Below are 144,179 nucleotides of genomic sequence, written 5' to 3' on the forward strand. Positions count from 1 at the left end.
CATCTGCTCTTTGTTTACAAGAAACTTTCCTTAAAAACCACCGATAAATTTGATTTAGGACGATACAACTCATACCACCGCTTTTCTTCCTGAGGTGATAAAGCCGCTGGAGGTTGTTCTGTTTTGGTGAGGCAGGGCATCCTTCATAGTCCTGTTCCTCTCAATTGTCCTCTCCAGGCTGTTGCAGTTCGAATAACATTAAATGTTGTTTTCACATTATGTTCTTTGTACATTCCACCATCGACTTGCCTTCAACAGTCCGATCTTCAGGCACTATATGACCAGCTCCCTAAACCCTGTGTCATAATGGGAGCTTTAAGTGGTCATAACCCACTTTGGGGTAGTAATGACATCAATGCAAAAGGTAAAGTACTGGAGGATTTATTCTTAAACAACGATTTATGCATATTTAATGATGGTTCTCATACATATCTACATCCAGGAACTGGAACTTACTCTTGTCTGGATTTATCCATTGTTGACTCTAATTTACTGAGTGAATTTGAATCGTCAGTTCACGATGACCTCTGTGGAAGTGACCATTTTCCCACCATATTGAAATCTGTGACACCTTCTGATGTTCCTCCGTCATCACGATGGAACTTTGATAAAGCTAACTGGGATTTGTATGAAATCCTTGTTCTACTAAACTAACACCTGGTGCTTTTCTTGATGGTCCCGACCCTGTTACACTCTTCTCTAACGAACTTCTTAAAATAGCTGATGAATGCGTTCCGAAGTCCTCTTCCAATCCACACATACGTAAACCATGGTTTACCGCTGACTGCAAACAAGCTAGGAAGGCCTGGAAGAAAGCTGAACAGTTCTTCTATCGCCATCCTATGGTCCATAATGTAAATTAGTTCAAAATTCTAAATGCTAAAGCAAGGCGTACTTTTAAACAAAACAAACGCCAGTCTTGGCAAAATTATGTTTCAAAAATAAATTCACGTACGCCAATGTCAAAGGTATGGTACATGATCCAGAAAATCAAAGGTAAGGGTTCTTAATTTAGCATTCACCATCTGAATGTTGGGAATCAATTATTGACTAATAAATCATATATTGCTAACAAACTTGGTGAGACTATGGCCAAACATTCTTCCTCATCCAATTATGTACCTGAATTCCAAAAATATCAACAACAGCAAGAAAATAAATAAACGAAGTGGGACACCCAGGTAGGTATCAGTAAATTACATGCAATAAAACCTTATATTTGTTACACCTACTTGGGTTGTCAGTCCAGATTTGAAGACGTCATTATGCGACGATGTCGCATTGGCCATACTAGATATACTCACGAATATTTACTGAAAGGCGAAGATGCTTCGTTTTGTATCCCTTGTGATGAAAGGATCCCAGTCAAGCATGTCTTGCTTGACTGCATTGAATATTCCATCATAAGGGATAACTAGTTCAAAGTAAAAACTATGAAGGATCTATTTAATATAGTCAGTTCTCATTTAATTATTTCATTTTTAAAAGAATTAGATTTGTTAAATGATTTGTAAAGAGGTCAATGGTATTTTAAACGTGGTAGTATAAATTAGTAGCTGTGATTGTTAGTGGCTGTATCCTCAAGGGGGTTAAAGTATCGTAAAATTATTGTCCTCCTGAGAGGGTACGCAAGACCCAAAACTTTCAAAGTAACATTTAAACGTTCCAAATTTTTTAAACGCAGCATTTTTGTTATATAAATTTTCGGCTAAGTTTTCCAACAATCACCAGTGGCTGAAGGGATGGTATAAATCCAACTTAGGTCCATGGTCCCCATGGTCCCTAGTATGGTGATCTACCTTCAGTTGTTGGCGATCTATAGCCCATTTTTACATTGTATTGTCCAAACATGCTTTTCTACTTTTATAGATATATGCTAGCTAGTTTTAACTCAATCTGTGATACTCTAGTAATTTTATTGTCCTTCGTTGACAGGGTTTTATATAATATATGTATGTATAATGAATTTAGAACTAGTTGTAGTCACGATATGGCTGAAATATTGCCAATGTGACTTCAAATTTTAACTCACTCACTCACAAATGCATCCAGACACCTATATGCATGGCATTTGTTGAAGACGTCACCTTCTGTGAAAATATGACGCCATGAATGGAATTCGTCATTCGAATGCAAATGCAGGTCGTCAAAAATAGGCTCAGCACATATTTCAACGCGTCTAAATGCATCGGTTGCAGCACTCGCTTTACCTGTCTAGATAGACGTAATGCACCTGAAGTAATTAGGCTTAAACTTCCACCGAAATGGCTAACCATGCCACAGCCGTGTAGAGGGTCATGAAAAGGTAATAATTAGATAAAAACAATGTCTGGTTCTTTTGCATTTATTCTTTTCAGAGAGGGTCATGAAAAACATGACAAGGGCATGGGGAGGGACGTCCAGAATTATGACCAGCATGACGGGAGAATAGTCCAGATATTGACTTATAAAACTGGGTCACATCTTCCGGGGTTACTGTTGGTCAATGGTAGGCTATGATAGTCATATTGTTTTCTTGAGTGAGTGAGTGAGTATGGTTTTACGCCGCTTTTTAGCAATATTCCAGCAATGTCACTGCGGGGGACACCAGAAATGGACTTCACACATTGTACCCATATGGGGAATCGAACCCGGGTCTTCGGCGTGACGAGCCAACGCTTTAACCACTAGGCTACCCCACCGCCACTTGTTTTCTTGAGGGAAACCCTACACGGTGCATGTTACATCAGATAACGGTATGAAGATAAGGTGTTTGTTGGACATTTTTTGTGCAAATTGGGAAGGGGGTCATGAAATCATGAAACGCCCCTTTTAACGAACCAGTTTAACTTAGTTTCCTATTAATATTCCTGTTGTCCAGTTGTTACGTGTTTGGACACTTGGACACTGTTTAGCTGCGTCCCCTACCAAAGGAACCGGTCACATGATAGAAGACGAGGCTTGATCAAGTTGGCACTCCAAGCAAAATTTAATTTTGATTCAGGCCATTGTTTATTCAATGTTTTTTGTTTGTAAACTCAAATTCATTATATTATGATCGCCACTCCTGTAACTGATAGGTTAGCACAAATTAAAGTACCTACACTGATTAGATTTAATGACATGAGAAGGATAAACATCCTCTCCAAAACCCAGAGAATGCTTCATTCAGTAGTTCTGTTATTTTAAGTCTCTCCGTGTAAGTGAACTCCTATGTCAGACAATAAGATGAAGATACACCATATGGCTGCATAAACACCTTCCTGTCGTTCCCTCTGACGCAACACATCGTCAAGAAAACTAATGAAAAAAACACTCTTTCGGGGCCAAAGATAAGAACTTGATGCCCGAACTGCGCAAAAATAACGTTATCCGCAAGCCATTTTGATGAAAAACGGTGTCTGCTGATGCAGTGCCCTGTGATGAAATATCCGTTATATACTCAATTAAGTTTTTATTTTTTTTTGTGTGTGTGAAGGAACACCTTTCTTTTGAATTTCTGTACCAAAGAGAGAAAAAGGCAAAGAAAAATAAAAGGTTTCTAATATCAACGAACTCATAACATTGAACATGGCCAATTCTGACACCTCAGTAAACCATGTTTGTTTATAACATGTTTGTTTATAACAACTCTCTCTCTCTCTCTCTCTCTCTCTCTCTCTCTCTCTCTCTCTCTCTCTCTCTCTCTCTCTCTCTCTCTATATCTCTGTCTGTTGATATCTCTCTCTCTCTCTCTCTCTCTCTCTAATTGTTGATATCTTGTTGATATCTGAAGCCCTTAATATGATTGTCGAACATTGTCTGGAACCATATGTATCAGGTTTGCTCATTGGTTATATTTAGCCATCATGTTGAAATGTCAGCTTGTCAGCCTGTCATTATATATTTAAGTCAAGTTATAATTAATAGACATTTAAGTCTCCGCTTTGCTAATTCCCAATAAAGCCTTTGCACTGTTTCAATATGCATTTGCTAAAAGATCGATAGAAAGATAGCAAGGAGTGAGTGAGTGTGGTTTTATGCCGCTTTTAGCAACATGCCAGCAATATCATGCGGGGGACACCAGAAATGGCTTCACACATTGTGCCCATGTGGGGAATCGAACCCGGGTAGTGCAAACTGCAGCGACGACCACATGTCCTTTTCAAAATCAACGACCTAACACTTACTACTTAAAAGATCACTAAAACAAATGAATTACAGACAAGAATTTAACTAACTAAACTTAAATATAGTACATACAAATCCTTATTTACAGATGGATCCATGGATGGTGGCCCAGTGGCTTGTGGCACTGTCACTGGATCCAGGACAATATCTTAAAGAATACCAGATAACAGCTCTACTTTTTACAGCACAAGCAAACGCCATATTAACAGCTCTTAAATATATCAATAAACACCCTAAACATAAACAATATATCATCTTCTCAGACACTCTTTCAACATACACTGTTAATTGAAATAATTGAATTACATAATGTTCTTGATATTTGCCAATACGATTTTATACATTGGTAATCAAGCCATGTTGGAATTTCTGGTAACAAATTGGCCCTCAAATCTGCGACAACATTTCTAACCCATACACTGACTATAAAGCCGTGATTGGAGCATATAGCCATGATCTAATACAGAAGAAGTGGTAGTGGAATTGGGTTTAACGTCGTGCTTGAGAGTATTTCACTCATATGACGACGTGCATGCGTGTGTATGTGTATGTGCGGCTGCTTGTACTAGCCCAGACTGAAGCTGGTCCAGACTGAAGCTGGTTTTATAGTGCTAGCCCACTGAGATACCATGCCGCAGTGAAGCATGAATACCTCACTCAGACACATTATACTGACTCCGAGCCGACAGGTCCTTGTTGTGTCCATTAATGCCGAGCGCAAGGCAGGGACCAACAAGTACCATATTTTAACGTCTTTTGGTATGACGTGGTCGGGGATCGAACCCGCGACCTTCCGCTCTCCGGGCGGACGCTCTAACCACTACACCACGGAGGCGGTCGCAGAAGAAGTGGGGCACTCAGGTAGATATCAATAAGTTACATCAAATATAACCAAGAATTGGTTACACCTACTTGGGTATTTATAATATTTTAAAAAATTCTGAATTGAAATATGAGACCTATCTGAATTTATTACATATAATAATCGAATAGGGCGTTACTTAATTTCAGAACTTCAAACCATGGCCAATTGAAACAGGACGATGGATCAAAACTCACCCAAATGAAAGAATATGTACTCTCTGTAATGCAAACGATGTTGGAGACGGCCCAAGAAAGGAAACATATATTAACAGCTGTTTTTTGTAGAAATCCGAATATGCACAAAATGAATCAATTGAACAATTAGGAAATTTGCAATATTTTGCAAAATAATAATGTCTCACTTCAAGCAACGCCCCCACAAAAATAATCAATAACGAACGGGTGTAACAATGTTTATTTAACTGGTTAAATGTATGTACAGACAGTTTATTATTGCAACCAAGCAATATGTTAATATGACCACTTTATGTTACATGCCTGTATTTATAATGTACATTATGATGTAAACTTGTACCTCTAATGCCGCAGAACGCGGACAGAGTGTAAATAAAGTTCAGTTCATTCAGGTTGTCAGTCCAGATTTGAAGAGGTCATTATGCGACGATGTCACATTGGCCACTCGAGATATACCCAATGAATATTTGTTCAGATGTGAGGATCCTCCATTTTGTGATGAAAGAATCACAGTGAAGCAGTGAAATCCTTCTTGACAGAATTGATTTCCCATCACAAAGAATAATTATTTCAATGTTTGATCTACAAAGGATCTTTTAATCATATTGCTCCCCATTTTTAAAATGCTTAGATTTTAAAAGAAATTAAATTAATTAATAGATTTTGACATTGTGTAGATAGTTGATTATTTTAATACTGGTAGAGTCAAAGTTGCAATGTAGATGGTTAGAGGCTGTATGCTTGGGTTAAACTGGGGGTTTCACTGTCGTACAGTTATTGTCCTACTGAGAGGATACGTAATTCCCAAAACTTTCAAAGTCAAACTTTTAATCGTAGAATATTTGTTGGTTGAAATAATAGATAAATCTCACTACAAACACCAGCGGCTGATGGGATGGTGCTATCCCGGCACTGTAAGTATGGTGATCAACCTTCAGTTGCTGGTGATCTATAGCCTGTTTTTACATTTTAAGGTCCTAGATAGTAGATACTTTAAGACAGATGCTAGTCTTAAATCTTGAACTGTGACATTCTAGTTGTTTTACAGTCCTTCACAGACAGATTTTAAAATGTAACATTAACTCGTATTTAAGCATGACCTTTTTAGTCACGATATGGCTGAAATATTGCTGACTATGCATTTTAACTCACTTTTATCACTGTCATTTTAGTAATTATATTGCAAAATCTTCTTCTCTTGCAGTGAGGTCTCTCGTTCCAAGAGACTACAACCCACTTTAGGCTACCATTAACACAAATATATGGGGAAAGATAGTGAGGTGAGGTGAAAGTGGGATTAACGTCGTGCTTGAGAATATATCGCTCATATGACGACGTGCATGCGTGTGTATGTGTATGTGCGGCTGCTTGTACTAGCCCAGACTTAAGCTGGTTTTATATTGACTGAGATACCATACCGCAGTGAAGCATGAATACCCCACTCAGACACATTATACTGACTCCGAGCCGACCAGTCCTTGTTTTACCCATTAATGCCGAGCGCAAGGCAGGGACCAACAAGTACCATATTTTAACGTCTTTTGGTATGACGTGGTCGGGGATCGAACCCGCGACCTTCCGCTCTCCGGGCGGACGCTCTAACCACTACACCACGGAGGCGGTCGGAAAAGATAGTGGAGAATGCCTTTTTGAAAAATACTTATAAGGTATTAATTGTGATTCTGTGTTAACACACATTATATTCAGCAGGTGACTCCTTTCCTTTCAGGGTACTCTGATTGGTTACCTGGTAGTCGAGAAGATATTGTTGTGGATCCAATGACAGGGCCAAAGCAAATTCGCCTCCACCCTTGGAATCAAAGAATCGTATGCATTATCAACTAAAAGAAAGTTGCGTAATTTTTAATCTTTACCCCTTTACTCTTACTTAATTAATTGCGGCAAATGCAAGACCAGTATTACAATGATGTTTCTGTCAATTTATTGGAAAATGATTTCCGTTTGTAAAAGAATTATCATATATCTTACATACGTGTTCGTTTCTATTTTTGGTCAAGTGAACTTAGTCGGTGATTGCTTCCTTTTGTCCTATAGTTTGTAATGCATGCAATTCTTTTCATTCACATTATACATGATTCTCCATAACAATCATCATCATCCCCTTACCTTTCCTACAAACGCCAGAGGTAAATCCAGCTAGGGTCCATGCAGGTAGCATTTACTTCAGTTTTACGCCCCTTTTAGCATTATTCCAGCAATAGATCGGCGGAGGACACCAGAAATGGGCTTCACGCATTGTACCCATGTGGTAAATCCATTGCAACAGAAGTACGTGTCAAAGTGGGCTAAATACTTGACTGTTCCGGTTTGATACCTGTTGATACCCTCGTCAGCGATATACAAGTTAAAATTTCTGGACAATGTTGGAAGTACTGCATAGGCTTCTACTCTACATATGTTTAACCCATAGAAAGGTATACAGCATTGATGTCAACCGTCAACAGTCGCAACAGCTTTCAGTAGACATATTTTACGTAAGCTTCAGTCAGGTAATCTAAGTCTTGAAGATGACTGACTGACTGAGTGAGTTTGGTTTTACGCCGCTTTTAGCAATATTCCAGCAACATCACATCGGGGGACACCAGAAATGGGCTTCACACATTGTACCCATGTGGGGATTCGAACCCGGGTCTTCGGCGTGACAAGCCAACGCTTTAACCATTAGGCTACCCCACCGCCCCTCTTGAAGATGACGTGGCCCAATTCTATCAGTGAGTGAGTGGGTTTAGTTTTACGCCGCACCTAGCAATATTCCAGCTGTATTGCGGCGGTCTGTAAATAATCGAGCCTGGACAAGACAATCCAGTGATCAACGGCATGAGCATCGATCTGCACAATTTGGAACCGATGACATGTGTCAACCAAGTCAGCGAGCCGTTAGCCGCCTCTTCTAACCCGGATCTGGTACGTAAATCCCAAAACCTTCAAAGTAAATTTAAACGAACCAGATTTTTAAAACGTGATATTTTTGTAGTTTTTAATTATGGCTAGAGTTCACTACAATCACTAGTGGCTGAGGGGATTATGTAAATCCAGCTAGGGGCCCCGTGGTCCCTATAAATTATAATAGCTCTAAATTTGATTTAAAACCGAACGCGTATTAAAAAATTAGAGTTATTATAATTTCGTTATATACCTCTGATTTTCCAACACAGTATGTTTATTTCCATTCTACCATAACCGCGTTATTAAGATTTTAAAAAGATACAAACTGTGTTGGAAAGTTAGAGGTATATAACGTCATGGTAGAATTTGCAATGTCCCAAGTAGTATATATTTTTAAGTTACACGATACAAGTTTTAAATCTCTGACTGATATACTAGTTGTTTTCTCTCTTTTGGTGACAGATTTTATAAAATAAAATTATAAAGTATGTACTGTTTTAGTCACGATGTGCCAAAGTGACTTGAAATATTAACTCACTCACTTACTCACTCACTCACTCACTAAACCGATACAAGTTTTAAATCTCTGACTGATAGACTAGTTGTTTTCTCTCTTTTGGTGACAGATTTTATAAAATAAAATTATAAAGTATGTACTGTTTTAGTCACGATGTGCCAAAGTGACTTGAAATATTAACTCACTCACTTACTCACTCACTCACTCACTAACCCGGATTTTCATGGGTCTGTGTTTGTGTGTGTGGCTATCGGTGCCAAGCCGAGATTTAACATGGTCACAACTCTAGCAGGATATTCTGACCGGATCAGACCTTGTTTTATATCCTTTATGCCGCTACCCGCGACGATCCGGGTTACAAATTATCTTCAGCAACACATGCCTGTCGTAAGAGGCGACTAACGGGATCGGTGACTCGCTGACATGGTTGTCACATGTAGATCGATGCCCATGCTGTTGATCACTGGATTGTCTGGTCCCGATTATTTACAGCCCGCCGCCATATAGCAGGAATATTGCTGAGTGCGGCGTTAAACAACAAAATTCAAATAACAAGTACCATTCTCCTTTGGAAAGACGAGGTCGGGGATCAAACCAGAAACTTGCTGCTCACAGGTCAAACCCTCTGTCCACTTGACCACAGAATGGTTGTAGCCAATGGTGCAACAGTTTAATGTTTTATCAATTTCTATTTTCTCTCGTTAATTCAAAACCTTTATTAACTCATCAAAAATGAATACAAAATCAATAAATACCGTATTGGATACATATACCAGCTATCACTGTCGAGAGATGGAATTACGAAATTAACCATTCCTCCCGCTGATTGGTTGTTTTGCCCTCGGAGTTCGCGCATGCCTGTTTCAAGTACAAGCAGGGTATCAGCTGCCGAGTCGCCTCCCCTGGCGCTCCATCCCCACGTGCCGCTGTAACCATGGTGATAGCCCCAGCTGAACTGCTGGGCAGCGGTCAGTCCGGCTCCCTCCTTTTGACTGAACTCACCGATAATGACGGGTTTGTCCAAGGTGTAGTTTGTCGCCGATACCTGTGGATTGTTCATATTGATTGTTCATATGGATTGTTCATATGGATTGTTCATATTGATTGTTCACACGTGCAGTTAATCACCCCTTAATTCCACGTGTTCTGGCATTTAGGAAATAAGAACAAATTTGGTTTGTTACTGCAGCTATAGACTGTTTGCAGTGAAAACGTACCGGTAAATTTCACTTTAAACAAAAAGGTAAATGGAATAAAGTGAAATTAAGATAGCAAATCCTCAAAATTTTACCTTGCCAACTGAACATATAAATCTCAGAATTTTATTCAACTTAGGATCATAGTTTCAAATCGCTGTTATTGGTTTGTATGACAAGGGGGTATGAGCATTAAATGAAACACCGAGAACAAGTAGGGTTGGTCGTGCATACACTGGTACTTTTAGAAAGTGGACAAATGGAATTTATATCATATTCTTATTAAAAATCAGATATATTTACACAGACACCTAACGGCATGAAGATCTCACCACGACACGGTAAATGGTCAGGAAGGAAGTTGAGTCAGACCATCTTTCGAAAGGGCCAATTAGCGACTTCTGATTGAGTGAATCATTTAGACAGGTATAAATCGCTTCCATATCACCAAAACCCGAGAAGGTCCGTGATAGAATGAACCTTCAGTAACCCATGCTTGTCATAAGAAGCGATTAACGGGATCAGGTGGTCAGGCTCGCTGACTTGGTTGACACATGTCATCGCATCCCAATTGCGTAGATTGATGTTCATGCTGTTGATCACTGGATTGTCTGGTCCAGATCCGATTATTTACAGACCTCCGCCATATAGCTGGAATATTGCTGAGTGCGGCGTAAAACTAAACTCACTCACTCCATATCTCCACGGTCTGCCATTACATTATTGTGGGTACTCTAAGAATAATGTCGTTTCTGAGCGCGTTGAATTCTACTTCAAAAAGGGAGTACAGTGAAAGATATATCTGTGTTCTGTGTTGGTTTTCTTTCAGAGTAAAGAGATGGTAAAGAATGAAGCCGAAATGTTTAGTGAGCTGAATATCATTAGCTCAAGAACCAGAGATTGCTGAGATTGTGTGTTTGTTGTTTATTCCAGCAATATGGCGGCGGTCTGAAAACAAATCGAGCCTGGACCAGACAATCCAGTGATCAACATCATGAGCGTGTTTACGATGGGATACAATAAGATGTGTCAACCAGGTCAGCGAGCCTGACCACCTAATCCCCTTAGTCGCCTCTTACGACAAGCATGAGTTGCTGAAGATCAATTCTAACCCGGATGTTCATGGGTATTTCGCGGAGGGTTCAACAAAGCAGACCTGCATGCGCAGAGATGTCGTCGTAGGTCACGTACATTGATATAAGTTACGTTTGTCATAGTGAGTGAGTGAGTGAGTTTAGTTTTACGCCGCACTCAGCAATATTCCAGCTATATGGCGGCGGTCTGTAAATAATCGACTCTGGACCAGACAATCCAGTGATCAACATCATGAGCATCGATCTGCGCAATTGGGAACCGATGACCTGTGTCAAACAAGTCAGTGAGCCTGACCACCCGATCCCGTTAGTCGCCTTTTACGACAAGCATAGTCGCCTTTTGTGACAAGAATGGGTTGCTGAAGACCTATTCTACCCCGGATCTTCACGGGTCACGTTTGTCATAAGTCATTGCAGGCAATATACATGGTTTAATTCCACATGCGTGACGCGTGGTCCCAACTCACCTTAAAGGGATCTGCTGGCAAATAAACGCCGAACGTGGAATAGGTGTGTATCTCATAAAGGTCAAGGCCACTGTTGTTTTGACCGCTGGCTAGCCGCAAACAGTGGTCAGAGTAGAAATTGCGTCTCTGGAACTGATTAGTGACCGACTTGTATGTCCACGACCCCACTGTGACGAGAGTCTGGAGAAAAGGAAACACAGAAAGTTAATTCAGCGAGTGTCTCTAAATGGCACTTGCAGCCTTGGCGCTCTAAAAGATCTTCATTGTACCATAAAACCGATTCTAACAGTCAGTAAATTCTTCAGTAAATAAATACTGGATTGTGATTGGTGAATTAAAGTCATTCAGAGGTATATAATCAGGTTACATAGCTCAATTAAATCAAATTTAGAGCCATTAGAATTTCGTTATGTGCCTCTGATTTTCCCACACAGTATGTTTATCGCCTAAGTAATGCATTATGAGTTACCCGAGAGTCTTGCAATATAAAAAATGCATTAAAAGATCGCCCATTTCCCCAAATTTGGATAATGCATTATGAGAACCACTATTGTCTGCAATATAGCTAATGCATTAACTGATCCGACAGTTCCCCCAAATTTGGATTATGCATTATGAGATCTTCCATAGTCTACAGTACAGGCAATACGTCATGTGATCGTAGCCTGACGTATAGATAATACGGAAATTGATGTATCGATGATCAATTGTTGCCAGTGGTCGGATCACAAACAGTGATCAGTCGATTAATCTACCAACCCTGCGTCAGAATCGTTGTGTTAATCGACTCCCAGTCCTCGATTGTGACCTTTGTTTTGTCAGCAAAATACTCAGAAATGTCTACTCATGTAGAAAGTCTTGTCTTTCCACATCACTCACTCCCTCTCACCTCACCTCACCTCACCTCATCTTATCTCATCTCATCTCATCTCACCTCACCTCACCTCATCTCACCTCACCTCACCTCACCTCATTGTCTTCGGCATGAATGGCCGCCACCTGGCGTCCAATGAAAGCCAGGAGTCTCTGCAATGGAACGCTAGCGTGCGTCCAATCAGCGAAGTCCAGGATGTTGAGAGACGTGGTGTCATAGCACGTCTCACTGGAAGCGTGGCCTGCATGAACAAGAGAAGTATAATGTTAGTTAGGGTGTCTTAGTTAGGTGCCATACCAGGTTTACAATTGCATTTTGGGTGTCACAAGACTGGGTCAGTCGAGCCCAGTAATTTGACTAAGGGAAATCGTCCGTCTGCAATTTGGCCCCCGAGCCGAAATTATATAAAGCCATTTTTATGTTTCCGCCGACTCAACATCTGAACCTACCGACTGTTCATTCAATTGCTTGCATCCTGTGTCAGTGCTAGAATGTAGGTTGTAAGTAATGGACGAGTGAGTGAGTGAGTGAGTTTAGTTTTACGCCGCTTTTATACGCCAGCAATATCAAGGCGGGGGACACCAGAAATGGACTTAACACATTGTGCCCATGTGGGGAATCGAACCCGGGTTTTCGGGGTGACGAGCGAACGACAATGGACAAGTGAACATTCACAAGGAGGCTAAGGGCTCGATATTAACATTCATCTTTGTTTTATTGATACTTATTAAATTTGTGACATAGTAATATCTGATACAATCCAGTTGATGTCCTCTGATGCTTTTCTTTGTTGTTCTGTTCCTTTTTTGTAAGTCAGATCCTTTCCAGATGCAGATCCCCCAAAGTCACCCCTAAACACGCAAATTAAAGGGGCAACTAGGATGCAGATATGTTTGCCTTCTTTGATTATGTTGATATGAACATTTTTTTTATATTTCTATTTTTATTTTTATGATCGCCAGACCCAACTTTAGACCACGGTGGCCACGGGGATCACATAGAAGCTACTCTGTCCTAACCTCGTATGGTAAATATGGCTGAAGGAGTCATTGTAGGCACAGGTACTACAGATATGTACCCCAGGTACGTTTCTGTATACAGACATCTACCCTGAACAAAGACAAACTACAGAAACGTACCCGGTACCCTAAACGACGGACGAGTCCATATTCCGCAACCTAAAACCGAAACCGTATGTAGTTGTTCGCGTTCAGATGATTGTGAGTGATGTACGTTGTGCATCGTGACATATTCGTTAATGTGTATACTCTTATATAACGATATCAAATGCATCTAATACAACAGTATGACAGTTCCCATCAAGAAAACTCCACAATGCAGAATGGAATCGTTCAAGGGTACGTTTCTGTATTCTGATTTTGGCTAGGGTACATTTCTGTATACAGAAACGTACCTGGGGTACACATGTGTAGTACCCGTGCCGACAACGACCCCTTCACGTTAATATGTGTTATATTCGGCAGCTAATTTATTGACTTTATACCACCTGGCATCTTTATCGCCCATGTCACGTCCAAAGCTGACCAGTACAGCGGTTTGCCTCGATAAGGCACGGGTCAAAGGGAGATTACTCTTCAAACCGTGTAAGTTTTAACTATAATTTTCATCATTGGAGCCGGGAACTTGATTTTTGAAATATTATTTGTCCTTGAACATCACAATTAATGATAGTAAAAAACAGTGTCGAATAACGAATGTTTGTGCCATGTGAAATGGGAGATTGAAAATCCAAGATGGCTGTTACTGGCACAATCTGTAGTCGCATGGTCTCATTTTACGGCATTAATTAAGTGAGTGAGTGAGTCTAGTTTTGCGCCGCACTCAGCAATATTCCAGCTGTATGGCGGCGGTCTGTAAATAATCGAGTCTGGACCCAACAATCCAGAGATTAACAACATGAGCATTGATCTACGCAATTGGGATACAATGACATGTGTCCACCAAGCCAGCGAGCCTGACCTTCCGATCCCGTTAGTCGCCTCTTTCGACAAGCATGGGTTACTGAAGATCAATTCTAACCCGGATCTTCACGGGGAGACAAGTGTAGGTTACTGAAGATCAGTTCTAACCCGGATCTTCAAGGGCCACGTCATTAACAACCATCTTAGACTCTTACTGACGGTATACGGTTCATAAGTAACTCTGCTCTCTGATTGGTCAGTCTCCTTTTGAGGCATGGTGGTGTCAATATCTCACAAAAATAAACTCTGTCAAAAAAGAAACGCAACCCCTGTATTTTAGAGATTTTGATCTGAAGTTTTAGGACGACACGGCATTTTTATTATTTAAGACAGAAGTCTGAAATTTGGCAGAATAATAACCCAGATTGGCATGTTTAAAATTGTCATTTCAAAAGTCATCTCACAGACACCAGTTTGTCACCAGGGGGGCGTCTTTCTCAGTATCTCGTATGAGCACCACGCGCTGCAATCACTGCACGGCATCTCCTTGGACAAGAACGGATAAGACGCCGGATTCTTTCCTGGGGAATGGCTCTCCACTCCTCCTGCAGTGCAACGGCGAGCTGTTGCAGCGTCTGTGGCGGCGGCTGACGTATGACGTACGCGTCGATCCAGAGTATCCCACAGGTGTTCAATAGGGTTGAGGTCTGGTGATTTAGAGGGTCATGGCAAGACATTGACGTTGGAATTCTGCAGAAAGTTCATTGTTGCACGTGCAGTATGAGGCCGGGCGTTGTCCCGTTGAAAAATCTGTGTCTGTTGGTCAATAATCGGGAGAAGGTGAAGCTCTAACACGTGGTTGATGTAACGTTACTGTCAGGTTCCCTGGAACGATCACCAAGTCTGATTTCTGGTTGTATGAGATGGTTCCCCAAACCATGACGCTTTCTCCGCCAAATCTGTCCACCTGTCGGACGCAGATGGGCGCAAAAACGTTTATGACGTCTCCCTATACAGACGCTGTCTTCCGTCGTGACGTTGCAAAAGAAAAACGTGATTCATCAGAAAACCAGATTCGCCTCCAGTTTTGTAAAGTCCGTATCCTTACGTTGTTGCACCACCTGAGTCGTCGGCGTCGATGTAGGGGCGTAGTACAGGTCCAACAACTGGTCTACAGGCACGTAAACCCGCTTCTTTCAGACGGTTCCTAATCGTTTGAGCTGACACTCTCCTCAAACCTGGTATTTGTGTGGCAGTCACGGTTGGTAGGGCATGCCGATTACGCAGGTGATGGACCCGGATGTACCGATCTTGAAGGGGGTCGTGATTCTTGGCCTTCCACTTCGGGCGATCGTTGGTCAAATTGAAGTTGTTGTAGCGGCTCCAAAGTCGGGATATCGTTGTTTTGTGAACATTTAGGTGCCGTGCAACAGTTCCAAAACTTTCTCCGGCTTGAACACGACCAATGGCGATATTTCGGTCGGCAGCACTCAATCGTGGCATTTTTAACACAGCTTTTCGGCGACAAATGAATGAATATAATACGGAAGCACATGGGCTTTTATACACCCCTACATTAACTGCCATTTTCATGATTTGCATGTGTTTTTTTTGTGCGAAGTCACCATGAGGGTCATTTCATGCGTTGTGACGGAATAAGCAATAAAATACACTTATGCGTACAAATGCAGTTGTTTGGATGGTAATCTTCATTAATTACGTGTATCATTTCAATACATTCGAATAAAATTTAGTTTGGAAGCAATAACTTCATTCAAACGAATTTTTCATATCTGAGGACAGGGGTTGCGTTTCTTTTTTGACAGAGTTTACTTTGGTGTAACTGTTCATTGACGACTCTATATCATTCTCCAGTAATTTCGAGGCCCTAAAAGCTGGTATTTCGCTTTACCTTCATAGCAATCGCTTAAAATAAAAATTCTCTCCTATTACCCAAATCAATAACTGTTTTATAAACATGTTTCGCTTCTCCTTTCACAGATAAATGCTTGCTTTGGGGGAAAATTGTGCAGTGGATAATCATACCAAAATGTGGTACTTGATGTTTCCTTGCCTGGCGTTCAACATTTGGGCGATAAAACAATTTCTTGTTGGGTTGCAGTTACTGTGTCTCAGTTTGGTATATGTTTTAAACTGCAAGCTGCGGGACATTGGTGCAATAATTTGAACAAGACGCTTCACTTCTCATCGCAACACTGATTCCGTTATTAAGGTTCGAGTATTTACAGGTCACCGTGGTGTAGTTCTGCTGAATGGGGAAGGTGCTCTCACCGACGTCCACGCATCCTTCCGGTTCGTTCATGATCTCCCATATCCCCAGTGCCGAATTGTTCTTCAGGGCGTTCACAAGCGGCTTCAACCCGTAATCTATGTAGGACTGCAGCTTCGAGTCGTCATACAGAAGGCCGCTCAGTCTGTCCCCTGATTCAGAGTACAAAGGTAAGCCAAACATAGTAAACTGGTATTCATCAATGTTTGGCTAAAAGAAAAAACAAACATTAAAATGTTCCTTGATGGTAAAGCAGTTGAAACGAGTACTCCTTTGTGTTTATCTTGGTTGTGTTTCGAAGTCTGTTTTCAGTACTTTTGGAAAACGTTTCGTAATATTTGGGTCAAATTCATTTTCAAGTTTATACTTTCGTTTGCTTAGCAGTTTACGATCAGTGAACGAAAACTGGTTGATTGCATGTTCATTACAATCGCATATCTTGGCCTGCCAGTTACAGTTTAAATACATGGTGGACAGCAGACCAGTGAAATGTGTTTTGTTAAAGCTGATGTCAAAAACTGCATTTTCCGACTGACTATTATCTTGAGAACCTTAGACTAAATTTACTTTCTCGTTTTTTCTAGGGTGAGTATGATTTTATGACGCTTTTAGCAATATTCCAGCAATATCGCGGCGGGGGACACCAGAAATGGGCTTCGCACGTTGTACCCATGTGGGGAATCGAACCCGGGTCTTCAGCGTGACGAGCGGACACTTTTACCATTAGGCTTCCCCGCCATCACCTAATTTCTAGAAACGCAGGAGGGATAATGGATACGTTCCATCAAATAGATTCGTGGAGGTAGGCCGATATCTACACAAAATAAATTATTCGAGTGAGCAAAATGTTTCGCTGAGAAAGGTCATTAAAATATACAAGGGCTGTGACCTCTGTAAACTTGAGAAACCACAAAAATAAAATAAAAATACAAACTGCAGAAAAAGATATTTCGATATTTGGGATCAGTGCTGTTACGAATTACCAGGTTTAACGGCGCAGTTCCATAACACCAAGTTGATGAGAATGTTTCTTTCCCAAGCCTCGTTCAGGAAATCGGTGAGATCACTGATGAGGTCACGGTCAAGGCCAGTCACATAGCCAGAGCTGTTGAAATTCGGTGTAGACGAGCCATCGATGTGGAGCCACATTCCTGTACAAACATTTTTCTTTGTGGTTGAAGATATGGATTATTAAAGGCTATACGTTGTATATATTTTCCGTTTGGAACATTCTACGTAATGAAAGGATATTCTTTGAAAATGCACAATATATGTAAAACTTTTGAAAGATTGCAACAATGGAATACTAGTTGGAGACCAACTGAAATGGATTTTGGTATTTTCAACAATATTCCAGCTATATGTCGGCATCTGTAAATAATCAAGTCTGGACCAGACAATCCAGTAATCAACAGCAAGAGCATCGACCTAAGCACCTGGGATATGGGTGATACATGTGTTAACCACGTCAGTGAGCCTGACCACCTGATCCCGTTAGTCGCCTCTTACGACAAGCATGGGTTACTGAAGACCAATTCTAACCCAGATCTCAGGGTCACAGATACAAAAAAGCTCTCAAAAGCATACATTGTAACACAGCTGTTAATTCAACATGTTCTAAATAGCAAATCATTGTCAGAGAAATAGTTCTCGTTAGTGTTTCCATTCATACTTCATGAAAACTTTCCTTATGCTAAGACGCGTGAAGGTCCGGGTTTGAATATTGGCCTTCAGTAACCCATGCTTGTCGTAAGATCGGGTGGTCGGGCTCGCTGACTTGGTTCACACATCCCAATTGCGCAGATCGATGCTCATGCTGTTGATCACTGGATCGTCTGGTCCTGACTCGATTATTTACAGACCGCCGCCATATAGCTGAAATATTGCTGAGTGCGGCGTAAAACTAAACTCACTCACTCACTCCTTATGCTACGTACTTCATCGGCAAGGACAAAGGAAACTTTTCTTACACTCACGGGAGGGAGAAATAAATTAGCACAAGCGGTCGTAAAACATGTTTTAGTTCCACAAAATACGCAGTATGTCAGTGTCATTTGAGAAATGTTATGAGTGCACGGTGCACTGTTATACGTTGTAAACGATGTTTCAGTTGTGATGCATTGTGTCTGTAGATTAAGTAAAGGGGCAATCGTGTATACGTGTGCTGGGGTGGCAGGAGAAACGGGCCCCACATATTGTACTCATGTGGAGAATCGAACCCGGTCATAGGCTCCACGTGCAAACTCTTTAACCACTACTCTAACCCACCGCCGCTAAAGTGAGTGAGTTGGGTTTTACGCCGCTTTTAGCAATATTCCATCATTATCACGGCGGGGGACACCAGAAATGGGCTTCACACAATGTACCCATGTTGGGAATCGACCCCGGTTTTTTCGGCGTGACGTGCGAACGCTTTAACCACTAGGCTACCCCACCAACCCCCCACCGCTTAAGAAACATAACGATGGTGGGGTGAGTACGTGAGTGAGAGAATATGGTAGTATACCTTTGTTAAGGTGGCAAAAACCAGAAATGGCCTTGACACATGGTAACCATGTGGGGTTCGAACCCGAGACTCAGCGTGGCGAGCCAACACACTATCCACTGTGCTACTCCACTGCCTCCATTCAGACACTTAATGTGAACTGTACTATTCACACTTTGCTAAGGATTAAATCATTTATTCAATAGAAAACTATGATGTGGGGTCAAATTTGCTTTAAATATCTAAGCCTCTTGTAAGCATGGATCCAAGTTTTCTGTATGTCATTTGATCTGGTGGATCCCATACCTGCTATTGACAGGCGTTGTGTGCTTGTCAATGACCCGTGCCATGATTTGCAAAATGGTTGACTGGTGCCATGAAAACCATTTTTAAGGTTACTCCTGTATCAAGTGCATACGGTTAGCTTAAAGTGTCTGTTTTCCTGAAGATGTGTTACCATATCATTATTTATCCAGTTTTAAATGGATACAATTTCAAATTGTAAATCTACGTTTAAGAAAAGTTGCGAATTTGTGTGATCCTTAGCAAAGTGTGAGTAGTATACAGTATACGCTAGAAAGTCACTGAGTCTTGTTTTACAACGCACTCAGCAATATTCTAGCTATGGTATAAATTATCGAGTCTAGACCAGACAATCCAGTGATCAACAGCATGAGCATCGATCTACGCAACTGGGATACGATGGCATGTGTCAAGCAAGTCAGCGCGCCTGACCACCCGATCCCGTTAGTCGCCTCTTACGACAAGCATGGTTTACTGAAGATCAATTCTAACCCGGATCTTCACGGGTTACAAAAGGAAAGTATAATATAGGGGAAGTACTGAACAACCGCTGCGAGAAATACGATCATGGGTCACGTGTTCCGCTTCCTGTTAAAAATCCGTTTTGAATGCGGTTAATTGACCTTTATCAAACCAACTCGTACTTTGACAAGCTGGTTCACAGAGAACAATGCGTTTCCGAAACACGTTGCACTACAGTTGAGCTTTTACGTGTTTGACACAACAGTTATGGCTACGAGAGTATTATTTAGGCGTCTTTTATTTCTTATTTTATGAATGTGAGGGCCTGAAATCACAATTTTAAATTAAAATATAAATTAATAGAGTAGTCGTGTTTCACAGCCTATTGTCTAGCACTGCCTTTAGCAACAGCTCATATAACGACGGTCTGTAAATAATCGACTCCGTACCAGTCGCTCCTGTGGTTGACATCATGAGCATAGACGCAGTCGGGATACGATGGTACGCATCGACCACGATCAAGGTGTACGACCCGCATAGCTCCTGGGGACCTGAATCCTTACAATGAATCCCCGGGGATTGCTGTTTTTGGGGGGGTTTTATGGTTTTGTTTTCATCAAAAATGTTTTGCATAAACTTTGTACATTCCATTTTTCACTCTACCGACTCTTACATTAAATGATCACCATAAAACGTGAATGCACAATGTAATATATTCAATAAACAGTAATTATAGTAATAAGATATATTTTACATACCCTGAATAGAGCACTGGCAGTTGACTGAACATGGAAAGTGAATATATGATGTATCAATACTTCAACCAGTCTCTCTCTCTCTCTCTCTCGCTCTCTCGCTCTCTCTCGCAATACTTACGTAACGAGTTCCCTCCATTGTTGTGAACGCTGTCCAACGTTTTCATCAGGTGGGGTCGAGACTTCTTGTAGTTCCCTTGTCCGAAGTCATGTGCGAAATTGACCCATGCTTGATTGATCCCGGACAGATACACCTTCTCCCCACCCAGACCCAGAGCCCCGTCCCTCACATACAGCTTCCTCTGCCCGTGAGACAGCACAAGGAGCCATGAGACGGCGACAACACGGAGCCACCCACCATCCGAGGCCATTGTTAGGCAGTGTGATCGTTGCCAGCCGAGTGTTCGTATTTTAATCAGGTCTACGTTGTATGGTGAACTGGCCTTGTCATATCAGATCCACTGATAGAGCGAATGACACGCTTTCCGCAAAGCCGAGATACATACAGCCGCTGCCAAAACGCACAATAGAGAATAATTCAAACGTGAATGGCAGATCCTGCCAGCATTGTAGGGGCAAACATTCATTATTATAAAAAATATGAATTCGTTTGCGTGATGTTAAAACTACGATTTCCCATCTGTTCTATTGACAATAAACTAGTTCTGCACAATTTTCCAACAATTACCACAATTACGTTTGTGACCTAGACTGCCAATCATGTTTGATGGCGACTAAAACTAAATAGTTATTCGATGAGTGAGTGAGTGAGTTTAGTTTTACACCGCTTTTAGCAATATTTCAGCAATATCACGGCGGGGACACCTGAAATGGGCTTCACACATTGTACCCATGTGGAGGTTATTCGATGATGTTTTATACAATATGGGTATTATAGTAGCGTTTTCCCTTAGTTGCAGTGTTTCGGCGTCTAGTTTTTTTATTGCTTTATTTCATTAAAACAAGAAAACTTAAGCACACGGAGAATTGATATGATCCCATTTAGTCGCTGAAAATATAGAAAGTCTCTGGGCTCCTTTTCATTGTACTTTATGATTATAATTCAGGTATGCAGGTATACAAAGAGAAAACAGAATATGTCAGTTATGTAATATGAATAGTGATGAGGATGAATTACATTTCCTTCTAATCTGTCCAGTTTATACCACTCTACGAACGAAATACCTAAAGCCATACTATTATAAGCATCCAAGTGTAAGAAAATTAATTTCATTGTTAACAGATACTACCACATCAATATTACAGAATCTGGCAATGTACATCTATACTACCTATCAAAGTTTACACTCACTAGTGTAAATGTAGCCACTTACTTCAGTCAACTGTTCTAAACTAGATTTTGCAAAATATTCCATGCTGTTTAAAGGTACTGTTTATACACATGAACTGATGTATTGTAAAACAAATTCGTAATGATGAAAAGAGTATCGTCATGAGTTCAATAAATGATACAAAATCAGTGAAAATTGGCGAATTCTTTGCAAACCTTTACACCAAAATGCAGCTGTTCACATGCACGATATGTGCACATACTTTTCATGATGCATGATCCTCGTGCAATTCATCTGCATGAGGTTTGCAGTTGGTTCCCATAAGTTAGTGGAGAAATCTATCTTCTATGTAACCATATATACATACAAAACATATACTGAGTGTTTTAAGTGAGTCTAAATTTTCGATGGGAAGTATATTTCGCTGTGAGTTTCAGAAAAAGGATTGTTATGGAAAGAAATTGTAAATTACTTCTATCTACTCATGTAAACTCTAATTGTACGACAGGCATGTGGCTCCTTTTTAAGTATTAATTAAAGATTGATTGATTATAATTCAGGGATCTTTAAATCTGTCAAATATGTTCTACTTGCAGAGACTATTCTTCCCAAACCGGTACGCGTGGATAGTAATATCGTACACTCGATATGTAAATCAAGCCAATTTAAGTCAATTTCACTACACATATTTTCCTCACAAACAGTGAGGGATAAAATCACTCTTAAGTGTCAAAAGGGTTTATGTAGAGGTTAACAGTTTAACTGTTCCCGCATTTCTCGAAATCGCATACTCGCAGAACCCTCACTATCGTGAGGAGTTGTTGTCACGTGACATGCTGGCATTTCCTTCCGTGATTCGAAGGAGCCATTCATGCGCAGTTCATCGAGAGATAACCAATCACATCGTGGATAACAAAGGAGTTAGGATAGGTCGGTACCAAACTAGAACCTGGGATAACATCCCCACTACCCCACAACCCCACAACCTCCCTCCTGGCTTAATCTACTACTCCAAATTAGTCTTAATTGTAAAACCACATCCACTGAGAAAAGACTTTTAACTAGCAAACATGGTATTTTTATTCGAAGAGAGTCATTTTAAATCGCTTCTTTCGATGAGTTCTGATTTGGAGTAGCTTCCCTTAGTCGCGCTTCATGTCCTATAAGGTCGCGATCTCTCGCGAGATTGCTATGACAACACCTGTAGCTCGAGATGGAGTACACACGGGAAGCAGCTACAAGGGGAGATCACGAAAATGGACGGTAACTATTTATTATAGTTTTGATGCCTCAAAGTGAATGGAGATAATTGTGGGAAAGCCCGTACCCCCATCTTTTTACAAAGTAAATTTGCTCCAGGCGTATAATATTCCAAAACTGAAATAAGTTCATTGATCTTTTTTTTTATACCTGTTCTAGCTTTACTGAATGTATATTTAGGGTGAGGTATGCATGTCAGTTTGTAATTTTGATTTTGTTGGGGTTGAGGGTACTCGTGTTTTGTGAATGGGTGAGCAGTTCGAGCTGACGCTCAGTGGCTTGTCATTTCGTGAATCCGTTCTCATGACGCTGGCCATTGGATGCACGGAAACGATCTTGAGGTGGATGTTAACAAACCATCATCATTGATTATTGCCGGTGCTACTGTTTGACCAATTGACAACACAATATGAAGATTGTGAAAATGACCATCCGTGACATGGAGGTAGGTTTTATAGAAATTGAAATAGTTCGAGTAACTCTCTCTCTATTTATTAATCTCAGCAAATCAAATTTCAGTAGATAAACATCTAGTTTTGACTGTAGATTTCCATTTCATGCGAAAGTGAAACAGAGATATAACACTGTAGTTTACTGGACATATATCCATATTTGATGATCTTACATAACTACACAAGATAAACAACAAAATAAGCAGTAAACATATTCCCATTTGTATCTTGTTTTAATATGACTAAAACACTGAAATTGGAATATCCATGTTTCCATAAACATACAGACTTGAACATCAACATCAAAAGTCTTATCCTTGTGTTATGTGGTTTTCGGACACCAACAACATCAATTGTCTCGATTATCAATTGAATAACAATTGTAAACATGTTCAGCTTATAAAATGCTAACTTTAATGGAGGTAAGTTGTGATTTGTAGTGGACACAAATAGTATGATCCTGACATTATGGAAACATTGTTATTATTGAATCAATGTTTGAAATGGAATTATTTTCTCAGACCCACTGGGTAGTTTTTACCAATGGCCAGGCAACGTGGGACTAGTGGTGAAAGCATTCATGTTGACATTACGCTAAAGACCCAGGTTTCGATTCCTCACATGGGTACAACGTGTGAAGCCATTTCTGCTGTCCCCTGCCGGATATTGTTGGAATATTGCTAAAAGCAGTGCAAAACTAAACTCACTCACTCATTGAAATTGAATTCTCCAACTTACTGACAGTTATTAAGAAATCTTGGGGTATTTTGGATTTGACTGCCATTGCTCCACAGGTAATGCTAGAAATATGCCACAATACACATACTATATAGTCTCAAGTTGTTATTTTAGGACTTTTGAAAAAAAATTTATTCCAGTTCAATCAAATTACAATTTTGCTGACATTGTCTTATATAAAGAAGTGATAGAATAGATCTTGCTAAACAGACCAAAAAGAGGACAAGAGCTTCTTATTCAAAACAACATGAATACTTTCATAAGTTATGGCAATGGATTAAGATATGGCTTTTGTGAACACTTCCATACATGCACTCTAAGCACATCACTCATAAATATTATAACTATTAGGCACATTCTCCAAAACAATATAGACAGTGGGAGCCATGTTTTTAAAAGAACTATTATTATTTCTACATGCAATGAAATTTTCAATTCTATGATATCTTTAATATCTGTGATGACATGTGAAAGGGTTTGCAAGCTTGTCAGAGGAGACTGTGTCTTTAGATTAGTCCCAAGTTTGCTAATCAAGATAAGTGTATACCATGGCATTACTGGAATACTGCAGACTGCAGAGTTTATCGAAGTGTTCTGTATCACTCTGAACGTGTTCTATCAGTAATCATTGTTCCCCATGCAACAGGGAAAGTACACGTTCTCGGACGGCCTTGGGTACGAGGAAGACAAGTGGGAGTACTGCGATGGCTATGACAGAAGGTTCTACACTGAAATCTGCAATGGACTCAAACCAGCTGGTACGTCCCTGCCAGTGTGCGAAATAGTTTCTAAATATTTTTTTAGCAGGGCATAATCTTTCACGAATTAAAAGTCGATTATATCTTAACAAGTCAGAGAGAGTGATATACATGTATTTACAAAATTGCCCCATGAAAATTCACTAGCCAGTCGGGTCAGTTACTGGAGATTTACTGGCTCAACTGGATGTTTACTAGCTATGGGCCAGCAGGCCAGTGGCTATTTCACACACTGGTACCTGCACACCTTACAATATCAACTCTGTGTGCTTCTTTGGCTTCAAGTCGTGAAGATCCTGGTTAGATTTGGTTTTCAGCAACACATGCTTGTAGCGAGTGGCATCTAACAGTATTGGATGGTCAGGCTTGCTGAGTTGGTTGAAACATGTTATTGTATCCTATTTGTGTAGACTGATGCTCGTGCTGTTGACCACTGGATTGTCTGGTCCAGACTCGCTTATTTACAGACAACCGCTAAATATCTGGAATATTGCTGAGTGCGGTGTTAAACAACAAACCAACCAAACCTGTGTGTGCTTCCTTTCGCTTGTGTGGATACAGAGCTACAGATAACTTTTGGGGTCATTGAGTTATGTACTCGCTTCTGTTCATCTCAATTGGGTATCCTAATTTTCCTTTGAGTAACCAAATAAATTGTACTCACCTCTCTCAGGCTCAATTGGGTATTTTTCATTTTCCATTAATTTTTAAAATATAATAAAGTTTAAATGTTAGTGTTTATTATTTATATTTTATCTGTAATATGAGAAACACAAAGAAAGACTGCAAGTTGTCAAGTTCATGTCCTGGGCCCCGTTCCTCAAAGCGATCGTAGCGCGCTAAGATGATTGTAACTCCCATACTTTAACATAGGCTTACGACTGTCGTAGCGCTACGATCGCTTTGAGGAACGGGGCCCCGAAATAGAACCTCTCAATATAACTCAGTTATTTTATCTATCCACACGTACGGAAGCTAAGAATTGACATTTTTGTGTGTACACATGTAAGATTGCATTTATTGAGTATTTACAAAAATTCAAGCATACTTAAACGCAACAGACTTAATAGGAATTGAGTTTTCACATAAATATTTCCATAACTTACGCAGATATGCAGCTTATCTGTACCTCTGTGGATAGGTACTGAACTCGGGTAAAGGCAACCAGGTCTAGTTTTATTGTAACATATATTACACCATGCATATAAATGTGTATGTTGGTCAACCCATACTAATACACAGCTAGTACCGGGTATTCTAATGGAGCTAGACTCTTTCGTAGCACCACTGGAGAAAGTTTTTTATTGATGTGGGTCACCTAAGCCAGCACCAAAAGTTATTATCCATGACTTGCATCCCTTTGGCATGCCAGGAATCTGTGAACATGGATTCAAATCCCAGTCAGTGTTTTGTTTTATGAGAATAACTGTCTGTTCCCCCATATTTCTGTCTGCTGGAATAAACATGTTTCATAACATCATTTTCTATAGGTTTTAGTGTTTTCATGTGGACTTGTATCAGCTCAGCTTACTAGACCAAACAGCAAACAGCATTTAGCAACACTCAGGCTTCAGTCTAGTGGCCACCATCCAAGATTGGAATAACAAGCTATCAGTATGAAATTCAGCATATTAACATACAATCCATTTCAGGTCGATCTCAGCTGACGAACCGGGTGCCGCCGCGGGACATCCCCGAAGGCTGCTATGACTGTGGTGATGGGTTCTACAATCCCGTGTCCCGTGTAGTTGTTGATTATAATCACAAGTTCTTGAGGAATGCTGGTGAGTCGTTAGGTTTGATAATCACAGAGTTTATACTGACAGCTGAACAAACCAAGGGACAAATCATATTTTCGCGATAAGTTTATACTATTGTCATTGTAAGAAAATAACAAATATCAACTTCACTCAGGAATGTCACTGAACTCCATCAGGTTTGAAGTATTGTGCCACACTCACATTGATGGAAAACTTTACACATATTGTTTACATTTTATTCACACTTTCAAATAATGTGTGGCAGGCAGGAGTTCAACTGTTCAAGGCTTCCGTAGTCTGTTGTACAGACCCTGAAGCAAATATGTCCAAGAAAGCCCACGCAAGTCTAGAAAATGTGGCAAATCTAGATTTCCTCAGCTTCTGAAAATGACTGACTGACTGAGTTTGGTTTTACGCATTTCTACAATATTCCAGCAATATCAATGAAATTTGGACACCAGAAATGGGTTCTGAAAATGAAGAAAGTCTCAGCAATGAGAAGTTTTCATTATATTTTTTTTTTTTACTATGAACTTTTTTCAGTAAAATATGTTCATTTCAGAGACTAGTTGTTAGTCTAAAGGCTTCCATACTGCTGCCTGCCATGAAGCCATTTTGTTCCAGGGTTAAGGAGGTGAAGGATTAGGATTAGGAACAGCAATTCAGTTTCAGTAATACACGGAAAACATGGCATGTCAAGGCAGTGAATCATTCAACCATGAATTTAGCAAATCCATGAGGTGTGGCATGGCAGCTATACCAGCATAGGGTTGGGAGGTAGCAAGTGGTTAAGTGTTCACTCCATAGGTCCAGGATTGATTCCCCAAATGGGTACAATGTGTGAAGCCCATTTCTTGTGTCCCCTTCCATGATATTGCTGGAATATTGCTGAAAGCAGCTTAAAACCTCTCTAAATCATTTCAAGCCATCGATACAGAGCTTGAATGTTGCTGAATGTGAACGAAAACAACAGTCACTCAAGTGCACATATTCCAACCACCATAACCAATACAATAATCTCAGCATAAGTTGCATCAGAATAATTTTGGATTTAAGCAAACTTGTAACTGTTTTCGGTATTCAAAATACATGATGACAACACTCTTGTTTCTGTTCAGATGATGATGAGCATGACTGGATTGTGAAGACGTGCCGGAAGGGCTGGGACGAGTACGTCGGCTACACAGCTAAGGCCACAGCATGATGCTCTACTTCTTCATCAGTCTCTACCACACACTTTCAGTCAACTATTCTAACAGTTTATATTTGAAACATGCCCTATTGCAGATTTTAATACAAAGATATATTTATCTTAAATTTGGAGTCGATTTCCTGAAAGGCTAAAATTCTTCTTTACACCAAATTTTGAATATTTCTACAAAAGTTTTTATAATTCTTAAGTACTTTTCTAATCTATACTGCAATTTTCGTTACTTACTTTTCTAATGAATCCATCCTGTACAAAGAAAGCACATTATACGAGATTTGTAAATATGTATATTTATTTGTGTATATTTGAAGAGATATGAATAAATAATCGCAAATGTACAGTCATGTTTGTATTTATGTAATTTGTTTCAACATCGGATCTATTCAGGTACATGATTTAAATGAATATCATCAATAGAGGATCCAAGGTCAGAATTCGTAGTTGGTGACATCCCTCATGCCGATATTCTAAAAGCATTTTAGCACAAAGCATTTTAGCACAAAAATTCAACATATGGGACACAAAAACATCTGCACAGAACCTTGACATGCGTATGTGGAAATGTGGAACTTTTCACAAAATAATCCTGGAAGTTTCAAAGACAAGGCAGCATCATCAGTAATCCAGGGAGTTATATATTTATTACACACCCATCTCATTTTATGCTAGCAAAACAGCCGTGCAATACAGCAAGCTTAGCTATTTCTGCATGCACTCCAATATCAGTTATCAGCATTGCACAACTGCCGGATCTACTTTTTCCGATATTTGGCGGTACTGAATGGAAAGTCATTTCGGTCTCTATAGAGTGCCCCCAATGAAATCTTTGATGATCCATATATATTGTGAATCTGAATAAAAACCCTGGGCCCATATGCTGCAACACATCAAACAATGTGGTGTTTAACATGATAGAACATAACGCTCACACGTTACTATAGACTAGACCGCCATAGTGCTACAAATCACTTTATGAAACCAGCTTGACGGTATCTTTGTATTGTGCTTATTCCCCACAGCGCGCCTTTGTTTTGAACAATGTTTGAATGATGCAATGCTAAAAATAGCTGTCCACTCAAATAACTCTGAATAATGTGATGCTAAAAATAGCTGTCCAATCAAATAACTCTGAATGATGTAATGCTAAAATTAGCTGTCCAATCAAATAACTCTGAATGATGTAATGCTAAAAATAGCTGTCCAATCAAATAACTCTCACAAAAAAAAGATATCACGTCCAAGATGACGTGTTGGCAATGGATCCAGGTACATGTTGTTAGAGAAAGGAGATATATTACACTGGATGACCGAGGATGAGTTCCACAAAGCCATCTTAGTCGTTAAGATGTATCGTAACACACATACATAGACAATCATGGTGCTAAGACATACTTCCACACAGATATTTTACACTGGATGACCGATGATGAGTTCCACAAAGCCATCTTAGCGTTAAGATGTATCGTAACACACATACATAGACAATCCTAGTGCTAAGACATACTTCCACACAGATATTTTACACTGCATGACCAAGGATGAGTTCCACAAAGCCATCTTGGCGTTAAGATGTAGCCATCTTAGTGTTAAGATGTATCGTAACACACATACATAGACAATCCTAGTGCTAAGACATACTTCCACACAGATATTTTACACTGCATGACCAAGGATGAGTTCCACAAAGCCATCTTCACATTAAGACTTATCGTAACACACAGACGTAGAAATTCAAAGTGCTAAGGCATACTTTTACACAGACTATGACAACTGTAGGGCTAAGGTTAGTTTGTGGACCCCATTCCACAAAGCAATCGTAGCGCTACAACGGTCGTATGTCTATGTCAAAGTATGGGAGTTACGATCCTCTTACTCAATCACTTCATTGAACGGGCACAGGCTACTTTATCACTAAGATGATTGTAACTCACATCACTTAACACTGACGCTGACAGAGGTTGTTTTGTACAATGACAGCATAGGAGCCATTTCCATGAGCATGATGCTACGACAGTCCGTGTTGACATGACGCTCGGCAGCAGCCTTATTGTGGAACACGGCCTAGTATGAACATGTTGTGAGACAAGGAATGTGAGCATCATAACAGGTCCAGTTGGATCCCAACCTTCCTAATCGTTTCCTCCGGCATACAGAAGATGGGATTGACGGGGCGGATTGTTGTGTCCCCCATAAGAGACAATCCTGCAACGCCGAACAGTGTGTGAAACGGGTCCACCTGAAATCAGACATCAGAGTATCAACATGAAGTAAAATGATTAATGAACAAATTCAAAGTCATTGGGGGCGTGGTGGGCGAGCTATCTAAGGCTCCAGGCTAGTGATCCATCAGGCTCAAAGCGGACCGATGAATTGCAATCTAACTCAAAACTAATAAACATAAAATACTCAATGAAACACTGATCATAATCAAAACCTCAGACCAACTCTGTGAGGTTTTTGCAGAATTTATGTCCTAAAAATAAAAAGTTGTTTAACAAACTATCATTAAAATATCGACACAATTCACTATATGTGACGAGGGACGAAAGTGCAGAGAAAGAGGCAGCCAGGTGTGTGAGAAAGGATGGAGACGCACAGCACAAGTTAATGAATCAATAACGCCGGCACTTGTGCACGTGCTTCTCTAACACCTGGCTGTCCCTTTCTCTGCACTCCTCCCTCAGAATAAATGGTGAACTGTGTCAAAATTTTAATGATAGTTTGTTAAACAACTTTTTAATTTTAGAACATAAATTCTGAAAACAAATCACAGAGTAGGTCTAATGTTTTGATTATGATCAGCGTTTCATTGAGTATTATATGTTTATTAGTTTTCGAAGTTAGATTGCAATTCATCGGTCCGCTTTTTGAGCCAAACGGACTATAGTGATCCATCAGGCTTGAGGTACCGGGATCGAGCCCAAAACTTAGTTTGGAAGACTGTCCAGCTGATGCTGTTTACACTGAAAGCTGGATATACCCACCATGTCCCCTGGCCGGTCCGCAAATCCTCCTGTCTCCTCGTCCTGGCATGCCAGGATAAACTGAATCAACTTGTCCTGCAATGAAATCAGTCAAATAGTTACAGTACATCTGAACAACATCAGTGATTACATAATTACAAAGATGTAATAAAACATACCTCTATCCTTGGAGACATTCTACAGCATGTGAACAGTGTATAGAAACAAGAATGGTTTACAAAGGGAGGTAACTCTAAATAATCCCATCAAAGAATTTTTGGATATCAACTTCTTTATTTGAAACACACAATGTCATTTAGAAAGTGGTCAAATGTAACTCATGTTATTTGGGATTACTCTTTCCTAGTAAAGTACATTCTAGATTCCAGGATTCTCCCACAGAGTCAGCTAATCGCCAGCACACGAAGTCAGCCGTCTAACCCACCCAGCCCCTGCGGCTTCCACAAAAATGGAAGTCGGACAACAATGTTTTGGGGTTAATTCTTACTGAAGTAACAAAGTGTTTAACAAATATAGAAGTTGATATCCAAAAATGTTTCACTCGTGTTCATCACACATAAAGAATCTATATAACTTGCCGGCAAGTATTCCACCTCAACTGTGTTTTCTAGTAGCACTGCAAATTACAGCACCAGAGAAGACTGGGCCACTGATGCTCCATCAACAAACAAAGTCTATGAACTTCTCCAGTTAACACACAGGCAGTGTACTGACATGACCAGCTGCATCAAACTGCTGTTACCTTGTCAATCCAGTGCAGTTTGCCGATGATCTTGAGAGATGCCAGCACCCACCAGGAATAGCAGACATCAGGAAGCTTCTCTGGCCGACCTTGAAGAAAGGAGAAATAAGTTCACATCAGTGAAAGAACAATAGCAGTGATAATTTTAGAACATTACAGGTCTGTACATGTGATCACAAGAAGTCTACTGTTGGTAAAAGCCAAATTGCCGATTTACCAGTGAAAGAAACAAACTGAGTCGACTGGGTGTGGTATTACGCCCCTTTCAGCATTATTCCACAAATATCATGGCATGGAGACGCCAGACTTTACACATTGTACCCATGTCGGGAATCTAATCCGGGTCTTTGGCATGACAAGCAAAGGCTTTAACCTCTAGGCTAACAACCGCCCCTCCACAAATCTGGAGTATTGCAACTGACAGAACAGTAGCCGAATGATTTTTGGTGACGTTTCAGTGTTCTCAAGAGATCAAGATCCTCGTGATCTTGTTGGTTGTGTCACCTGGAACATTCAAAGTGAGCTGAATGTTGTGTAATCTTAGCAATAAAGTAAGTGTTACTGTGTGATGTAGTCGTCTCACCATTAAGACCCCCAGACGGCAACTGTCGCTCACACAGCCACCACCCCAGGAGGTCGGCGTTGATGTGATGGAGTCGTCCTGTGATCGCCAACATCCCTACACAACAGTAGATCTGAAACAGAGTTATCTCCCTTCCATCAGTATCGCAAACAGAGAAGCCTACTCAACTACCTGTAACCAACAAAACTACATCCAAGTGCATAAGGAGCATGGTGTCATATGATAAACCACTCAACCATGCCAGTTTAAATCCTGGGTTAATATCTCTGGTGTGGGTTCAAATCCCGAAATTTGACTTAACCCAAGAAGTACTTGAATCACAGTTTCATCAGATAAAGCATTTACTGACCTGCCCCGAGTGGGACTCGCTACCAGGCCGACAACCGAACCCTCCATCAAAGTTCATACAGGACAACACAAAGTCGACAGCCTTGTCTACATTAATGGCGTTCAACTTCCCCTGAAAAGAAAACAGGAAATATAACAATAATTAAACTGGGGAACAAGGGTCACCAGCTCAGCTGATGTCAAACTTTAATTTTTGGTCAATTACAACTGTCATAAGGGACCATCCATAATTCATGGCTAGGGGGTGTGATGATGATTTGAAGGTGGGGTCACCCATTTTCTTCTGGGGAGGTGGGGGTGTCATCAGTTTTGTACACATGGACTAGGGGGGAGGTAAAAAATTTTGTGTCACATATTTTGTACATGAGCACTTATACCAGTGAGTGAGGAAGTTAATATTTAACGTCATTCGGCAATATCTCAGCCGTGATCGCGGACGATTTTGTACATGACATGCAGGGGGACACTATATAAATTCATATTGTACATGCCTCCACAAATATCATCATCAAATGGCATTCATACTAATCAGGTTAAAAACGAAGTAAGGTTGCAAATGGTCTGAGGGTATTGAAACAGAACGGAGAGTCCTTTTGGATGGGTGACCGTGTTTGGCAGCTTGACTCCTGAGAGTTTCTAGGACTTGAGTCCTGCCCCACAACGAAGCACATGTGATACATGGGACCTTAGGCAAGTGAGTTTGTTCAAATTTGCCTCTGTTCACCCAGCAGGAAAATGGGGTACCCGTGGAAAAAGTCATATGACTATAACCTTCTAGCCTAACAGGCAGCTTGGGTTATCCAGGGTAATAATGTGCTGTGCCTTGATTGTTAGCTATATGAGCATACCTAGTGTGGAGTTTGGCGCTATATAAATGGACACATTATTATTATTATTATTATTATTATTAGATAATCTAGGATCTCGGATAATGTAATGGTGAGCCTCACTATCTCCTTTCTCTCTCATATACAACAGCCATTACCCATGAAGATCTGGGTCAGAATTTGTCCTTAGCAACCCATGCCTGTCATGACAGGTGATTTACAGATTCATACAAATGGATATATATATATATGTATATATATATGACTAGACAATAAACAACAAACATACCAGCAGTGACAGGCAGGCGACAGCACAGAAGGAGAACCGTGTGTCAACTTCACCTGCAACAGAAGAAGAACATTGAACACCGGGGATACCAGAAATGGACACAGTGCACCCATATAGGGACTGTACCATCTTTAATCTGCAGCAAGATATCAAATCATCAGAGTATTATGTTTAATACTCAAGAAAATATGGCATCAAATTATATTAATAAAGTCCCAAAGAGCAGGAATTCACCTGAGTGTTAGTGAGTGTGTGAGTTAAGTTTTACGACGCACTCAAAACGAATGTGTCCGGATATCCGAGGTCTCACTGTATATTCCAGCTATATGGCGGCGATCTGGAAATAATTCAGTCTGGACCAGACAATCCAGTGATCAACAGCATGAGCATCGATCTACACAATTGGGATACGATGACATGTGTCAACCAAGGATTCAGACATGTGTTCATTACAATCTGAAGTTTTTCTATTTTGTTCTTAAAAAATAGGATCCCAATAGGAACCAATAAGATGAAAAATATTTTCATATCTGTAACAGGAATGTTCAAATTTTAAAGTGTGATGTTTTAGGTATTTTTATCTCATTATTGGTTTTGGGGTTGGTATGTATATCTGTAAACCATATACTCTAAAACGACTAAACATGTCAAGTAACTGACCCCACTTATCCCCCGATGAAGCTGCCATCTTCTTGCTGCAGGCTCTTGACCCAGTCCACCACCCGGTCAGTGTTGATGGTGTCCAGTGATCCATACAAAGTCAGTATCTGTAGATAACATCACCATCAGAAACCCATTCATTCTTACAATCTACATACTGATCAAATGTTGAAATAAAGTTACTGCTCGGAGTTATTGAAAAACCATAAGATGATCCTACCTGTACGGCACTGAGTGTACACAGTAGATGAGGATCATGCCCCACACTACAGCTAATGCCTCCACATTCGTGCTGACACTGTTTAACAAATTCAAGAACTTCAGCTTTGTCCATTCGGTCAAGCTGCCCAGCAAGAGACATGGCCGTCAGCCCCCAGTAAATACCATTCATACGCAGGTATTCTGTCATAATATATTCCTGAAACAGAAGCAAACATTCTTGTAAAAAAAAATCAAAAATTCAAAACAAAACTTCGTCCCTCCCTTTTTTTAAATTTTGTGGTTCTTTCAAACTTAAACTTTGGTCAGTGAACATGAAAATATACTTGCTAAATAACCTGATATGCACACACAACATTCTTCCATCAACTGTTAATACACTGGGTGGTAAAGTATGTCTAGTTTCTGTCAGATAATGAAATGATCCAGTGTATATTTCATAGGGCATGTCATAATTTCTCTGTACATGATGAGGTGAGGTGAAATTGGGTTTAACGTCCTGCTTGAGAATATTTCGCTCATATGACGACGTGCATGTGTGTGTATATGTATGTGCGGCTGCTTGTACTAGCCCAGACTTAAGCTGGTTTTATAGTGCTAGCTCACTGAGATATCATGCCGCAGTGAAGCATGAATACCCCACTCAGACACAGTATACTGACTCCGAGCCGACCAGTCCTTGTTGTACCCATTAATGCTTAGCGCCAGGCAGGGACCAACAAGTACTATATTTTAACGTCTTGTGGTATGACGCGGTCGGGGATCGAACCCGCGACCTTCCGCTCTCGTATATTTCATAGGGCATGTCACAATTTCTCTGTACATGATGATCATGAATAACTTACATAATCATCCTTTTTTGCACCATATGCAGCAATGTAATCAGCATGTTTCTGAAGCAGCAGGGTGTTGGGAGCACTGTCCGGGATTGTCACATCCTTGATGGGAGTCCCCTGTTGCATCAAACAGAGAGGAGTTAAAGGGTATACTTCCATTACAAAGAGGTTAGTTAGTACAATTTGAATCACATGAAGTGAAGTTAATACATATGCTATGGCGTTAGTTCTAGCGAAACTGCTCCATAGTTTGGCATTATAAGGGTTAGGCCAAGCAGAAATCTGCCATTTTCAGGTCGTACCAGATTTGTAAATAGTAGTAGAATAAAAACAATATACTTTCTATTAATGATGATGCCACTGACAATTGTTCATGTCATCAATTAGTTGTTATGGCCCACTGCTATGCACTCGATAATCCTGTACCTCTTTACCGAAGCCGTCCTCACTGAACCGAAAAGTCTTACTCTTAGCTAGCCGAGAGCCGCGATGCGGTCCTATACAGTCAAGACATGGCCCTGCATCGCGGCTCTCGGCTAACTAACCGAAAAGTCTTACTCTTAGCCAAAGTGTAACCATATTTCGTTATCGTCATATCTCATGAGCAAGTTTCAGTTTACAATGACATACCGTAAAGTGAAGTAAATATGTAACGTATACTTATACCCGTTTTTGTATACCTCAACTGACAATCGATATTCCACACTGACCACAACCAGAAATCCAACCAAGAAATGATCGAAAACTGCACACCATGTAACGCGATATCACCACAAACCCAAATCAGTGAACTATTCCGATTGAGAATTGTTGCTAATTGTCCTTATCGTAGCAAGATGATTAACTTACCATTTTTCTGTTGTTAAATGCTACTGTTTATTGTTGATAACTACGCTTTGTCTATAAACAGTAAATGTAGTCATCGACAGGGGAGGTAAATTTTCTCATTCCAAGGGAGGTAAGTATCCATGATATGTATGTTTACAACCGCTAGCAAAAAGAAAAACGAACTCTTTAAAACTAAATCATGAATGAAATTGCATGATAAACCAGCAATGAATTGGATTAAAAGTAGTCTGCTAGCATCATTATGAAGTCAAAACACCTCTCATGTGTAAATGTCAATTTCTCACAAGCCGAAAGAATATTAGAAACGTTCACATTTTCTTCTCCGTGAGAGTCTCTGGTTTCCACCGAAACTACGTTTTATTGCCATGTACTGTGAGTATCGTCGTGACAAATATAGTATAGTTTCCACAGCAGTTCCCAAATTTACGAAACTATCATGTACATTACTATAACGAAAAGCGACCGCCAAGTTTTGATTATTCTTTCAATGATTGAAATATTTTGCAAAACGTCAGTAACAATGCGTTTCAGGTACCATGTCATCTGATGGGGTTAACATGTGGAAAAGATGCATGCACATTGAACATATCAGAAAGTCCGTGGTTCGCATCCCACTCTCGCAGTCGTGCAAAAAGTATTCGGACACTTGACGTAATTTCCATAGACTTGCATGTTAATTTAGTGTAGCATAAATAACTTTCTTGAATTAAATTTTGGTAAGATCCAAGTCAAATTTTGCACATTTGTGAGGAATCATCTTACCTACAATCACATAATTTCTGTTTAATTTTCCGTTGCTTATTTATCGAATGGCAAGAATTGAATCAACATGTGTACTGTGCCGTGAACTCCTTCAACATTGCGGCCTGTGGGACTGTGGATTGTCGAACCATACGTAAGTTGATAAATGTGATGTCATTAGTTTAATAGTGGTCGGAAAATTAAACTTAAATTATGTGCGCAAAGCAGAGATGATTTCAAATTTGTCTGTCAAATTTTACAAAGATCCATCCTAAAATCACTTCATGAAAATTAGTTATGCTACACTGAAATAACATGTAAGTCTATGGAAATTACGTCAAGTGTCCGAATACTTTTTGTACCTCCGATGCGACACGGGACGCGCCTTACTGTTGGCTGGGAGTATGTAGCAGGGCTTCGAGTCATCCCATTACCACTGAGTGTGGCGGTGTCATATTCTATTTGGTATGTTACGATAATACACGATGATCACTCTACAACATATGTTTCGTTATAGCAGGCACTAGTATTGTCACTAAACAAGATATATGCTAAGTTATAGCAGGGAGACTATATAAGGTTGTAGAGTATCCCTGGTTATAGTTGGTTGGTTTGACGTTTAACGCCTCACCCAGCAATATTCTAGCTATACGACGGCGGTCTGTAAGTATACTCATGCCAATAATGGTTGCCACCCCCTTCAATTTTTTAATTGGAGAGGGGGTGTGAGGTGGGGGGGTTGGGGTGGGAGGGGTGACAACCATTATTGGCATGAGTATATGTGAGTCTGGACCAGACAATCCAGTGATCAGCATCATGAGCATCCATCCATCTGCAATTGGGATACGATGACATGTGTCAAGTCAACGAGCCTGACCACCCGATCCCGTTAGTCGCCTCTCACGACCAGCATGGGTTACTGAAGACTAGTTCTAATCCAGGTCTTCATGAGGTTTATATTTTCATTATGAAACGTATTTTGACTGACGACGTAAAATTACCCAAAGCCACCTAAACTCTGCAATGACATCATTTTCCGAAATGTTTTTTTCAATTTCAGCATTATCGCATCCATTGTCGTCACTGCAACATGACAAAGACGATCACTCCATTTTACAATGAAGAGGGATGATGGGGTATCCTTGTGATTGAAGTGTTCCCTCGTCACTCTGAATGTCTGGGATCGATTCCCAACACGGGTATATAATGTGCGACCCCCATTTTTGGTGTCCTCCGCTGTTACCTTGCTCGAATATTGCTATAACCATATTCACTCACTTACTCTACAATCACGATTCCATGTTTCTTTCACTGGTGAAACGGGTGATGATTTTGGCAGTTTAAGCAAAGATGCGATCAAATCATTTTGGAAATGAGTATTTGAATAATACTTCATCGCAGAGGTTCTCAAGAGCCAAGAATACTCCCCAACTTGAATTTTATCTAAAAGAATATATTGTCTGTGAATATACTTGAAAAACATATTTATGCCTGGGGCTGTTGAAAATAGAGAAGGAAATCGTCTACCACAAAATTAAAACGTTTTGCAAGACTTTTCTTTAAAAACATTTAGCCTCCAATTAAAAAAACCCAATATTTTGCGTTGCAGCCATACCTGAAAGTTTATATATTTTCCCAGGTTGTCCACAACATTCATGGCTACTTTAATGCTAAACTGTCGAGAAATCACGGATCACATCCCAGAGATTAATGGATGAACGGATATCTCTGTTTTAATGGAACCTTTGTTCATGACGCTGACTAGAGTTACTTCCCACGCACAAGCAAGAAAAATGTGATTGTGGGTTCGAATCCCGGTTCGAAAAGAATATGTAGCATTATACTCGTGCGGACCCCTGAAAATCCGGGTTAGAATTGATCTTCAGTAACCGATGCTTGTCGTTAGAGGCGACTAACGGGATCGGGTGGTCAGGTTCGCTGACTTGGTTGACACATGTCATCGTATCCAAATTGCGTAGAATGATGTTCCTGCTGTTGATCACTGGATTGTCTGGTCCAGACTCAATTATTTACAGACCGCCGCCATATAGCTGGAATATTGCTGAGTGCGTCGTAAAACTAAACTCACTCACTCACTATACTCGTTGGTTACATCAAAGTGCTAAACGTCAGAGACTTGACCGAAGCGTATTAGCAATATCTGCATAGGCTGTACAAAGTACAATATTACGTGTTTTATTTTTAATTTTGTTTAATTTATACTTACCACTTCGTAGAGGTCATGCAGTTTTATGGAATTGGTAACTGGAAATACGTATTTACGTCATTGCCTGAACCATGCAACGTGGATTTCTGGACCACCCTCAATCAAAGACGAACATAGACTTTACGTTTTTGCCTCAATGCAATAATTATAAAAGTCAATTCTGTAAATTGTCAAATTTACTTTATTTGTTTTAAATAACAGAGTTTTCATTTTAAATTTTAGTCTTAGTACGCAAGAGCATCCTGTTAGTAACTGCTTGCAATGATTTGTTTTACAATTTTGTGTTTCCGTCATATTCATCCGTTCGTTCGTTCATTCATTCATTCATTCATTCAAAGTGAGATACTAGTATTCGCCACTTGGAGGAAAGAACAGAATACCAAAACAATCCCGCCCGTTGTACTATCCATACTCGGTCAACAATCACATTAACTCGGAAATTACATTAAAACATCGCGTAATAGGTTAGTGTAAGAAGGCCCGTGTAAGAATACAATGGCTGTTTGGCGGTTCACTGGTATTCATTGACTGAAATTAAGAGCAACGACACCCTTTTCTTCTTTAGACGGAAGATGACATGACCTTGACCCGGAACGAGGGAAGGGAGGTAACTCTAAAAGTATTTCTAAAGGCGTCACGTGATCAAAACGTGATTACATCATTGGTTGATACTAACATGACCTCTCTCTATACGAGGTCATCTGTTACTGCGGGAACAACGCTACCACAGGGCAGCAGTGTTTTCACACCAAGGTCGCTAGAATTTGTGCCAGTCGCTACCATGCCGAAGAAGAAACGTAAAAAGCGTTGTCTACCTGTCTGTTGTAGTGGTGAGTGTTTTATTGTAGCAATGTATCATTTATAATCTCATGACATCAACATAAATATGTAAATCTACGATTGTGTATGATCAGCTGGTTGTGTCACTTCTAAATGGCGCCTTCATGCAGTTGGCAGTGTCTGACCAAACCAATCGTTAAACTTACAGATCTAGATTAATGTGTCGCTTTTGCTCACATTTGAAGCAACAGGATTAATCAGCTTTCATATATTAACCAGCTTGCAGGAAAGTAATGGCAGCGCCAAATTTAAATTCATCCGTGTACACTTTACCGACTCCGCCATGATTGTACTCTTCAAAGCGTTCAAACACGATATTGTCAGCTAAAGATTTAAAGTATTTCCGTTTGTTAGCATGCCGATCTTAGTCACAACCGGATTAATAGCTGTAAGAAATATTGTAAGTACCCAGAACCCAGGGTCAGTTTGAACAGCATCTCGACAGCACGTCATGGGATAGAGCTGGGGTCAGATAAATAACATTTCAAGCTACTGTGCATCAGTCATGCAGACGACAAGCAAACCCTTGGATTCATCGGCAAACTTCTGATTATTACTGTTCATCCTCTGCCATACCCATTCGGAAATAATGTTTGAAGTGTCTTCCTGTGATAAAGACTTTAGAATATGGTTAAAGTAGTCCTGTTGCGATTCACTGGCGTATTCGGTTATGAACTTAATCGAATCATATCCCTGAAGGAATTCAATTCATTATTTGTGGTCAGTAGAATATATTTTAGAGAGTGTTTTTACTTGGAACTAGTTTGTTGTTTATCTAAGTGAGTTCGGAATATATCCATACCATGCAGTTGCGTAACGTGTGTTATCTTAAAGTGGGCCCAGCACGGCAGTCACAAGGCTTCAAGGGGCATTATTCTGACGTATTAGCTTTTTTGTTGTTTTTAAAAAAATATAATTGAAACCTTTCAACTTAAGCAATTACATGACATGTCTGTTATTTTGATTTCTATATATTAAACATAAAGTATTCATGAATAAATATTTGTAAAACATATCCTATTCGCCTCTGGTATAGTGGTTGCAGTCCTGGGTAAAATGGTGGTACACCTACAGAATACCAGATACCTAGCAGCCATATTGTTTAGTGTCACGTCAGCCTATCCCTAAACCTTACCCTAACCTAATCCTAACCCTAAACCTTATAGAAAAATACCAGAATAATCAGAGACTGTTACTTAATTCATTAATGCATTATATATTTTCCAGGTGCCATTTCTCCCTTTGATGACTACACAGGTGAGCAATATGTACATTCATTTATATCATATAAATACTAAGATATATATGGATGCCAAAGTGTAGTTTGTGATGTTAGATGTATGCTAGAATCATGAGCAGCAGAATGCATGTGACCATGTCTGAGACTCACTTCCTTAATATGTAATCCAGGTCAATTCAGTTGTTCCCCCAGCATCCTATGCTTGTTGTGAGAGGCAACTCCTATGGAAAGGATGGTCACTGGTCATGCTTGTTGATTGTGATGAACTTTGCTCTTAATGTCAACCACTGGTTTGGCTACTCCAGAATCAGTTATTTAGACCAAAACATATTGCTGGAATAACAATGTGATGCAACTTTAGACACCTATAAAAATATCTATCAGACTAAATAACTGTCACACTCTATCCAGTAATAGGAATGAAGGACATGCATGAAACAGTTGTATTTTCATTCTTCATGGAAAATACAACTGTTTCATGCATGTCCTTCATCTAACAGGCAATATTTTGTATATTCTTTTTCACATTTCTTATTTATCCAACACTTCTCAAAGTTTTTTCTTCTGTCTGCACACACAGCAGCATCTCCTGATGACCTCCACGCAAGGGAGGCAACTGAGGCGGAGTCCATGAGCTCAGTTCATGTTCCAGTCTGCACAAAATCTCCAGCCTTCTCGTGTTCTGGAGTGGATGTTTCCACGGTGGATCAGATTGGTAGGTAGTGCACATGCTTTCTTTCCTTTCATGTACCTTGTCATCATTTCTTGCCCCCAGAAAAAAAAGGTCCTCAGTACCTCATGCTGGGGAGTGTGTGGCCTGGCCGACTATCTCATAGCGTACCTGCTTGCCTGGGCCATACTAGGTAATTTGGTTGCCAAGAGAATCTGCCATGTCAGTTTGGGAAGTAAGATTTCCATAAGATTTCTCTTCTTCAATGAAGAAAACCAATTTTACTGGATGTTACCATTCTCCTTACATTTTGGGGAACTTAGGGATTAAGCCATTGCACTTCACAGCAAAGGCCCCCGTTCAGTTCTACACATGGATACAATGTGTGAAATCTATTACTGCTGTCCTATCTGTGATATTTTATGAATATTGCAGAAAACAGCACAAAAGCATACTCACTGACTCACTGCATAGCAAAACAGACAGAGCCTCATAACACCTACTTTCTTGCATCCGCCATTGTTAAGTTGACGGGTAAGGAGGTTGATGCTTGGATGCAGTTGATGGGATATACAAACCAATCAGAATTCCCTTGGGGGATTCTGGGTGAGGATATAGGTCCCCAGAAGCCAATGCTTGTTGAAAATTGATCAGATGGTCATCTTGTTGACTCGCCTCATTGTGTGGCCTCATACTCTAGTGGTGAGGGTATAAGCTACTCAGTATCTGTCACTGTTTGCTGGGCATTCTTGCAAATTATTTAGTCTGTCATATGGGTCTTATACTACTGGTTGCTGTTGTGCAACCTAAGGCCCCCCCAAAATATGTCCGTTTCCGGTAACCCAACCCACCCTATCCACCCCCCTTTTTAACCAAGTCAATATCATGACAGGAGTGCATTTCAACTCATCATTTTCATCCAAATCGAGTATGGTATTTTCATGTTTTTCAGTGTAAGTAGGGCTAAAATGGATTGCATTGAATTGGCATAATGGGTCCTCACTGACCAAATCTGGAAATAAATAACAAAAATAATGATTTGATATAGAAATATTTCAATGTTTCATCATAAGGCATTGTCACTATATGATATGGTACTCTTGAAGACCTCAGGTGCCCACCTGGTGCCACTAAGAAATAATAAAAGTGAAACAAAAAGATAAAACCAACCCACCTACCCTATTTTTAAAAAGCATGTAATAGGAAACGGACATATATTTTTGGGGGCCTAACCGTAGTGCCACGACTGTTGTAAGTCTATGTTAAGGTATGGACTTTATGATCACCTTTGTGATTCACTTTGTACAATGCAGAGGTACAGATAAGCTGCCTATGTGCGTAAATTACACAAATATTTATGTAAAAACTCAATTCCTATTAAGTCTGTTGCGTACAAGTACTCTTGAACCTTTGTAAATACTCAATAAATTTGATCTTACAAGCGTACACACAAAAATGTGAGATTATCGAGGACAGATCAAATAACTGATGTATATTGAGAGATTCTATTTCCGTACATGAACTTGGCAACTTGCAGTCTTTCTTACTGTTTCACATATTACAGATGAACACAAACAACAAACACGTAAACCAACACTTAAAATTTATTATGTTTTTAAAATTAATGGAAAATGGCAAAATACCCAACTGATCCTGAGAGAGGTGAGTACAATTTATTTGGTTACTCATAGGAAAATTAGGATACCCAATTGAGATGAGTACATAACCCAATGACCCAAAAAGTTATCTGTAGCCAGGGTTCTACACAGACTTTTAAAAATGGGAGTCATGGTGACTCACAATATTTATCTTTGGGAGTCATTTTCAATATTTGGGAGTCATGAAAATTTAATATTTCTTTGTGTTAATCATTCTCAGTATGTAACTGTGTATGTCACACCACCAAATGAAACTACAGCATTGTTCAATTCAAACAGCCAGGATTACTGTCTCCTCTGAGTTCTCTGGAATAATCTGACAGCTCTGTAAAAGTCAAACTATCATCAAACAATATTGTTTGCTTATCAAATCGATTTTGTTGAACTGAATCGTGAGGGCCACCTATAAAACTTGCATCAAGCCTGACTTGTATGATAGTATTTTGAGAGTCGTTAACAATATTGTTGCGTCAAATACGCAGGAATCAGGCGTCATGTAAAATCCTGTGTAGCTCTGACAATGGCATCCTGAACTGACATTAAACACAATGGATGAAACTTCTGGAGAATTGACATTGCTCAACAACATTCACTCAGTCAGAATAAGAATAAAAAAATGTAAACAGTATCCATCATTTCCTCCACAGCCATAGACAGTGAAGATCAACAAAAAGACCACCATCTTTCACTGCCTGAGCTTGGAGGGTCAAGCTCTGAAACTGCTGATGAAGGACAGGACACAAAGCTGACATCTGCATCAGCGGAGTTGGACAACAGTGAGACTCCCAGCAGACATGCACAGAGTCACCTGGCCACAGGTATACACTGCTGAACAAAGGTTTCACTTGCATCTCATGATCTATATTGAATTGTACATGAAGGATAGTGTCAAAGAAAACATTCTGGTGAAACTGTGGCCAGTGTTCAAAATAATCATTAAAGTCTGTGGGTTCTTGTGATTGCCCTATTGCGAAACATTGAATTGATAGTTATCATAGCTTTGACCTGAACTTGACTTTGCCATGTTTTGACAAGTAATTTTTCAATAATGTTTTGCAATTGTTTTATCAAATCCAAATTTCAAGGATATACTTTCTTTTGCCTGGCACTTTATGTTTTTACTTCTAACCTGGTTTTGTTCACTTTCTGTATATGATTCTGTAACTAATCAAATTAATGACTATTTCATTTTAACTAATAATTGTATCATGCTATGTTTTTCTTCAGGATTACCACCTGTCAATGAGGTCGAGAGGATGCCACTTGATTCTGATCTTGATGTCTCAGCTGCACCAGCACCTCACCCTCCACCAGCACCTCACCCTCCTGCCTCAAGGTCGTCTGAATCTGACTTCACCGACCAGGACCGTCCTGCATCATCAGCCAGTAACAGCTCATCAGAAGCAAAGACTCGCAAGAAGTACTGGCTGCAACCCGACATCAGGACTGAACAAGGTAACTTACTTTGGGGCTAAAAATTGCCAATTTTTTCAACATTTGAAGCCATGTGAAGGTTCTTGTTTAGAATATGTTCCCAGCAAACTTTGTGATTGCAAGGTGTTTTTAAAGGTGTGCTTTCACGTTCGGTAATTTGGCATTGATTCATTCTTGTATATGCAGCTTGAGCAGTATCCCTGTATGAAGTGTAAGGTTGGAGTTAATTAGCACCAAAATGATGGACACCTTTGGATTAGAACCATTTGTTGTGCTTTGAAGACTGATATGTCTTGTATGTGCACAAGAAATATAGAAAAAAAAGGGAGACCGTTTGGCCACTGTATTTGAAGCCAATTTAAGTCTAAAACTGTGTTGAACATTAGTGTAGGAACACGGATCCTTTGACTTTCATTCCTAATGTTACTAATAATAACAACTGATGTACCTATCACAGAAAGAAGTTCAACACCACGTCGTGTGAATAGAGTTCTTGCCATGGCACGTGAGAGCCGCTGTACTGGGCTAAAACGGGAACTGTTCCCAAGTCCTCCATCTATGAAGAAGGCTGTGAGGAAACCAGTAGAGACGTCCACAGCAGACACCTCCAGCAGTGAACTGTCCTCAGATGCAGAACTGTACAGACTTCTTGGATTGGAGAAACCAAAAAGCTGTCAAATACAAGATAGGTAAGCTTTATGTTTACATTTTATGTATCATATTGAAATGTATGTTGAAATTACACAAAGGTGCCCTTTAAACTACCATGTGGACGTTTCCAGTCAGGTTGGAACCCAGGACACAACAGTTTCCAGTAATGCATGCTCGTCATCACATCTAACAAATGATGACTGTCTAGGAGTGAGTGAGTGGGTTTAGTTTTAATCCACTTTTAGCAATATTCCAGCAATATCACGGCGGGGGACACCAGAAATGGGCTTCACACATTGTACCCATGTGGGGAATCGAACCTGGTCTTTGGCGTGACGAGCGAACACTTTAACTACTGGGTTCAGTGACCCCACCGCCCTCAACATACACCAACAGCTTGGGCAGATGCTCATGCTGTAAACCACTGGTTTTACTGCAATGACTTAATTATGTTCTGGTGATTGGGATATAGCTGTAATATTGCAAACCGAGGCATAGCACAACATTCACTTTACTACTAATACACAATGAAAAGTTATATGTTGTCGATTTGCCATTGTATACATTTTAGATCTTATTAAAATAGCTGACCAGGTGTAATTACCTTTTCATTCACAGGTGGAGTCATTAGCTTGAGACGAGCTTCTGCCAAAACCGATTTGCCCTCAGTTTTTGTCAACAACTCTGATTCTCTTGTGGATTCACTCACATCAAATTCAGTCAGTTCTACTGATCCCGAGCTTCGTAAACTCCTCGGCATGAGCAAAAGCACTGATGAAGATGATTCAGAACCTTTTGATGCATTTAAGAAAAGGAAGCCACTACCCCCTGTGAAGCGCATGTCAGATCTGGATAGTCCTACTGAAGTTCTGACTGATAATTCTCCCAAGGACACCAAATTTCTGAAAGAAGTCATCAATGGGTCATATAGAGCCAAATCCCCTCTTGCATCAATTCCTACCATGCGCAAAGAGCAAGAAGTTCCTCGTGATGTATCAGAATCACTTTCCTCCAAAAGCATGTCCTCACGTGGAGCCTTCGCTTCTGCTGGTTCAGCTATTTTTCAAGAGGAGCAGAACATTCGTTCTTTGAGAACCAACGGGAGACCAGATGTTAAAGTTAGGTCTGTTAAGGCTCTTGATCCAAGGAAATCAAGAGTACCTGATCCAGTAAATACTGATGGATCTAACAGGAAGATGGAATCTCCACCAACACCAAACCCTAGGTCATCTTTACATCCTTCTCCACCTGACTCAAAGGCACCAGAAATAGGGACAAGGTCTCTCTCAAGGTTTCCACACTCAAGGACACCAGGCAATAAGGTGTTGGACAAGAATATTGAATCCCCAAATCAGCCAGTGGATTCACAGAGATCTGGTTACACCAAAACAGGACTACGACGTCCAAAAGAACATCAGTTTATGTCCTTTGGTAAGATGTCTGCATCAGTCAAACCAGAGGAGACATCAGTGGAAGCTGTAATGGATCCTAGATTTGGTCTTGGTCCATCAACGCTACAGGATCATCGGTCCAGCAACAGATCAAGCTTTAGCACATATGCACCATGTCCACCAGTAGGGAAGGTAGCAGACAGACATATGTCATTCAACAGTGTGGCTCCATTGCCTTCAACATACACCTCAGTGGATAAGCCACCTACAGCAAGAAGACAGACAGGCTATGAGCAGAGTCAGTCACCCAGTGGACCAAAATGCACACCTGAAATGCTCACAAGAAGCAACACAAAGGCTGGACTGTCACACTTTGTTGGATCCAAGAGAATGATCCCAAGACCACCTAGCACCCGCAGGTTAGAGAGTGTGCACAGCTCTAGTTCAAGCTCCTCTGAGGGCATAGATATCTCTCCTAGACCAGCATGGGACATGTTGAAAGCTGGTTTAAAACCACATGCTGAAGTATCTTCCTCTTCCTCTTTTGAAAACAGAAACACAAGTCTTCCTTTCAAGCCATCCTCATCAAGTTATTCAACTTACCCCACTTCAACATGTAAGTATTTTCTCAGCATGCTCCATATTTTCAGATTTTTTCCAAATGCTTTTGTAAGTCACAAGGACAAACAAATTGAGTGAGTTTAGTTTTAAGCCACTTTTAGCAATATTCCAGCAATATCACGACAGGGGACACCAGAAATGAGCTTCACACATTATGCCCATCTTCAGGCATATAGAAGTTGGTATTCAAGTATAAGACAAAATTTGGGGCATAAGGTGAGTGACAAAAGGGCAAGGAAAAGCACAGAAACCTGTATACAATAAAGAAGTTGACATCCATAATATTTTGACTTGTGTCAAAGAAGTCAAGTAACGAACAATTGGACTCAAAATTTGGTACATGCCATTTTGGGGAAAGACATTATTATTATTATTACTACACTTAGATGAAAAGATATTTTGACTACCAGGTAGTTTCTAATTGTGTATTTCTTTTTGCAGCGTCACAGCGCCGACCTCATCAGTAGGACTTTGGGGACAGGTAGGCATTGTGGCTTGATCCGTAAGGCATTGTTTTGGACTTAATTTATGTTCTTGATAACTGGAGCACCTGATTATATAGCTGCATCGGTATCCCTGATATTCTCGGACTCTTGTCCATAAACCTCAGCACAGTCTCCATCATCTCCACCAGAATTTCCAGTGACAGGCCCGCATGGTTGCGTTGGTTGTGGTTCTTGGTGAGTCAAACCTCAGGTTTCTGGACATGACATTCTACTTGATACAGTGTTCTCTGTCTTGATGGGTTGCAGTAGGTTCTGTCTGCATGGGATGCAGAAGTTTCTGTCTGCATGGGATGCACTTTTATCAACTGATTCATTCCACTTGAAACAACCCCCTATTGTGTCAACTGATTTTTAGGAATTGAAACCCTAATTGTGTCAACTTGTATTCCTGGGTGTTTAGACCCTTTATTGTGGCAACTTGAAGGCTTTTACCTCGACTTACAAAAGTGGTGGTCCACGGATCCCCCATCAATATATTTTACGGGTCCTTGCAGATAATGTGAGGTCTGCATAGGATGCAGTTGTTTGTTCTGTGGGATGCAGTAGTTGTGTGTCTGCATTGGATGCTATATTTTCTGTCGGCATGGGATGCAGAAGTTTGTATGTATGGAATGCAATATTTTCATTCTACATGGGATGCAGTAGTTGTGTGCCTGCATGGGATGCAGTAGTTGTGTGTCTGCATGGGATGCAGTAGTTTCTATCTGCATGGGATGCAGTAGTTGTGTGTCTGCATGGGATGAAGTAGTTGTGTGCCTGCATGGGATGCAGTAGTTTCTATCTGCATGGGATGCAGTAGTTGTGTGTCTGCATGGGATGAAGTAGTTGCGTGTCTGCATGGGATGCAGTACTTGTGTGTCTGCATGGAATGCAGTAGTTTCTATCTGCATGGGATGCAGTAGTTGTGTGTCTGCATGGGATGCAGTAGTTTCTATCTGCATGGGATGCAGTAGTTGTGTGTCTGCATGGGATGCAGTAGTTGTGTGTCTGCATGGGATGCAGTAGTTGTGAGTCTGCATGGGATGCAGTAGTTGTGTGTCTGCATGGGATGCAGTAGTTTCTATCTGCATGGGATGCAGTAGTTGTGTGTCTGCATGGGATGAAGTAGTGTGTCTGCATGGGATGCAGTAGTTTGTGTCCATAGGGTGCAATATTTTCATTCTGCATGGGATGCAGTAGTGTTATGTCTGCATGGGATGCAGTAGTTTCTATCTGCATGGGATGCAGTAGTTGTGTGTCTGCATGGGATGCAGTAGTTGTGTGTCTGCATGGGATGAAGTAGTTGTGTGTCTGCATGGGATGCAGTAGTTTGTGTCCATAGGGTGCAATATTTTTATGTCTGCATGGGATGCAGTAGTTGTGTCTTGGGATGCAGTAGTTTCCTGCATGGGATGCAGTAGTTGTGCTGCATGGGATGCAGTAGTTTCATTCTGCATGGGATGCAGTAGTTGTGTGTCGCATCAGTAGCATGGGATGCAGTAGTTGTGTGTCTGCATGGGATGCAGTAGTTTCTATCTGCATGGGATGCAGTAGTTTGTGTCTATCTGCATGGGATGCAGTAGTTGTGTGTCTGCATGGGATGCAGTAGTTTGTGTCCATATGCAGTATTTTCATGCATGGGATGCAGTAGTTGTGTGTCTGCATGGGATGCAGTAGTTGTGTGTCTGCATGGGATGCAGTAGTTGTGTGTCTGCATGGGATGCAGTAGTTGTGTGTCTGCATGGGATGCAGTAGTTGTGTCCATAGGGTCATCTGCATGGGATGCAGTAGTTTGTGTCTGCATGGGATGCAGTAGGATGGGATGCAGTAGTTGTGTGTCTGCATGGGATGCAGTAGTTTGTGTCCATAGGGCGCAATATTTTCATTCTGCATGGGATGCAGTAGTGTTATGTCTGCATGGGATGCAGATGCAGTGCAGTAGTTGTGTGTGTCTGCATGGGATGCAGTAGTGTGTCCATAGGATGCAATATTTTCATTCTGCATGGGATGCAGTAGTGTTATGTCTGCATGGGATGCAGTAGTTGTGTGTCCATCTAGTTGTCATGGGATGCAGTAGTTGTGTGTCTGCATGGGATGCAGTAGTTGTGTGTCTGCATGGGGTGCAGTATTTTGTGCATGGGATGCAGTAGTTTGTGTCCATAGGGCATTATCTGCATGGGATGCAGTAGTTGTGCATGGGATGCAGTAGTTTCAGGTCTGCATGGGATGCAGTAGTTGTGTGTAATGGGATGCAGTAGTTTGTGTCTGGTATGGGATGCAGTAGTTTCTATCTGCATGGCGATGCAGTAGTTTGTGTCCATGGGATGCAGTAGCATTGCAGTAGTGTCTCCACGGGACGCAGTAGTTTCATTCTGGGGATGTAAGTGCGCATGGCTGATGTGTTCGTAGTTTCTATCTGCATGGGATGCAGTAGTTTCTGGGTCTGCATGGAACGTAGAATTTATCATTCCCATGGGAGCAGTATTGTGTAAGCCGCATGGGATGCAGTAGTTGTGTCATGTAATGGGACGGTGGGATGCAGTAGTTGTGCGGTCTGCATGGGATGCAGTAGTTTCATTCTGCATAGCATGGGATGCAGTAGTTGTGTGTCTGCATTTCTATCTGGGATGCAGTAGTTGTGTGTCTGCATGGGATGAAGTAGTTGTGTGTCTGCATTAGGGTGCAGTAGTTTGTGTCCATAGGTGCAATATTTTCATTCTGCATGGGATGCAGTAGTCGTGTGTCTGCATGGGATGCAGTAGTTGTGTGTCTGCATGGGATGCAGTAGTTGTGTGTCTGCATGGGATGCAGTAGTTTGTGTCCATAGGGTGCAATATTTTCATTCTGCATGGGATGCAGTAGTGTTATGTCTGCATGGGATGCAGAAGTTTTGTGTCTCCAGTTTATTTCTGCCTAGAATACAGCGTTTTATGTCAACATGGGAAGCAATATGTTCTGTTTCCATGGGATGCAGTAGTTTGTGTCTACGTAGTGCAATATTTTCATTCTGCATGGGATGCAGTAGTGTCTGTCTGCATGGGATGCATTACTTTGTGTCCATGGGATGCAGTAGTTTCTATCTGCATGGAATGCAATAGTCTGTGTCTACATGGAATGCAATAGTTTGCGTCTATGGAATGCAGTATTTCTGCATGGGATGCAGTAGTTTTGTATCTCTTTATTTCTGCATAGAATACAATGTTTCCTGTCTGCATGGGATGCAGTAGTTCATGTCTGCATGGGATGCAGTAGTTCATGTGTGTAGTTCTGCATACGATGCTATACTTTCTGTCTGCATGGGATGCAGACGTTTCTATCTGCATGGGATGCAGTAGTTTGTGTCCATGGGATGCAGTCTTTACATTCTGCATGGGATGCAGTTGTTTGTGTCCACGGGATGCAGTCTTTTCATTCTGTATGGGATTCAGTGTTTTTTGCATGGTAGTTTTGTGTCTGCAGTTTATTCCCGCATAGAACACAGTGTTTTCTATCTGCATGGGATGCAATAGGTTCTGTCTCCATGGCATGCAGAAGTTTCTGTCTGCATGGGATGCAGTATTTTGTGTCTATGTAGTGCAATATTTTCATTCTGCATGGGATGCAGTAGTGTCTGTCTGCATGGGATGCAGTAGTTTGTATCTGCATGGAATGCAATAGTTTGTGTCTATGTCATGCAGTATTTCTGCATGGGATGCAGTAGTTTGTGTCTATAGGGTGCAATGGTCCCATGGTTTGTGTCTATGGGATGCAGTATTTCTGCATGGGATGCAATAGCTTGTGTCTATGGGATGCAGTATTTCTGCATGGGATGCAGTAGTTTTGTATCTGTTTATTTCTGTATAGAATACAGTGTTTTCTGTCTGCATGGGATGCAGACGTTTCTATCTGCATGGGATGCAATAGTTTGTGTCCATGGGATGCAATATTTTCATTATGCATGGGATGCAGTGTTTCCTGCATGTTATGCAGTAGTTTTGTGTCAATTTATTTCTGCATAGAATAAAGTGTTTTCCATCTGCATGGGATGCAGTAGTGTTAGGTCTGCATGGGATGCAGTAGTTTTGTGTCAATTTATTTCTGCATAGAATGCAGTGTTTTCTTTCTGCATGGGATGCAGTAGTCTTGTGTCTGCATGGGATGCAGTAGATTGTGTGTATGGTTCTGCATACGATGCAGTATTTTCTGTCTACATGATAAGTTATACTTTCTGTCTGCATGGGATGCAGTAGTTTGTGTCTGCAGTTTATTTCTGCATAGAATGCAGTGTTTTCTTTCTGCATGGGATGCAGTAGTCTTGTGTCTGCATGGGATGCAGTAGATTGTGTGTATGGTTCTGCATACGATGCAGTATTTTCTGTCTGCATGAGATGTTATACTTTCTGTCTGCATTGGATGCAGTAGTTTGTGTGTGTATAAGATGCATTTGTTTATCTTGCATATGCTGCAGTAGGTTTGTTTACATGGGATGTAGTAGTTTGTGTCTTAATGGGATGCAGGGGTTTCTGTATGCATGGGATGCAGTAGTTTATGCCTTTGTACGGGATGCAGTACTTGGTGTCTCTGTTAAGGAAGCAGTATTTTGTGCCTGTGTACGGGAGGCAGTATTTTATGCCTCTGTTTAGGAAGTCATATTTTGTGTCTGTGTGCGGGAGGTAGTGTCCAGCACATCCCGTGATGCAGTGGAGAATTGTGCTGATGTAAACCAGGCCATAGTGGGGATACAGCTGCAGCTATGTTATTTTCAAAGTAGAATTCTTTAAGTTTAATTGAAAGATTCTTTGAACGTTTTAATTTGAAGTTCAGGTTTTATCAGTATTTTATTGCTGATCATGCCACAAACAAAAGATACTTGTGTTTTAAGGTGACATGGACCCAAATAATGTATGGATCTGGAGGGTTAGTTTCTATTTAATATTTTCGTAATAAGGATCAATACAGATGACTTGTTTCTTGTTTATAACAGTTAGTAGCGAAGTTTCTCAATTGAGAGTGTGAATATTGCTTGAAGCAACGATCTCAAAATTGTAGCTGGAAATATCTACAGCAACAATAATTTCTTTAAGGCTGTTTACAACTGTGATGAAGAATATTTGGGTTGCAAATAAAACAAAATAGTGAAATACACAAGTATTTACTTTGCCTGACAATTATCCCTAAAACTGCCTACTGAATATGGTGCTGTGGACAATGATGATGGTGGGGATGCTGATACTTATGATGATGATGATGATGATGATGGCAAAAGAGGACAAGGAGGAAGACATATAACAATTTCTGTATAATACATTACATGGTTATTTATGTATATCAGTTGTTGAAATGTTCATTTTATTGAATGTGATGTAAATGAATGTTACTTATCGTATGCTTTTGTTGATGTAATTTCCACTTTTATGGGTTTTATGTACCCAATGATAGCAAAACAACCCATACTGGTTGTACATTATGGCATTCTCTGTCTGATAATTTACATTTGCTTTGCATCAGTTATAATTTTTATTCATATTTTATTTCATTATAGCTAACTGAAATGATACATACACCCTATACATCATTCCTTCCAAGTCAGGAGGTACACTTGTACTGGAAACTGAAAAGAGATTACTGGTCAAGGCCGTAATTTACCAGTCAAAGCCATCATTTACCTGCCAAAGCCATTATTTACCGTTCAAGACCATGATATGCCTGCCAAGACCATACTATACCTGGTAAAGCCATTGTTTACTGGTCAAGACTATGATATACCTGCCAAAGCCATGGTTTACTAGTCAAGGCCATGATATACCTGCCAAAGCCATTATTTACTAGTCAAGGCCATGATATATCTGCCAAAGCCATTATTTACTAGTCAAGGCCATGATATATCTGCCAAAGCCATTATTTACTGTCAAGACCATGATATATCTGCCAAAGCCATTATTTACTAGTCAAGGCCATGATATATCTGCCAAAGCCATTATTTTCTAGTCAGGCCATGATATATCTGCCAAAGCCATTATTTACTAGTCAAAGCCATGATATATCTGCCAAAGCCATTATTTACTAGTCAAGGCCATGATATACCTGCCAAAGCCATTATTTTCTAGTCAGGCCATGATATATCTGCCAAAGCCATTATTTACTAGTCAAGGCCATGATATATCTGCCAAAGCCATTATTTACTGTCAGGACCATGATATATCTGCCAAAGCCATTATTTACTAGTCAAGGCCATGATATACCTGCCAAAGCCATTATTTACTAGTCAAGGCCATGATATATCTGCCAAAGCCATTATTTACTAGTCAAGGCCATGATATATCTGCCAAAGCCATTATTTACTAGTCAAGGCCATGATATATCTGCCAAAGCCATTATTTACTAGTCAAGGCCATGATATATCTGCCAAAGCCATTATTTACTAGTCAGGCCATGATATACCTGCCAAAGCCATTATTTACTAGTCAAGGCCATGATATACCTGCCAAAGCCATTATTTACTAGTCAAGGCCATGATATACCTGCCAAAGCCATTATTTACTAGTCAAGGCCATGATATACCTGCCAAAGCCATTATTTTCTAGTCAAGGCCATGATATATCTGCCAAAGCCATTATTTACTAGTCAAGGCCATGATATATCTGCCAAAGCCATTATTTACTAGTCAAGACCATGATATATCTGCCAAAGCCATTATTTACTAGTCAAGCCCATGATATATCTGCCAAAGCCATTATTTTCTAGTCAGGCCATGATATATCTGCCAAAGCCATTATTTACTAGTCAAGGCCATGATATATCTGCCAAAGCCATTATTTACTAGTCATGATATACCTGCCAAAGCCATTATTTACTAGTCCATGATATATCTGCCAAAGCCATTATTTACTAGTCAAGACCATGACTAGTCAAGGCCATGATATATCTGCTAAAGCCATTATTTACTAAGTCAGGACCATGATATATCTGCCAAAGCCATTATTTACTAGTCAAGGCCATGATATATCTGCCAAAGCCATTATTTACTGTCAAGACCATGATATATCTGCCAAAGCCATTATTTACTAGTCAAGGCCATGATATACCTGCCAAAGCCATTATTTACTGTCAGGACCATGATATATCTGCCAAAGCCATTATTTACTAGTCAAGGCCATGATATACCTGCCAAAGCCATTATTTTCTAGTCAGGACCATGATATATCTGCCAAAGCCATTATTTACTAGTCAAGGCCATGATATACCTGCTGCCAAAGCCATTATTTACTAGTCAAGACCATGACATGATATATCTGCCAAAGCCATTATTTACTAGTCAAGGCCATGATATACCTGCCAAAGCCATTATTTACTGTCAGGACCATGATATATCTGCCAAAGCCATTATTTACTAATCAAGGCCATGATATACCTGCCAAAGCCATGATTTACTAATCAAGACCTTGATATACCTGCCAAAGCCATGATTTACTAGTCAAGACCATGGTATACCTGTCAAAGAAAAATATTTGCCAGTGAAAGCCATAACTGACCAGTCTGTTTCCTGCATGGACTTGAGAACTGAAACCTGGGCTATTGCTTTATGAAATTGTTGTTAATGCTTGAGTTGTTACATCATTCTCAATAAACCATTTTTCTCAGCTCTTTTGTTTTGTGGTGCGTGATTACCAATTACCATCTAGATTGTATGTCCAGATTAATTCGAGAATTTGAATTCTTAAGGCTCATAGTTTCTTCAAAGAAATTGTTGTTTTTCCTCAGACAAGTTCTTTCTGTACCTCCCCTGATCTATCCAGGAATCCCTACCAAACATGGACCCAGATGATGCCCTCCTTTTGTTAGAAGCTGACCAACCTCAGTTGTAATCTTAGAGGAACTTCACGTAGTTCACTGTGCTGAACCGGGGCAAACTCATAATTGGCACATCCTGGTAGCCAGGGGACACAACTCCTGACATATTGTCTTGCAACAATTATATGTGCTGGAACTACAGTGAATATGTATAAGAGACTATAATGTTTGTTTGTTGTTCAACACCGAAATCTACAATATTCCAGCCATATGGCTACATGTTAATGGTGGAGTCAGTCTAAGTAAACTTAGGCTCAGAATTATTCGTTACACTGCTATACTGAGTCTCACAAAACCTTATGGAAGGTCGCGTCAGGTAACCTTTTCAATTGACCAATCAGAACACAGCTAACCAAATCGCGAAAAGTTGACATTCGCAAATACCTTTTGAACTTTTACCTCGAAAAAGTTTTGTACCCGAACGATTCCGAATGCTATTTTCCGTACGATTGCTTCCGAGTGATGCACATGGAGCACGCCACAACAGTGAGTAAACAGTCACAGAAAATAGCGTTTTGTCAGTATTCAAGGGTGTCAGCTTGCGGAAATGTTAGCTAATGATAACCATGTCAACAGAAACCCCAAAGCGTATATTCTGCAGGTCATATATCTGTGTTTTATGCGGGTTTTCATTTGTTGTGAGATCAGTGTTGGTGACCGGGGAAGAGAAAATCCATTTTGTAAGTCCCGTCGAACCCTAAATAGTAGCCGTTGTCTGATTGGTTAAATCCGTTCGGTCGTCTCGGGTTTGATTGGACGGTCATAGGTCGCTCAAAGGTTACCTGACGCGACCGTGTAACGAATAATACTGAGCCTAAGTTTACTTAGACTGATTGTGGAGTCTGAATCAAACCAGTGATCGATATTATGAGCAACTCTACATGACAACAAGCTAAGGTCACAGGGGACCTATATATAGAGAGTGAGTAACGTTCTACACCGCTTTTAGTAATATCACGGCAGGGGACACCAGAAATATCTTCACACACTGTCCTCATGTGGGAAATCTAACCTGTGTGACAAGTGGACGCTTTAACCCCAAGGCTACCCCACCGCCCCCACCTATATATAGTCTGGACTGCCACTCTACACAAGACTTCCCATTCACAAAGTTAACAATAAAATACACAAGTTCTCAAATAAGTCTAATATATTTTATTACATTATTCTACAAGGTTGTCTAATATCGGCAACAGCAAACCCCTAAAATCAGCTTTGTACACACACATAGATAAACCTGTACAATCAGAAACCTGTACAATCAGGAACCTTGCAACATTCAACATCACCACCACAGCCGTGTCAGTTCAATGTATTGCACTGAAACTGACAGGAGCTACAGGGTTTCAGGTGGCGAAAATACTTTCTTCAGTGTATATACAGCCAACAGATACTTATAGCCTACAACCCACAATTCAACCAATGCTCCCATCACACGTTATACAGACAATATATCAATAAAACAGAGGTACTTAATAAATGTCAATCTCGGACAAATCGGATCTTAGTTCTTGCTTCTGACAACAAAGATCGGAGGTCATCCAATAGTTGATCAGAATGACCTAGCTTCGGACCAATCACAGCGTTGCTTATAGATCGGAAAAGTGGAATGTGCTATCTCTGCTAAACGTCAGTTACGGTCATATGTCCGATTCCAACAAAATCATAATTTATCTGTTAATGTGACAAACATTTAGAAAAGGTTCACTTTCCATAGCCACTGGGTAATATTGCTATACAATCTCAACCATCTAGTAAACATTCTGTAATTTTCCTTTTTCAGTTGTCAAATTTGGAATCAGACCTGTGAAAATATTTTTTAAAGCATTAGTTTGGAATGGAATTTTAGTGACTATAGCTGCAAAACGCTGGTTTCAGACCGGCCAATGTTGTCTTCTTTTTCATAATGCCAATAGCCAAAGCTTGCAAAAACATTGCTCTGATGTACATGTAATCTCCATTAGCCTTTCATCAGATCTTTGTTTAGCCATAGCGAGAACTAAGATTGATTTTGATAAGATTGAGATTGACCAACTGTTTCCATACAGCCTCTTGCACAAAGTTCATCGATGAAGGAGGTTAACAAGTCATATCAAACATCAATACATTAACATGATGAAATGAAAATGAAGATGTTTGTCATGCGATTTCAAATATTACCAATCAAGGTATTCATTTTAAATATATTTAATAAATATGAATATTTTGATAAATTTCAAAATAGTTTTGGGGCTAAGAACTTTCAATACAGTAACATCAAAATGGCAAATATCTGTATACATGGAAGTGCTCATATGTCAAACAGCATAAAATCTAAATTAAACTTTAAAAAATAAGTTAATTTTTTGTAAAAACATTAAATATTGCACCTGAGGTATTAACAAGTAACGGAAAGATCCATCTTGAAATATAACTCAAATTTCATCTGTCATGACCTGTTGACAATCACAAGATGGATGCTGATCGAATTTCTTTACTATTATTATCATTGTTATACTATGGTCAGGTTTTAAAAAGCTTGAAAGAATCTGCTGATTGGAATGTAACATGACCATAGTGAATTCCTCAAATTTAACAAATTAAATCTCCATCTCTCGATACAAAAAATCTTTTAAAGGAATATTTACAACAGTGTTTGAGTTTGTTGAATGACCCGTACAATATTTTGTTAACAAATTTACTAAAATTTAACTTAAATTTGAATAAGAAAGCACATTCAATAGCAAAAGAAATATTTGCTGAATCTGTCATTGATCTGATGTTAGTGCATTAGTGTGAAATAAAATAATATTTAGAAGATATAAAATGAAATTTGAAATGTTAAATCATGTTTTAACAATTTATGGACCATCTTATCTCCTAGTTTGGTAATGGCGATCATTGTCCAAAAATACAAATATTTTCATGAGATCATGTAAAATGTAGAATCTCACAATTACAAACATAACAAGATGTACACTGATGTTAAAAGATGAATTTTTGCCTTGCGCAGCATATAAATTGAATGAAGTTCTTTTCCATATCTCAGTAGCAATTTTGTTTATAAAAACAGTTTTTAAGTGCATCATGGTGTGGGTTTGTTCATGATCAAAATTATCATTATCTGATTAGCAGTAAGCTGTACACAAATACTGAAACTTGTCTTTGACATCTCTCCAGTGGGACACAAATACATAATAAATACCTCCAAAATATTAAGCAATTCCATACTTTATAACCCAATTAGTATTTGTTAGTTAAGCAAATTCAGTTAGAAATTCTACCAATAAATTAACAATAAAACAAAGTTATAATAAAACTGCCTGTAACAAATCAATGTTGCAACATTTGACAGTTCATTATATATTGTTTTTTTAAATTTTACAAATCTGAGACAGTTTACACAACAACAGCTGGCACAACGTCGAAACTGCTTTACATGTATTATTCAAGTACTGAAACTATTCAACCATGAAATAAAGTACAGTTATGCATTTTATAAAACTAATATCCATCTTCAGATCTTTGAACTGTTCAGTAATTCTTAATGAAAATTAGATACATATTCAATTCGACATAACACATCTTTTGTCACTTGAGGTATCACATCTGTGTTGTAGGTTTGCATCTTTAATTTAATCATGTTTTAAGGCTTGTTAAAATAAAGTTCTTGTTACTGAAGACTAAACCTAATTTTCATTTTATTTTTATGCACTTATGAATGCACTGCTTCAGATCAAATTTCATTTCTGCAGCAGATTCCTACTTTTTTATCCCTCCATGCTATGCATTGAAGTCTAGAAATGCTGGCAGTCTAATTGACACCAGTCTCTTGTCAGCACATTTTTCTTAATTCTAATGATCTAAAATTATGATTAAACCAAAAATGTAAGAGACTTAGGCAAGCCGATAATTAATCCTCCCTCCTTACCAAGTCTGTCATGAGAAACAAGAAATATTTTAACAGGCCGAACTTAAGATAGTCACACCGAATGTACGAAAGTCAAACTCCATCCCATTTGCCGATATCACATCATGACTCGAGGAATGCATCACAACCCACATGATAACTTTCTACAGCATGGTCAGAAATTATCAACATGTCTGGAAATGATCAAAGATTTCAAAACAGCACACCGCATCCTATCCCCTCTTAATGTTATCTGATGGTGCCCAAAGACCGTTGAAGTCACTTCTAATGTCATTTAAATCTGATATTTTACTACCACACAATACTGCATCTGCATTAGAGTGAGTGAGTGAGTTTGGTTTTACGCCGCTTTTAGCAATATTCCAGCAATATCACGGCGGGGAACACCAGAAATGGGCTTCACACATTGTACCCATGTGGGGAATCAAACCCGGGTCTTCAGCGTGACGAACGAATGCTTTAACCACTAGGCTACCTCACAGCCCCGCATCTGCATTTGAGAATTCCTTCAAAGGTCAGGTGAACTTTCTGATCTAATCAGTGTCAAGACAGACAAATTCCCATTACAAGTGTGCAAACCATTTATCACAGTATGTCCAATTTCTGTAACCTGAAACTAAACTTGACCTGACAGTTCCAAATGTATAAGATAAAGGCTGCACCTTTATATACTTCATATACTATGCAACTTTTCCCGAAATACCATCGCATCTCCCAGTACACGAATCCAAATGAGAACACCATCCAATATTTGCGTTCTGCATGCATTATTATTTTTTTTATGAAAGTCATTGTTTCTATAACAAGGAGACAAAGAAATTAAGGTATTTTTTCAAAAGATGACATCAGATTGGGATAATGGGGAATACGACCTTTAATGCAGATGTGGTAACTGAATAGTATCGTTTTGGAGTAAAACATCAGATTTGAATGTGATTGGGACAATTTCCAGATAACTTGACAAACATGTTTTTCTGTCTAACATTCTGCACATAAATGGTGAGGTCGGTGTCCAAACTGTTTCACAACTTCATCTACTTGCACTGAAGACATGAAGCATTTGCAGCACTGCAATACCTGATGAGATGAACTACAGTCAAGATTCAAAATCTTTTAATCTTCACAACGATACAGTCACCAATAGCTCCAACACAAGTCTCACACACACAAAGTTATACAAGCAGCAAGTCCCTCAAGCAGCAAGCTACAGTACAACCTCTTAAACAGACATCATCTTTGTCAAATGTGATATATTCATGGAAGTTTTTTGGCTCTTGGCTTTTTATTTTGGTTCAAATCCAATGAAGGATAACTTGTTTGGATTATTCGCTTTGGATTGTTATCTTATTTTTTGACTAGTTTAATTGTTCATGTACCCAAACACCATTACAGCTTCTGAATCGTTAGTATGTTTTATGAACAGGGGGTGCTCTCAAAGCACTTTTCCTGAATCTGTGCGCTAAATTATGTGGGGGCATTCATTCCGTGTCACAAGGACATATGGTCAGAGTTATCTGCCCTTGAATTCAAAATGAGTCTTGGTTGAACTTTTAACTGCTCAGTAAAACATTACCTTTATCACATTGTTATTCTAAAACCATTCTAAAACATTCTGTACAACTACCACCATACAAAAAATTATCTATATAAATTCACTTCAATCCAGAACTGAAATTTTACACCTATATTATGTCATGTTTCAAAAGCAAATCAACAGTCCCTTTTCCAAGTGAATTTTTTTGGGGATAAAAATGAAATGTTACAATGTTACATTCAACATGAGTATGTTACAGACTTGAGTTACACAAGGAAGTTATGACGCTATGTGTAGTAAGCATATCTATATATACTGACACCCCGCTACACACCCATTAAGCTATAATCCAATGCTGTAACTCTCCAAACAATTTACACAATTTATCATGTCATAAACATACGTCATACCTCCTTGTGTCACGTAAATGCCTATCAAGTGTTTACCATCAGCTAAACTCGACAACTACCTACAAGCTACAATAAGATTCATTTAAAAAACTCAACTCAGTTAAGGTAAATATAATTTGCCAAATATTGACGAAAAATGAGAACAAATACTTGGGATAACAAGAGTCCAATTTTCTAGTTTAAGGTTGTTTCATTTCATTAAGTGCACAAGTACTTGATACTGATTTCCTTGCAAGTGTAAATAACATGGTTGCCATGGTAACTGAAAATGTTAACATGCTGATTCCCTAAAGGATAATATTGTTCAAAAGACAATATTCATCAAGCATATCCAATATCTTGAACACTGATTCATTAAAATCAGTGTCTTTAACATGAGGAAATCATATTTTCAGTCACGAATATTTTAACACAATTTCATTTCATCAACAAACACAAACAAAGATTACTGTTAATAGTCTATATTTGACAGATAGTCTAAAATTAGACTTGTTGCAATTGTGTTTGTCTATGATGAAATACTACTTCCACAACTTATCGTGTATCATCCAAGTTATCAACAACACAACAACCTAATAAATACATGTTTGTGAAACCAGAACAAAACACTCAATCAAGGGACAAAAAAATATGTTTGTTTATTTACCATGCTAAAACATGAATGGGCAGCTTCCTGTGAAGCCGTTCACAGAAACTGCAATGCATAACAATCCGACTTAACAACTCAAGGTTCAGTGGGCAAGGAACTACAAAAATATAAACAACTTGTACAAACAATTCATAATGGAAGTTGATGAATATACAATTTCAGAAAACAGCCCCTAAATATTGACAAGTTTACAGAAATAAAAAATACTGCCATGCAAAAAGAAAATATAATTCTTATAAATGGCAAGAAATTTTCTATCTTATATGAAGGACAAGCATGTTTCTACACACTGTATTGCATTCACAAGTAATATCAAGTCAATTCTTACGTATTTCAGACAAACCTATTTTCTTGTTCTTAGTGAAAAAAAATAATAATCTGGTGATCGATATAAAATATTTGTTTATAACACTCCTGCCAAATTCTGAATTTAATCCTGCTCATGCAAGAAATACCAGAACTTAAGGCACCGGTGTTGTCTCTGTCGATTGGTCCTAACCAGAACAGCGAAGAGAGTGAGTGAGTGAGTATGGTTTTCTGCCACTTTTAGCACAGCGAAGAGAGTGAGTGAGTGAGTATGGTTTTCTGCCACTTTTAGCAATATTCCAGCAACATCACAGCAGGGGACACCAGAAATAGGCTCCACACTTTGTACCCATGTGGGGAATCGAACCCGGGTCTTCGCTGGACGAGCAAACACTTTAACTACTATGCTACCCCGCCGCCCAAAGGAGTGAGTGAGTAAGTTGTGTTCGATGCTGCTGCCGTACTGTAGCTCTATCAGGACAATGGCGCCAAGGTGAGTGAGCCTATATTTGGTACAAATACCCTAGTACCACACTGCATACCAGGGTGCAGACACAAAGAACGTGATTCACGTAACCCACAAGCAGTGTATGAAATAGGCCAAAACCCCAGTCAGACATCAGGGCTGGTAACTTCAAAATGTTACCAGTCCAAAATGGATTTAACCAGACCAGAAACCAAGATATGACTCAGATGTATATAACATTTAAATTTTTTACCAGACCATCGGGCTGGCTAGCTGTAAATCTAGACCATCTGCTGAAATCTAACCCGTCTCGGGCGGTCGGACGGGCCTTATTTCATACACTGCCCACAAGTCTAGTGAGCCCATATTTTGTGTGAATAACCCAAATACCCCCCAATTGAAACCCTAATGCCCTGTTATTCATGCCTGGCAAATAAATTAAAACGGCATGAATTTTGATGCAAAGACGACTTTGTTAAGAAATAATTACAAACAAAATGACTAGTAGTTGAGCTTAAACTTATCAAACCAATAACTGGGGCAGTTATTTACTGACTGACTGAGTTAAGTTTTACGCCGCTTTTAGCAATATTCCAGCAATATCACGGCGGGGGACACCAGAAATGGGCTTAACACATTGTGCCCATGTGGCAGTTATTTACTGAATAACTACTGTAATAATTATAAGATTAATAATAGTAATGCCCATGCTTTTCACTGCAAACAGTAAAATTAATTAAAATAAGTCTACACTTTGCTATTTTCTTTGTGAAGAATATCAATAGCGGAAAGAGCAGTTCTGAGGGAAAGTTCACAATGGACTTCAGTTTGGCTTAGGGTTGGCAAATTAGAGTTACCTGCCCTTGTGGAAAAGAAATGGTTGACAAAGGGGGTTTATGAAATGAGAAACATTATTAGACACAATTCATGCAAATTTTTTAAACATATCTGAATTGTATATCATCCTCAAATCATGTCAACCTAGCAGTACAAATGGTGTATAAGTCCTTACAATAACATAATGAATTTGTTACATAATGTATAGCAACTTGACAGAATACCAACTTTCAAATTAAAGTTTGCTGCATTCAAATCTCCGGACCAAGTCATCACTTATCATACAAGCGATTACTCATTTTTTCCAGTTTGAAAATCCACATAAAAATGCATGGTATTTCAATAATTGTAATCCATCAAAATGCATTGTATTTCAATAACAGTAATCCATCAAAATGCATGGTATTTCAATAACTGTAATCCATCAAAATGCATGTTATTTCAATAACTGTAATCCATCAAAATCCATTGTATTTCAATAACTGTAATCCATCAAAATGCATTGTATTTCAATAACTGTAATCCATCAAAATGCATTGTATTTCAATAACTGTAATCCATCAAAATGCATTGTATTTCAATAACTGTAATCCATCAAAATGCATTGTATTTCAATAACTGTAATCCATCAAAATGCATGTTATTTCAATAACTGTAATCCATCAAAATACATTGTATTTCAATAACTGTAATCCATCAAAATGCATTGTATTTCAATAACTGTAATCCATCAAAATGCATTGTATTTCAATAACTGTAATCCATCAAAATGCATGTTATTTCAATAACTGTAATCCATCAAAATGCATTGTATTTCAATAACTGCAATCCATCAAAATGCATGTTATTTCAATAACTGTAATCCATCAAAATGCATTGTATTTCAATAACTGTAATCCATCAAAATGCATGTTATTTCAATAACTGCAATCCATCAAAATGCATTGTATTTCAATAACTGTAATCCATCAAAATGCATTGTATTTCAATAACTGTAATCCATCAAAATGCATTGTATTTCAATAACTGTAATCCATCAAAATGCATTGTATTTCAATAACTGTAATCCATCAAAATGCATTGTATTTCAATAACTGTAATCCATCAAAATGCATCATCTGTGACGAAAGAAAAGCCAACTGAATCATCATAAGAATTTTGGCCGCATTGAATGTTAAGGTTTTTATTTGAACAGCAAATGTTTGGTGAAACCCCTTGAGTGCTGTTTGTGCCAACGCTATTTAGAGGACTAAGAACCAGCTTCCCAAAGTACACCATCATTATTCACTACCTAGAGTCACACAAAAACTATCACTACCTCTCAGCACTGTTCAAGGGGTTCTATCTACACACATGAATATGACTATGATGATGATGATGATGATGATGATGATGAATAGATGATTAGGTGTCTTACAATAAAGTTAAAGGTTAAAAATACCCAACATTTATTTCCTGCTATCAAAACCCCTGGCCCTATTCACAAAGGAATTTTAGCCCTACGACTATCACAAGTCTGTGAACAGGGTCCAAGTATACCAGTGTGTCTCAAAAAGTAAATATGTTTTCATGTGCATGTGATTCTTATGCTTGGTGATGAATAACCCATGGTTGAGCCAAAAAATATTCCTATGTTTTTCATTCATAAAAAAATAATACAAATTATGAATACGGAATAAGTTTTGTTCAAACCTATTTCATGACATATATTGTTAAATAACTTCAGCCCTTCCAAGGAAAGAAAAACCCATTCACAATCAAATGAGTTATTCTTGTCTTACACTATGTCAACACATATTCCTTTTATATCTTAAGTATCTTAAAAACTATCAACGATTATTTCAACAAAATTAAAAATGATGGGCGCAAGATCACTTTGGTAAAGCCGGCGCTGCCAACATTTTAACAAATTATACCCTGTTGAAAGACTTGCTAAAAAGTTCAATAAGAAGATCAATTTCAAAACCTTCCCTACAATGTAATGGTATTGGGATGGTCCAAACTGGGATGATATTATCTTATCATAATGAGAATTTAATGTGGGCAGGTCCATTGTGAAAGAGAGTAGAAAGGTGAAATTCCTAAGCTGTGAAGTCATTATGCTTTCTTGGAGTCTTCAGGAACGACCATGAATAGTTTCTGCAGCATCGTTGTAGTGCTCTCTGAAAATATACAAAACAGGAACAGTTCAGTAAACAGGAATTTGAAAATTGTGAACAGTGAACAGACTAAAAAATTCAAGTTCTGTGCAAACCGTAATGGTAATGGCTTCAGGAAAGAGTGAGTTTAGTTTTACGCCGCACTCAGCAATGTTCCAGCTATATGGCGACAGTCTGTAAACAATAAAATCTAGACCAGACAATCCAGTGATCAGCAGCATGAGCACCAATCTACTCAATTGGGATATGATGACATGTGTCAACCAAGTCAGCGAGCCTGACTACCCTTTCCAATTAGTCACCCCTTATGACAGACGTGTTACTGAAGATCAGTTCTAATCCGGATCTTTGCAGGTCGCTTCAGGAATGAGGATACTGCTCAAAGTCAATATTTAAGACATACAGCAATATTCCAGCTATATGACAGCCATGTTTAAAACAGTGAAACAGGACCAGGTACTCAAGTGATTGATATAATGAGCAGTTGGGAATATAATAGTAATGATAATAAGAGTATTTGTATAACGCTGACATCCACCACACAAGGGTAATGCTCTAAGTGCTGACAAGCGCACTAGTATACTGAGGGAAACAAATAAGGGAACACCACTTCGTGGCAGTGTTGCTTTACTTATTCTCAGATTTCCTCCCACAGCGCTATTCAAAGCTGGTGATGAAAACTGGAAAATATTAAAGGAACGCTTCAATTATCCTGTGTTCCTTTATTTGTTTCTCTCAGTATATAATCTGGTTATTATTACCCTGGATAACCCGCGCTGCCTGTCAGGCGCTACAAGGTTAATAGTCACATGACTTATCCCACCGGGTACCCATTTTCTGCTGGGTGAACAGAGACATGTTTGACTAAACTCACTTGCCAAAAGGTGAGACCACATGTATCTCCTGTACTTCATTGTATATAATGACACACAATCAAACAGTTCTGCCAGACCCTTAGATTAGTCTTGTCAAGTTATTGATGGTTACTCGACTGAGAATAGAACTAGATCACTAAAAAATATGTTGCATGTAAATTCAAAATGCAATGGTTATGCCATTTAGCCTTCCACAACCCTCCAGCTGACTTACCCATAAAGTTGTCAAAGATCTGAGGCTTGTTTGTCCAGTACACAAAAATAAAGTACACAGGGACTCCCGTGGCGATGATAGCACAACCAATGCCTGCAACAATGTGAGAAAGGATGAAGATCATTTAAAAAGGAGAAAGGCTAAATTAATACCATTTTTTTTTTTTGCTATACAATTGAACAATATTGATAAACTGGTCATTTATTATAGAGAAGGGCAGGAATATAAATGTTATATAGAGTGTGTGTGCGTGTGTTCAGCAGGACAGGTGTGGTGCAGGGATGAAAAAATGTAATGTGAGTGAGTGAGTGAGTGAGTGAGTGAGTGAGTGAGTGAGTGAGTGAGAGAGAGAGAGAGAGAGAGAGAGAGAGAGGTGTGATATGTATGTGGGGGTGTAAGATGATGTGTCTGTCTGGTGCAGTGCAGGGGATGTGTTTGTATGGCTGAGTGACTTGGGTTTTACGCCACTTTTTGAGTGAGTGAGTGAGTTTAGTTTTACGCCGCACTCAGCAATATTCCAGCTATATGGCAGCGGTCTGTAAATAATCAAGTCTGGACCAGACAATCCAGTGATCAACAGCATGAGCATTGATCTGCGCAATTGGGAACCGATGACATGTGTCAACCAAGTCAGCGAGCCTGACCACCCGATCCCGTTAGTTGCCTCTTACAACAAGCAGAGTCGCCTTTTGTGGCAAGCATTGGTTGCTGAAGACCTATTCTACCCCAAATCTTCACGGGTCCACTTTTTGAAATATTCTAGCAATATCACAGCTAGGGTCACCAGAAATGAGCTTTACATATTACACCCAGGTTTTCGGCATGACGAGCAAATGCTTTTACCGCAAGGCTACCCCACCACCCCCTGTATGTGTGTATGGGAGGGAGGGGTGTACATGAATTGTTACAAGGTACATTTAAGTACATGGCGGTACAAGGTACATGATGGTACAAGGTACATGGCGGTACAAGGTACATGATGGTACAGGGTACATGATGGTACAAGGTACATGATGGTACAGGGTACATGATGGTACAAGGTACATGGTGGTACAAGGTACATGATGGTACAAGGTACATGATGGTACAAGGTACATGGTGGTACAAGGTACATGGTGGTACAGGGTACATGATGGTACAGGGTACATGATGGTACAAGGTACATGATGGTACAGGGTACATACCTGTCTCTACTGGGCTGGCATAGAGGGGTAACACAACCAGATAGATGGAACACAATGTGTACAGGATCGGCCAAAACAGGTGAACCTAAAATTAAAATATTATAACAGTTACTTAAAAAATTCCATTTGAAATAATCATAAGTAAGTCTTATTCGCACATGACTGATAAACAACCTTTTATTTTGTAAACAAAAAAATCAACATGATGTTGAAATTCCAGTTACTTGCATATAAAGGGAGATAATTTGGGTAATGGCAAAACTTATTTCTTTGAGTGGCGTTTAGAATTCGAAGTTGGTGTGATGAACGAGGAGAGTTCTATGGATATACAACTTCTTGATGATAGTGACAATACTTGCTTCACCGAAACGTCGCTTATATTAATAATAAAGAAGTTGTATATCCATTGAACTCTCCCCCCATTCTTCAAAGCTTATTATCTCCCTTTGATCATATCTGAAGACTTGCATGCAACCATACTCAGCAGTGAGTTTAGTTTTAAGCCACTTTTAGCAATATTCCAGCAATATCACAGCAGGGGACACCAGAAATGGGCTTCATACATTGTACCCATGTGGGGAATGAAACCCGGGTCTTCTGCGTGACGAGGAAACCCCTTTACCACTAGGCTACCCAACTGCCCTCCGCAGTCTGAACACACATTAAACGAAGTTCTCTGTCACCTGAATAGCCATCACGACTATTAGTTAGTTCCATAAAACTACAAAAGTCAATATGTCTGCTGTGGTGTACCTTGATTGGTCTCGGCATGTCGGGTCTCTTCCATCGGAGGTAAAGCAGCACAACAACAGACAAGCCAATGGACAGCCATGTTGCAAAGCCGACGTAGTTGATGAGGGCGTAGATGTCGGAGGAAGCCAGATACACCAATGACAGCAGCCCCTGGAGACATCACGGACATGGTTAGTTTGTGTCAACAATATGTCTAACACGGCAGAAAGTAAGATCTTCTTAAGGAGTGCTTCACGGTCTACTCATTAGTCGTGGTCCGATTAATTGAAATAATCGAAGATTGGTCGCAGTGACTAAACGACCAAGCAATCGATCATGTTTTCTCATAATCGAACTCAAACGATTCTTGAACACTGTTTGCATTAACAATATTTTTCACATGGTTGGTTTTGTCTCTTACATTTTATGAGCACTACAAGCTCGTTCAAAGTCACAAATGAATTTATCTTAAAGACTCCCAAGAAATTTATGTTCCTAACATACTAGTCATCTTTTAAAGATGTGCAATTTGCAAAAACACCCCAAAGAACTACATGTTTTTCCTTTATGTTTTTGTGTATCAACAATAATAACCAGGAAAATTTCATAAATGATGCTAACCAATTATTTTCGATGCTTGATCGGTTGTAATGAACCAATCATCAACTATGTGATTTTAACCACTTCCCAACACCACTACTCATTGTAACTTGACTCCTGTGTACGACTGAAAGACAAGTGTCTGTGCAGTGAGACTGATCAATAAATGCTAGACCATGAATTTTGAAATAACATTGACTCCCAGACTCCTTTAATAAAATTCAAATTACATATTTTAAATAAAATAATATTATTTGATCTTTTCATAGTTAAATTGAGTTCATTTAGAAAGCCGAAACACATTCCCTTTTAATGAATAGGATGCATTAAGGTGAATGAGCAATGGGAGTTTTAATACTGGACCTTTTCTAAATCAGATCCCAAATGAAGGCCTTTTTCTAAATCAGACCTAGAATTTTCTAAATCAGACTCCGCGGCTGGCCTTTTCCCAATGAAGACCTTTTTCTAAATCAAAACCCAATGAAGACCTTTTCTAAATCAAAACCCAATGAAGACCTTTTCTTAATCAGACCCCGTGAAGGCCTTTTCTAAATCAGACCCCGTGAAGACCTTTTCCAAATCAGACCCAATGAAGACCTTTTCTTAATCAGACCCCATGAAGATCCCATGAAGACCTTTTCTAAATCAGATCCCCATGAAGACCTTTTCTAAATCAGACCCCGTGAAGGCCTTTTCTAAATCAGACCCCATGAAGACCTTTTCTAAATCAAAACCCAATGAAGACCTTTTCTAAATCAGACCCCGTGAAGGCCTTTTCTAAATCAGACCCAACGAGGACCTATTCCAGTCTGGACCCTGTGAAGACCTTTTCTACTTCTCACCACCTGAAAACCTATTCCACTCTGCACCCCTCCTCCATCTTCCCCCCTTCCCTCCCCCCAGGGTACAGGACTCACCATGAACAGCACAGCCGGAAGGGGGGTCATCTTCTGAACTTGCACCATGCTGAGAATCTGAGGCATGTGTCCCTCACGGCCACCCACGTAGAACAGCCTTCAATCAACAGGGAGAAGGTAATGTCATCCAAACCATTGTCAAGTCAGGCTACGTCTATACAAACTATACATTATTTCTGCAGATCAGTCTTACATAATTTGTCAACTGTAGTCATCTGAAGGTACCAAGGCATGCATTGAGTTACACTCAGCATTAGCTGTTTCTTCAAACAGTAAGCTTTTGTTGTTTGTTTGTCTAAAGCCGCACTCAGCAATATTCCAGCTATATGGCGGAGGTCTGTAAATAATCGAGTCTGGACCAGACAATCCAGTGATCAACAGCATGAGCACCGATCTGCACAATTGGGAACCGATGACATGTGTCAACCAAGTCAGCGAGCCTGACCACCCGATCCCGTTAGTCGCCTCTTACAACAAGCATGGGTTACTGAAGATAAATTCTACCCCGGATCTTCATGGGTCTCAAGCAGTAAGCAGTATTTATTCATATCACAGGCATTGGATAGTTTATGGTAATTTTTCAAATGAAGTTTAACTAGAATATCCATTGATATGCAGTAAACTTGGACAAAGTACTGTGACTAAGTGGATGAGAAAGCCACAATAACTCGGTGCACCTAGTGGCTGCAGGGGTTGTATGATCCCCAGGGAGTTGAGATTGATAATACAATGTGCCGCTGAGATTGACATCCAATGATCGAGGGAAGAAAATACCAGCACCTTGAGTATGAACTAGTTGCCTGGATATGTGCGCTATAGTAATATCCTATGATGATGATGATGATGATGATGATGATGATGATGATTCGTCATCAGGTATACTGACACGAAATCAACAAAGTCAACAAGCAGTATATCCATCAACTGCCTCTTAAGACCAGCACAGGACCATCTCCGTGGTGTAGTGGTTAGAGCGTCCGCCCGGAGAGCGAAAGGTCGCGGGTTCGATCCCCGACCGCGTCATACCAAAAGACATTAAAATATGGTACTTGTTGGTCCCTGCCTGGCGTTCGGCATTAATGGGTACAACAAGGACTGGTCGGCTCGGAGTCAGTATAATGTGTCTGAGTGGGGTATTCATGCTTCACTGCGCCGTGGTATCTCAGTGGGCTAGCACTATAAAACCAGCTTCAGTCTGGCCTAGTACAGGCAGCCGCACATACACATACACACGCATGCACGTCGTCATATGAGCGAAATATTCTCAAGCACGACGTAAAACCCAATTTCACCTCACCCACCTAAGACCAGCACAGAAAGGTGGGGGGATTTCAATATGGGATAGACTCAGTTGAGTGGTATTATTAACAATTTCTTACCTGGAGGTAGTGAAGAGGATACCATTGACGCCACCGAAGGTTGACAGCGACACAAATATTGGCATAATCCACCACATAAAGCCATACAGCCGCTTGGAAAACATCTGGAAGAAAAATCAAGAGTTACCTCCCTTGCATTATACAGTAAACATCTTTCACGCGGTTTCCAATAATGGCACTCGTGTATTTAGTACTTTTGTTTTCAGTATCTTGTATAAAAAGTTCTCAACTTTCTTCTTATTAGGTGAGACGAAACAAATTCTGTCTATTTCACTGATTTAAAGAAAGAAAAGGAGCCCTGAGAATTTCTTCATTTACCTGAAACTGTGGAATTTAGCCTTGCCACATATTCTAGACTTGCATGGGCTTTCTTGGATTTATCTGTTTCAGGGTCTGAATGACAGACTACAAAATTGAACTTTCTTTTGAAGAAATAAACCAATTTGGTGTGACATCCCAAACCAATAATGGATGCTTACCACAGCCACTGCAGCCCCGCCGACAATCTCCTCCCGCGACACGGTGGTGAAGTAGGCGACGTTGGTGAGTGTGTAGATGACGGTGACAAGGATGATGGAGATCCAGATGGCCTTGGGCAGGTTCCTGAAACACAATGTTGTCAAAATATTGGTGGCATTATGACTGTGGCTTAAATTGAAAAATCTGTTGCCATCGAACCCACGCTTTAGCCACTAGACGAACCCCACTGCCCCTGCCCCTACTCCATCATTTGAACCTAACACTGACGATCAAATATCAGAACATGTTCTTGATCCGAGTCGGTGCAAATAGCATCAAAATTGCTGAAGTGGCGTTAAGCAATGTTTACTGGCTTTATTCACTTGAGCAGAGAATAACGACATTCACTTTAAAAAACAACATTCAAAATTCAAATCCACAAAAGTTCAACTTCAAAAGATCATGTACATTTGAATTAAAGAACTCACTTGTAAGGATCTTTCAATTCCTCTATCACAAAGTTGAGGTAGTTCCTGAAACAAAGAGATAAAAATTATCTCCAAGAAAGTATCCTGTGAAAAATTCATGAAATTCTTTTGTATGTATGACTGAATTTACCTGAAACAGGATCGTTTAAACTAAGTTGTAACTAAAGCTTTTCTACATGGACGGCCACTTTAACACAAACTGACTTAGCTTAAACTGTGTTTACATCTGAAAAATGCAGAAAAATATGCTTTCACACTCAAAAGTCACATTCTTATCAAATATGCAGCTGCGACCTATCGGCGGTGTGTTTAAGCCTAGTATGGAAACAAGCCTCACCATCCGTTGTAGGCAAACAGACCCGAGTAGAACGCTAGTGATATTTTCCCAATATCTGGTTCTGTGTTTTCAAAGGGATTCTTGAAGCTGTCAAACTGACCTGAAAACACAACATGGCTTTCATCAATTACAGAATTAATATGCTGCCCTTTTTCAATAAAAAAATATCAGCAAGATTGCATTTTGTGTTCTGTGGAATGATAAAACTTTGTTAAAATTACAGCATTTTTTGTGACGTAAAGTCAAACGTTTACTTCTTTCATTGAATGCTGACTTAATTTCTTTCCCAGGCTTCAATGTAATGAAACGAAATCGTCCTGAGGCAACCTTAGGCAGTAACGTTGTTACACCAGACAAAAACAGGTTTCACCTGCTGCTCAACATAAAATTATTTTTAATGTTTCAGTTTGGGTATTGATTCTGTACAGCATCGTTAAAACAAAATTATTCTGCACCTCGGTCTCATTCAATCACTGTCCACGTTTTCATCAGAGTCACTGCTCTATGACAGTTCCTAATCATTCTGTTTCCAGCTGAAATCTGTGTTCTTTGAGCAACAAAATATTAACATGCAGTGGGTGCAAGATGGTATGAATATGAGCTTGCACAATGCAGTTTCTGGTTGCACGCAAATGCTACATAAACCCTATTTACTGAAATAAGTCACTCTACAAACATGATTCTATTCTAGTATATATTTTGATTGGTAAATCTGTTATTAAATAATCTTTGGAAACCATGGTGACACATACCTCTACCCAGTTGCACGAACCCAGTGATGACGATGAGTATTAACGCTAACACTTTCGCGTACGTAAACACGTCTTGGACTCGCGTTGCCCATTTCACGTCGTAGCAGTTGACGAAGGTCAGCACCACTGTAACAAAAACACAACAAATGAAGGTGATACAAAATAGGCGTTGCAGTTTTGTCGAAGATGCAGAAAAACAGTGTATCTCCTGACTCCGGTTGCTGAAATGGTGTCTCAAATCACAAAACTCGCTATAGACAAAATATACAACAGACCACACTACGTATGATATGTCACCTGTGGTCCTTTAAAAACGGTACACTTTGGAAGTCTCGAATGGAAAATATGTATATAGAACCCTCCATTGTAGACCCTTCATCTGGAGTATCTACAAAAGTGAGTGAGTGAGTTTAGTTTTACACCGCACTCAGCAATATTCCAGCTATATGGCGGCAGTCTGTAAATAATCAAGTCTGGACCAGACAATCCAATGATCAACAGAGTGAGCATACAAAATGGTTGTTTCTGATACAGACTTCTTCAATAATTGATATTTGTTTGAACCATAAAAAGGCATACAATATCCCATTATAACATAACCCCAGATGTTTGAGTACGAACAGCGGCATGGCAAAAAGTTACACATGGTCAGTCAATAATTCCACCTGAACAGCTGGATACAGAATAACATTCATAACAATGTTTCAAGGGTTAAACAAATATTTACAAGAAATACAAAACATTTGCTGCAACATGAGCACATAGATATGATACAACAGCTGTTGAACACAGCTGTCCGATGTATGGAAACATAAACACGACACATGGACGAAAATAATAGCAGCTTTATTTACTTTATTAACAATAAATCAATTCTTTTCAAATTATTTTCAAAATTAAATAAAAACATAACATTTTATCAACTAATTTGATCAGCTACTCTAGTATAGAATTATTAAACAAATAGTCCACAGCGGTTTACATGATGCAGAAATGTGCGTTCAGTATGTACAAATGTAGAGAATGGACACAGAAAAATAATTCGCTGCGTCCAGAAGAATGCACAATATTATTTATTGTACCCACAACACATCTGTGACTTTGCGCAGTTTTTGTTGTTTCTTTCAGAGCAGTTACGTGCATCATTTCATCCATCAGTCCACATGATCAATGATTCATTCCAGGCACTGAAGATGATATCAAAACATACAGTTCTCTAAACCGTTACTTCACAAGACCCTCGTATTGCGTGTAAGGATCCTATGGAAAAAGTTTACAGTCGTTTGACTAAAGAGTCGAAGCAAGAGAGAGAGGTGCAAGTCGCGAGAGAGGATAAGTTTAAAAATCTAATAATTGGGGGTCCCCAGGACTCCCACGTTTGTGAGTCGAGGTACAACCCTGGGTCCATATTGTCCTGTAAAAATACTAAGTGGGCTGGAGTTTAAGCTTCTGCCATGGCTCGTCAGCTTACAGTGGGAGGAACGGCTGAAGTGACGCATGTCTCAGACGTTTACCATTTCGGTAAAACCCAAAAACCTGGTCCTCCCTAGTGGTGAGAAACCAAAAACATAGTGCCCATGAAGGTCCGGGTCAGAATAAGCCCTCAGTAACCCATGTTTGTCAACTAACGTGATCGGGTGGTCAGGCTCGCTGGCTTGGTTGACACATATTATCATTTCCCAATTGTGCAGATCAATGCTCATGCTGTTGATCACTGGATTGTCTGGTCCAGACTCAATTATTTACAGACCGCCGCCATATAGCTGGAATATTGCTGAGTGCGGCGTAAAACTAAACTCACTCACTCACTCCAAAAAAACATAGCTGGGTGGTCTCAGGTAACAGCTTTTTGAAACATGGCTACATAGTCACAACACCAGTTAGTTTCTAAGGTGCAGACTGCTCTGAAAATGAACACAGAATTTCAATCATGAGTTATGTCTCATTCATAAAGATCCTGCGATTTGTCTGCATGTTTTTGCCGAAGATTCAATGAAAACGTCGCCCGAAGTCCACCCACGATGTTCTCATCACCGTGGTAACAACACGTAAAATGGCTTACATTCAGGTCAGACAGCGGGAAATAGTGTAATCCGGTACAATCCTCTGACCCTCTCATCAAAGACAGGCTGTATTGATTGAGATGCTCTTAATTGATTCACACATTCCAATCACATTAATGAATCGGAAATACAGAAAAGAACAGCCCCACGTCAATCGGAGTCTTTCAGGTCATTGAATTAAACCCCGCCATTACACAGAATTATTTAACAAATCGAACAGAAGAAAAGTATTCAGGCAGAAGGAACAAATCCATTTGTGAAATCTATCCCACCTGAGGGAATTTCATCGATTTGAAAAATTAAGTAACTAAAAATGGTGTGAAAAAGTGACCCGAAATGCGAAAATTTTAATATTCCCACGCATTATCATGTACAATGGGATGTTATGCAGTGCCGCTCATTATTTCCTTACATTAAAACTCTCAGAGGTTTACATCAACACTGGCCAGTGGAATAGTCCAGTGGTTAACACGTTCGCTCATCACGATAAAGGCCAGTTCGATTCCCCACATGGGCACAATGTGTGAAGCCCATTTCTGGTGACCCCACCGTGATATTGCTGGAATATTGCTACAAGTGGCGTAAAACCCAACTCACCCATTTATCCCATTACATCAACACTCCAAAACAATCAATCACTTTGTCTTGAATCAAAACAACAGATAAAGTACATCATATACTACAAAAATCAATGAAGTACCAAATAATATAACATTTCCGCTCATCTGAATCATAATGTTTCATAGCTGAAAAGTGATCTTGTCAGTACTCCTTCAAAATTCTCAGTACACCTCCACTTGCAATATGAGGTGTGTAAGTACACCTGCACCCCAAAATTATCTCGAAAACTAAATAAAAACTGCTGTACATCAATACGCAAGTTCCCAAATAATCACCGTTCATCTGAATCATTATGATTGATCTTCTACGTATCCACAAAACAAAACCACTGGCAGTACATCAATACGCCAAACTTCCAAACAAACCACTGTTGATCTAAATCAGGATACCATAAAATTATATCGAATATACCAATGAATCAAAACTTAAAGCCACGCCAAGTTTCAAACAATAACGTTTTCATCCAAATAAGTATGGCCAATCTATAATGTATTAGTAAATCCAAACTACAAACTCTACATGAAACGTCGAGTTTTGAAACAAGCATTGTTCAACTGAATCATTATCCAATTTTTGACCAGAATGACCTTGACCTCTGGAATGTCATCAAAGCAATTTGAAAGTCACCTTGGTTCGTCGACTCAAAAAACTGTCGCTAATCCCAATAACAATTAGCGGTTATTTTGAACCAGTCAACTACAAAATGACGAAGACATGTTTATCATTCCGTCAATACGTCTCTGAAGCGAGAATTACGCATATCAGGTCTTATTGATTAATGACGAGCTCTCCACTTGAAAACAGATCAGGGCCACAGATTTAATAACCCCCAGCACCCAAAGGTAGCACAGACGACAGAAGTGAAGGCAAGATCGATACCACTCTTTTATTGAATTAAAGCCAACATCTGGAGCTTGTAAGGCTGCCCCATTAATACACTGGCAGACGAGTGGGTATTTCAGTGAAGATACTAATTGAGGTTATATTTGGGTAGCAATTGATCCGTTGATTGCGGTTATTGTATGTTTATTTTGGCTTCAGAATACATATTCCAATGTGGCAACATTTCTTTGTTTACACTCAGGCTTTCTGTCATTTATTGTGCAAGTCAATTCAGTTGTCAATGTAACGTGGTATCAGGGAAGTAGTACTACCAGTGGGGCAGTGGTTAGGAAAACGTTACCATATACACAGGAAGTGAGACAAATCGGTTTACATTTCAAAGGTCTTCTCACTTATAAAAGATATAACCATGAATTATTAAAAATCATTATTGCCTAACAATGTTCTGAGACAACTAGATACAATTTAACTGACCATATTTATTCAGACTAATTAAATTGTGTAGGCAATAGCTTGAGCATGCACCATAAACCATCAACTATCTGTTTTCTGTTCAAGGTGAAGCCTGTCAGATAAACCTGAAGTTCAATATCCTGTTTAACAAGATCTATCGTGCCAACTGTAAAATGCTTGGCTAAATGTATTTGTGACCTATTTCTTCAGTTTCACAGTTAATTAAACTATTTCTTTATCAGAAAATGCTGAAAAAGTCTTTAATCCTCATTAACTGTGATTTATTTATCAACTGGTTCCCAGGAAGAAATGACATTTTCTTGGCCGACCTCCAAATGTCTGCCGAAAGGTCAACGCATGACCTGCCCAAATGTAACAGCCTTTCAAAACTATCAACAAGCACTTGACATCATGACACGAATGGGAGTGTAAAGTTAGCAAAACTGTACTGCAGCACAGACAGACACTGTTCAGCTACACCAGGAGGATTCTGGGTAAGAAATGATCCCAGCAGCCTTTGCTGGTCATGACGTGACTTCATGGATCAGCGGTCAGTGACTTGATTGGTTGCGTGTCATCATGCCCCAATGACATGGATCGGTGCTCACAATATCAATCACTGGATGGTCTAGTTAAGGTTTGATTATTTCCAAGCCGCTGTATAGTGAGGAAAATGTTGCTGAAAGTGGCATTAACAGATTAGAAAAAATATCTATCAAGAGCTGTTGTATTGTCAAGTACCTTTTCGTCAGAACGATTTAGTTACATCCGCATTAGCAACATCAGCATCAGCATCAGCAGCACTATCTACATCTACATCTGCACCTGCATGTGCATCTACATCTGCACATCCGCACATGCATCTCAGGGGTGGAATTAACTTTAAAATTGCTAGTGTACTCCGGAACAGTGGCACATGTAAAATCACTTGCCCTGATAATTTTTCCACTATACCGGCCGTTTTCTTGTTGATTTTTTTAAACAAACATAATTAACATTGGAAAGTAAAGTGGACACCGGTACAGTGTGATATACAAATTTGCTTGCCCGACAGAAAGAAACATTGGACTCGGACGTCGGGCAATCGGTTATTTCTACACCTGCATCTGCATCTGCATCTGCACCTGCATCTACATCTACATCAGATGGTACAATCAGGTGCACATTTAGCATCCATGATTGCATATGCATGGCTTTAAAAAATTCCCTCACAACTTGCATCCAATGATGGATGCCCCAATCTGGCACGTTGTGAGATCAAATTACCACAAGCCCAAACGAACAAGCGAGGGAGTATTGTTTGTCGCCACTTTTCAGATATAACCCAGCAACATGAAGGCAGGCGACACCAGAAATGGGCTTCACACATGTTACCAATGTGGGGTGGGGAATCGAACCTAGGCCTGTGTCTGCTGCATCGCCAGAAGACGCTACCCCAGCACCCATGAACAAAAGAGCATAACGTGATAACTAATGGTGCAAATCAAACCAGTAAACGTCCAAGGCCCTTGTCTATCACCTCATGTGTGCAAGTCAGAAAAACTGTTTGTGTCATGATATCATGACCATCATGCATGGTGATACCAGGAACAGTGAGTGAGTGAGTGAGTTTAGATTTAATCTGCCCTTAGCAATATTCCAGCTATATGGCGGCGGTCTGTAAATAATCAAGTCTGGACCTGACAATCCAGTGATCAACAGCATGAGCATCGATCTACGCAGTTGGGATATGATGACATGTATCAACCAAGTCAGCGAGATATGAGGAACAGAACAGCTCCACATGTTACTGTTAGTCTTGTCAAGAACATTTCTGGAACATGACAAAATTCCAGACGGCACACAAGCGATAAGACCCACAATCCACTGCACTGAACAATGCAAATCAAAAATAACCTGCAAGGCCCCTCCATCTCAGGAGATCCAGACGAGAGCTCGTCAAACCCTCATAACTGACTGCTTAATTGATTGCCACGCACACAAGAATCCCTGTTGGGGGGCTGGGACAACACTCAGATCGCCCTCGGATAATTATCAATCAACCCGAGCCTCCATGAGCCTCCATGAGCCTCCATGTAATCGTAAGACAATGGCCTTCATGAATCATATAAATATTTAAGGTCCTTTTTTGTGCGAATACATTCAGCATCTGATATGGAAATATCTTGTAAGATTTCATGGCAAGTTACCATGTCTATTAACACGTCTCACAATGGGCAAGTAACATGGACAAGTGCAGTCTTGCGGACTTGACTGATGCCTGTCATTGCATCTCAATCGATGGAGAAGTGCTCATGATGTCAATCATTGTATTGTCTGGTCCAGATTCAATAATTTACAGACCACCCCGAAAAACAACAGACAAAACAACGCACAAAATATATTTCATTGACATTCTATAAGTTGTTGAGAAGATATTGAAACATACAATTCTATGGTTGAGTTTTTATACATAAAAACGTAAACTGTGTTATAAACAAACAAACAAACAGTTCTTATAAAATATTGGTCCTCACACGATGATCATAATTCCACCTCAGATGACCCGCAGTTTTAAAGATCCAGTTTTAACCTGAGGGTTTTCATTCGGAATTGGCTATACAAATATTTCTAAATTTCATGTGGATACAGCAGTATACAAAAATAAAATTGAAAAAAAAAATAACTTCACAATAAAAAATGACTCCAGATTTGAATGCAAAATGGCAACTCCAGCGGCAACACTTTGTGACCTTTACCGACCTCTGACCTTGATGCAGCATCAGCTACCAATTGAAGGTCAAACAATTTAAATCATTGATAAGGACCAGGTCACCGATGCTGCTCCATGTTTACAGAACAACCCAAGTATTCCCAGTGAGAATTGGCTTAGATTCAGCTTTTTGCCCACCTCTATTCATTTTGAGGAATTTTGATCTAAGAATATAGGACACAAATAATTCTTTGATTGTCATTTGAGTTTAAATGCAATGAAGTCAGAAATGACAGATTTTTACATAAAAAATATCCACATCTGCCTTCAATATTTCTTAATCAAAATAACCTATGTTCTTTTTAAAAATACAGAAATTAGACATGCTGTTCTGAAAACATGAAATTTGGAAGCCTCATTCTTAGACAATTACTTGACAAGAACATCTGGCTTCCATACATTTTCAGCTATTTTTACAAATTTAAATTTGCAACTGAATGTAACCTACGATGGTTACCATGGTTACCTATGGAGTTCAAGCCTGTAACCAAACCAATGATCAATAGAATGAGCATTCAACCTTGACACTACATACATGTATTAGTGTCGGAGAAACATGTTTATGTGGCATATGATCATTGATTTCTTTGTGACGTATTGTAGCTCTAAAAGCCTCGCTCCCCGTCAGTTTGTTATGGCAACTAGTAACTAAAGAAGCTAAGTGCCTTATACTGTAGTCTATTTCCGCAAACACACCGATTTCTGTTGCCGTGGCAACTGGAGGTTCCGTGAGGCAACAGATCTGATATATTAATATTGAAACATGTATACATCCGTCAAACTGAACATTAGAGAGATATTCTTGTGTCCGGTGTCGAACATAAGCATAATCTTACTCACGAGGTGCCAGACAATTCTTGGTTTATACAAACATGTTTTCTACATTTTTGTTGGTGTGAAACAATACACTGTTGCCCCACAAACTTTCAGCCAATGATACATTATACTTTGTGTTCTACATCAGCAAGTCAAAACACTTGCTAAAATACTTGTTTAAATCCACTCCCCATCCCATCCCATATTCAGTCAAATATTTCAAAATCAACTGTAATTAGCATTTAAAGCTAAAAAAGCTGTCAAACAGGAATCAGCAGATAGCTTTCTTAGCAACGAGCCTTGAGGTATTAAGTCAAGCAGTTTCCACACAAGCTAAAATTTGACATTTTTGTATAACGCATGCAAGATCAAATTTATTGAGTATCTACAAAAATTCAAGCGTAGGTGTACGCAATAGACTTTAAAGGAATTGAGTTTTCACATAAATATTTGCGTAGTTTACACAGATACGCAGCTTATCTGTACCTCTGCAGTTTCCACACATTGTTTATGTGTATCGTGACCTCTGTATCTTCATACTGATCTTGCTTTTTGTCACACACACCCCAGTCTTGCCAACCTTTCAAAAATATATCTAGATAGCCCTATTGTATTTTCTACCATCCATTTCAAACTTCCAAATTGCTCCTGCTGTTGATCACTGGATTGTCTGGTCCAGACTTGATTATTTACAGACTGTCGCTATATAGCTGGAATATTGCCAAGTGCAGCGTAAAACTAAACAAACTCACTCACTCACTCAAAAGCACAACATCTGTAGGATACAATGACAATAATTTCAGAATCATAACAAATCGCTACAAAAGTGCATGTGTTTAAGAATCGCAATCAAAAAGTGTTGATACCTGTTTTTATGAGAACATTGAGCAACTCCTTCTCCATCGGCGACACCATCACAAACACATGCAAAGGCTCGTCAATTGTTCACCAACACCAGAATCATAAACACTGGCCATATTTCCATACACATCTTTAAACACCAAATAATAAACACTTTCCCTATTTTCATAAACAAGACCATAAACCCATTAACCCATGTACCATACAATACCATTTCGCCAAGTTTTAAGTCAACGCTTCCATGATGGTATGTTTGTGTTCAACAAGAGCAATTATCACTTCATTCCCACCTGCTTACACTGAAGTCTTTAGAGACAGTGTTCACTAATGGCATTGCGGATGGATCTGACAGATTCCAGTATTGGAAAAGTTTCACATACCGTCCATGCACAGTAGCGAAAACCCAACTATTGATATTGTCTCAAATATCAAAAAACGTCAGTATTGGCTAAAATAAGCATCTCTCATTTTAACTTTGATTTTTTCAAGTCAACGGACTGTCGGATCTGAGGCTCTGGCTACAAATTACATCCCAACTTTTCTGCTTCTCAATGCATGGATATTAATTATAATGTTTTCTTCATGAAGTCAATTATAAATAAATATGATAAATAAGATAAATAAATAAATAAATAAATAAATAAATAAATAAATAAATAAATAAATAAATAAATAAATAAATAAATAAATAAATAAATAAATAAATAAATAAATAAATAAATAAATAAATAAATAAATAAATAAATAAACAAACAAACAAACAAACAAACACATTTGCGTGTAATTGTTAGTTGTAGGTGGCCAGTGGACAATCCAGTGAGGCAATAATTGAGCAGGTGATGGAATCTACTCCCTGCATCTGTCAGTATTATAGCTGCATCAACTCCATCTGGTAACTATGACAACAAAGTCAAGTACCCTGACCACCAGAATCAATTCATTCACTTCTTGTGACAAGCAATATGATGCTGGCACCAATTTAAAATTCTAATACACCATCATAAAATAACACTCGTTTATACAATATAACATTTAGCAGATTCAGCCTTTTACTGGCAGGCACTTTCAGCTCCAACAAGTCTCTTCCGGGCATACATTCTGATTTGCATCACCTGTAGACTAACTGGAGCTGAAACCTTCAAGCATATTGTTTTTATTATCTCATTGTGCAATAATTTCAGAATCGTAAGAAATTGCTGCAAAAAGCTGAGTCCAGTGCATGTGTTTAACACACAAATAACACACATTTATACAACATAACATTGGGACTTTCATGCTAATTGTTTTTATTATCTGATATTATGTAGACGAGGGTCTGACTTCAGGCAACACGCTGTCTTTAACGAGTACTGATAACATCTTGCACATGACGCTTTTACACCCCACATCTCAAACCAGGGCCGAGGCCGATCCAGAAGCAGTCATCGAGAATATAAACAGGATACTTAGGATGCAGTATTCATGCAAAGTTTCCACGCACTATTAAGCATCTCACGTAGGACAGTGTGCGAAATTCCTGCTGGTCCTGTGGTCCCTGGCTAGTAAAACTTCATCAGGACCACTAAATGATCAGTTTGCAGTGGTCAAAGTGGCCAGAGAATTTTGTATTGATAGTTAAGTAAATCTACGAATGTTATTTTGGACCAGTGAAGTATAGACAAGATCACTAATTATTGTCCACTCACTGGTCCTGTGGTCTAGTGGGAAATTTTTAAAGGTTTCTTTCCCTGTTGGGCTGACTGAGTTTGGTTTTACGCCGCTTTTAGCAATATTCCAGCAACATCACAGCAGGGGACACCAGAAATGGGCTTCACACATCCCTGTTAGGATATCATCTTGTACAGGCATCATCAGCCTTCACCTGAAGTAAACAGGTCTCAGGTCGACCTGCGACATCCACAAGCTCTGATACTGACTACACCACTGTGCTAGATACATGTTACACCTGAGGCCACTGAATACAGTAAGAAAGACTTGTCGTGTATTCTTATCTTTAAGCAGTTGACACAGAAATATTTAAAGCACTTCAAATACTGCACAATAATGCTGACTGTTATGCTTAAGACCACCTGCTACTTTGGAATATTTTTAAAATTCACAGCAACGTCTACATTTTTTAACATTTTCAAAATATAATATAGAAATACATTTAGCGTACAATAAAAAGCCTTGACATAAATTCCTTCCACTACATCCACGAGCAACGAGCAGCAAGAAGCTTTTGTCAACCCCTTTTTTATTTTCAAGAGCTGCATTACTGCATGACTGACTTTTGTTCGGTCATGTCTCATGGGAGAAATATCGCCTACATGTGTAAACTATACTTTCTGAAGCAGACAATCGTGACCAGCATGGTCATATGTTACTTCTCAACATTCCAGGGGTTTAAACTTGCAGTAAGCAGCATGCATACATGACATTACCCTGGCAGGTATAACATGACATTACCCTGGCAGGTATAACATGACATTACCCTGGCAGGTATAACATGACGTTACCCTGGCAGGTTACCCTGTCAGGTATAACATGACATTACCCTGTCAGGTATAACATGACGTTACCCTGTCAGGTATAACATGACATTACCCTGGCAGGTATAACATGACATTACCCTGTCAGGTATAACATGACATTACCCTGTCAGGTATAACATGACATTACCCTGTCAGGTATAACATGACGTTACCCTGGCAGGTATAACATGACGTTACCCTGTCAGGTATAACATGACGTTACCCTGGCAGGTATAACATGACATTACCCTGTCAGGTATAACATGACGTTACCCTGCAGGTATAACATGACGTTACCCTGTCAGGTATAACATGACATTACCCTGGCAGGTATAACATGACATTACCCTGTCAGATATAACAGGACATTACCCTGGCAGGTATAACAGGACATTACCCTGGTAGGTATAACATGACGTTACCCTTGTAGGTATAACATGACATTACCCTGGCAGGTATAACATGACATTACCCTGTCAGGTATAACAGGACATTACCCTGGTAGGTATAACATGACGTTACCCTGTCAGGTATAACATGACGTTACCCTGTAGGTATAACATGACATTACCCTGTCAGGTATAACATGACATTACCCTGCAGGTATAACATGACGTTACCCTGTCAGGTATAACATGACGTTACCCTGACATTACCCTGTCAGGTATAACATGATGTTACCCTGGTAGGTATAACATGACGTTACCCTGTCAGGTATAACATGACATTACCCTGTCAGGTATAACATGACATTACCCTGCAGGTATTCCAGTACCACTGACGATCCGGGTCAGAACGGGATGGGGTGGTCAGACTCGCTGATTTGATTGACACATGTCATCGTAGCCCAACTGCGCATATCAATGCTCATGATGTTGATCACTGGATTATCTGGTCCAGACTCGATTATTTACCGACTACGAGTCATACAGCTGGAATATCGCTGAGTGTGCCATTAAACAACAGACAGCAAACGTATTCCAGATGAGGCATATACCCGAACAACTTATTCTTTCAGAAAGGGGCAATCAAAAGGATCACGCCAGGTGTTGACGACTTCGATGTTTGTGTCACCGTCGTGCTGGTGGTATGTAGCATTGCTCATGCTTTCAGCAACTGGTTTGCTGATTCTCAATTTTTTTCACCTGCTGCCATTTCGCTGAGTAATGCTGAAAGGGGCTTCAAACTGGGCAATTTATCTAAAATATCTAAATATATATTATGTAAAATATTCCCAGCCACAAATTGAACACTGGGCAAGGTAACACCACAAGTTGACAACATACAGCTTACACAAGTAGCTAAGTTCCTGTCAGGAAACTAGGACAATGCCCTGCTGGCTTGACACCGATTTGGAGCAGACGACTTGTCAACTACTTCAAAGGGAGATAACCGCTGAAAGCATCTGATGACATATCTTCAGAATGAACAAGAGAATGATGTTTGAGGCAGAACTTGGCAGAATAACAAGAGGAGGAAGTGTGCTTTTTTGTTGCTTGAAGCAATATTCTCATCAGACATGTCCACAAATAAGATAAATCACCCAGGGCTCCCAGGAAAGATGAGGTCAGTATCCCATAATTCCTGCCCAATCTAAAGCAAATGTCAATAAATTTTCGCAAATCTGGAATAAGATACAGACAATTGCAGCTAATGAAATGCTGTTGAAGACAATCTGTATTTCACTGATAACTGGTCGAAATTTGAGCAAGAGACTTTGATGCTGATCTCAACATTATCCCCTTCACAGTGTTACAAGTCAATGGTAAAATATGTCTGAATTTAGGATAACTTCAAACAAAATCTCAGTTACGAACAAAATAATGACTTTCCAAAGGTTACTGGTTTTAAATCTAAGATAAATACCCTTCACTGGGGCGACTTGGCTTATTTCATGCGATTGTGTCCCCTTGCATGGATATGATCCTCATACCTTCCCTTCCCGTGAAGATCCGGGTTAGAATTGATCTTCAGCAACCCATGCTTGTCATAAGAGGCGACTAACGGGATCGGGTGGTCAGACTCACTGACTAGGTTGACACATGTCATCGGCTCCCAATTGCGCAGATCGATGCTCATATTGTTGATCACTGGATTGTCTGATCCAGACTCGATTATTACAGAATGCTGCCATATAGCTGGAATATTGCTGAGTGTTGCGTAAAACTAAACTCACTCACTCATACCTTCACTCACTGGTTTGATACAGTTTAATTACCAACTGACTGCTCACCTTAATGTATTTTACACTCTCAATTCTGCGATGTAAGGTGTAAAATGAGGGCTTGCTTCACACAACCTGGTGTTGACAACATGACATTAATAATATGTTCAACTTTCGAGAAGACAAGGTCACCTGTGACCACATTGTCAGCAAAGGAAGTTGGATGGGAGTGCTCTCCCCTTAGACAATACAGTCTGACTGACTGACTGACTAAGTTTGGTTTTACAAGGCTTTTAGCAATAATCGAGCAACATCCCGGCAGGGGACACCAGAAATGGGCTTCACACAATGTTCCCATGTGGGGATTCGAACCCGGGTCTTCCGCATTACGAGCCAACGCTTTAACCACAAGGCTACCCCACCGCCCCACTGGCTGACTACAGTGGTTGCCATGCTGCAGAGAACCTGCATATCTGACTCCCCAAAACATGTCCATGACTCCCTCTCATGACTCGAAAAGTTTTATGCATGGATGCCGAAAACCTGCTTATTTGACTCCCCAAAACATGTCCATGACTCCCTCTCATGACACCAGTGTGTCATGATGACTCCTGGATTTTATGCCTAGAGCAAACACAGTGACTACTATTCACATTCCATATAATAAGCAATGAGATTCTACTGAAGTTATACCCGTCAGTCTGTAGATTATTGTGCTCTTGGAATTCAGGTTTATGACAAGGACTATTGCAAGATGACTTTGCAAGAACCAGATTATGGGTGAAAATATGTACCAAAAAACAATGAAAAAAAAAATGGTTTAAAGCCAAGTAAGTCATCATCTGGGTCAAATCCCAGTGACCCACATAGATAAGCATGGAAGACCAGGTCACAGCGACCCACAAAGATAAGCATGCTAGATCAGGTTACAGCGACCCACAAAATCTTACATCTTAGGTCAGGTCACAGTGACCCACAAAGAGGAGCATGTAATAGGCCTGGTTTGCTTCATTCGGTTTGTAGAATCTGTTTCTGTCTAACTCCACACTCAGCTATATTCCAGCTATATGGCTACAATTTGTTAATAGATTGCCAGTATAATTAATTGCCAATTACGCAAAAGTCACGTCCTAAAATGGTGATATAACTAAACATGTCATGAGTATACTCACTAGGGGCAGAACAGTGTCACCTACTGGCCCAAACTGTGTATATCTATCCTAAAGATAACCTATTTTGAAGTAAGACACCAGTTTTGATTTGAACAAACCTATTTTGAAGTAAGACACCAGTTTTGATTTGAACATAGTGAAAGCGAAACCTTGACAAGGTAATGTCCAATTGATTAATTTAAGTCAGTTTTCTGAAGTTTACCTCTTGTATTTCAAAACTAAACCTAATCATGATAATATAGGGACAGTTTTTTAATATAATATTCTCTTGAAATCTAAAAAGGTAATATAGTGACATGTTTATCCTTCAAACATATACAAAACTGGTTCTCATGTCAAGAGGATAATTCAAACGGAAGGAGATCTCACATCCCTATCAAACATTATTGAGTATTACATATAATGAATGGTTTTGCCGGTCTCCTGGGTAAGAATGTCTGAAGTGGTCATGTGATAACGCCATATGTGCAATGAGTTGACTATTAGTTTCTGAACATACATAATTTTGACAGTAACAAATAAACCCATATAAATTCGAAAAGGAGTCCCATTGAGTTGGGAAATTCAGGAAATGAATCAGAGGATATCTAGACTTGCTTCATTTAGGACTGACTGACTGACTGAGTTTAGTTTTACGCCGCTTTTAGCAATATTCCAGCAATATCACGGCGGGGGACACCAGAAATGGGCGTAACGCATTGTGCCCATGTGGGGAATCGAACCCGGGTCTTCGGCGTGACGAGCCAACGCTTTAACCATTAGGCTACCCCACCGCCCCGCTTCATTTAGGAAAGTTTAGTATTGCAGGGAGGGTTGGCTGGAAGGGAAAATAATGTGGTTCTGGGGCTGGGATAGACTAACAACTAGTCTCTGAAATGAACATATTTTACTGAAAAAAAGTTCATAGTAATAAAAAAATATATATAATGAAAAGAAGCCCTGAGACTTTCTTCATTTTCCTGAAGCTGAGGAAATCTAGACTTGCCACATTTTCTAGATTTGTGTGGAGGGTTGGCTGGCAGGGAAAATAATGTGTTTCAGCAGTGTATGAAATAAGCCGAATGTCCAGCCAGACATCAGGGCCGGTAACTTCAAAATGTTACCAGTCCAAAATGGATTTATCCTGACCAAATATGGTGAATTTATGTATGGAACATCTAAAAAATTTACCAGACCATTGGACTGGCTAGCTGTAAATTTAGACCGTCCATCAGAAATCTAGACTGTCAAGGGCGGTTGGATGGGACTTATTTCATACACTGGTTTCAGTTACTGTGAGACAGACTAGATAAACATGGCTGCTGGGATGTTTTCTAACGGCAATCCTTACAATGGAATCGGTAACACAAGTCAAGCATCCTTTAGAGGATGTGACAGACGCAGTAACAGAGACGTACCATCAGCCAAAATATACACAAGTTTAACACCCATGACCAAAAGCCATAAACAAGGCAGCCATTACAACCTGAACATCAACTTCAGGCTTATCTGGACCAGAGTAGCTGACACGCAGACAAAAGGTTACATACTCCCTTAAACTGGTTGGATGGCTACAGCATTTTAAACTGCTGATGAGAACACAACTCAATGACATCCCAGTGCCACCTGACTGATGAAGACAGATGTCAAGGTCAGCGAGGACGACCTCCGAGCTGATGGACAAATTGGAGCTTGAAATTAGCCAGCCTTTACTGTATGTTAATACTTTAGGTCATGAACCTGTCATTCAATACTGGAACTTGGTGACACATGATCTTGTGTTCATGGTCATGGGCCTCCGCACTGGCTGTGAGGGGAAAAAACAGGCAGCCATGTTGTAGGTCTGCAGTGAATCCACCATGAGACAAATATGATACATATGATGTATGTTGGGTAATAAATAGTATATTGAGTAACGAACACAATAACAAGTGAGCCGTTGATTATTATTCAACATATTCAGTGAAACAATAACAAAATACTTATGTGGCATGTTTGGACCATGTTGACGGTGTTAATTTGTCAACACAATGACCACTGACCATACTAGTGTGACATTATTAATATAAAGAGTGCTGGCTCCTTTCCTGCCTGGCTTGGATATATTTCATTTTTTATGTCTCATTTTAGTAAATAACACCAAATTTATGTAAAAACACTTCTTTTTTTTAAATTCACAAATAATCTATTCTAGAGATCACGAATAACAAACTGAATTCATGTGATATGCTCTTTAATTCAATGTTGAAAATGCTATCCTACCAAGTTTGGCATTCACTTACAACTCATCTTTGTTACTGGTTTACGTTTAATTTATACTTTTCCTAACAAATAAAATCTACTTGATTTCTTTTAAAATAATTCTTACATAAAATATAGTTCAAACCTTCATAACAAAACTAAAATACTTTTTTGCATTATAAACAAATACTGATATTTGACTGCTAATTTTCGAAAATCAATAAATAAACCGTTAACAAAACTTCAAACATGTTTGTGATCATGTGGGTTCAAATTTATTTCCTAGCCATGCTGTAATAAACCAATGTATTTTTACACGAAATAACCAAGCCACAGATTATGTTATTTTCATTTTAAACCAACCCATAAAACAAAATCAGATTTTTTGTCAATGCAAAGAAGGTCTTACAGGTCCCGATTAGCACAAATAAAGAAAGGGTCCCTTGCAAGAGATATTTAAGTAACTGATCCACATGAAGGTAACATATTATCATTCATACAATTTCCTTCTGAAAATAATCGAAGTTATAGGACATATCGCTGTTCAAACCAGGCACTTACGAAAACGCAAACGCGTAAGAATACACAAACCGCGTGAACCGCCCCTTTCATGATATAGTGCCAAATGACCCCCAGCTACGGCCGGTTGTTTACTTACGAACAATTCGGGAAAACACTGACTGTCATACCATTCAGAGAACGTTAAGTAATAGTTTGTCAGCACTATAACACATCACTCATAAGTCATGTTCAGAACATACTAAAAGTAGTTCCTGTTTGGTGATCTAATTTGCATATCTATCAAACGCATCGACGACTCTATCATGTGATAAGATTCTGCGATAAAATCGTGAGAGATAAAATATACCGTCGTAATACACCTGGGCCCCGTTCCTCAAAGCGATCGTAGCGCTACGACAGTCGTAAGTCTATGTTAAAGTATGGGAGTTACGATCACCTTAGCGCTACGATCGCTTTGAGGAACGGGGCCCTGGTCGACTGACTGTTGCCGATGTGACGTTAAATATTAACTCACTGTATAAAGACATCTCACCACCACCGTCCGTCCTGCACACCCCTTCTCACAACTAAACAAACACATCTCTGATGGAATTGCAACCAAACTAGGTTATCAATTATTGAAAAGCAGAGGCAAATGGAAGTATGTACTCAGCTACGAACAGTTGTCACAACGTACATAATTTTCATAACAGCTTTTATTTAGCGTGCACTTACACTTTCGATAAACATATGACCAAACCGGAAGCATGCAGTGGACATTTTTCACACGCTCTGCGCATGCGCAAGGCTAGTTGAAAAAGTAATGTGAAACCAACGAATGGCAATCTGACAACACTCGCCATTCTCTCTTGGCCCGACACGACGCACCTGTCTGCCACGAACACTACGCCAAAGACGTTATCCATACACAGCCCCTACTTTGTCATCCGTCAACTTCTAAGAAATGCCTTTGAAACAATTCATCAACACAACCAGCAGGAACTATCCGTGACCGCAATTTCAACGTCCAGATTCCCGCCAAAACATCCGAGAAGGTCAAGGTCTTTCGACCTACTTCCTCCAAGGACGTTCGCCACACGCAGAAAGGTTAACACCAAAACAAATACCAAGCGAACACATTGCTCCTGATGCAAGAGAAGCCCCAAGAATCAGCAACCAAAGCTTTGTACTGTTGGTTATCAAAAGACGGATCTTGAAGAGACGAGTAGCCAAATACGTCCGAGTCCCGTTACCAAAGAAATCGCAGCAATACGATTGTCTCCACTCCATAATTTAACCCAGAGTTACTTACAATTATACCCAGATAGCATTCGGATGTTGGGCCAACGTTAGACTAACAACTAGTCTCTGAAATAAACATATTTTACTGAAAAAAAGTTCATAGTTAAAAATAAAATATAATGAAAAGGAGCCCTGAGACTTTCTTCATTTTCTAGACTTGCGTGGGCTTTCTTGGATATATTTATTTCAGGGTCTGTACGACAGACTAGGCCAACGTCTGAATGCTATCTGGGATAGTCTCTGAATATAGATTAAATTGAAAGAAACAAAGAATTCCATTTATAAGGATCCGAAGTGAGATGGGAAATTCCGAACCAGAATCCGAGAAAATCTAGACTTGCTACGTATAATGAGGCTTTCGCATAGCAGAAAGGCGGAGGGTGAAAGATATATGGTTTGGAACCCGAGGCAGACGGACCCGTGTCAGCTCAGCCTGCTTCGTAGTTCTGTTCTTGTATTCAACCTCGAAGGAACAACCCTTTGAATAACAAAGATTCCTTTTGTTGCAGGTAAGTGTCCAAAGTGCAGTCCGTTATTTTTATTTATCTAAAATATATACGAACCCAAAATTCAGCTGCTGTTGATGGTCTAATGCATTATTCTCCCCCCGCACTAAAAAAAGGTACAAGGTTTTCAAAGCTGAATATGCATGCGAAACAGCTGGGTATATTTGGGGGCGAGTGATCGGGAAATTGGAGTCGTTTCCAGTACAAAGCTACTCTTAATCATGGAAATTCACGGCTAATCGCATATAATTGATAACAGAACCAGATGTGCATAATTAATACATATCTGATAGATTGGAGCCAGCTGGAAAATGTTCAGAACCACAAAAGCTCAACAAGATTAAATAATTACAGTTGGGAATAGTCGTGTTAATCTCCTATTTCATTTAGTGTGTGTGGACCCATTCAAACGTGATGAGAGATATTTGTGATAAATATCAATCACAAACTTGAAACTACACGTCTAATTAAACTGACTGAGTTTGGTTTTACGCCGCTTTTAGCAATATTCCAGCAACATCACGGCGGGGGACACCAGAGACGTCTAATTAGAACATTCACCACGGTTTGTTATTAGACATAATTTTATCCAACGGTTCTAATTTTCCGCCACATGTTCATATAGTAATGTAATTTATATTTAACTTGAGAAAATGCGTGTCAACACAGGGTTACTCGCTGTTCTTCGGACAAAGCAAAAACAACGGCAATCAAGTCATTATCGTTTAGAAGGTTGTTCATCCTATCAAGCACTTGCCTGTTTGGCCTAAGTACGCCATAAAGCTTGAATATGACGTGTTCGAGCACAGTGAGTGAATGAGTTTTTAGTTTAACGCTGGTATCACGGCGGGGGATACCAGAAATTGGCTTCACACATTGTACCCATGTGGGGAATCGAACCCGGGTCTTTGGCGTGACGAGCAAACGCATTAACCACAAGGCTACCTCACCGCACACATAAAACAACATATAGTCAGTCACCACAGTCATCCAATTAGATATTCAGTGTCATTACTTCGTTTTCACATCTGGTCCCGTCGTCTGAGATGCCGCATTTCACTGTGCAGAGTTGCGTCCCTTGGATACACCAGAAATCTATGATCGTGGATTAGAATCACAGTTCACCCTGATCACCTTCCTATAATTTCGCTATGTCGGAGATTTCATACCGCTAAAAGCGAAGTTAAATCCAATTCACTCACTCGCCTTTTTGATATGCAGGGAGCATGGAGCTATGAGTCCGATATCAAGCTGTATAATGCAAGCATCTTTAAGTATGTCGTCCCCCGCCGTGATATTGCTGGAATATGGCAAAGAGCGGCTTAAACCAAAATCACTCACTCACCCACTCTCCCACCCACCAAGCCTGTCCCGCAATGTTAAACCAGTTGTTTTGTTCATAAAAAATATCTATTAACGCCTGGTGGGACAAGCTACGGAGCGTAAATGTCTCATATTATGAGCGCCACTAAATATTCATTGCAGTTAATACAATCAACGACTTATGTTTACGAGCTCCACACTGCGACACTTCTAAAATTACCATATTCCAAACTTACGTATGCAAAGCGCTGCGAGGAGTCTGACTGCCAGATCCGGTTGTTCACAGGTCGGGAAAAGAGGTTCGATGACGTAGTACGCAAATGTGAGTGCTACGATGGCTTGGGTACACGGCCGTACGATGATGCACTCCACCCAGAGACGTACGAACGCTACGAACGGTCCAAAGGCCTCGTAAATGTACGCATAGTCCGCCCCTGAGCGAACGATGGATGTTCCAAGCTCGGCGTAACAATATGACCCTACCATTGAAAATAGTCCGCATATTATCCATATGAGAAGAGACGCTCCTATACTGCCCGAGTACATAAGCACACCTTTGGGACTAACAAATATTCCGGACCCAATTATACACCCGATTATGACAGTACACCCATTCAGCAAGCTGATTTTGGGTAAAAGCTTGATTTCGCCGGGCTCAATAACCACTTTTTCTTGTCCGCCTTCACGATTGTCATTGTGCTGGGCCACCTTCTGATAAGACACCGACTCCGTCATTTTGTCTACAAGACTAAGATATCTTCCTCGAATACCGATGAGCTCAAAGGATGTCCCGATATCCAATCTTCACTCCTACAATCTGCGTTCAAAAATGAACGATATAATTCAGTTCCAACACCTTTTGTCAAATGCGTGTCCAAGCTGAGGAAGCAGCCTGATTTTTCCGTGTGACTTTTTCAATGAACTGTTCCGTGCTGAGCGTTGCAATATTTCACAGAGCTTCCTTCAAGTTTCCTGACCTCTTCAAACTGTCCGTCCGCGTTGCTGGTCTTGTGGTAGAAGAAACCGCCAACCAGCTTCACCACTTCCTCAGGCAAGACTACCAACAGTCAGTTATCACAGAAGTGTTTTCCTCGGGAACAACACGTTGGTGACACTTCGTCGCGTGAGTCAAGGGCTGTGACGTCACAAGGCACCTTTACAAAGATCACAAGCACGTTGAGATGATCACACGATGACACAAACGTCCTCAAATGGCACCCAAATCCAATTTTCGACAGGTTTTGTCCAAAAAGCAGGTTCAAACGAAATGTCGTCTGCTCGCTTCAACCAGTATGGTGTTGACGCTCCCAACTTGGGCGAGATACTAAACGCGAGAACTGGCCAGATGAGGCAAAATGTTTGACACACAAAACAGTGATTACATGTCTTAGATAATGTCTTGAATGGAGAGACGCACAGGTCAACTCACAACAAGCAAGGGCCAGGTCCGGAGCGACAATAGCCGTGTATCCCAGTGGTATGACCTTCTGTGTCTTTATCTTCGTCTTCTGAAGAGGTTTAGAAAGGCTCACACTTGACAATAAGTGGATATGCGCTCGACTTACGATGTCAAGTTATGTTAATGATAATCGGATGATAACGAAACTTTATTCAGGTGTTCTGTTCTTATAGATTTAAACAATCCTCCATTGCCTGAACGACTGTACAAATATTCTACGATAAATACCCTACACCCATTGGCTGCCGCTAAATATTCCCGTCCAATCAAATTCGCCTCCAGAAACTCGATAAGAGATGAGACAGGTAGAGTGTCATTTCCAAACAAAGTCATAGTGGCCGATAGGTCCAGGGAATTAACATGATGATAATAATACCATAGAAGGCCGGGGATGAATGATCTGTTATAAATACACTTCAAAACATTTCCCACGAAAAAAATGCATGTCATCCTACTACATGTACAAAAATTCAGTCCAAACAAATTCTGATGAAGTGTCAAAGTATAATCCTTCCTATACGGAGATAGGCATTTGAAGACCAAAAGCCAGGCGGTTCTTTTCCGTTTGGCAACGACGCCGCACTGCAATATGACGGCGGTATGTAAACAATAGGGTCTGAAACGGTGATTGACATCATGAGCACCGACCCACGCAGTCGAGATACGATGACAAGACTGAACTAAGTCCCCGATCTAGTCTGTCATACAAACCCTGAAACAAACATATCCAAGAACCCATGCAAGTCTAGAATATGTGACAATTCCAGACTTCAACGAATAAATTATCTGGTCTCCTTTGCATAATGATTATTTTTAGAGACAGTTTGTTTTGCAAAATATGTTCATAGAAACAAGATGTCAGTCTATCCACTAATCTGACCGCCATATCCTGTTGGTCGCCTCTTTACAAGCACGGGTTCTTGAAGACCAATTCCAATTTTCAGGACATTCAGGCTACAAACCTCTAAGTAAGATACCGATGTCTTACTCTGATGGTGTCACGGTCGCCGTGGATGACTGACATTGATTGACAATTTCATGAAGTCGCGAACCAAACCCTCCAAAAATAACCGTGTAAATAATGTACTACCAACCTTATCTCCTTGATTACAAAGAGAACGCCGTGGTGATTTATTCATTCGTACGGGAAACACCCGAGTATTTTACGAGAAGCTAAAAAAAACAACCCCAGAACGAAACAGTTGCTGCTTTGATACAAGGGACGCTTGTCAAAACGAAGTTGTTTAACATAATATGAATTCCTTTCATACAGCGATTTGATCAGAAAAATATATAAATATTTTTTTTAAAAAGCCAAAAATCCCCCAGTCAAGTTGGCATCCCCTTAAAAACTATTTAGGTAAATAAACGTAACACCACAACTTGTAGTAAGTCTGAATATAGCTGTACGGAACGAAGAAAGTCCATGGGTTTGTGGCTTTATCAAGTCAACGAAGATAAGCGGTCAGTCTTATCACGTAGGACTTATTGTTGTCAATTATAAATCTAGAAATAATTAAAATAAATAATTATTTTCTCAGAGAATTGTGCCAGTCTAGTGTTCAGAGTGTTCAAGATACGTGTCTGGTGTTGAGTGTTCAAGATAATGATATTGATGCTTCGTTTGACAGAGGCAGTTACCTGTTTTCTCATACCATAACACAGTGACATTCGATTAACCGCTGCTAATGTAATACTAGATATTCATGACATGAACCAACATCATATAAAACAGTTCTTAACTTTAAATAGGAGGATTAGTCCGTTCAAGATATAAGATTGCAATTCTGGCGAGTTATCACAGGGTTGACAATCCCATCGGAAATAGCCGAGAGGATCCGAATGCGTTACATCGCTCTGGAGTTCATTCCCTTATCTGGTTCCTGTGAACGTCTGTTGTCTTGTGCTGTAAACTCATTTATATGCATAAGTTAGTGTTTCGTACAGTCGTTAAATTCTGAAGTTGTCACTGAACTTATGTAAATTTTTGCTCTGGTATCTGAGGTAATCATTCAGCGCAATCGCTCAGGTCATTGCACCTTACGGAATAAGCCGAGTGGCTCTGAATGAAACACTTCATCACCACGTATTTCCGTCTTTCGTAATTAGGTTTGCTCCGGAATGTTGCTCTAGAATGTTGCCGGAATGTTGCTCTAGAATGTTGCCGGAATGTTGCCCTTCGCATCCTCTGTCTCCAGTAGCATTTTGATAAACATACACTTACCCTGTATCCCAGACAAACATATAGTCATGTACTGTATAAGGTATATTTTTCACGGTCTGTCCCAGATAGTATTCGGACGTTGGCCCAACGTTGGCAATGTTGGCAAAACCATTGCCAACGTTGGGCCCACGTCTGAATGCTATCTGGGATGTGACAGGGATAGCCTAGTGGTTAAACCATTCACGCCGAAGATACGAGTTCGATTCCCCATATGGGTACAATGTGTAAGCAAATTTCTGGTGTCCACTGCCGTCATATTGCTGGAATACTGCTAAAAGCGGCGTAAAAATAAAACCCACTCACTGTGTGACAGACAACTCCCTTCTCTCTCCATGGGTCGTCTTGAATATACATTTGAGTTACCCCCTTTGGCGTCGATTTAAAAAAAAATCACATTATGACTTTTATATCGCACTTTCACCAAAGCCAAGAATAGGCCCATAATTCGGGCTGTGTATGCCGAATAATGATTTCACTAACACTCCAGGATCAAACAACATCCCTCAGCAAATAAAACTGACAGTGTAACACAATATAAGGTAGACGAAGCGTCACTAAACGGCCATATCACCTATCTAGATATTCGTGACAAACTCGGGTCATTCCGGGCGAGCTAGACCAACTAGTCTCGGAAATCTGTGGAAATCTAGACTTGCCACAACCCAGACTTGCATGGGCTTTCTTGGGTATGTTTCTTTCAGGGTCTGTATGGCAGACTACGGGCGAGCTCTCTCGTACGATACGTACATTGGGAGTGATGAATGCTACGTACGATACGTAAATTGGGAGTGATGAATGCTACGTACGATACGTAAATTGGGAGTGAAGAATGCTACGTACGATACGTAAATTGGGTGTGATGAATGCTACGTACGATAAGTAAATTGGGAGTGATGAATGCTACGTACGATACGTAAATTGGGAGTGATGAATGCTACGTACGATACGTAAATTGGGAGTGATGAATGCTACGTACGATACGTAACTTGGGAGTGACGAATGCTACAATTCCTGGGATTTCGCGTACCTGAGATCAACTACGCCGGCACTGCGAAGGATATAGTGGAACACATATCTGGATCCGCAATATACTCTATACAACAGTACACCAACTGTACGACAAGATCAAAACACGCACGATTATCATTCTCATGTTACATTCTGTTGTGTTTCTGTAAACCTGTATCCCTGGCATCTGGTGTGTAAACTGATGGGTGCTTGTCTATACCCCATGTCGCCGTGGGAACAAAGAACTAGTAACGACAGCCAACCGGGCGTGTTGCCAGCGAATACTGTAAGTACTATCCCCCATGAATAAAAAAGTCCATGCATGAATATAATCGCCGACAGTTTTCAGAGCGGATCCGAGATCCGAGATTCTGGTGAACGTGATATACAGCGTGTATATCAGATGTTGTGGTTAAGAAATACATAGCTAAATGTTACACCTTACGTCGGGATTGGATTGCTGTCCTTACGAAATCGGATCCAACACACGCAGTGTATATACAGAGCAATGTGAATCAACTACACCACAACAATGCATCAGGCCATTTACATTCCTGTTTCTCAATTTGTTTTTCAATACTATCTACATACAGGAAATGACTCTTTCACTTCTTCAACAGGTGTCTGTGGTACTATATAAACTCTGTTGAACAGGTGATTTCTTTTGGACACGGAACCTGCGAATTTATTATTTTGTCCTAACGAAATGTGATTCAACACAAGCAGTAGATCACTGTCAGGCCACACCACTTCTTTATGCCATTAACATATTTGCTTCTCGTTGCCTTGGCTTTTGTTTCTCAATGCTGTCTGGGTACAGGATGTCCTTATCCACAGCTTGAGTAGGTTACAAATCTGTAACAGTAAACTTGATTCTGATGTAGCCCCCTTATTGGCTACAGCGCCTGCTAATTAACGTCTTATTCACAATTAATATCTGCATACATAAAACATTTTTAACGATGCTTAATAGAAACAGTGTCCCCTGAACAATACGGAAAACAAGGAGCGGGGCTGAGTTACCATGTGAGAACCCCAAATCCCCAACATACTGCTCTTTAAGAAAGTTCAGTCATGACAGGCTCACTATACTGTGATAAATAATTGCGTGGTTCTTTTGTTTTAGTGTAGCTCAATTGTATGAAAGTACGACATAGTAGTGGTATTCCAAACTGGCGGTCTGTGGTGAAGTTGGAATTCTGTGATCATAAAAAGACACTTCTTAAATATACTGAAGGGAAGAAACAAGGGAACGGTTATAACTGTAGCAGTGCTTTATATACCCTGTTGGAAGAAAGGCGATGAAGATTGATTGTCACAATAAAAGACTGACTGACTGAGTTAAGTTTTACGCCGCTTTTAGCAATATTCCAGCAACATCACGGCGGGGGACACCTGACATTGTACTAATGGGGGGATTCGAACCCGGGTCTTCGGCGTGACGAGCCAACGCTTTAACCACTAGGCTACCCCACCGCCCCCACAATAAAAGAACACACTAAATACTCAAATATTTTTATCCTTTCTTTCTGACATTACTTTTGAAACACTACATGTTCCCTTCTGAGTAGATCTAAAAAAGTGTTTGTTATTCTGGATCAAATTATTTTATTTTATTTTTATCACATCCGTTTTTAATATAAATAGTAACGAAACAATAGCATGTCCCTGCTCTACCCTATGGTAAGACAAAATGTAGAGAATACGGTTTACTTCATATATCCTTCTGATGCTTACTGTATTCTGTGAGGTCTTATTCCTGCTGATTCCCACCGAAAACAGTTCATTAAATTCTGTGTCAATGGCTGTCTTCGAGACCCTTCACGCCACACATCACAGCCGCCGACAAATGCAACTGGTGTGTGCGTCTATTCAATTACACAGGGCGGTCATTTTTCTTTGTCCATTTGGGGATTTATTTCAGATCAATATGCCGATCGTTGGAAGACATGGAAACGGGGGATACCAGCGAACGTGACACACAGCACGAAAGGAACACAATCTGTTGAACGTGACTGTGTGACATCTGACCTCCGACCTTTCACAAATAAAACCTTGAGTCTCGCGAAATCTCGCCGTCTTTGAAGCTGGTGCTACGTCGTGTTTGGTTTTTGCATAACTGGCAACCTGAAATGTGGACATTTATCAATACCTGGGAGCCTTTTCTAAACAGGCGAATCTTAGAAGTTGCCATTTTCCCTGTTTGCTCAGGCTACTGGTTTCAATTTGTCGTGGGCCAAGATACACAGGGACGGGACCCAGTCAACACGGCGCTAAGAAGTGAATGAGATTCGGGAAAGCGGCACACGAAGCCGTCAAGGCCGACATGGGGCTCCACTCGTGTTTCAAAACCTGCCGACCCTTTACGGAGATACTGTAACAATGAAGAGCTAGTGTGTGAGTCTGTACCTGAGGTGCACCAATAAATCATGTATGGAGTTTCACGCTGCATGTAACACCGGCATGGGGCTATCCTAGTCTTGCTCCAAGGCTCTACTGAAAGCTAAGCCCATGAATGTAGTAATTCTGTCATTTAAAGATGCTAGTCTAGATAAGCGGCAGGACGCCAGTCAGTTGTTTATAATTTTTAGAAATTATCATTTAAACTATTAATTATTACCTTAGAGACTTGTGTAAGTCACAGTTCCATACTGAAACAAATTTGCACAGATTTTACAAAAATAAAATAAACTCGTTGGAGAAGCTGGACACTGGAACTAAATCCTTCCTCTTTGACATGTGTGGCTAGATGGGTTAGTTCGGACTAAAACCGAGTGTGTTAGTTCGGACTAAAACCGGATGTGTTAGTTCGGACTAAAGCCAGATGTGTTCGGTCGGATAAAAGACGGGTGTGTTAGTTCGGACTAAAGTCGTGTTGTAGCGCCATGCAGCAGTTTAACAAGGGTACCTACCCCACATAAGTATACTGAGCCAACCAGTCCATGTTCCGTCCCTAAATGTCAAACACTAGGCAGAGTAACAACAAGTAGCATCCTCTAATGTGTTTTGAGTTGCCGTGGAATCAAACCACCTAAATTCCGCTGAGAGTGAGCTCTATCCTCTGTAACATGGTGGCGGTCGAGTTACTGCAGCATCCGCAATGTTCTAGCGTATTATCTCCCCTTATCCTGTGAATTATCTCCCTTTTCTACTATAATACATATCCTCAATCAATCTGCCACCACGTTTCAATTAAACCACCCTCTCATATAATTCGGTAACAAAGCTCAGATAGCTAACAAATCCATGACAGCAATGAAAACTAACCGAAACACCCTGGACGGTCGAAGATGAACCTCTGCTTAACGGCGTTGTTTATTATGGCCCTTTGGGGTGAGTTTAGTTTTACGCCGCACTCAGCTATATGGCGGCGGTCTGTAAATAATCGAGTCTGGACCAGACAATCCAGTGATCAACAGCATGAGCATCGATCTGCGCAATTGGGAACCGATGACATCTGTCATCCAAGTCAGCGAGCCTGACCAACCGGTCCCGTTAGTCGCCTCTTACGACAAGCATGGGTTACTGAAGATCAATATTCTAACCCGGATCTTCACGGGTTATGGCCCTTTGGATAGCACTTCAGTTGAAAACAGACGTACTTGTTAACCTATGCGTGTCGCATTTCCTCGGGGCCAAAGGTAAGCTGCATAAAATACGATAATAACACTAATTCATAACGGTAGAATGACCGGGTTCTCGTTCCGTTGTTTTAACAATGTGAGTCACAGTGACGCCATCTGACGTCTCAGATGTATCATGTCATCTGATCACGTCATCCTACGTGAGTGTCTTTGCACGGTTTGCATGGCAGACATTTCTTCATTTTTACTCTCAGAATGCCAACAAGGAATATATAGTGAGTGAGTTTAACTTTACGCCGCTTTTAGCAATATTCCAGCAATATCACGGCTAGGGCATACCAGAAATGGGCTTCACACACAAGGAACATATAGGATAACTCCGACACGCAGATTGTCGATAATATGTCCCACGTGAATTAATGCTAAGGTCACCGTCAAAAGCCTCGGTATTAACACCTGTCGATAACTCGGGACCGATAATCCATAATTCAACGAGCCTCGCTGCTATTCTCTAATTGAATACCCAAAGAAAACTTCAATACCCAATGTGAATGAAAGCCCGTCAGTAAATACATAACGGCTCAAATGTCTGGAGCCTTGCCATCCTAAACACCACTTCGTCATGGTTGACGTTGTCGACGTCTGCGTCATGTTTACATTCTCTAAACCGATCTTCCGAAAAACATTTCATGTTCCATGAGGTGAAAGACCATGCGTGTGATTGTTGTTAATAAATTTCGTAACATTTGCTACGCCAAGAATTATGCATTTACCTTCGTATTGTTCACCGGGTAAGAATACATTTCTGGTCACGTCTTGTTCACATTTCTGTACAAATTTTCAATGTTCACTGAACCAAAACCGCCAGGATAGTGAACACAAGTCTCCCCCCTGACTTGGATAATTAAACGCAACCACATTCCATTTCAGATCAAGGCTATTCGTATTAACCGATTATTCATTCGAATTAGCCGAATTCTTTCCTTTAATCCATGTTACGATTGTTCGTCATGGGCCGGGCTTCAGCAACACTTGAACTGAAGGATTCAATAGGTAATAGTGACCATATTAATCTTGATGTTACCCAAGCTTTTGGTATTTATTACCCACTATGACCCCTTATGATGTGTCATAACAGGCCTTCGACTGATCCATCCAGTGATAAGACAATTGAACACATGTACACAATCTGCCTGAGGTGCTGAGGTGGAATGGCGTGATGCAATCTTGCCCCGAGGATGGGCAAACACGCGGCGTGTGCTTTAAGAGATTGGGACAACAGCCTGCGGATCGATTAAATCGATATTACCGACGAGGACAAATTGAAAACTGGGGACCATGTTCTATCGTCACCAGCAGGTGTCGCCACGTTTCATCGCCGCAACAGCGTGGGGGAGGTTGTCAAATTTCATGTTTAAAGCCCCCATAAAATAATCTGCTTCCTTTGTTCGCAATACTCGTATCGATCTAATCTACAGTAATGAACATTTATCTCTATCAAGTGTAAATGTCGCAGAAGTTAACAAAATAAAAAAGATGGTATTATTAAGCATTCGGAACACACCTGATTACAGGTAAAACACGTGTAGCATTTCTTTTATATATTCTTTGTTATCTTAATTCCAGTTAGAAACAAATACATCCAGTGAAGAGTCAATATAGTAGATACAAATATTTTTCAAAATATACATACGTAAACGAAATGTAACAAAACGTTGTTGTATACACATAAAATACATAAACAATTATATAACTGACTGACTGAGTTTTGGTTTTACGCCGCTTTTAGCAATATTCCAGCAACATCAAGGCGGGGGACACCAGAAATGGGCTTCACATATTGTACCCATGTGGGGATTCGAACCCGGGTCTTCAGCGTGACGAGCCAACGCTTTAACCACTAGGCTACCCCACCGCCCCACAATTATATAAAAAGAAACGCATATTTTACAGGGCTGGTGGTGTGGTCATGTGCTTGTTTCGATAGTTAAATTTCACCTTGAGAGTTATAACTACATGATATATTGCAACTGCCCGTCAACACCTGCTTGGTGATGGATCATAATTGTGTTGTTACAGAATCTTTCATCAACTGCACATTTACACACTCGCGTCAATATTCTGACGGCGGTGCACACTGGCGATGTGTAAGTGAGTGCATTCGTGAGGGAAACTGTCGGTCCTCTGCTCTAACCGCTGTAGGCTTTTCTACTCGCCCTAAATTGCTAATATTGTTTCAGTAGCAGTTTGCAATGACGCCTGTCGCTGAAGTCGTTGATTCTGTTGTCGAGAAAATCGATACACCACAGCACGTAGCGTTACGTCAACGTCAACATCGCGTCACGACATGGACTACTTTTCGTGTCGGAAGGAGGAAGGAGAGATGTCAACAGCCCGTGTGTAAACAGGCGCGGCTTGGTGTCAGTGTTTGCTTTCCGTGATGCATGTCAAGTTGACCTGACACCGGCCAATCAAAGACACATAAATTGCGTTTTAGTTGAACATGCTTATCTTAAAACGTAATGTATACCTTTATTGAGATTACTGAAACGGTCTCAGAAACCATATTCTTGAGGGGAGTCAAGACACAAATATTATTTCCTAATTTTGTAAAATAAATGAATTGTCACTAAAATTTAAGTGTGCATACCAGAAATAGGAACAAGTATCATTGAGCAGATACAACCCTGACTACCCAACACTGTTACTGTCGGGGTAAGATCATAAATATACATGCCATGCGAAACTGAGAACACGGGAGTGAACATTGATTTTAAGGCGCTATTGAAATTCTAGGAATATCATGACAGGGTCTCCATTCATCAGGGCGGTGGGGTAGCCTAGTGGTTAAAGCGTTGGCTCACCACGCCGAAGACCCGGGTTCGATTCCCCACATGGGTACAATGTGAGAAGCCCATTTCTGGTGTCCCCCGCCGTGATGTTGCTGGAATATTGCTAAAAGCGGCAAACCAAACTCAGTCAGTCAGTCTCCATTCATCGGCTTCACAAATTGTAGGCTATTCGTGTGGGGATTCGAACCCTGGACGAAACTAACCACCAGGCTACCCCTTGCCACTCTACATACGGCATTAGATAAATGGACAGCGACATTCTGCGTGAAAGAACTCTCCCTCGATTGACTGCTGGTGATGCCCGTAATATAATTAGATTAAACACATAGTGTTCCCACAATAAAAAAAATATGTAACTAGAGCATTACACATTCTTTCTACTCCTTTCGAAAACTTAAGTCATTCTACTCCAATCCAACACCTACGTACTGTTATTGAACAAGGGCTAGAACTATATTAAGCATTGACCCTGCACTACACAACAACCGTTATAAATATATACTTACATCACGACAGCTAAGACAGGTTTATTACAAGGCAACACAAAAGATTTGACTACGCTGTCATGAGACACGAGAAGACGATCCTATATTGATTTCATATGACGAAACGGTTCAGATTGCTCGAAGAAAATTTTAAAAAACGAGGAGTTAAAATCAGTTTTTCTATAACACTGAGATATCTGTAGTACTGTTAAAAGTAACTAACCACTTCTTTTATTGCCGTTTTTCTGAACCTACACGCACAGGTGTCCGTTCATATTATGTGTGATCATTCGAGCGTGAGTGTTACTACAAGCAAATAAACGTTGTAATTACGACATCAAAAAAACATGACTACAACGGAAAGCAGGCAAATTCCATTGATCACTGCTTCGACATTCGTGCGCATGTTTTGCACACATGTTCAACGGAGTGTGGTTTCGCGCGCAGATCAAAGCACACCACGTGGCTTGATTTCATCATCACCGACCTGTCGGGTTGCGGGTTATTGAGTGTGTGGCGAGATGATGCAATTCCCACCTTCAATATGTACACATTATTACGATTTTTTCTACCATGATTTCGCGCTAGTGTGTTCACAGATGTCAGTATCACAGCCTTGTGCCGTGGGTTTGGTATTGTCGAATATGTTAGTTACATTGTGTTTTTGTACAACCGGATGTCTTTTGTTGTAGCGGAGGTAAACACATGGAGGCTTCCTCACGCTTCCTTCTGTAAGTGAAAAACACGAATCATCTCGACCTAAATAAACTTCAGTGGGAAATAAACATAAGGAAGAACCCACTCTGTTGTAACAGAAAATTAGATAAAATTTTAAAATAGGTCTCCAAATTCAGGCCAAATGCATTAAATTCAGGCCAAATGCATTAAACACAACTCAATTCTAGTTGCGTGAAGTTAAACGGGACGAGACGAGTTGAAAGAAAGGCAACAACATTGTGACTGTAAGGATGGTTCTGAGATAACGTTATGTAAACAATAAGAAAAATATTTACTTACATATACAAACGACAGCTAGAAGTCGTACAGCAGTGCCCGGCTGGTCGCAGTCTGGGAAAAGCGGTTCTATGACATAGTAAGCAAATGTGAGCGCCACAATTGCTTGAGAACAGGGTCGAACAATCATACACTCGACCCACAATCTCAGAAACGCCAGAAATGGTCCAAATGCTTCGAAAATATAAGCATAATCCGCACCGGAGCGAACGATGGAGGTACCGAGTTCGGCATAGCAGTAGGCGCCAACCATAGAAAACAAGCCACACAAAATCCAAACAATGAGAGACAGTCCAACACTACCCGCGCCTTCGACAACACCCTTCGGGCTCACAAATATACCCGATCCGATGATGCTGCCGACGATTACGGTGACACCGTTTAACAGTGTAATTTTCTGCTGCAATTTGATTCCCCCGCTGTCCCCTTCTGCCTCGGTTGATGCTGCTTTTCCGTCACCATTTTCCTGTTTGAGAGGAATCGAGGAATCGTTGAGAGCTTCTGCCATGTTTCCTTCCAGATGGTTAATACTCCCCGCAAGTACAGTTATGTACGATTGGTAAATATCAGGCTTGATATCAGTGCCTTTCACCGAGCGAACAGTACTCTGTACACACTGATTTTACTGATAAGCAAGCGTGGTACGAGAGCGCTCTCGCAACGTGCGTGTCGCTGTTGTAAATATCAATGGAAAACGTGGGTTGCTGTCGCGTCACGATATTATGTGTATCACGTGATCATGCATTTTGTTGCGCTGAGCAGCGCCCGGCTTCATGCTTGACTGAATAAGGAACTAATCGAAATGGGGCACAGTCAACTCGATGGTCATCTGTTGCTATACAGTTGAGCTGGACCATGTCCTTTTAAATAACAACATACAAAACGATTAATATCAATTACACAAATTTTGCATCTTAAATGTCCATACACCATGAAATACCAAGTTATGAAAACAAATTGGATTTCTGTCTTAACATATTATATTTTTGTTTCCACTCGGGAGCGTATTTTACACAATTGTATTGTTTGCTATTACAATTAAGTGATAATAACATTATTATCGAAAATGTACAGTTAACGTGTTAATCTCAACACGTATCTAAATATTTGTATATAAATAAATGTATAATTTGTTCCATAGCATCGGCAAAATATGAAGTCTGTTTCTTGTTTGTGTTTATTAATTCTCGAAAGATAAATGAAATTATTGTTAGAAGTAGAAGTTGTTCTACAGTGCGAGGATTTTGTCACGTTCTGGCCATTTATCTTTCAGAGTGTACCACACGGTGCTGTGTAGACTTTGCTCCTTTTCAATATAAATGAGCTTGTTTGTTACTATCAAAATTATATATATTCAGAGACTAAGCCTTAGTCTAGGACAAGTCGCGCAATAAAGTATACGGATAGCAGGGTTTGGACTCGTTCTGAAAGTTGATACTTGTGCTTTCGTTCAATTCTAAAACCCCTAACGAACCAGGAGAACACGTTCGACCAACATGTGACCCAAGTTAACCCGGTTAACACATGTTAACTGATTACCGCCATATTTGGCGACTTAACCCCGGGTGTTATAATCTGGTTACCAGCCTCCAAGTGACGTCATTGTTATGCTAGTTAGCAGTTTTTATCGATTCAATCATGAATAAATGTTTATTTATCAATATGATTATCTAGGTATCGGTGGTATGTATATATCCTGATTGCACCAGGGGATATATATATATGGCAACTTTGTCATGAAAAGAAACATCTGTTGACGAGTCACAGACCCTGGACCATATTATTTCCCCTACAGCCTAGCCCTGCCTGTAATGCTAAACCTCTAGATGAAGCAAGTCTAGATCTCCTCAGGTTCAGGTTCCTGCCTCTCAACTCACCAGGGCTCCTTTTCAGTTTAAATGGGTTTATTTGTTGCTATCGGTATGATATATATTCAGGGACTAAGCGTTAGTCTAGACCGATGTCCTTCTACTTCTGTTGTTGTCTATTCTGAATTTTGTTCGCTTTGTTTCGGATACTGCCCAAATATAATCTTTAAGATTTAACCATTAAGATGGTTTTAATCTATTCAACCAAGTTTACAAAAGCATCTGATTCTTCCGAAGCCTGGGTTCGATTCCCCACATGATTAGATTCGATTTCCCACATGAGTAGGTTCGATTTCCCACCTGGATAGGTTCGATTCCCCACACGAATAGCCTACAATTATAGTGCGAAGCCGATGAATCCATGGCATATGTTACTAGAATATCAATAGCGTAATAAAACAATACCCACTCCCATGCACTGAAGTTCACATGGCATTTTTATTTGTTATACCCAGACAGCAACATACTTTTTCTGAGTCCCTGAACGATATTATTTTCCCTACAGCCTAGCCCTCCCTGCAATGTAGTCTGCCTCACAGTCCCTGAACCACATTATTTTCCCTACAGCCCTCCCTGCAATGTAGTCTGTCTCACAGTCCCTGAACCATATTATTTTCCCTACAGCCTAGCCCTCCCTGCAATGTAGTCTGTCTCACAGTCCCTGAACCACATTATTTTCCCTACAGCCTAGCCCTCCCTGCAATGTAGTCTGTCTCACAGTCCCTGAACCTAGCCCTCCCTGCATTAGTCTGTCTCACTAACAGCCTAGCCCCCTCCCTGCAATGTAGTCTGTCTCACAGTCCCTGAACCACATTATTTCCTACAGCCTAGCCCTCCTGCAATGTAGTCTGTCTCACAGTCCCTGAACACATTATTTTCCCCTACAGCCTAGCCCTCCTCTCAGTCCCTGAACCACATTATTTCCCTACAGCCTAGCCCTCCCTGCAATGTAGTCTGTCTCACAGTCCCTGAACCACATTATTTTCCCTACAGCCTAGCCCTCCTGCAATGTAGTCTGTCTCACAGTCCCTGAACCACATTATTTTTCCCTACCCTCCCTGCAGCCTAGCCCTCCCTGCAATGTAGTCTGTCTCACAGTCCCTGAACCACATTATTTTCCCTACAGCCTAGCCCTCCCTGCAATGTAGTCCCTGTCTCACAGTCCCTGAACCACATTATTTCCCTACAGCCTAGCCCTCCCTGCAATGTAGTCTGTCTCACAGTCCCTGAACCACATTATTTCCCTACTGCCTAGCCCTCCCTGCAATGTAGTCCTCAGTCCCTGCAATGTAGTCTGTCTCACAGTCCCTGAACCACATTATTTTCCCTACTGCCTAGCCCTCCCTGCAATGTAGTCTGTCTCACAGTCCCTGAACCACATTATTTCCCTACTGCCTAGCCCTCCCTGCAATGTAGTCTGTCTCACAGTCCCTGAACCACATTATTTTCCCTACTGCCTAGCCACATTATTGCAATCCCTACTGCCACAGACCCTGAAGCACATTATTTCCCTACTGCCTAGCCCTCCCTGCAATGTAGTCTGTCTCACAGTCCCTGAACCACATTATTTCCCTACAGCCTAGCCCTCCCTACACTGCTACAGCCCTAAATGAAGCAAGTCTAGATTTCCTCATCTCCCATCTCCCTGGGGCTCCTTTTCGATTAAAATTTGTTTATTTGTTACAATGCGACCAAGATTGTTGAACCGGGACTGAAAGTAATACTCTGGGTGGGGGTGGTGGAATTGGGTTTAACGTCGTGCTTGAGAGTATTTCACTCATATGACGACGTGCATGCATGTGTATGTGTATGTGCGGCTGCTTGTACTAGGCAAGACTAAAGCTGGTTTTATAGTGCTAGCTCACTGAGACACCATGCCGCAGTGAAGCATGAATATCCCACTCAGACACATTATACTGACCCCGAGCCGACCAGTCCTTGTTGTACCCATTAATGCCGAGCGCCAGGCAGGGACCAACAAGTACCATATTTTAACGTCTTTTGGTATGACGCGGTCGGGGATCGAACCCGCGACCTTCCGCACTCCGGGCGGACGATCTAACCACTACACCAAGGAGGCGGTCTTATACTCTGGAGGGGCGGTGGGGTAGCCTAGTGGTTAAAGCGTTGGCTCGTCACGCCGAAGACCCGGGTTCGAATCCCCACATAGGCACAATGTGTGAAGCCCATTTCTGGTGTCCCCCGCCGTGATGTTGCTGAAATATTGCTAAAAGCGGCGCAAAACCAAACTCAGTCAGTCTAATACTCTGGGAGACTTAAGTTGCTGCTATGTAGGGTAAGCTAACTTGTTGACACACTGTGGAAGGTCATACATGTCAATGTATACTCAATACGACAAAATACGAGTCCATGCTTGCCATGCGATTGCATCAGCTTAATAACCCCGCCCCAGACGGATCAGAGAATCATCGTTTTCTGAGAAATTGTAGCGGCACGTGATAATTCTTCAGGGATTGCTTCTGTAAATTCGATAAAGGCATACCTTTCTAAAATAACCGGGTTACGGTAGATCGCAATTGTTATGTCTTAGATTGGCAGATGCCAGGTCAACTTGACACGCATCACGGAAACCAAACACTGATTAATAAGTTAAATAAATCGATATTGATTCTTATTGAAGTAATAATATTCATTGATTTCACATTCACCATCACATATACACCTCTCACATTCACATTATCACGCTAAATAAGTTATGCGAGATCTCACTGTAGCGAGCGGTGCCTGCTGAAGCAGTTTACGACGGTTTCGGAGTGTTGATAGCCAGCGTCTAGACACCTTCAAGTGTCAAACTGTTTGTCCCCACTTGTCGCATTGTTGCCTCAGGTTTTCCTCGCACTCAGCCCCTAGTCTATCGGAACACACTGAGTGTCATTCACAATAGCACACAATATATAGTGGAAAATACGGACAAGGAAACGTCTTGTTGCGTTGTATCGGAATGTATTGAAACTGAAAAGCGAAACAGATATTCAGACTGCAGAATATCTACCACGTCATGCATTAAAATTAAACTAAAAGAAAGTATATGTCTATTTGTGATGGTGGGTAAACAATAATAAACATGAAACAAGACACGGTTATTCATGGTGACATAATTATGGTCGACGGGTATCGGTGTTGCGGAACTTTAACTCTCAGTATTCCGACGACTCTTTTCACTTGGTTGTTTTATTTTTGTAATGTCTCTATTCATTGGAGTATGTACACTCTAACTTCTTACACAGCTTTTTGAGATAGGGCTCTGAAAGGTTGAACACCAACTACAGTACAAACCAGAAATTATTGAGAATTTAAGATTGTAATTTTTTTTTCACTCATTACTCACGTATTAAATGTGAATATTAGCAGAACATAACTCCAGATTCAAAGACAGGTGAACAGTTAGTATTTGGTCAAGTCACCATGGGCAGCAATGCAGGCTTCTATGCGGCGGGGCATACTACTGATCAAAGAAGTTAGAAAGTCGTGGTCCATGCTGTCCCAATATCGGACCACCTCTTCTTTCATTTCAGCAATATTTGTCAGATTTTTCTTATTGACACTTTCATTCATAAGTCCCCAAACATTTTCTATTGGACAAAGGTCAGGGCTATAGCTTGGCCAATCTAATAATGTCATATTTTGGGTCCGAAACCAGGCCTGTGAATGCTTTGAACGATGTTTTGGGTCGTTGTCCTGCTGGAAAATGCAAACATTTCCATAGAACACGTGAGCAGATGGAAGTAAATGTCCCTCGAGAATATCTGTGTACCGCTCACTGTTCATATTCCCTTCAAATACACAGAGGGGCGTTGCCACTAACACAGATATGCCACCCCACACGTTAAATTTCGGACTGTACTTTGGGCGCTGATACAAAGGTTTTTCAGTTTGTTTGGTCCAGAATTTCAGTGTATTAGGAAACAGCCACACAGAACTTTCATCTGAAAAAATCACATTGTCCCAGTTAAAATTTCTATGCTGTAAGCACCAGTTCAACCTTCGCTCCTTTTGTTCAGGTATCATGATCGGTGATGGAATTCCTCGACTTTTCTGCCAACCCATTGCATGCAGCTCAGTTCTAATTGTCTCCTTACAGACAGCCACAGTTCCTCTACCAATCATATACAGCCTTAAGTTTTCTAAACTCCTTCGTTTGTTTTTAGAAACAAGAATACCAAGCCGCCTCCTGTCACCGACAGTCAATTTTCTGGGCCTACCTGCACCTCCCTGGTGCTCAATGCCATATCCATTTGCAATATTTTTCAAAACACGATAAACAGTGGACAAAGCGATGCCTGTTCTACTTGAAATCACTTTAGCTGATCTGATGTCCTTGTTATAATACTCTAAAATCATCGTCATATGAGCGAAATATTCTCAAGCACGACGTAAAACCCAATTTCACCTCACCTCTAAAATCAACTTCCTCTTCTCTAAATCATCCATACTGAGGATCACTGAAAATGTCGTCTGCCAGCAAGTAAACAAAGGGGGATAACTCTTCACAAACTAATGAAAAAGGATTAACCGAGTTGTCTCTCTTGAATGAAACCAAACACTTGATAGCTGGTCAAGGTTGTTTATACTAGAAATCCAATTAAACATATTCCTAAAATTCTCAATAATTTCTGGTCATACTATACTATATCATCCAACTTGGTACCCGTTAACTGCCGGGCAAGATATACTGTCAAACCACCCACCTCCTCTCCACCAATAAAGTACCGTCGAAAATGAAAGAACGGTTTTAGGCTCTTACTCTGTATCCCTAAAATTTACACATTGCAAATAGCATATGTCGAAATAACCCACAGCCGTCCTGGTTTTGCTTTTGAGACGACCCCTCCTACCTGTTTCTTTTTATGGCGATAGTGAGACTCCATGGTAGCTCCGTCCTTAATATACTGGACAAAATAAGTTAGGGATATTGGCATTTTTATGATTGATATTTTATCATCGGTCAATGAATGAATAGATAATTATTCATAATTTCAAAATTTACATATATCCCTAACTATTTTTGTCCAGTATATAGTTTCAGGATTAAAGTTATCGTTTATATCGTAGATAGTAAGTAATCCAGATAGGACAGACAATAGCATTCCTAAGAGAACAAAGGCATTCCTGACGAATACAATAGCATTCCAGAGGAAATTTCCTCCAAGCTCCTCAAACTATTCAAGATATTAGCTCCTCAAACTATTCAAAATATTTACACTCATACAATAGCATTCCAGAGGAGTGCTCATTAAAAGCCTCCAAAACAATACAATATGCATTCCAGAGACGTGCTCCTCCAAGCTGTTTAAACTATTCAAGATATTTACAGTCATACAATAGCATTCCAGAGGAGTGCTCATTAAAGCCCGCAAAACAATACAATATGCATTCCAGAGGCGTGCTCCTCCAAGCTGTTTAAACTATTCAAGGTATTACAGTTATACAATAGCATTCCAGAGGAGCGACTCTTAACGCTCTTAAAACTATTTAACCACAGCATTCCGCAGAGTCCTCAATAACGCTCTTGAAACTATGCAAGCTATTTAACGATTGCATTCGGTTAGTATCGTAAGCGTTCTATTATACATGTGTTTCACTGCTCTCACTAGTGACACGCCAACAAGTTTTTAGATTATAAATGAATCCTTTTGTAATCTTCTGTCATTGTTCACTTCTATGATAGGAGGTAAAGGGTTAACGTTATGAAACGTACTCATTCATGGAGTTTGGAATGTGTATTCACACGAATGAATGAACGAGACGTTGCTTTGAAAACTTGAAATGCTCGCTGCAGCATATACTAAATGAATCAGCGATGTTCCCGTTCGCTCCCGAAATTGAACGCCAAAACGCAGAAAGAGGAGAGGTAACACATTAGGTTTGGTTTCACAACGTCTTAACAGTTGCGTTCGAGCGAATATTTCCGGTTCATGCTCTATATCATTAAATTGTAATGTATAAATAACATCGCATCATAGCAAACTTCAACACCTTTAAGTGTGGTGGCACACTTTGTTCTCACATGTAAAACATGTTACTCAAAGTAAAACAATAAAACTTACCTAAAGTTGTACAAAACAGGGTTTGCACACACACTCTGCTGTTCTTCTTTTAACAATTTAAGTGTTAGTGTTTGGAGTTTCACCGAACATTCGGTCGTAATACACAATGTTGTCCTTTCTCCTTTCCTTAATTGTTTTCGCTCTCTGCCTTTTATCTCTCTGCCTTTTCTCTCTCTGTTGTTTTCTAAACTTTTCACAATATTCTTTAATTAGAGGCTGTCTTTCTAAAATGTTGATTTCATTATCCGTCAAAGTAGGAGTCTGTTTTCTAGTAATTCTTTGGTTTACTTTCATCAATCCTAACACGTTCAAAAATTCTTCCATGTCAGAAGTAGTAACTCTTTCAAAGATGGATGTCGACATATGAGCGAAATATTCTCAAGCACAACGTTAAACCCAATTTCACCACACCCCTTTCAAAGATGCATAGAAATAGTCTACACACACAAACACACACACACACACACACACACAACACCACGTCTCACCCAGTATGTATTGTTGAAATAGTGTTCTATTGAAAAAATATCACCACTCTCAGTCCACCTTTACTTTTGATGGAGTTTACGGGTAGGGATTTATTTGCACTAAAACGCATCATAAATGAATAAATCGCGTTCACTGACGTACCCACCACCAAGGTTTTGATATCAGTCATGTGAATGTTCATAACTTCTTAAAACATGTGGACATTATATTAATAACTCGGACATAACGATCTTTTCACTATTTTCTATGTCTTGCAATCCCTTTGGATATACACCCGTCACGACTTGTAGTTTTGTAGAAATATATGTCACGATTCTCATTTTCAAAACTGCCACTGTCCTGTATATAAGAAGTGAAAAAAATCATATTGGTCATACGCTATGGCTTATCTATTGATTTCACCTTCTGCTTTTGGACACGATTTCGATATAGTTAACGGAAACGATAAAATATCGTTTTGTTCTAGACATATCTCATTCCAAAATTTGAGAGATAGCTTTGATTTCATTTTTTCAAAACTTGTAACACACCAACCTAATTATTCTTTTTCCGTGTATGAGACAATTCAATTTTGCGCTTTTCAAAATTGTTGCGTCACCATAACGGTGAATTTATTAACTTGGGATTTGGAAATTTCCGACGAAAATTTTACAAGAATTTGTCTCACAAAAAACAAATTTAAACAAATTTACTTAGGTCTTCTTGAATTTCAAGTTCACCAAACCACTCAGCGGATCCTGAATGCATAGAGGTAAGTGAATGTTATCAAATGTTCCATTTGGAGCGTATATAAACGATTGTATTGTTATCTAGTCATATACAAGACACAATGTCGCTGAACTATCTCATTTGTCGCATCTATATCGCATAGTTACATTGAACTCGCTTTAGCGTCGGCTATTTTGGCTGAAACCGAGATTAAGTTATTGTCACATGAACTAGCCGCCCTCATTTCATCGTGAGTCAAAACTTTGTACAACATTGTCATTTAGTTGCAATATTCATCTGTTTGAAGTTATTTGAATTGTGTATCATACACGTAAAAGTGGACGACGAGCGAACACTATATCCAGTAGGGTACTGTGTCAATAATTATTGTCATGTTTGTTCTCTTTGTAGTCTTAAAGTAGTCACACATAGTGTTCAGCAAGCTTGTTCTTGCAGTGGAACAAAATGTCTTGAGGAGAAAGGCAGTTCTGCACAAGTTTGACTTCAGTTAGTCATAATAAATCTTGTGACGACAAGTGCAGGCGGGTGTTGTCTTCAGTTTCTTCCTGACGACACATTTGCCAGTGTGTGTCAGAAACCTGTGATATGTATATTTGAGCTTCACACCGCAATAGACACATGTGAAGAGTCCCGAACTGTCTTCCCCATTTGCATCCACTGGCAGAAACCCATGACAGCTTCTACAAATGTAGGATGGTTGGCTCATTCTGTAAAATAAATCAAACACACATAGTAACAGTGAATACAAACATAATGACATGAACATACATTCTAAATTTCAAAACACAAAAACAGAACCCAAATTATGAACAAACATTCTAAATTTTAAAACGCAAAACAGAACCCAAATTATGAACATACATTCTAAATTTTAAAACGCAAAACATTCTAAATTTCAAAACACAAAAATCAGAACCCAAATTATGAACATACATTCTAAATTTTAAAACGCAAAACAGAAATTTTAAAAAAACGCAAAACAGAACCCAAATTATGAACATACATTCTAAATTTTAAAACGCAAAACATTCTAAATTTCAAAACACAAAAACAGAACCCAAATTATGAACATACATTCTAAATTTTAAAACGCAAAACAGAACCCAAATTATGAACATACATTCTAAATTTTAAAACGCAAAACAGAACCCAAATTATCATAATAATCATGTAGCTTACCTTTAGGGATTGTGAAATTTCGCTGAAGATGTTCTTGCAGATGTTGTAACTATTCAGTTGATGAATAACCATTAGGTATACTATGAATGCCATCCTCTAGTACATAACGCTTGTTGTCTATGGAGGTCAGAGCCACTTTGTTTTGAAGATTTTCTTGCAGATGTTGTAACTATTCAGTTGATGAATAACCATAAGGTACACTACGAATGCCGTCCTCTAGTACATAACGCTTGTTGTCTATGGAGGTCAGAGCCACTTTGTTTTGTTTCTGTGTGTACAAGACGTTATTGAAAGAGCGAATCAGATGAAAAGAACATGACACAGCCCTTTTGTCAAAAAGACACTCTGTAAACATCTTATGTCTGAGAAATTTCTTGATGACTGTTTTTTTAATACCTTTGGCTGTTTTTTTCTCAATAAGTTCCTTATCTGTTTTCATCAAAAACGAATACATTTTACTTTTTAGTCCACAGAATTCAAGTACGATGTTTCCACCTGCTTCATCCTTCATCTTGCCTGTCACCTTCCTGTTTTGATCTGAATAGAGCCCCTTTGAGTCATTGGCTGCATAATTGGAAGTGTCAAATAAATGGAGATTTTGTTTCATAAACACATAGGGGTCCAAGAGGGGTTCATGTGGAGGGGTATGGACTTGCATAAAGAGACTGTCAGTGTCTGTCATGAGCAAATCTAAATGTTCATGTCCATATTCCTTTTGCATCACATTGTAGTAAAAGTCATAAATTTCATATTTGGCCAAATCCAAAATGCTAAAACCAACAGCGATGGGCTGATCTAAATGAACACTTAAATTTCCCATTTCAACGGCGACCACCTCTTCTGAATAAATTTTAACCTGTTTGAAATTGGTTTTTGAGACCAGTTTTTGAAGTTTGGGTCTGTGTGTCACCAAGCGTACAGTTTTGTGTTTGCGTTTATTCATACAGAAACGACCAAACACACAGTTGTTCATCAATTTGTAACGGTCTTTGTCACAATCATCCTTTGCATTTTTGCGATTTTTCAAGTTGAGTTCCACATAGGACTTTAACCATGGACCCTGACTAAACTTCAGCACTCTGTGTATGTGATTCAACACTAACCCATGTTTCAAATACAATTGCAAGGTTTTAAAATGAACCACATAATGTGAACGATCTTTCAAGGTACAAAAAAGTTTTCTACCAGATGATTTCTTTGGAAGTTTATCTATGGGGCGATTGTTAAAATGAGCCAGAAGCTGTTTGTGTGTAGGGGATAACTCCTCAAATGGGATATCATCATGCGTTGGAGCCATAGGGAAAGCAGCATGAGCTTGGTGCAAATGACTGGGGTATAACAAATCAACTTCCAAGATGTACCCATACTCTCCCCCTACCTCGATGCTTGTCCAGTCTATGGTGTTGAACTCTGCAGGTTCAATGAAATGATAATTTCCTATAGGTAGCGGCTGTAACATGACAGTAGCATACAATGAGTTCACATCAAAGTAGAGTAGAGTGGACGTGTCTTTCTCTGGATCAAAATCAGTCATATGTTCATTGTTGCTTTCTGCATACTTTTTACCAATGACAGACACGCCACCGCGAATAGAATGTTCAATAAAATTGTAAGTGTCTACATCTGTAAACAGATCCAATTTAGCGCCTGTGATTTTCATAGCAGAATCCAAACAGAAACCAGGCATGGAATAGTAGTGGCAAATGTCAAGTCCATAGTCGGCTAAACAACCAGTTCTAAAGGTTTCAATGACATCGGTTAACAGCAACACATCTACTGTCACATACAATCTCATGAAGTCACTCATGGATTGGCATTGAAATGTATGCCATAATTGATGGGCAAATGCATAGTCATCCTCACTAACACCCTGCTCAGTCAATGAACTGTAGAATGCTTCCTTTGAAGGCAAACATGTCTCATTTAACGTTTCCCAGGAATCCATATGTTCATAGGGAAATGGAAGTTTTCGTGTTAACAGATCTACATGCTGAGGAAATTGCTCTTTCAAATACACAAACGAGTCCGTACCCTTTTTCAACAGATTTTGTGTCAGCGCATCCAAAGAACTTTGTAAAAATTTGTAGGAATCCAGAAACACTAATCTATGATCCACCGTGAAGGACAGAAATTGCTCAGTGGTATGAGGTATTACTGTGATCTCACGGTCGCCAAAGTGTTGTGCCACTTCTAACAAAAGATGAGCATCATAATGTTCTAGATTGTGAAACATCACAATCACCTTCTTCCTTAACTGAAAATTTAAGTTACATTTGTTATGCAAAACTTGTCGGAATTTCCCCCGACAAGTGGTCATGATCCAATACTCTATCTGTTCCTAAGAGCTTTCCACACAATCCACAATGTTCTGTATTAGCTATGACAATTTTATCTTGCTCAGTGAGTTGCATGGGTTTGATGGAATCAAACAGGTTCATGATGTCGTCATATTCTTTCAAAATGCTGTCAATGCAATGTTCTGCTGCTTTTTCACCTATATAGGTTTGAATGGGTTTGGAATATTGTTCATCGGTACACACCACCTTGTAGGCATAGCCACAAGGGACATGACGGTTTAAACGTGAAGAACCATCATCTTCAGCCACTAACAAGCTTTCAAAATCAGCTACAATCAAAAACTTGGCTCTTTCAGTTTTGCTTTGGGATCTTAAACCGAACTGATACACTGCTTCCTCTGGTTTAGGTAACATGACTCTTTGTGCTTTCTCATAACAATAGTCTTTGTGAGCTTCCAACCTTTCCTGAGATGAATAAGACCACAAGCATTTTCTACAAACAAAACACATGTTTGTGTTACCTTTTCTGTGTCTCACTAATCTGTTCAATTTATTAATGAGACAATAATGTGTGTTGGGTATCTTGTCTACATCCATGGCGTCCTCATGATCTTCTAACCCCAAGACTCCTTCAAAATCATCCGGTTGACTTTCTTGCGACAATAACAATAAATCTACTTGCCTATTTTCCTCCACGTTCGACTCATTACTGATGTACATAGGGTACAAGGTACCATCTTCAAATCCGTACACATTGATGCTCAACTGGTTAAGCTGTTCAAAACGAGGAATTTGTTTCAATGTCATAGGAAAAGAAAACCCTTCTAAATTGAGCCTATTCAAATAGGGGAGGTAATGTGTTTCACGGTGTTTCTGCTCAGAAGCTGGGTACAGTTTGGCAAGAATGGAGAGAGCAAAACATAAATCATTGTCTTTGTTTTGAATATTTAAAATACAGTGTGACTGTTTAGCCAGAGCTGGAGGTAGTGGCATGTAACTACCACCGTTCAATGGAGTGAACTTCACCACAGTGAGTTTCAAAAGGACAATGACAGAAACATTTAATCCTGAATGAACTCCTTCATAATCATCTAGTGTCTGGAGCATTTTTCTCACGGCTTCCAAATATTGTTCAATCAAATCACTCCCCTCCACAGCTATCTGCATGTTGCTTCTAAAGTAGGCCTCATGATAATTTGAATGTCTATCTTCGCTTGGTTTCTCCATTTTGATGTGTAAACATAAACCCCATTTAATTGCTTTTTTCTCACCTATCTCTGAATCAAGGGCCGAAATCACATTACTCTGTTTCCTGACTAGAAATTCTAATGCGTCAGTAGACGTTTGTCCTTCAAAATCATACTCCCTTACATCACCATGTAAAGCCTGACTAGAACATGGTTTGGAAACATCGTCTTGAGCCTTCTGAGATGAGTGGGAAGTGGGTGAAAGTGAGACATCAGGAGGGGAATCAGGTGGTGGTACTGATACTGTAGCCGTTTTAGCTTTCTTAGCTTTGCCTTTCCCTTTCCCTACCATGTCATGACTTGTTTTATTTTTGTGCAGTCTGAATGCTTTTGAGGTGGAAAAGGATTGGTGACATGTTTGACAAGTGAGACCAGTAGCTCTGTTTGACACACAGTGATGGTTTAGATAATCAGGGTCATTTTGAAAATGTTGAAAACAATGCGGGCATTGACGACAATAGGCCACTTTTGCTGACAGGATTTGGCATGTCTATTCAAATTATCTCTTCGGTTGAAAGTCTTCTGACACAATAGACAAGAATATAAAGTGTCTTCTCTACCACAATTTCTTTGGTGTCGTAGTAAATTGCGTTTAAGGCTAAAGCTTTGGTGACAATGATCGCAAACAAACACCGGGCAGGTGCTGAAATTACTCATGGCTCACTGCTATCGTCTAAACATCGATGAGTACAACCATTGGTTATTCATCAATTACTAAGTTACACCCTCGATGACAAAGAAACCTGTAGAGAGAGGAAAAACCAATAAAAAGTCCATGTGTCTCATAGCTCACGCTCGCCATAGCACTCATCTAAATTGGGCACAACGTTTGTCTTACTCTACCTATAAACGATCAAGGTAATACTGAAAGTTATAGAAACATTTGCAACTAATGAATAATATCGCATGCAACACGAGCTTATACTTACACAATAAACAGACAAAACTATTCAGTAAAAATGCTTACCTTTCTGTTGTATGCAGCAACGGATGAATCCTCGGTGCGATAAAAGACAAGGCTAGACGAATGTGTATGCTTGTCTGATGCTGTGTGATGTGAGTGAATGATAGGAAAGTCCAATCTTTTTATAGATGAAATATTTTCACAATATCATTGAAATTCTTTTCACTAAGTACTAGTGGTGACTGTAAGAGATAAAGAGCTCTTTGAAAGTGGTATGTCATTGTAATATCAGATCGTGAGAAACTCCTCTTAGTCACGTTTTATTTGTCTACATTTTACATAAGATTCTAAAAAGATGGAGTGAGTCGGCACATTCTTTTGACTTGGGTTGGGTCACAACGTGATACAGCATTGAATCGAAAAGAAATGATCAATCGGGCAGATGACTATGTAGCATGAATAGGTACCAGGATGTCTTTTGGTACACAGGTATGCCAGTAGGTACCAGGATGTCTGTTGGTACATCATAGGTGTGTCAGGAATGAAGGAGGTAAACACGTGACGATGTTGATGATGATGATGGTGATTCAGAAATGTGATGTGGCTGAATGATGCGATAGGATAGCCAGATCTTTTTATAGATGAAATATTTTCTCAAAATCATTGAAATTCTTTTCACTAAGTACTGAGATAGAGAGTTCTATAAAAAGCGGCATGACATTGCAATATCAAATCGTGAGAAACTCCACATAGTCAGGTTTTATTTGTCTAGATTCTAAAAGATAGAGTGAATAGGCAAATTCTTTTGACTGGGGTGGGGCACATCGTGATAAAGCATGAATCGAAAAGAAATGTTCAATCGTGCAGATGACTATGTAGCATGAATAGGTACCAGGATGTCTTTTGGTACATCATAGGTGTGTCAGGAATGAAGGAGGTAAACACGTGACGATGTTGATGATGATGATGGTGATTCAGAAACTTGTGAGAAATTGAAACTTGCTAACTCATTCTGTGTCAGGTGTGGGGTGGGGTTCTAGATTTTCTACTCAATAAAACATCGTGATATGACTGTTTGTTCAAGATGTATCATTTTGTACATCTTGGATAGGAATTTGGGAGTAATGCTAACTCATTCTGAGTCAGGTGATAGGTGTGGTCATAGATTTTCTATCTAATTGTATAAAATCGTGATGTTGTTCGTGAGAACCTTGCAGTGAAATAAGATCATCACGGGTGTGTCAAAACAAGTCTCATTGCGCACATCATGAAAACCTAGACTGAACACAATCAATCACCAAATATCTTTGGTTCATGTCTTGATTTCAAAGGATGGGTTTGTGAGGGATTGCAAAAATTCTCACGATCTGAACATCACGTGGTAAGAGAGGTTGCGAAACAAAACCTTTGTCTACATTTTGAATAACATTTCCAAAGTAAGGATGACAAGGTAAAATGTTTGGTCATTTTGCTTCAAGAAAGTTCTTGAAGAGTGAATTTATGACGATTTCCATCTTGCAGAGCTCAATGACAATGGTTAGGTTTGCGTGGGAAAAGCACATTTCTCACGATCTGATCATCACGTGATTAAAAAAGAACTGATATAAATATGGGCTGTAAAGACTACTTCTATCATCGCATCCTTTCTTGAGTGTTGAAGATGACGGAAAACATCATGTATCAGTTTGCAGAGAGACATTACCTCTCTGTAAACAGCTTTAACGGTGTTGTATATACACTCCTAACTAATTGGAACAGCAGAGGGGTGAAGAAGTCGATATCCATGACCTCCGAGGTGTTCAAGTTGCTCATGGGGTTGGCGAAAGACTACATCGCTAAAGTGGAAGAATTTGAGATGCTGCAGCACCTGCCGGCTGACATCCCCGAGCCACACATAACCATTCCACCGGCAACAGAGGTTGATCCTCTGACGAGTGTGGCGTTGCAATCGCCAAGACGACAGGCTCCCGCTGGAGACACAAGCAGTCTCCCACCACTGGCTGCTGGACATGGACGGCCGTTATCACCTACTCCCATGAACCAACCGGGTACTATAATGGCCCCACCACCATATACAGGGAACAACAGACCAACGCCCTATTCGCGCGGTAAGCAAATTTAATATATGTGTGTGTATGTTTGTTCATATTTAAGTTCATATGAAATCATATAAAAAGTAGATGTAGCATTACTGCATATTCATCCTCATGTACTATTCTGCTGCTTAATGATAATAATATATTAATACTTATTGTCAATAATAGCTATGAAGAACTGTTCTTGTGTAAAAACTGATCATGAAATTTTGTATTACAGGCAAACAGTAGGTCTGCGGAGACGACTACTGCCAGGACAGTACACGACACTGGTGTGTGCAACTACCGCTTGTGTAATTACTGAATAAAACCCCCATTAACTTCATTTACTTTTACTGTTGTCTGTTGACCAATACGCGATCACGTGGACAGGTTCACTGACTTGGTTGACACCAAATGTACACATGATGGCGTTGTGTATCTAGTTGGAAGTTGATCTTATATGATGTTGATGAATGGCCAGGATTTTCAGCATTGAAATAATACTTTTCTATGGCTTTTTCTTGCTTTGACATGTTGCTCTTCTTTCTTGACCTCATGCTGCACTGCAGAAACTGTGACTGACTAAGCAATATATATTGAACATGAAACACCATTGGTTTATTCATTTTATTTACTCTATGACCATTCACTAAGTTTGTTACAATACATGATGATAACCACCATGTTACAGAGCATGATGAAAGCACTTCTGTATTTACACTGATAGGATATGACCTTCAAAGTCCTGCGATACCGCGTCTTTCATCATGCCGCCTTCATCATAGTAGCACATACAGTTCATGAGATCCATACAACACACATGACACTGAATTTGTCCACTATTACAGCTCATGTAACGCAACCTATTGTTGTATCGACATACACTGCAACTTTTCTGAAGAGGAGTAAGTTTCTCTTCCTGATAGAGATCTTCCATGATTCCACTGGATGAACCAACAGCGGTTATGTCTGTGGCTTGTTTCTCTTGCTGTTCTATGTCCTCTATGAGTTGAGTGTAATCCAACCACCAATCATCTATAGTAGGTTCTGTGGTAGGTATTATGGATTGTGTCGTGAGGGATGGAGTTGACACTGCTTCCGTATCTTCTCCCATGTCCCTAAAAATGACAAATAAGATTGGTGAATGTAGAACCGCAAACACAGTTACACGTACATAAATGAAAAGATATTTAAAAATCAACATAGTGATAAACTATACGGTTACCTTGGTAGCAAAGGAGTGGATTTCTTTTTGGTCTTCTGCTTCTGACCACTTTTCTCTATCTTCACTTTCCTTGGCTTCTTGGCCTTAGCAAGAGACTTGTTGGGTGATCGACGTTTTCTGTTCCTTGAATTTCCATCCTCAGTGGTGACAGCAATTTTTGAATAATCCAACATCAAGCTCATGAGAGCAGGCGATAGCGATGGAAATTTCTGTTCTAAGGTCTTCATTCGTTTGGACATCTCTGTGTATGTGGTTTTATACAACTCACTTGTTCGCATCATCGTTTCGTGCAAATGGAGCTGAGTGTTAAGAATATCCTTCATTTCTTGGAACACACTCGTGAGCAACTGGTCTGTTGAAAAGTCCACATGTCGAATGTCAAACATCTTCTGTGCCATATTGATTGCAAGCAGAGATGACTTTCTGAAACTCATTCGGTCGATAATGACGATGAAACTGATTTGAAATGTCTTATACTAGAAGGTGCATGATGGGATTGCGTAGAGCATGAGAGCACTGATTGGATGTAGAGTGGTACACATACAGTTTGGTTGGTTAACACTCTACATCGGTGGAATATTTTTATTCTAACTGAGGAATGTTTGTTCATCTGGACTTAAATCGTTTGCATAGTTTTCAGGGACCTGTGGAACCTGTGGAATGTTTATTCTACCCGTGGAATGTTTGTTCACCGTGACGTCAATAGATTGAATGCTTTCAGAAGCTTTAAAGGAGTGCACCTCTGGAATGCTTATTCATGTGTACTGGAATGTTATTGTATTCTATTGAATGCTTTATTGTTCCTCTGGAATGTTTGTTCACCGCGGCATAAATAGATTGCATACTTTCAGGAACTTGGAGGAGCGCACCTCTGGAATGCTTATTCATGTGTACTGGAATGTTATTGTATTCTATTGAATGCTTTATTGTTCCTCTGGAATGTTTGTTCACCGTGACGTCAATAGATTGAATACTTCAGGAGCTTGGAGGAGCTTGGAGGAGCTTAGAGGAGCGCTCCTCTGGAATGTCTATTGTTGTGCTTAGGAATGCTATTGTATTCGTCAGGAATGCCTTTGTTCTCTTAGGAATGCTATTGTCTGTCCTATCTGGATTACTTACTATCTACTCCGGGTTCGACTCCCCACTTGGATACAATGTGTGAAGCCCATTTTGGTGTGCCCCGCCGTGATATTGCTGGAACATTGCTAAACGTGGCATACAAATCACTCACTTACTCACTCCACCATGAACTTTGCTCGTGACCACGGGCACGCCTAGGTTATATCCACAGGCCCTCGTGTCTTTGCGAGATTTAAGATTTAAAATAAAAACATTAAAAATTTGAGATGACCCCCGACTCGAAATGCTTCACACAATGTATTGAACTGTGAAGCATTTCGACTTGGGGGTCATCTCAATTTATTTTCTTTTAAAATATTAGTCCTCTCAAAGACACGAGGGCCTATGGTTATATCTTGATCTGTGATGCCTCAAGTGAGTGAGTGAGAGAGTTTATTTTTACGTCGCTTATAGCAATATTCCAGCAATATCACGAATCATGCCTCAAGGCAAATGTTTTATCCAACCAACTATTTAATTCACAATAACCAAACACCTGTTGCGTGCCGAACAATGCATGGCGTCATCTGCAACGACTCGCAACAACGTATCGATGTCCATGCTGCTGCCATGAAAACAATGGCAAAGAAATTATTTTAAAATCCACGCAAAACAAACGTGATGTCATTATTAAAATGTTTCTCCAATGTGTTCGTGTGAATTCTGTTTTGTCTACATGGTTGAAATATTGCAGTGTTTATATCAGTTATTTATGCAGCCCAATGATTCTTGAAAAACAGATTGATTTCAGGAAAGTAGAATGACAATGGGATGTAAACTGTTTTGTGATATTTACCCCTCTTCAAAGCATGACGTTATTTGGTTTCTAAACTGAGGGACAAAAGAAAGTACACCGAGTGTGTTTTCTATGCAGCCGTCAGTTGACAAAAACTGTTGTTAAACTGACATTGTAGATTGAAGTATCACTCTTTCCTGAAACAGCTTGTAAAATATAATCTGAGGCCGGTTTTGTGTGATGCTAACTTGGTTAAATGAAGAGTGAGTGAGTTTACTTTTACGTTGCTTTTAGCAATATCCTAGCAATATCACGGCGGGGGACACCAGAAATGGGCTTCACACATGGGCTGTATTAAATGGAGACTGGTCTAGGAAATGAATTTGCAACCATAGGAGTGATATTGTGTTTTCAATGGAAATTTCTGCCGAAATATATAAAATTTAATTATTTTCAAAGATATTACGACCCTGTCGCCCGTCACTAGTTGCGTATAATGGATTTGTTACTTTTGATTTTAACAAGCTTTCTAACAATAATTTTAAAGAAACGTACAAATATTCGCCAGTACGGTCCATCTCTTCATGTGAGTATGGAATATGGAGCAACTTCCTTCTTAAATCATTAAAATGTGAACAGTTAATGGTATTCATCTGCAATGCGACTCTTGAGACGATGATATATTCTCCACGGACGTATCTGCGGGGGCAGTATAGCGTTCCAAGGTTGGTTTCGAAAACCTGGAACATTTCACTATTAACGCATCGCTCTGATGAACATGGTCAGCGAGATAGCAAACCATTATCAGAGATTATTCCAATGTATTGAATGACCTGGGCCTACGTGGGTGAGTATGATTTTACGCCGCTTTTAGCGATACATTAAGACGGGGATACCAGAAATGCATGGGCTTTGCACATTCTACATGTGGGGATTCGAACCCGGGCCTTCGTGGCGAACGCTTTAACCGCTAGGCTACCAACCCCATTCCCCCATGCATCAAAACTCCTTCCCTCTCCCACACACTCGCACGTCCCAACTCCACCATGCCCCATACTCTTGAAAAATATGATTATTCACCCGAGAATAGATCTGATTCACTTGCCAAGTCTAAAATAACTCTCAAATACATGACTTAACCATAAGATGAAAAAGACCGTTTGTTTTTGTCTAACGCCACAGTCTTTCAACTATATAACGCCAACTTATGAATAACTGAGACTAGCCAAACAAAACCAGATGACGTCATTTGTGTTCTGGTAGCGTCTCAACAGTGCAGAAATGGTGTTCCGGTGGCAGTGGAAATGTGCAGCCACTTGTCGTTGAGACATTCCCCCACGGACCATCCCAATGGCCTCATGACGTTGTGCAGACGTGAGCCTTGGCATGCTATGCGTTTCAATACCCGTTTAATTTTTTGAACGATCGCAAGGGCAGGGGTTGAGCTTTCAAAAGTGACAGTATTGTGTGGCATTCATTTGCTCTGTTTCTCTTTCCCGGAATGCACGTGCAACAAAGTATTGCACGTCTCAAGGAAGAACCCACTGACGTCACGGAACGTGGCACGTGCATGCATGTTGGATACATGTCACTTATCTCTGAGTTTAAATCCTTATGTGTCTACACAGGTTTGATAAATTTAGATTATAAATTATTGTATGCACAGTATCTTTATGTGCCTAGTATATATTATTTTCATAGTAACAAATAAACCCATTTTAATTAAAAAGGAACCCCAGTGAGTTGAACCTGGGCAAATCTAGACTTGCCTCATTTCGGGCGTTAGCACTGCAGGCAGGGCTAAAATAATGTGATTCAGGGACTGTGAGGCAGACTATAGAAGGCCCCGTGGGAAGGTATCAACCACAGTGTACAGTCTTACGAGGAAACTTGTAACTGTCACGTGACTATGAGGAAATCGTTCTGACCTAATTACCCCACGAGATTATTTGTAAAGTGTATTCTGGGAGACGATGTTGTTCAAACGAGTGTCTGATTACCTGCGATAGCGGGTCATGTGTTACCGGTAGCTCTTACTCTTGAAAAATATGATTATTCACCCGAGAATAGATCTGATTCACTTCTCGTTGCCAAGTCTAAAATAACTCTAAAATACATGCGTTAACAATAAGACGATCCTATCTCCCGTACTTTAACACAAACGTATGACTTGTAGCACTAAGTTATCTTTGTGGATTGGTCCCCTTGGCTGACGATCCATTTAGTCGCCTCTTACGACCAGGCCCGGTTCAACAAATCGTTCTTATCGTTAAGATCGCTTTGTGCAACGGGGCCCAGCATAGGTTGTGGAAGCTTACGTGCGCGAATAAGTGAGTTTAGTTTTACGCCGCTTTTAGCAATATTCCAACAATATCACGGCGGGGCACACCAGAAATGGGCTTCACACATTGTACCGATGGGAATCGAACCAGGGTCTTCGGGGTGACGAGCGAACGCGGTATCCACTAGGCTACCAGGTTGCTAGAAAATCGATACAGGTCTGCGTACACACGTGAAACTGACTATATATTCATTAGCCATAATTTGCTGACATATTAATAAAATATTAATATTCTTTAGGGCTTTACATGATGTGTGGCATATCGTATGTCTGTTATCACCCCACAACTTCCTGCATGCGCCATCTGTCGTGGTCGACGTGTAGATGTATTGTCCTCATGGCTGTCGAGTATCACCCAGGTGACGCTGACCTTGACTTGCACAAGTTTCTAAGGTAATAATTAATAGTTTAAATGAACATTTCTAAACAAAATGTATAAATAACAGACTGGGGTCCTAAGACTGTCCGCTTATCTAGACTTGCCTCTTTAAAAGGGGTGTAGCCTAGTGGTTAAAGCGTTCGCACGTCACGCCGAAGATCCGGGTTCGATTCCCCACATGGGTACAATGTGTGAAGCCCATATCTGGTGCCCCCCGCCGTGATATTGCTGGAATATTGCTAAAAGCGGCGTAAAACCATACTCATTCACTCTTTAAAGGATAGAATTACTATACATCTATGGGCTTAGCATTCAGTACAGCCTTGGAGCAAGGCTAACCCTGACATGGGCGATATCTTGGTGCTTTCACGACATTAATTGTTGGTTACAGTGAATAATGTTTTAGAAAATATGGAGGGAAGTATCGTCAGGTTCTGTAGCTCACCTGCTCACATAAGTAATATGGGCGGTGGGGTAGCCCAGCGGTTAAAGTGCTTGCTCAACACGCCATTTACGCGGGTTGGGACCGAACGACCGAAACAACCCACACACAATTATAGTTCTGGTGCCCCGGCCGTGCTAGTGCTGGAATATTGCTACAAGATGCACAAAAACATACTCACTCAGTCACTCGTTTTTCATTTGCACCAGAATATCGCAACACTTCCCAACGTTGTAAATATATTCAGTCTAAAAATATATATTATTAAAGATCATATTTCTAATAACGTAGTTATTTATTGGATAGAGAAAAACATACGTCATTAAAATATTCAATGACAGAGTTTTATTTCGTTTGGTAAGTTTCGTTGTGGAATTTAGAAGTTGAAAACACTATACAAACGTCACAGGGCTATGGTAGATTCAGGGTGCTGGTTTGTTTTCGTTGTATCCAGAATGTAATAGAAGATGCATTGCAATCGTGAACCTTTGTGCAGCTGAATGAATGAACGAACGAACGAACGAACGATCGAACGAACGAATGGGCCGGCCCGGAGTGAGGACTCCACACTTAATTTACACTTAAGTAGAACCCTTGTATAGTGTGAAGGGCATGTAGCATTGGCGGAGCCAATGGGGTGGTGGGGTGGAGTGGTGGTGGTGGTGTGTGTTTCGAACCCAACACACACACACACACACACACACACACACACCTTTAAAAAAAATATTCCTGGATCCGCCCATGTGTAGGAGACATGCTTACTGTAAGTATAGTTTTAGCATATATTATGGCGTCCCCAAAGATCTCTTTGAAATATCAAGCTGTATAATCTACGATCATGTGTATGGACTTGTCAATGTATACTTGTATTGTGGCCCCACGCATGAGCATGTCATAGCCCCTTGACTTACTTACGTTTTACATTCAACCTACAAACACAGCCACGTGCAAGATTTTGACTGACTGACTTAGTTTGGTTTTACGCCGCTTTTAGCAATATTCCAGCAACATCACGGCGGGGAACACCAGAAATGGGCTTCACACATTGTACCCATGTCGGGATTCGAACCCGGGTCTTCGGCGTGACGAGCCAACCCGGGTTCGAATCCCCACATGGGTACAACGTGTGAAGCCCATTTCTGGTGCCCCCGCCGTGATGTTGCTGAATATTGCTAAAAGCGGCGTAATACCAAACTCAGTCAGTCAGTCTATGTACAACCACAGGTCGTCATCTGCCAGAGTCACAGGTGGTCGGCAGGACAGCAGACAGCAAACCAGGTCCAGATCTGCCTTGTCATGCAAGCTCACACTCAGGTCCACAGGTAAAAAAATCGGTAAAACTATATTGAGTGAGTGAGTGAGTTTAGTTTTACGCCGCACTCAGCAATATTCCAGCTATATGGCGGCGGTCTGTAAATAATCGAGTCTGGACCAGACAATCCAGTGATCAACATGATGAGATTCGACCTGCACAATTGAGAACCGATGACATGTGTCAACCAAGTCAGCGAGCCTGACCACCCGATCCCGTTAGTCGCCTCTTACGACAAGCATGGGTTACTGAAGATCAATATTCTAACCCGGATCTTCACGGGTAAAACTTTATTGAATACTAAATAAATGCTGTGCGGTAGCCTAGATTCAATCGACAAGGTCAAACTCAAGGTTCGAATCCCAAAGCGGGTACAGTGAAACCACTGCTAAAAGTTGTGCGATACTAAAGTGACGGTTGTTACAGTTGTTAAAGGCTTTGCATGTTTTATAGATTGGTTGACAGTTTTATAAACACTTGTCGTATTTCATTTCTTATCTTTTCTTATCTGTTTAACATACTCAGGCAATAAAAGAGTTTATGTTTGAGACTAATAGGTCAAAAAGGTTTTGAGTGAGTGAGTATGGTTTTAGCTTTTAGCAATATTCCAGCAATATCACGGCGGGGGGCACCCCTACCAGTTCATCAGAATCATCGTTCGATTTCAATCAATACCCAATTTATTCGCAACAGATTTGAAGCTACTTCACCCCTTAATCCCTCTTTTCTGTAATCTGGCACAATTTACCGCATTTCCTCCACTAGACGCTCGGTGGCCTGTTACATGCCCACAACCTGTTGACGTGGCGTGTGTTAACAGTGTTATCGACGCGTAATGGAGGGACCGCCGTAAATCAACGCTGACATAGAATACGGTAAGTATATTTATCGTTATGTCATTCCAGTCAGGCTTAGTACAGTAATGGTTGGTCCAAGGTACGTGACAACAAAATGAATGATTCTCCAGCATTCGCCGCTTTCCGTACTACCATGCAAGAAGCAGCTTGTGTCGGAATAACACGAGTCGTCCCGAATGTCACAATATGGGTCGTTGAGTTTGTTGCATGTCAACCGAGGTCGCTTTGTATCAGATACATATTCGTCTTTCAAACCCGGACTTTCGACGCAAGTCTGTATTAGTTGGGTTTTTCAATTTAGACTTGGCGGTTGTCAAGGGACAGCCCTGGGTTCAGTATCAATTAATCTTAAATGGGCTCGGCTTACACATTACTCCTAGCAACCGTTGATTGTTTGCCTGCCAACTCAACTTGTATTTTGTACATGTGGATACCTGGACAAAGTGTGTGAGTCAGTTTGGTTAAACCAGAGACCATATAATAGATCTACTATGTGGTCTCTGGTTTAACGCATCTCTAACCATGTGGTTGGTTGGTTGGTTGGTTGGTTGGTTTATTGTTTAACGCCGCACTCAGCAAAATGACAGCTATAGGGCGGCGGTCTGAAAAAAATCCAGTCTGGTCCAGACAATCAAGTGATCGACAGCATGAGCATCGATCTACGCAATCTAACCATGTGGGAGGAAAGCTCGACATTCGGGATTCGAACCCGTGATCATAGGTTTCCCGTGCTCCCAAGGGAGGTATATACCTGATAGAAATTCAAGCGGATGGGCCACCGAACCTCCCCTACCCTGCCCCAACCCCACCCCTACCCATCTTACAAACACACGCTCGAATAGAACCCCAGGACCTCAAAACGATCATAGCGCTCCGGCAGTCGTAAGTCTATGTTAAAGTATGGGAGTTACGATCATCTTAGCGCTACGACTGTTGTAAGTCTATGTTAAAGTATGGGAGTTACGATCATCTTAGCGCTACGACTGTCGTAAGTCTATGTTAAAGTATGGGAGTTACGATCATCTTAGCGCTACGACTGTCGAAAGTCTATGTTAAAGTATGGGAGTTACGATCATCTTAGCGCTACGACAGCCGTAAGTCAATGTTAAAGTATGAGAGTTACGATCATCTTAGCGCTACGACTGTCGTAAGTCTATGTTAAAGTATGGGAGTTACGATCATCTTAGCGCTACGACTGTCGTAAGTCTATGTTAAAGTATGGTAGTTACGATCATCTTAGCGCTACGACTGTCGAAAGTCTATGTTAAAGTATGGGAGTTACGATCATCTTAGCGCTACGACAGCCGTAAGTCTATGTTAAAGTATGAGAATTACGATCATCTTAGCGCTACGACTGTCGTAAGTCTATGTTAAAGTATGGGAGTTACGATCATCTTAGCGCTACGACAGCCGTAAGTCTATGTTAAAGTATGGGAGTTACGATCATCTTAGCGCTACGACAGCCGTAAGTCTATGTTAAAGTATGGGAGTTACGATCACCATAGCGCTACGCATAGCCGCATCAGCAATTTTGGGGCCGCTATTCGCGGCTGTCGACAACGTGGTGGTAAGCAGAGTAGTCAAGCTCAGTACCTTCGTTGATGGTAATTCATCGCATCCTGACAGTTTGGGAAGGTGCTCATGACATCCACCACTCGACCAATACACGGTGACTGAGGATGGGTAGAAGGCGACCTGACATAAATACCAACCTGTCGATGAAGTCTATTTTACTTATTGCACATCTTTGGTGACCTAGCATATCATTAATATTCAGGCCTGACTTGGTTGATTGAATGTCACGTGACGGAAATACTGTTGGGTGTGGCGTTAACACAGAAACGAACAAATCCAATAATAAATGTCTGCTTATATGTTTATGTTATTACTTGAGTCAGTGTATATGGTTTTACGCCGCTTTTAGCAATATTCCAGTAGCATCACGGCGTGGGGCACCAGATATAGGCTTCACACATGGGGCACCAGATATAGGCTTCACATATTGTACCCATTTGGGTGAGGTGAGGTGAAATTGGGTTTAACGTCGTGCTTGAGAATATTTCGCTCATATGGCGACGTGCATGAGTGTGTATGTGTATGTGCGGCTGCTTGTACTAGCCCAGACTGAAGCTGGTTTTATAGTGCTAGCGTACTGAGATACCATACCGCAGTGAAGCATGAATACCCCTGTCAGACACATTATACTGACTCCGAGACGACCAGTCCTTGTTGTACCCATTAATGCCGAGCACCAGGCAGGTACCAACAAGTACCATATTTTAACGTCTTTTGATATGACGCGGTCGGGGATCGAACCCACGACCTTCCGCTCTCCGGGCAGACGCTCTAACCGGGTGGACGGGCGGACGCTCTCCGGGCGGTCGTACCCATGTTGGAAATCGAACACGAGACTTCGGCGTGGCGAGCGAACGCTTTAACCACTAGGCCACCCCACCACCCCTGTTATTACTTGATACTGTGGTGACACCAGTATCGTGTTACAAGCAAGCATATCAATTACTTACACTAATATACTTATGTACCGTGACAACATCTCTTTACTTCATTCACGGCAACAGAAAAAGGTTGCGTCATACAAAGTGTGGATTGCATCACCAGTTTTCGTGTACCTTCAGACGTGGGCGAGTCTCGTCGACTTCAGCACACTGGCAATAATCGATTCATTGCACGAATGGCAGGCCTGCAAAATACTCGCCAAGTCACGCACTGCGGGTTATCTCTGTAGTCGTACTGCCCAATGGAACAACAATGGTGAAATATAAATCGATTCCTTTTTTATCTTTTTCAAAACAGTTCGTAAACACGGTGACCTGATTTACGGTCGATGTTCGGAGTAGCTGTTGTCGTTTGGGTTGAGATTATAATAATTTAAAGTGATACAAATTACGCTTTTCTGTTGTTTTGGAGATGCATCTGACCAGAAGAGCTTGTTTAGCCGTAATTGTCTACACGAACACTTTACTTCTTCCTGTAAGCTTAATATCATTAATAGGGGCAGATTAAGGGCGACGTCGAGGATTGTGGGAAGTACGCTGTCGTATGTACAGGTCACAGGTCACACGTCTGCGTTAACAACGTTTGTAGCTGAATGGGTTGTCGTGCGCGGCAGTTTAGATCCCGGGAGTGTCAAGTGTTTGGCCTAGACTTGCACAAGTCTCTAACGTAATAATTAATAGTTTAAATGATAAATTAGAAAAAAAATATAAATATCCCTCTAACAGACTTGCGCCTGTCCGCTTATCTAGACTTGGAGCTTTAAAAGATAGAATTACTATACATCCATGGGCTTAGCCTTCAGTACAGCCTTGGAGCAATGCTAGCTTTGGCCCTTGCCACTAGCCTTGCATAACTCTACGGTAATAAATACCGCATTGTGCCTCTAACAGACTGGAACTCGTACTGTCCGCTAATCTGGGCTTGCCTCTTTAAAGGATAGAAATACTATACATGTATATCTATTGGCTTTACATTCAGTACAGCCTTGGAGCAATCTACCCTGCCTCATGCTGAAACTTTTGTTCGAAATAACGCTTTGTTCACCAAGCAGTGAATGGGTACCCGGTAGGGTGAGATGTCCGCGCATCATATGTTGCAATAGGTCTCTGAAATGAACATATTTTACAGAAAATAAGTTCATAGTAAAAAATAAATATATAAATGAAAAGGAGCCCTGAGATTTTCCTGATGCTGTAGAAATCTAGACTTGCCACATTTTCTAGACTTGCGTGGGCTTTCTTGGATATGTTTGCTTCAGGGTGTGTATGACAGACTAATGTAGCAGGGATGTATTTTTATCAAAACTAATCGTAAGTGTGCAAGTAATAAGAGTGAGTGAGTGAGTATGGTTTTACGCCGCTTTTAGCAATATTCCAGCAATATCACGGCGGGGGACACCAGAAATGGGCTTCACACATTGTGCCCATGTGGGGATTCGAACCCGGGTCTTCGGCGTGACGAGCGAACGCTTTAACCACTAGGCTACCCCACCGCCCCGCAAGTAATAAGAAGGGTTGTATGTTTTCCTCCAGTCATGATATGATTGAGACACGAATCTGACTATATGAAGCCTTAAGTTTGTTGATCGTGGCTGTACTATTATAAGATATTTTTGTGAAACTAAACCACGATACTTACACATTTACTGTTCAAGTTATATTTTTCTGGATGTAGGTGTATAAAAAATAGTTTTACTGATGTGTTTATCCATGCATGCCCAAAGCTATTTGAAATTCTAAAAAATCGTCTCCAAACGCTTTATCATGTGTTTTTTGGGGTAACGTGCACCCTTGAAGATCTGGGCTAGAATTGATCTTCAGTAACCCATGTGGGAGAGTGAGTGAGTGAGTTGGTTTTACGCCGCGTTTAGCAATACATGTATTCCAGCAACATCACGGCGGAAACACCAGAAATGGGCTTCACGGATTGTGCCTATGTGGGGAATCGAACCCGGGTCTTCGGCGTGACGATGCCGAGCGAATCACGGGCTTGGGTAGGGGTGAAATATTGAAGAACCATAAAGAAGGTGATAAGGGATTTGAACCCAGAATCAAACTGTGTTTGTGCCACGCATGAGAAAAGAAGTCCCGCATAGATAATTGCTGCGTCAAAGATGACCTGATTACCCTTCTTATTGTCAGGCTTATGTGACTGCAAACAGATGCATATCACTTACCGTACGTTGTTATGTATTTGTTTTTTTTGCTTCTATTTTGTTGAATATATTTTCCTGTGGGGATGGGGTGGTGAGAACAGGAGTTTCATAATAAAACAAAGCTATATAAATAGTTGTTAGTCGGATCAGAGAGAATATAATAGAATATACGCGAAATCGATGACTGAAGTCAACACACGTTTTTGCCAGCTTCCGGATAGCCTACGCAGTACAAGCCGTAGCGCTGATGGTTTTGCGCACTGGCTCGAGGGCCGTCCCTCTTATTATATGGTCTCTGGTCGGATATTGTGGCACGGAAACTACCACAAAGTAGTTCAAGGTTAAGTATTATTGTAAAACGGAAAACAAGATGTCCTTGACCTTGATCTTCAATATCGAAACTAAAACAGTGCCTTTGGCAGCAGACATGATCAGCATCGTTTCAGACGTTCAGGCTTAGGCTGTTGATCTTTTACCCTTTGGTTGCTATAGTTACTGCATCGTCAATACTACACTCGTTGGTAAATACTACATTTACTGAATAAGTCCGATATGCGATGGAGTGGTGACGTGTGAATTATTTTTCGGCTGCTAAACATGTCGGGTCGTTTGCAACTCACGGACGCACTCTGGACACGATCCTTTACGGTCGGGGACGAGATTTGCCGACTGTCACGGAAGTCATGCTCGCTGAACTCCGTGCACGGACATTTCGTGAACCTGACACTGATACACTGTGCCGAGCTGTCAACACGAGAACACGATGTCAAGCGAGAAACTTTGCCGTAGTGCGATTCCAGCTGAGCGCTGATTGGTCTGAATGCTGGCTGTTTTCCCTGCTTGCTGAAGCAGGCCGCCGCTTGATTGGTTGGTTAAAATAGCAGCACCACATCTCATCGGATTAATGTATTCACGGATGGCAGTGTATCCTGGCCCTTGAAGTACGACGATGATACTGTTTAAAACCTATACGCTTTACAAACGACGACTGTTCCTAGAATATCTCAATATACCGCAATTAGATCTTGTATTGGTAAGTTTCAACAATACGCTGGCCAAGTAGACAGAAGCCAATAGTCTATATTATACAATTATAGACTCTTGTAGAGGTCGATATCGGTTTTTATTGACCTGAGTAAAACAATATGGACCGAGCTTGCGAGGTCGATATCGGTTTTAACGATTGATTGGAGTAAAACAATATGGACCGAGCTTGCGAGGGAACGATATTGTTTTTCTTCAGGTACCAATAAAACCGATATCGACCTCTACAAGAGTCTATAATTGTTTTGTATATAATGTAAAGATTGCGAACGAGTTTTAACATAAACTTTTAATGCACACATTGTGCCATCTATCCACCAGTGATCTTAGATTGGCTTGAAAAGCGGGGAAGCCCTTTCTGTACGAGGATTCCTTGTCTGATTTTACCAAGGGGACAGACAAGTCAATATCGTAATTTATCAAAAAACTCAAGTCAATATCGTGTTTTGTAGTCAATCATGTGACGGTCTTTTGACCAATCGTGGTACAGGAAAAATACTACCTATATAATAAAGCTCTTTATTACCCACGAGGTCAACGTATGGGTAGTAGCATACTAATCTGGTAGGTCACACGAGTGTCGTATCTCGTTGACCTATGCCGTAACGACTTGACCTGAGATTCTAACGATTTGATTGGATAACCGATGACCTATCAATTAGGTCACATTCTGACGTAACTATTTTTTCATTCATAACAAACACGTGAATTCATTCATTCTGCAACTTGAATGCATTGTGGGAATGTAAGCATTGCGAACGTTGCCGTGTCGCTGTTTAATTGTGAGTCGAACTGAGACATTATATCCGTCGAAAAACATAAACGCAATGTTTCCGCCAGTGATGTTAGACGAATGAAGCAACTGGAAACCAAGGAACGAGGTGCTACGGAGTAGTTTACTGTAGGAGGCTGTACGAGGCGATGACAACTGACATGCATCGTGACGTCGGTTACCAAGGCAGTGACGCCATTAGAGTGTGACGTCATGCAAATATTGTACTACAGTACAAACTCCTCCGCAACCTCTTTATGAAACCGGTTTCGGTTTGAAACCAAAAACATAACAAAAATACGCTATTTTGTCAATTTAATGCATGTAAGACGTGGGTAATAAATAAAATACCACACTCGGTCTCATAACATACGAATTATACGAAACTCGTGACCTTCCTATGTTATCTGACCTCGCTTTCGCTCGTGCAGAGACCTCGTGTAGTATTCTCTATATATTCACCTGTCACTAGTTCTATGAAAGCACTGGGCGGTGGGGTAGCTTAGTGGTGAAAGGGTCCGCTCATCACACCGAAGATCCGGGTTCGATTCCCCACATGGGTACAATGTGTAAAACCCATTTCTGATGTCCCCCGACGTGATATTGCTGGAATATTGCTAAAAGCGACGTATTAATACCCAACTCACTCACTCTATGGGTTGGGTATCCCAGTAGTTAAAGCCTCGTCTGGTCTCACCAAAGATCGGAGTTCGAACTCGTGTTCAATGTCTGAAGCACACTTCTGAGGTCATTATCAGCCTATGCTCTCATTCGGATCCTCCCGTTACCTACATAATACTTCGCGCAACAGCGGAGACGTGATATCACATTCAGCAGATCCTGCCGCATGTTAGTTGCTGTTGATGATGATGATGATGAGGATATTTATATAGCGCACATATCCACGCAACTAGTACATGCTCAAGGCGCTTGAGTGTTCCCTTGATCAACGGATGTCTTTTTTTCTGGCATTCTTTGTTTAACGAACTCAACTCCCTGGGGAGTATTCAACTCATGCTGCCTGTTAGGCGCAGCGAGTTATCACACAACCTCATCCTCACAAGGTACCCATTTGCAGCTGTCTTAATACTGTATATCATAAGAGCAAACCAATCACAACTGCTGGGTACCCACCCATAGATACAAACCAGACTGTTACGTCATGAGATCGTCACGTGAACGATACTCCATGTAGATTCAATAGGGACACCTTCCAGTGCGAGCCGAGGTAAATGTTTTAGACCGAGGCAAGGGGAGTGTAACTGTTCTCTGACGGTTTCTGGTACTTGATTTCAATTATCAGCGTACGTGACGTGTGTTGTATACTAAATGTTAGCATACAACTAGTCGTGTCTAACTAGTACCTGTTGACTCCAGAGGAGCAGTGGTTGTTGAGAGCCTATTTTAACCCCCGCGCCCCTCGCGCTTCTGCACAACTAATCCGGCGGGTGTTTGATGAAGCTAGCATGTATAATTTAGGAGATTTGCTTCGGACACGATGACATTCTCATAGTCACAGCCTAAGTCATGTTTCCATGGAAACAACAAAAAATAACTTTTATATCTGGGTCTAACCCCCAAAAGGCACATCTAGGGATCATGCTTGACATTTGTACCAAGTTTGGTTAAGCTATCACATAGTTTAGGAGATATGCTTCGGACAAAGCGTGACGGACCCACGGACGGACAGAACTCGTTCCTATATTCCCCGCAACTTCGTTGTTGCGGGGGATAACAATATGCCATCAGATCCCCATGACAATGTCTTTTCAAAGTTTATGGGTAAAGTCACAAATGCCTACATCGTTGAGGTACACTGCTTTGAGCCTAATGATTTATATTTCTCTGTTAGTCTCTTCATCATGTAAATCAAGGATGACACAACAATAACAGTAGCATGGCTTGTATTTTCTACTGACTTGCCTGAATAGGAGAATTTCTGAATGTCAGTGATTTTCCACTCCTGGATGGAGAACAAAACAACACATCTTCACCACTTAAGTAAGTACTTTTCAATCATCGTATTCTGATTTGGACGAATGCTATGTATATTTTCTTTCATCCTCATCAAAGTTCCAATTCATTTTTACCCTGAGATGGAAAACTTTTCGAAATGATCCCCTCTCCTCGCCAGTGTAAAATGAAACAGTTAAAGAAAATACTCAGATTTTATAAGTCATCAGGTCTCTAGTGTAATCACACATGTTGTTTGTGAGAGGACAGGCAGAAGCAGGAGGTCTTGGCTCAGCATGGGGTCTTGGGGAGTGGTGGAGGAGGCTCCCATGAGTTAATATTAAACACTAGTGACAGCTAAAGATCAACTGATAATTACAAGCCATATTCTGGCTTGTGAATTCAGCAGATTGGTACAGACCCTGAAGCTGAGGAAATCTAGACTTGCCACATTTTCTAGACTTGTGTGGGCTTTCTTGGATATATTTGCTTCAGGGTCTGTACGAGAGACTACGTGTGTTGTTACGGGTGCGTTTGTTGTAAAGGAGAATCCACTCAAACCAGTTGATACCGGAAGTAGAATTGGACGGACTAATGGCCTCTACGTCCAGAATCAACTGATTCGTGTGTTTTTCTCCAACTTAAACTAAGTTATAGTTTAAATATGATTTCTCCAGAATTCTGTACAAGCACCTACAGTTGCATCAGTTTTATTCCCTGAAATTCACGCTCAAAATAGCGGGATCAGCTGTACAAACAATAGCGTGACGTCACAATGGAGCTTGTTGATAAAGGATGAAGATAACAGGACACCCTGACATCTAGAGTTTATGCTGCACATCTCAGCATAATGAGATCATCATATGGCTGCACACGGTTTGTAGGTAAGAGTTACGGTCGAACGCCATTTGCCTTACCATATACGGCCCTATGCTGATCACGTGACCATATGCCAACCAGGTAACTCATAAGTATGCATGTATTAATTACATCCTATATTTGTCATGCAGGCTGCGAGCGAGATTCATGAAAAGATTAACATCTTCCTGCGGATACTAAAATTTACAAATACAAGGGTTCCAGCAACAGACTTATAGAGATATTTGAGTTTCCCCTCGCGGAAGGATATTTGATCATAATAAACTGCCGGCCAAAACACAGTACTAAACATAAGGGGCGGCGGGGTAGCCTAGTGGTTAAAGCGTTCACTCGTCACCCTGAAGACCCGGGTTCCATTCCCCACATGGGTACTATGTGTGAAGCCCATTTCTAGTGTCCTCTGTCGTGATATTGCTGGAATATTGCTAAAAGTGTCGTAAAACCACACTCACTCACTCACTTTAAAATGAAACAAACTAGGATTGGTTAATCTGATATTTGATAACGGTATCAGAGGCGATACGACATGAAAAGCTCAGCCAAATAACGTTTTGACACTTATAATTATCAAATCCATTTTTCACACTTTCCTTTTCCCCGACAGTTTGGTCTACTCCCATTTGTGAGAACTCCCAATTGTGAGACTCCCAGTTATGAGACAGTGGAGTAGGTAATTAACAAAGAAAACACACCATACTCCCCTGTCTGATAGAATGGATTAACCCTAGCTAATTCCTGATTTGCTATGTAACTGAATCTTGTGGAAGTCTTAATGAAACTTTATAAGATAAATTGATTAACATACTCAGGTAAATGTCTTTAAAAATTAAACACTTGGTGTTGGTAACTTCGTGATCATTTGAAAGAGAAATTAATTTACCTACTCAGATTTACATCCGTCTCCGAAACTACAAGATATAGTTTAAGAAATAACTCTAAAATACAAGTTGACAGTCGAACTGCCTCATATGCCAAACCCTTTTTACCCGTTATAACCTGGATACCATTTTGAACGGAAACAAAGAATTTACTCCTCGTGTAAACCAGAAAATAGTTGAATCTGTCCACGATTATATCATCAAGACACAACGCTTCAAATTTTCTCAGGAAAATACTTAAATTAACTCTACAACCTTCTCATGATTGATTTATATTCCTACAATAGCTTGTTAGACACACATACAACTGTAACTCTCTAATTATGACTACTTAGAGAATAGTTGTATTTGATGCAATCTGTATATATTTATATGTACTTACAAATATATTTATGCAATAGTCAATATCGATGACGTCACATCCATTTCATTTTGTATTTTATGTTGCATGGGAACGGTGTTAACATAAGCTGTAATCCCAATTCATTTTCATAAATAATAATTAAATATGTTTAAACCAAAATGACTTTCAAACTTCATAATAGTCAGTAAAAATGTGTTATCATAATTACATATTCTTCTGAATAAATAAAATATTTAATGAACTATTTCTTCTGTGTAAATAGAATCTTTGATAATCTATTACATTAATCTACTCATCAATGGCTCCTGTAGGTACTCTTCAACAACTAGGCTGATCCCACTTTCATTGTAGGGATGTGGAAGTACCACCTATGTGCACTGAACCATTAATTAATGCGTCTCACAACTGGGAGTTCTCACAAATGGGAGGACACCGACAGTTTAAATGTTATTCGTATGACAACGCAATATGCACAGAACCATTTGAAATTGATTCACGAAGGCGTTATGAACAGGTAGCAAAAGGTCACACCGACATAAAATATGTAAAGCAGGCTTTTATGATTCAGGATAAAAAGCAGATATGGGCAATTTATGCGAAAGTATGTGGAGGAAATTTCCAAATTAGATGCATCAGTGACAAAAAATTATGTCCGATGCAATTCCCTATTTTGACTTATACCAGACGTTGCCGAATTATTTCAGGTGAACAAATGACTAGACTCAGCATATGTTTATGACGGGTGCCACCGGTGGGGCAGGATACGCTCACCTTTTCGCGAACACCTGGTATCATCATAAACACATGCTGTGTCATCGTATCGCATGGTGACAATCACTGGATTGTCTGGTTCAGACCAGATTTGTTTTGCAAGCAAGATCATACATCTGTAATACTGCTGAAAGACAGACAGACAGACAGACAGTTTTATTTCAGTATACAAGGCCATGGCCCACATTACAGAATAATTTTACATTTGGTTTGATGCTGGTAAAACCAGTAATAGTCATACATTATTGCCTCTGAAAGCTATGGAAACATTTTTGCACAATGTACAGGCATAATATACCCTTCTAAAGAAAAAGTAGCAATACTTATCAAAACATCATCCTTAGATACTGCTGAAACAAATATCTGCTCATGATAGAATCACAATTGTACAATCGACTCTACTTTTGGCAGAGACCGCCTCCGTGGTGTAGTGGTTAGAGCGTCCGCCCGGAGAGCGGAAGGTCGCGGGTTCGATCCCCGACCGCGTCATACCAAAAGACGTTAAAATATGGTACTTGTTGGTCCCTGCCTGGCGCTCAGTATTAATGGGTACAACA

The 144,179-nt window shown here is 40.2% G+C and overlaps 6 protein-coding genes across 7 annotated transcripts; 3 read left to right on the top strand and 3 right to left on the bottom strand.

Moving 5' to 3' along the window:
- Positions 1-9,333: 9,333 nt before the first annotated feature.
- Positions 9,334-20,974, bottom strand: LOC124262185 (mannan endo-1,4-beta-mannosidase-like). The gene is made up of 6 exons (XM_046696638.1): positions 20,602-20,974; positions 17,459-17,626; positions 16,478-16,627; positions 12,359-12,504; positions 11,390-11,569; positions 9,334-9,677 (listed from the first exon to the last, which is right to left on the bottom strand). The coding sequence occupies exons 1-6, from the start codon at positions 20,849-20,851 to the stop codon at positions 9,351-9,353; spliced, it is 1,221 nt and encodes a 406-aa protein (XP_046552594.1). The 5' UTR covers positions 20,852-20,974; the 3' UTR covers positions 9,334-9,350.
- A 3,870-nt stretch (positions 20,975-24,844) lies between these two features.
- Positions 24,845-28,294, top strand: LOC124262190 (MORN repeat-containing protein 5-like). Its single transcript, XM_046696645.1, has 3 exons — positions 24,845-24,980; positions 26,633-26,764; positions 27,859-28,294. The coding sequence occupies exons 1-3, from the start codon at positions 24,860-24,862 to the stop codon at positions 27,942-27,944; spliced, it is 339 nt and encodes a 112-aa protein (XP_046552601.1). The 5' UTR covers positions 24,845-24,859; the 3' UTR covers positions 27,945-28,294.
- Positions 28,295-29,935: 1,641 nt separating this feature from the next.
- LOC124262189 (geranylgeranyl transferase type-2 subunit beta-like) lies at positions 29,936-36,386 on the bottom strand. The gene is given in 11 exon segments (XM_046696644.1): positions 29,936-30,186; positions 30,935-31,009; positions 31,677-31,765; positions 32,260-32,371; positions 32,609-32,719; positions 33,724-33,776; positions 34,384-34,399; positions 34,401-34,490; positions 34,604-34,801; positions 35,448-35,555; positions 36,288-36,386. Coding segments are annotated over 11 exon segments (993 nt in total). The 5' UTR covers positions 36,291-36,386; the 3' UTR covers positions 29,936-30,048.
- A 3,545-nt stretch (positions 36,387-39,931) lies between these two features.
- LOC124262183 lies at positions 39,932-45,790 on the top strand. The gene is made up of 6 exons (XM_046696636.1): positions 39,932-40,085; positions 41,323-41,352; positions 41,919-42,050; positions 44,311-44,481; positions 44,891-45,118; positions 45,555-45,790. The coding sequence occupies exons 1-6, from the start codon at positions 39,932-39,934 to the stop codon at positions 45,788-45,790; spliced, it is 951 nt and encodes a 316-aa protein (XP_046552592.1).
- A 1,390-nt stretch (positions 45,791-47,180) lies between these two features.
- Positions 47,181-49,109, top strand: LOC124262195. The gene is made up of 2 exons (XM_046696651.1): positions 47,181-47,755; positions 48,202-49,109. Exons 1-2 carry the CDS (start codon positions 47,185-47,187, stop codon positions 48,225-48,227), a joined length of 597 nt encoding a protein of 198 aa, XP_046552607.1. The 5' UTR covers positions 47,181-47,184; the 3' UTR covers positions 48,228-49,109.
- Positions 49,110-60,841: 11,732 nt separating this feature from the next.
- On the bottom strand, positions 60,842-107,701 carry LOC124262194 (large neutral amino acids transporter small subunit 2-like). Of its 2 annotated transcripts, none has more exons than XM_046696649.1 (11): positions 107,023-107,701; positions 74,284-74,409; positions 73,532-73,631; positions 73,195-73,239; positions 72,727-72,850; positions 72,248-72,351; positions 70,869-70,965; positions 69,373-69,522; positions 68,620-68,704; positions 67,436-67,528; positions 60,842-66,349 (listed from the first exon to the last, which is right to left on the bottom strand). In XM_046696649.1, the coding sequence occupies exons 1-11, from the start codon at positions 107,525-107,527 to the stop codon at positions 66,285-66,287; spliced, it is 1,494 nt and encodes a 497-aa protein (XP_046552605.1). In that variant the 5' UTR covers positions 107,528-107,701; the 3' UTR covers positions 60,842-66,284. The 2 variants fall into 2 exon arrangements, with proteins under 2 accessions (XP_046552605.1, XP_046552606.1); XM_046696650.1 differs by lacking the exon at positions 107,023-107,701 and adding an exon at positions 94,630-95,687.
- Positions 107,702-144,179: the final 36,478 nt, after the last annotated feature.

Source organism: Haliotis rubra, unplaced genomic scaffold (assembly GCF_003918875.1).
Source record: "Haliotis rubra isolate DU_JTF1 unplaced genomic scaffold, ASM391887v1 Scf826, whole genome shotgun sequence".
NCBI classification, from domain to species: Eukaryota; Metazoa; Mollusca; class Gastropoda; order Lepetellida; family Haliotidae; genus Haliotis; species Haliotis rubra.

Excerpts from the sequence above, each read along its gene's own strand:
- LOC124262195 (XM_046696651.1), top strand. The coding sequence starts at position 47,185 with ATGTCTGCATCAGTCAAACCAGAGGAGACATCAGTGGAAGCTGTAATG. Across the intron at positions 47,756-48,201 it reads AACTTACCCCACTTCAACAT|CGTCACAGCGCCGACCTCAT; the intron begins GTAAGTATTTTC and ends TTCTTTTTGCAG.
- LOC124262194 (XM_046696649.1), bottom strand. The coding sequence starts at position 107,527 with ATGGCAGAAGCTCTCAACGATTCCTCGATTCCTCTCAAACAGGAAAAT. Across the intron at positions 73,240-73,531 it reads CTGTTTGCCTACAACGGATG|GAACTACCTCAACTTTGTGA; the intron begins GTGAGGCTTGTT and ends TCTTTGTTTCAG. Across the intron at positions 68,705-69,372 it reads ACATGCCGAGACCAATCAAG|GTTCACCTGTTTTGGCCGAT; the intron begins GTACACCACAGC and ends TTTTAATTTTAG.
- LOC124262183 (XM_046696636.1), top strand. The coding sequence starts at position 39,932 with ATGACCTCTCTCTATACGAGGTCATCTGTTACTGCGGGAACAACGCTA. Across the intron at positions 41,353-41,918 it reads TCCCTTTGATGACTACACAG|CATCTCCTGATGACCTCCAC; the intron begins GTGAGCAATATG and ends CACACACAGCAG. Across the intron at positions 44,482-44,890 it reads ACAGAGTCACCTGGCCACAG|GATTACCACCTGTCAATGAG; the intron begins GTATACACTGCT and ends GTTTTTCTTCAG.
- LOC124262190 (XM_046696645.1), top strand. The coding sequence starts at position 24,860 with ATGCAACAGGGAAAGTACACGTTCTCGGACGGCCTTGGGTACGAGGAA. Across the intron at positions 24,981-26,632 it reads CAATGGACTCAAACCAGCTG|GTCGATCTCAGCTGACGAAC; the intron begins GTACGTCCCTGC and ends AATCCATTTCAG. Across the intron at positions 26,765-27,858 it reads CAAGTTCTTGAGGAATGCTG|ATGATGATGAGCATGACTGG; the intron begins GTGAGTCGTTAG and ends GTTTCTGTTCAG.
- LOC124262185 (XM_046696638.1), bottom strand. The coding sequence starts at position 20,851 with ATGGCCTCGGATGGTGGGTGGCTCCGTGTTGTCGCCGTCTCATGGCTC. Across the intron at positions 16,628-17,458 it reads GAACTGCGCCGTTAAACCTG|GGGACAGACTGAGCGGCCTT; the intron begins GTAATTCGTAAC and ends ACTCTGAATCAG. Across the intron at positions 12,505-16,477 it reads GGAAGGATGCGTGGACGTCG|GCCACGCTTCCAGTGAGACG; the intron begins GTGAGAGCACCT and ends TTGTTCATGCAG.